Source organism: Cucumis melo, chromosome 10 (assembly GCF_025177605.1).
Source record: "Cucumis melo cultivar AY chromosome 10, USDA_Cmelo_AY_1.0, whole genome shotgun sequence".
Lineage (NCBI taxonomy): Eukaryota > Viridiplantae > Streptophyta > Magnoliopsida > Cucurbitales > Cucurbitaceae > Cucumis > Cucumis melo.
The window spans coordinates 8,653,401-8,797,579 of NC_066866.1; the positions used below are offsets into that span (position 1 = coordinate 8,653,401).

At 35.7% G+C, this 144,179-nt stretch overlaps 2 protein-coding genes and 3 long non-coding RNA genes across 9 annotated transcripts; 2 read left to right on the forward strand and 3 right to left on the reverse strand.

Annotated features, from left to right (window-relative positions):
* Positions 1-295: 295 nt before the first annotated feature.
* Positions 296-5,674, reverse strand: LOC127151125 (uncharacterized). Of its 4 annotated transcripts, none has more exons than XR_007823860.1 (3): positions 5,555-5,674; positions 1,241-1,305; positions 296-522 (listed from the first exon to the last, which is right to left on the reverse strand). It is a non-coding gene; the product is annotated as an uncharacterized LOC127151125 (long non-coding RNA). The 4 variants fall into 4 exon arrangements; XR_007823861.1 differs by lacking the exon at positions 1,241-1,305 and adding an exon at positions 5,258-5,322; XR_007823859.1 differs by lacking the exon at positions 5,555-5,674 and adding an exon at positions 1,538-1,800.
* Positions 5,675-21,710: 16,036 nt separating this feature from the next.
* Positions 21,711-25,986, forward strand: LOC103501423 (uncharacterized). Of its 2 annotated transcripts, none has more exons than XR_007823863.1 (6): positions 21,711-21,761; positions 23,524-23,628; positions 23,918-24,576; positions 24,672-24,744; positions 24,827-24,875; positions 25,705-25,986. It is a non-coding gene; the product is annotated as an uncharacterized LOC103501423 (long non-coding RNA). The 2 variants fall into 2 exon arrangements; XR_007823862.1 differs by having other exon boundaries at positions 23,918-24,565.
* Positions 25,987-46,234: 20,248 nt separating this feature from the next.
* On the forward strand, positions 46,235-47,327 carry LOC127151126 (uncharacterized). The gene is made up of 3 exons (XR_007823864.1): positions 46,235-46,350; positions 46,436-47,072; positions 47,194-47,327. It is a non-coding gene; the product is annotated as an uncharacterized LOC127151126 (long non-coding RNA).
* Positions 47,328-63,363: 16,036 nt separating this feature from the next.
* On the reverse strand, positions 63,364-66,189 carry LOC103501424 (signal peptidase complex subunit 2). Its single transcript, XM_008464996.3, has 5 exons — positions 66,018-66,189; positions 65,783-65,934; positions 65,457-65,538; positions 63,704-63,846; positions 63,364-63,619 (listed from the first exon to the last, which is right to left on the reverse strand). The coding sequence occupies exons 1-5, from the start codon at positions 66,096-66,098 to the stop codon at positions 63,523-63,525; spliced, it is 555 nt and encodes a 184-aa protein (XP_008463218.2). The 5' UTR covers positions 66,099-66,189; the 3' UTR covers positions 63,364-63,522.
* Positions 66,190-69,924: 3,735 nt separating this feature from the next.
* LOC103501425 (peroxisomal nicotinamide adenine dinucleotide carrier) lies at positions 69,925-75,960 on the reverse strand. The gene is made up of 11 exons (XM_008464998.3): positions 75,461-75,960; positions 75,299-75,376; positions 75,096-75,170; positions 73,955-74,085; positions 73,569-73,623; positions 72,816-72,929; positions 71,976-72,044; positions 71,799-71,903; positions 71,589-71,657; positions 71,318-71,372; positions 69,925-70,378 (listed from the first exon to the last, which is right to left on the reverse strand). Exons 1-11 carry the CDS (start codon positions 75,539-75,541, stop codon positions 70,185-70,187), a joined length of 1,026 nt encoding a protein of 341 aa, XP_008463220.1. The 5' UTR covers positions 75,542-75,960; the 3' UTR covers positions 69,925-70,184.
* Positions 75,961-144,179: the final 68,219 nt, after the last annotated feature.

Below are 144,179 nucleotides of genomic sequence, written 5' to 3' on the forward strand. Positions count from 1 at the left end.
ATGGTGATTACTAATAAATTATAATATTTTATATATTTTATTATTTTAAATAAATTTGGAAAAGTTGGGTGTATTTTGATTTAAGATTAGTGTTTTTTAAATTAATATTCTAAAAATATTAATTTGAATTATTTAAAAAAGAATTCTGAAATCCATGAGAAAGTAAAAAGGTGGTGTTAAATAAAATTATAATGGAATAGAAAGTAATAAAAACATAATTAGTTGTTAATTAAGAAAAAAATAAATAAATAAAGGAATTAAAGATAGGGAAATTGAAGAAGTAGGTGTCCAATTAGTTTGCAAAATTGTAACGACCCAACTCTTTATACTAAGCTGAGGTCGTTACTAAAACGGAACGATGACAAGAGACACTTTTTTTGAAACGAGGGAAGAATAAATTTTCATTAAAAATGGAATATTAAAACATTGAAACATAGACGCGGAAGCAAAACTGAGTCCCCATATGGCATGTCACGGATCCTTCTCTGTCGCTCGCCAGCTTTCCTCTACCTTTACCTTCGCCTGAAATGTTAAACATAGAAAGAGTGAGTATAAACATATACTCAGTAAGGGACCTACTACTAGTCCCGCTAGGTGTCTGTTAACTTCCCATTAGAGTCCTGAAAATGGTACCCAATCTCTGGCACGTTCCCGAACACGTGCAACATGCGCTCCCGTAGGAACGAAAATCTGGTCTTCGGTGTCCCGAGGGAGCACCTAGGACATGCTGGTCTGTAGTGAACCCGGGGGTAACACTAAGACAATCGGGATGCGAGGACCCCGTCGAATCACTCGAATTATATCTATATCCATGCTAGACTGGCGTCCCGTCGGACCACTCAGTCCTAAATAGGTGGTGATCCCGAAGGACACCCATGCAGGTACGACTCTAATAGACAAAGTTAACAGAACACCATATCCATAGCATGTAGCATAACATAACATCATAACATGGCATGAGTATTAATCTTAACGTCCTTAATCATGTGATTAATATATCATGCATTAACAATCATCAACAGTCATCAACAACATACTACCGGTCATTAACATAACATCAGTCATCATCATCAATCATCAACATAATAATCTCAGTCATCATCATCAACATCAACTATCATCATAATCTCGGTATAATCATTATCATCAAATTATGCATTTTAGCTACCATCAATGCATAATCATAATTACATGCGGTCTCTTGAATTCAGTTCGAAGGTCTAGTAGGAGAATCTCTTACCTGGAGATTTTAGCCAAACAAAGGTACTCCTTAGTTGACAGTAAAATTCTCCAATTAACTTGATCCTAATCATAAAAGGAACACTTAGTATCTTAATTAATGAAATTGGCAATTGACTAACACCCAAAAATTCTCCCAAATTAACTTTCTAAAAATTGGGTTGAAACCAATTCAACCTTGATTGGGAAAAATCCAAGATTTAGATCTTAAAAAGTTTAGCCAATTGAACCTTTAAAGAAACCTCAAATAGATCCAAAATTAAATTAATAAAATATTAATTTAATTTCATTAGCTTACCAAGGTTACTCAGATGGAGGTTGGAAAATCCTCTTATCCTTGATGAAAAATTCATCACTTTAAATCCTCAAGCTTCCAAAGAGACCAATCTTAACTTTAACTGAGGCGGCGACAACAGAGGGTTATCTTAGAGAAGAAGATAAAGAACCTTTTTCTTTTTCCTTTATTTCCATCTTAAGCATTCTAATGCTATTTATAGACTCACATAATAACAATAATAATAATAATTATTATTTCCTTTTCCTTTTCCTTTTAGGATATATATAATAACAATAATATTTATTATTATTATTTTCTTTTCCTTTTCCTTTTAGGATATATATATAATACCAAAAAATATACATATATCTTTATTCCCATTATCTTTCCTAAATCAATGCCTTAATCTTAGGCATTTACAACTATTAGTAATAATAATAATACTTCTTTATTATTATTATTTTTCTCTCACCAAAATCTACAATAAATATATATTTATTTAAACCATTATTCTCTCTTGCAAATAAATATATATCTTTTTTGTCCAATCAAATCAACCATCTCTCTCCTTATGGATTATCTTCTTTTCCAAACAAATATAATTATATTCCATCATATAATTAACTTCACTTTTCCATATTATTAATTAAATATATATATCCATATATATATACTCAATTAATTACAATTCCACAAAAACTAACTTTTCCCTCCAAAATCTCAAATTAACTTAAGTCCTCAATTAATTTAATCAATCAAATCTTTTCCACTAAATCACTTATAACTTCCAACATGAATTATCTTAAACCAACCATAACAACTTCACTCCATAATCAAGATTTATCTTTCTGCAGAATAATTAATTATCATCCACAATAATTAATTATTATTTACCTTTCTTCCAAAATAATTAATTATCTTCTACAATAATTAATTATTATTTATCTTTCTCAAAAATAATTAATTATCTTCCACAATAATTAATTATTGTTTACCTTTCTCCAAAGTAATTATCCTTTTACAAATAATTAATTATTGTTTATCTTTCTCCAAAGTAATTATCCTTTTACAAATAATTAATTATTGTTTATCTTTCTCCAAAGTAATTATCCTTTTACAAATAATTAATTATTGTTTATCTTTCTCCAAAGTAATTAATTATCCTTTTACAAATAATTATATTTTCCCAAAATATAATTATTTTACTTTTTCTCCTTTAATAAATATCCTTTCTCCAAAACACAACTATTTTTTCCTTAAATAATTATATTTCAACAAATATAATTATCGTTTCCTTTAACATAATAATTATATATATATTTCCACATATACATATAATTATTCAATCTCCAACAAACTTTCCACCCCACAATTTAATTAAATAACATCCATAATTATTTAATTAAATTCAACTTCAACAACACTAAAAATCCACAACTTTACTTAATTCTCTTAACCTACCATTTAAACAAAAACTTAACAAACACCACGTGCCAAAACCTCTAATTAATTAAATATTCATCCAAGAAATATTTAATTAATTTCAATTCCCACATAAATCAAATAATTCTCATTAAATGGATTCAAAATAACGCCCAATAAATTATCTTAATTTTTGGGGCGTTACAATCTTCCCTCCTTTAACAACTTTCGTCCTCGAAAGTTCTAATCTTTGAACAGCTTGGGATACTTGGCTCTCACAAATTCTACCAAATTCCAAAATCTTTAATTAAATATACACACCCATGTATATATATTTAATTAATCTAACACAAAACACCAAATACATTCCTTAACTTCTAATTCCACTTAATGTAATACCCATAATAAGTTCCTTAAATTTATGGGGTGTTACAATCTTCCCTCGCTAAGAAACTTTCGTCCTCGAAAGTTTTAGTTCTTGAACAATTTCGAGTATCGAGCTCTCTTGTCATACTCTTGTTCCTAAGTAGCATTGTCAACTTGGTAACTTTGCCATAATATTTTCCTAAGTGCAACTCTCATGTTGCGCAATGCTTTACTTCACTTGACAAAATATTACTTTTCTCAAACACTTTTCTTTCCTTTACACTTATCCAAGTAAAACTTAATTCATAAACCTTCAAAAACTACGTTCTATTTTCCAACTTCAAACTTCGACCAAAAAGGTATTCTCCACCATTTAGCAATCTTTAGAAGTCACTAATTTCTCTTTTCTTGTTTGATAAAGTTCAAACTCATGTCCAACTATTGCTTTCTTTAATGACATCAACTTAACTAGTTATTCTAAAGAAATTCGTTATTTCATCACTTGTACTTTAAACTAGATGTAACTTATCCTTCATGGTAAACTCAAAACAATTTCTTGAAATCTCACCAAAATAACTATGCACTAAAGTTTACTTTGTTCCTTCTCCAGCAACTCAATTCTAAATACCGTCAAATGTGTTTGATATACTTGAACTTAACCATGCCTTTAGTTTCCTTTAAAACCACCAACATAACTAATGTCTTAGATATCCAGCCACAAAGCAGTTCATCAGGCTGAACACGTTCTACTCTTTTGCCTACTTAATCACCCCTTTGAGCACCTCTACGTGGCAACATTTTTCTTAAAACTTTACCACCAAAGCCATCACCATTTAAATCATAACATCCATGCAGTTCTAGTTTAATACAGGCAAGGTCACGTGCATATTCATAATCATGTATCATAAAATACATACCTGGCGAGTGACGAAGGACCGTAATAGCCATAGGGACAAAAATCAAAGACTCACATCGTAAGTTAGTCTACAGAACCTAAAAGCTGACGCTCTGATACCAACTGTAACGACCCAACTCTTTATACTAAGCTGAGGTCGTTACTAAAACGGAACGATGACAAGAGACACTTTTTTTGAAACGAGGGAAGAATAAATTTTCATTAAAAATGGAATATTAAAACATTGAAACATAGACGCGGAAGCAAAACTGAGTCCCCATATGGCATGTCACGGATCCTTCTCTGTCGCTCGCCAGCTTTCCTCTACCTTTACCTTCGCCTGAAATGTTAAACATAGAAAGAGTGAGTATAAACATATACTCAGTAAGGGACCTACTACTAGTCCCGCTAGGTGTCTGTTAACTTCCCATTAGAGTCCTGAAAATGGTACCCAATCTCTGGCACGTTCCCGAACACGTGCAACATGCGCTCCCGTAGGAACGAAAATCTGGTCTTCGGTGTCCCGAGGGAGCACCTAGGACATGCTGGTCTGTAGTGAACCCGGGGGTAACACTAAGACAATCGGGATGCGAGGACCCCGTCGAATCACTCGAATTATATCTATATCCATGCTAGACTGGCGTCCCGTCGGACCACTCAGTCCTAAATAGGTGGTGATCCCGAAGGACACCCATGCAGGTACGACTCTAATAGACAAAGTTAACAGAACACCATATCCATAGCATGTAGCATAACATAACATCATAACATGGCATGAGTATTAATCTTAACGTCCTTAATCATGTGATTAATATATCATGCATTAACAATCATCAACAGTCATCAACAACATACTACCGGTCATTAACATAACATCAGTCATCATCATCAATCATCAACATAATAATCTCAGTCATCATCATCAACATCAACTATCATCATAATCTCGGTATAATCATTATCATCAAATTATGCATTTTAGCTACCATCAATGCATAATCATAATTACATGCGGTCTCTTGAATTCAGTTCGAAGGTCTAGTAGGAGAATCTCTTACCTGGAGATTTTAGCCAAACAAAGGTACTCCTTAGTTGACAGTAAAATTCTCCAATTAACTTGATCCTAATCATAAAAGGAACACTTAGTATCTTAATTAATGAAATTGGCAATTGACTAACACCCAAAAATTCTCCCAAATTAACTTTCTAAAAATTGGGTTGAAACCAATTCAACCTTGATTGGGAAAAATCCAAGATTTAGATCTTAAAAAGTTTAGCCAATTGAACCTTTAAAGAAACCTCAAATAGATCCAAAATTAAATTAATAAAATATTAATTTAATTTCATTAGCTTACCAAGGTTACTCAGATGGAGGTTGGAAAATCCTCTTATCCTTGATGAAAAATTCATCACTTTAAATCCTCAAGCTTCCAAAGAGACCAATCTTAACTTTAACTGAGGCGGCGACAACAGAGGGTTATCTTAGAGAAGAAGATAAAGAACCTTTTTCTTTTTCCTTTATTTCCATCTTAAGCATTCTAATGCTATTTATAGATTCACATAATAACAATAATAATAATAATTATTATTTCCTTTTCCTTTTCCTTTTAGGATATATATAATAACAATAATATTTATTATTATTATTTTCTTTTCCTTTTCCTTTTAGGATATATATATAATACCAAAAAATATACATATATCTTTATTCCCATTATCTTTCCTAAATCAATGCCTTAATCTTAGGCATTTACAACTATTAGTAATAATAATAATACTTCTTTATTATTATTATTTTTCTCTCACCAAAATCTACAATAAATATATATTTATTTAAACCATTATTCTCTCTTGCAAATAAATATATATCTTTTTTGTCCAATCAAATCAACCATCTCTCTCCTTATGGATTATCTTCTTTTCCAAACAAATATAATTATATTCCATCATATAATTAACTTCACTTTTCCATATTATTAATTAAATATATATATCCATATATATATACTCAATTAATTACAATTCCACAAAAACTAACTTTTCCCTCCAAAATCTCAAATTAACTTAAGTCCTCAATTAATTTAATCAATCAAATCTTTTCCACTAAATCACTTATAACTTCCAACATGAATTATCTTAAACCAACCATAACAACTTCACTCCATAATCAAGATTTATCTTTCTGCAGAATAATTAATTATCATCCACAATAATTAATTATTATTTACCTTTCTTCCAAAATAATTAATTATCTTCTACAATAATTAATTATTATTTATCTTTCTCAAAAATAATTAATTATCTTCCACAATAATTAATTATTGTTTACCTTTCTCCAAAGTAATTATCCTTTTACAAATAATTAATTATTGTTTATCTTTCTCCAAAGTAATTATCCTTTTACAAATAATTAATTATTGTTTATCTTTCTCCAAAGTAATTATCCTTTTACAAATAATTAATTATTGTTTATCTTTCTCCAAAGTAATTAATTATCCTTTTACAAATAATTATATTTTCCCAAAATATAATTATTTTACTTTTTCTCCTTTAATAAATATCCTTTCTCCAAAACACAACTATTTTTTCCTTAAATAATTATATTTCAACAAATATAATTATCGTTTCCTTTAACATAATAATTATATATATATTTCCACATATACATATAATTATTCAATCTCCAACAAACTTTCCACCCCACAATTTAATTAAATAACATCCATAATTATTTAATTAAATTCAACTTCAACAACACTAAAAATCCACAACTTTACTTAATTCTCTTAACCTACCATTTAAACAAAAACTTAACAAACACCACGTGCCAAAACCTCTAATTAATTAAATATTCATCCAAGAAATATTTAATTAATTTCAATTCCCACATAAATCAAATAATTCTCATTAAATGGATTCAAAATAACGCCCAATAAATTATCTTAATTTTTGGGGCGTTACAAAAATGGTCCCCAAAGGCAACTACAAAAAGTGTATAGACCACATAGGAATAGGATTATGCCAAATCAATTTAACTTTTCCCATTATAATTTTTTTTTTAGAAAAATAAAATCTTTCATTTTCTATATTATATTTTTTATTTTTATTTTTTCATGTTTCATAAATCTTTTACCATATAACAAAAATTTCTATTTTTATATTCACGGTTTAAAATCTCGGAATCCTAATTTTACACAAACTTCAACACGTAAATGTGGATTTTTTTTTTTTTTTTGAGAAATTATAAAAACAAAATAAAATTCTAATTTAGTGAATAAATATTTTTATATCTATAAATAAAAAATATGAAAGCGAGAATATGGAAAATTTAATATTAGACATATATTTAGGCGGAGATTACTTTTAAATGAAAATGTTTTTAAAAAGAAAATGAAATTAATTTTATGACGTCAGAGTTATCCCACTGTGACCCCATCATCACTCATAGGCTACAAAAACTTTGTTTTCTATGAAGAAGATGTAACCCTTTTTGCAATAATTTAAGCCTTTGAGGTTTACAAGTCAATATCAAACCAAAACGACAAACACAATTATTTTAAATTTCTTCTTCATTGCCTTCTAGTCTATTTTGCTTTCCCTCTTTAATTATACTTCATAAATTCCTTCAACTTTTACCCTAATCTATCTATCTTTTAATAATTTATCTTGATGTTTTTCATTGCCCAAAATTTTCTTCATTGTTTGAAGTTTCAACATGGCTTAGAATTAATTGTTTACGTGCTTATTTCTCAATATTTACTCCTATTTTCTTTGTTATTTCATAAATTTTTCCACACTTTTTTTCTTTCAATAGTACCATATGAAAATTTAAAGATGAGAACGTTGTGAATGGACAATACATGTTATCCAAAGTTTACAATGAAAATAAGTTCCATTAAAGTGCAATGATCAAGTAGAATTTAAGAAAGAATCAAACTCCATTCAATGAACAAAGACTTTAAGGTACTAAAATGGGATTTCATACCTTTGATTAATGTTATCCAAAGATTTATGATGTGTATTAATTGTTATTTTATAAGTCTTTTTATTAGCATATAACAGTGAACTGCAGTCACAATTTGAAACGTTACAACTTTTGAAATGTCTCGTAAAATATCTAAGGTTTAATTTATCTTAAAGGCTACAGAAAGCTATGGTAATTTGTATTGATCAGAGATGGAAATTTTGAAAATGTAGAAGTTTGGGTTTTGAACCTTGAAAACTTTTTAAGCTTTGTTTTTTCCGTGCGTTCTTATGATAAACATAAATAATTAATGGAGCTTTTGAGTGAGGTTTGATCTATGATCTTGTTCGTAAAGTGTGGGGTCGTGGAAGTTTTAATTTTCTTTTCTTTTTTGATTCTTGGTTCATTTCATCATCTAAGTAATCTGTGTAATTTAGCTCTATTTCCGAAGATGATGAATTGATTTAGAGGTTTTGTTGCACAGTTCATGAGTTCTTTGAGTTTCTTTTAGTTGTTCAACACGGTTCTTCGAGAGTTTCTTATCATATGTATATATAGATTTGTTCATGTAAACAACACATAACCAAACAAACTCCCTCATATGTGAAATTGAAGTAAAAGTCTTCCGTAAATATAATGTCAAAAATAAGATATTTTTTAGAGGTCTTTTTTAAAATATAAAAAAGCAGCAAAATATTTACACTCTATAAAACAATTCCAAAAACGGAAAAAACCCAGAGGCCCACCGTGTAAAATACAAAAAAATGTCCTATCAACTACACTGTCAATAACGCGCGCGTAATATATTTGCAATCGTTTAGATATGGTTCAATATATAGGCGAACGTTTAGATATGATTCAATATATACGTGATCGTTTAGATATGATTATAATTTATACGCGATCGTTTATATATGGCTACAACGCGATCGTTTAGATATAGCTACAATTTATACGCGATCGTTTAGATATGGCTACAATTTATACGCGATCTTTTAGATATGACTACAATTTATCTTTTCAATTTTATCGTTTAATTTTGTTACACATCGTTTAGATTTGGGGACCCAAATCTAAATGATTTTTTTAAAAAAATTTGGTACACTATTTTTTTAATTCTTTTGATACACGATAATTTAGATTTTTTTACACGATCGTTTAAATTTATTTATACTATTCTTTACTTTTTTTTTACACGATCGTTTACATTTGGCTACTTCAATCTAAATGATTTTTTTCCAAGATTTTTTATACACGATCGTTTACTTTTTTTTAAATGATCGTTTACATTTGGCTACTCCAATTTAAATGATTTTTTTCAAGGATCTTCATACACAATCTTTTATTTTTTTACACGATCATTTACATTTGGCTACTTCAATCTAAATGATTTTTTTTTCAAGATTCTTTATACACGATCTTTTAGATTTTGCTATTTTGTTGTACATAGTCTTATACACAGTTGTTTAGATTTGATTACCCACCAAATGTAAATGCGTAAAAAGAAGAAGAAGAAGAAGAAAGACGATGGAAAGAAATCGCAGCGAAAAAAAGAAGAGGAAAAGTAGAAAGATGATGGAAAGAAATCGAAGCGAAAAAAACGAAGAGGAAAAGAAGAAAAATGATGGAAGATTAAACGATATAAATAAAGAATTGAAAAATAAGAAAGATGATGGAAAGAAATCGTAGAAAAGAAGAAAGACGAAATCGTAGAGGAAGACGGGGAAGATGAAATAACAGGAGAAAAACGAATCGCGAGGAAGAAAAGAAATATGGAAGGGCAAACCTGAAATATTTAAAAAATGACTAACTTTATAGGCTTTGTTACATGGGCCGTAAATAGTTTACAGTTTTATTACATTTATGTAAGTTCCCCTATTTTTTAATTTTAATTATCTTAAGTTTAATTTTAACGTGTTGAAATTACTTTGGGTATTATTTGAGTTAAGGGTTGAAATTGTTTGTTTTGTGGGATGTAGGATTAATTAATATTTTGGGAAAATATTTAGTTAGTTTAGAGATTTGGAAATTGTTAGTGTTATGAAAGATTTATTTTAAGTGAATTGTGATTGGTTGATTTATATTTGAAGAAGTTGGGGAAATTATGATTAATTATATATATGATTATATAATTAATTAAGTTACAAAGTTAAAGATAATTATATTATGAACATAATATAATTATTTAAGGATATATGCATTATTTTGGAAAGATAAAAGTGGATATGATTGAGAAGAGAGAAATATTTTATTTTTATTTTATTTTGGAGAAAAAAATAAAAGAAGAAGGAAAGGAATGATGTGATTGGTTATTAAAGGAGGAGAGAGAAAATGTTTTGGTTATTTTAAAAAGGGAGAAGAAAGAGAAAAGAGGAATACTAAGTAGTAGTAGTAATAATAATAATATTATTATCATTATTGTTATTAAATAGGGTCCCTCGATCAACGTGCTAAAGAAACATCATCTTCTTCCTTACAAACCCTACCCCTAGTCGTCGCGCGTCACCTATCTCCAGTTGTTTCCATCGTCAGACGTTTTCGTCACTTTTGTCGCAAGCTTCACCGTCGTCCCCATCATTTTCCTTGCAATTAGCCATCACGACAAGTAACTCGTAAGCTTTCCGTCGCTTCCCGTCCAAACTTCCTCTATCAACACCGCTGTACGCCGTCGATCACATCTCTTCTCTACCATTTGAAGTGCCATCGTCAAGTTCAAGTCGTGTGCCTCAGCGAGCCACTCTTCGTGTCCTAGCCGAGTCCATCCAAGCCATCCTTTTTTCCATTGAAGTCGTCGTTCATCCGAGCCATGGGTGGGTTAGCAAGCCGCCTTCTTCGTGAGCCTAGCCGTGAGCACAATCAGTCGAGCCATACTAGCAATCGAGCGAGCCATCTCTCCACTTTTGTGTCCAAGTCGAGTCGTCCTCTACCAGTAACAACCCGAGCCGTCCCTGTGCTTCAAGCCGCATGCACAAGTCGTCCATCCATTCCAAGTCGAATCCCCCATTTTTCAAGCCACCGAGCCATTTTTTCCCTCCTTTCACCTATTTTGGAATATTTTTTGTAAGTTTTTAATGGGTTTTGGATATTATTCATGAGATATTAATTTTGGACCCTAAATAAAATAATTTTAGATTTAAGTTGAGTTTTAGAATAATTTTAGCTATCTGAGAATTTCTGCCTATTTGTTGGTAAGTTGGAAACCCTAATTAAATTTTGGTAGATATTGGTTAACAAAATTATTAAATTAATTTTGTCTGTAATTAGGACTTGATTGTTTGGGAAAACTTGGTTATTGCTGTTAGGACTATTTTTGGTTAAGCTAATCTCCAGTAAGAGATTCTTCTACTAGACCCTCGTAATGAAGTTAAGAGTTTGCATGTGATTTTTCCTATTATGCGTTAATGTAGCTAAAATGCATAATGTATTAATGATGGATGATGATGTCTGATAGTTATGATTGAGTTATGTTGATGAAGATGACGATGATGTCAATGTTAATGCATGAAATATTAATCTCATGATTTAGAATGTTATGATTAATACTCATACAATGTTTATGATGTTATGATGTGCTACATGCTATGAATAGGATCTTATGTTAACTTTGTCTATTAGAGTCGTATCTACATGGTTATCCTTAGGGATAACCACCTTTTTATGACTGTGTGGTCCCACGAGATCACCAGTCTCATGAGATGTTATGTATATGAGTGGTCCGACGGCATCACTTACAGCCCAATTGTCTTAAGTGTTCCTTCGGGTTCACTGAATACCAGTTTGTCCTAGGTGTTTTTTCGAGTTCACCAAAGACCAGTTTTGTCCTAGGTGTTCCTTTGGGCTCACTGAAGACCAAAGATGTTCCTACAGGATCATTAGATTGCGTGTGTTCAGGAATGTGCCAGTTTAGGGGTATTTCTTTATAGGACTCTAATGGGAAGTTAACAGACATCTAGCGGGACTACTAGTAGGTCCCTAAGTATATGTTTAAAGACCCAACCTCTTATACTAAGTTGAGGACTTTACTTTAAAAGAAAAAATTTAAATTTATTTAAAGTAAATAGAAAATAAAACAAAACTGCGAATTGTCGTTAAAATTGTAAATAGAATGTACGGAAATAAATTAAAACAAATCCTATCTCGAGCCCTACTAGTTTTAAAGGGAAAGAAAAATAAAAAAAATAAATAAAATAGAATAAAATGAAAGGAAATATCAACTCTGAAATTCGACACATGACGTAAGCGGAAGTAAACGTATCTCTATGGCTCGCCACAGTCACTTCTGGTCATTCGCCAGCTTGCCTTTGCTCTTACCTCTGCCTCTGCCTAAAAAATAAAAATGAAAAGAGTAAGTATAAAAATACTCAATAAGGGACCCACTACTAGTCCCGTTAGGTGCCTATTAACTTCCTATTAGAGTCCTGAAGAGTGGTACCCCTGAACTAGCACGTTCCCGAACACGTGCAATTTGTGATCCCGTAGGAACCAGTTGGTCTTTGGTGAACCCAAGGAAACACCCTAAGACGATCGGGCTGTGAGTGATCCCGTCGAATCACTCAAATCATGTCTATGTCAATGTCAATGTCAGACTGGTGGTCCCGTCGGACTACGCAATCATAAATGTGAGTGATCCCGTCGGATCTCTCAAATTATGCTTGTGTCAATGTCAATGTCAGATTGGTGATCTACACAATCGTCAAAAAGAGTGGTGATCTCGAAGGATACTCATATGGGTACGACTTTAATAGGTAAACCTAACATACACCTTATCCATAGCATGCACATAACACATCATTAAACCACATCATAACATGTCATACCATACATATCCTGTCATATCATGTCATATCATGTCATATCATCCTCAATCATAATACTGTATCAATAAAAGTAGATGATAACATCAATGCATTATCAGCTCTAACACCTAATCATCCCGCAGTCAAATTTACAATATCAGTTTCTATTTGTAACCTTAAGTTCTGTAGCTAGCCATCATCAGTACATAACCATTCATACATGCGGTCTCTTTAAATTAAACTCGAGGGTCTAGTAGTAAAATCTCTTACCTGGAGATTAGCTCACAGTAAAATTTTCCTAACAGTCACGATCAAGCTCCTCAACAGCTAAGCCCTAAGCACAAATGAAACCAATGACTAAAATTAATAAATTAATTATTAATTGCCTAGGGTCCAATTCCACTTATCTCAACTTACCCAAAGTTGAAGAATATTCCAAATTTATTCTTGGTTTGGAAAAAATCTTTTGTTCAATCTCCCAATTGACCTATCACGAAAATAATTCAATTAACTCCATAATTAAATTATTTAAGGTCTAAAATTTGTTATTTGTTGGGAGACAACCAAAATCCAAACAAAACTTACCAAAATAGGTTAGGTGGCTCAAACGGCTAGGAAAACAGGGGTGGCTCGCTAAGGCTTTGAAGCGGCTCGGGTAGTGGCGGCTGACGCAGGCGTGCGGCTTGGCTAAGGCACGTGTGGCTCACGTGGGCGGCTGGCGCAGGCTCGAGTGAAGGCACGGGTCGGGTTCGGTTCGCGGAGAAAGGCATTCGGTCTTTCGACGACACGTGGCGCGACTCGGGTTGCGGCGATCTCCGACGGTCGACGACAGAACGAGGCCGCAGATGACGACTGATGATAGATTGCGACGAGACGCTGACGGCTTAACGAATCGGTGCAGCTGAAGACGACGGCTAACGACTTGCCTTGCGATGGCGAGCGACAGAACGACGCAAACGATCGACTGTCGAACGGCTGGGACGAGCGATGGTCGATGAGGCTTGGCTGCGACGGAACGACACCTGGAGGAGAACGGCGACAGCGTGGCGGAGGAGCTAGGCGGCGGGGGCTAGGGTTTGGAAACAAATTTAGGGTTTCCTTTTCTTTTTTTTTTCTCAATGAAGAAGATGGTTGATGTTCCCAACGCCTATTAAATAATAAAAAAAGTATTATTATTTTCCCTTTTTCCTATTCCTTATTTTATTTCAAAACAAACAAATATTCTCTCTCCTCACTTAAAACCCACCAAATCTCCCTTTTTATCTTTTTCCAAAAAATCACATATTCTCTCTCCTCAACCAAATCTCCATTATTAAATGGAAGTTATTATGGAACCACAAAAGAGCCTTTCCAAAAAAAAAAAAATTCGGAATTAGTATTACTTTCAAATTCATTCAAAGTTAAAAATGCATAACACTATAAGAAATTGAGGTTCTCCCGACACATACAAAGGCATTTGAAGAACAAACGTCGGAAAATAAGCATTATCCTGACGCCACATTTCACACGTCGGACGAATGAGCTTTTCCCGACGCCATGAAAGCGACATTGGGAAAGAGGACAACATTTTCCAACGTTTGGGAGTAGGGTGTCAGGAATAATAACTTATCCTAACGCGACATGCACGCTTCGAGAACTATCAATCGAAAATTTTCTAACATTAATTATGTCAGACAGATATTTCCAACGCATCCTGCATGGCGTTAGGGACATCGTCGAGAGTAAGGGGAGCTCTCGACGCTATTTTTGGTGAGTCGGGAATGATGTCGGGAGTAATGCAAGATCCCGATGCCATTAGTTATTTGTCAAGAACGACGTCAGGAGTAAGGGGATCTCTCGATGTTTTCATGCTGCGTCGGGAGATCCCTTATAAATTAGATGTTTCAGTTCTATGAAACATAGAACCGAAACGAAAGAGAGAAAAAGGAGGAGATGTCGGCGATCAAAGAGATGACAAGCGTCCAGCCGCCGCACCATTGCCATCGTCACTGTGAGCCTACCGTCGTCCCTCTCTCGCCGTCTGCCACCGCACATTCCTAGTTGAGATAAGTTTAAAATCCTAAATCTTAAAAAATGTTAGTTTAGGTTAGGTTTATTTAAATAGTTTTTGTTTTTTAAAATTAGTTTTATGATTTTAATGATGAATTAGTTGTAGGATATTGTTTAGGAATAGATTTTGGTTTTTGAAATGAGAATTTTGAATGTGGGTTGAAGAGGGGTATTTGAGAAATTGATTTGGAGAATTTTAAATATTTGGGTTGAATTGAAATTTTTAATGTGTGGGTTGAATAGAAATTTTGAGGGGGGTTGAATCGAAAATGTGAAGGGGGTTGAATTGCAATTTTTAAGGGAGGGTTGAATTGAAATTTTTAAGGGGGTGGGTGGTTTGAATTGAAAATTTGAGGGATTAGGGTTGAAAAATTGAGGGAAAGGGGGGGGGGGGGATGACTATTATTGAGTAAAAAATTATGTACTGTGTGTTAAGATTCGTTTTGGCTATCTTACAGTTATGGTAGCCTTTAGTTCAATTCTAAGAGTTTATTTTTTAGTAGTTTTGAATAACTTTGTTGTTGATTTGGGATGATTATCTTGCAGTTATGGTAGTCCTTTTTGTTTTGAATTTGTTTGTATTTTTTAAAGTTTGAAGGGGTGGTAGTAGGATAGCTTGTAAGGTAGTGTTGTTGGAAGGGGTGGGTAGGATGCGAAGATTGAAGTTGTTTGTGGTTAATAATTAGGTTGTGATGGCTATCTTGCAGTTATAGTAGCCTATGTAGTTTGAAGTTAGTTTTAGTGAAAATTTTGAGAGATTTTATATTTAGAGGAGTAAGTTTAGGAAGTGAGAGGAGAAGAATGTGTTTTTAATCAAACCTATTTATGTTTTAGGGACTTAAACGATGGACATGGGTTCCATGAAACTTAGGAATAAGTTTTCTCTTGAGTATAGAGAGGGAGCGACCCAATTTCTAAAATTTGCCAAGTTTCACGTTGATGCCTATGAACAAATAAGGTGTCCACGCAAGAGATTTATTAACTTAAATTGGAACTCACTAGAGGGTGTGGAACGACATCTAGTGACAATTGGAATATCCCCTTACTACACAGAATAGGTGTATCATGGAGAGCATTAAGCTTGAGAGGTACATAAAATTTTAAGGAAGGAACTAATAGTAACCATTTTGATGAAAGAACTAGTAGTAGGCAGTTTAGTGAAGAAGATGATATGTTTAGTATGCTGAATGATTTACGAGTCTCAATTGAATAGGAAGAGGAAACGGAGGAACGTCGTTGGAAAGATGAAATGTCGAGGAATATTGGGGTACATATAGATGAAGATAAAACAAACATATTTCAGGACTTATTGAATGAATGAGTTGTACCCCGGTTGTTCTGAATTTTCATCCTTGAATTTTTTGGTTAAATTGATGCATGTGAAGGTTCTAAATGGTTGGAGTAACAAGTCATTTGATATGTTGTTAGAATACTTAATAGCAGCATTTCCAATGTGTAGTCGTATTATCCCTAGTTCATTTTATGAAGCCAAACGAAAACTTCATGACTTGGGCTTGGGATACGAGACTATTCACGCATACAAGTACGTTGTGAATAGTCTCATCATCATCCCCGTCAGAGAACATTTTAGACTAATATGTCGACATGCTCAAAATGCTATGGATTTGTATAAAAGACATCAACGAGGATTCCATGAATGATTTCGAGCACAGGTATATAGCAAGTTTCCGTGTGACATGTATGCACTAACGTATTTAAACACGTGAATGTGTGTAATGTTGTCACATTGATTTCAGGTTATAGAACTGCGTGAGTCTGAAAATCTATCTCATGATTTCTTCTTACTTGCGATGAGACCATCATTTAAAGTTCGTTGTTACAATGGATGCATCGTGGGTGGGCTAAGGTTTCACGTGTTAGAACTTGATTGCCGATGTACTACAAAAAATAGTGGAATGATGGTCATTGGTGAAAGTGATGCAAGTGTAAGTGGCAACAATAATTTCTATGATGTTCTGGACGAAGTGTTGCACGTTCAATATCCGTTGCGAAGAAATGTCTGGCTATTTAAGTGTAGGACAAAATTTATGACACAGACGTTAACAAAAGTTAAAGAACACACATTGAACTAGGGTACAAATCTCTCAACATGTCTCGTTTTTTGTTAACGAAGGAACCTGTAATTCTTGCGACACAAGCACATCAAGTTTTTTACCTAGATGACCTAAAAAATGGTAGCAATTGGAAAGTTGTGCAAGTCGTCCAGTATAAGGGTATATGGGACGTGCCAGAAGTGGACGATGTTGAGAATGAACACTTGAATGTACTAGAAATCATTGTCAGCCATCAAGTGGATGAGCACATCAAGAATGACACTCTGTGCAGGATTGACGTTGATCCCACAATCGTTGAAAGATCGATTGTGCGTCATGTCACTGACGACTTCATTGACGATGTGGATGAAAACTTGTCACATGCAAGCGAAACAAGCGACGACGACAAATTATAGTGATGAATCACGTATCCACATATTTATGTAGTTTATATATTTCGATTCTAGCTATCTGTTCGTATTTACTTATTGAATATTTGTTTTCTATTTCCACAAGCACTATGCCGTTATTACCACGCACTAATTTCCTCAAGATGGATACAATGTTCCTCGAGTTTGCAGATAATTTAGATAACCTTACGGGAGGATCGTCGTCGGTGGGCGACAATTTGAGTGAGTTTAATAATGGTATACATTTTAACTTAGGATTATTTCAAGTTTTTTTCTAATATTATATGTTCTAATAATTTATTGAGTAGGGTTATCTTCTCAACCATCTGCAACTTTGACTCTTAAAAGATGTGCGCAGTCTCGACTCTTAAAGTTGGAGCGCTACATTGCAGCCAATTGGTGGATTTTGATGACGATCACCCCTAGTGCGGAGAAGCCTATTTCACCACACGTTGTTCACTTAAGCCAGGCAATAGGCGTGTGTGCGCGAAAGAAATTTCTTGTCTGTTACCTTAAGTGGGCAGACGTAGGTAGAGAATACATCGAGGTCGTCAAGGGCGACCTCCAGGTAAGTCCACTACAAATTTAAAGAGTTAATCAAGCTAATGTATTGTTTATGTAATGTGTAGCGGTTTTTTATGCTTGATTTCAATGATCAAGCAATGAATAGGTTCATTAAGCATTAGACGCTCAACACCTTTAAAGAGTTTCGGGGCGACTGTCACAGACACTTCAAAAAGTAGAGCGACCCCGAGGAGGCTCGTGCCAACCGACCACACCTATTGATGGGACATGATGAGGATTGACACTTCCTCTGTGACCATTACATGAGCTATGCATTCCAAGTGAGTAACTAAACCCTTTGTCACGGTTAATTATGATTTCAACTTTTAATATGTATAAGAAATAAAAAAAATATATAATTGTTTTCATGCAGGAGCAATCATGGACGAACAAGGTTGCTAGACAGAAGCAACCTTACAATCATGCAATAGGTCAAAGTTGTTTCTACAACGACAGCACGAGCTTCCTGAGCAAAGAGTGGAGCCAGTCAACTGTGTGGAGTTGTTTTGGCAAACACACGTTCAAGACGGAACGTTCGTCTCCCAAGCTGCGGAGGATCCGCATGTAAGTTATCCAACCAAAACTTTTGCTTTTATTTGTCGTCTTTAATATATAATAGAATTTTTACTTACTAAGATAGTTTCTAAATTTGTTGCATCATCAAATGCTAGAGCTTCAGTCCCAGTCTATCCTAGAGGGTAGTCAGTCACTTTCTGAGATGAGATATGTGAGACGGTATTGGGTAGACGATCAGACTACTCAAGAGGTCTTGGTTAGGGACCCAAGCTGAAGGCCCGCAAGACGACGAGTGGGAGCAGTTCCACGACGTCATGTCCGCAGTCCATAGTGGAGCTTCAATTATAGGTTAAGCTTGATCAAGCTATGCAATGGATTGAAGAGCAGACAAGAAATCACGAAGCTTTAGTTTCAGAAATGGAACGAATGCGGAAGCTGATAGAAGAAATGACTTGGGCACAACAAGGACCACCACATGATCCTTAGCTTTGCGGTACGTATATATGTTTCCATTATTCTTAAGTTTTTGAAATGACGGTATACAGTGATGATATGCATATATATGTACTAAACTTAAACATTTTTGTATCATTGTAGGACTCGCGGTGTAGAATGACGTACGAGACTCGTTAGGAGATATACGGCTTTCTTTGCTTTTTTGTATTATAAACATTAATTGTTTTGTAATTATGAACGTTGTTACGTTTTTTGAACTTCTTTGTATTATAAACATTAATTTTTTTTTGTTGAATTTGTGTTTGTATTTTTTGATTTACTAATTTATTTTAAATTTTCTTTGATTTAATTGAAAACGAATGTGAATATACCAGAAAATAGAGACTCGATTGAAAAAAATTACATGAAAATATTTCAGAAAAAAATAAAAATTACATATTTAAAATATAAAAAATGTATTAAAAATATTTTTCGACACAATAAAGCGTCAGAAATATGCTACAAACGTCACATCAGGGATAGTTATTCCTGACGCATGGACGATGTCGGGTATAAATAAGTTGGGAGTAGTTAATTCTGATGCACATATGACGTCGGAACTGTGGACATCGAGGATTACCTATTGCCGACGCATCAAAGACGTCGGGAGAAGGTTATTCTCGATGTCTTGTTGGTAATGCGTTGGGAATTAGTATTCCGACGCGTTTCTTCTGACGATCTTCCCGACGTTCCTTTCTGCGTTGGGAATTCGTTTTCCAACGTCTTTACCACTTCCATCGACGTTTTTGTACGTCTAAAGTCTCCCTACTTTTTGTAGTGAAAACTGAACTCCATCCTTACAAATCATTTTACCTTGCAAGCTGAAGCATAACAGAACAAATCAAAGATGAACATTAATTAACATCCTGACTAACAGGAACCAAAATGCAGATTCATCATAAAATCATAAAATAAAGAACAAAGTCTACAAAGCTAAATGTAAAATAAAGAAACAAATAAATCTACCCACCTAGTTTAGCCGTCGCACGTGGTGAGCCACGATTGGTGACCACTACAACATCTTCTTCTTTATTTCTTTCTTTTTTCTCTATGTTGTACCATCATCCCTAACGTCAATCCCTAAACCCTAATGGTAGCACGCGTTGTAAATTTCCCTTTCTTCTTAGACCTGTTTCAGATCTATGAAGAAAGGTAACTCAAAAGAAGAAAGACAAGGGTAAAAAGGGAAATGAGAAGTTAGAAGAGAAGAGAGAAGAAGAAAAGAAAAGAAAAGAGAAGGAAGGAGAAGGAGAAGGAGAAGGAAGGAGGAAGGAAGGAGGAAGGAGGAAGAAGGAAGAAGGAAGAAGGAAGAAGGAAGAAGGTAAGGAAAGAAGAAAAGAGGAAAAGAAAAGAGAAATGGAGAGAGACGTTGGAACGAGGAGAAAAGAAAAGAAAAGAGAAATGGAGAGAGACGTTGGAACGAGGAGAAAAGAAAAGAAAAGAGAAATGGAGAGAGACGTTGGAACAGGGAGAAAAGAAAAGAAAAGAAAGAAGGGCTAAAATTGACGGTCTTGGGATTTTAAAGGATTACTCTCGACACCTGATCTTAAAATTGCATTGGAAGTTCTCCAACCATTATCGACGCAATTCCCCTCTATCTCCCCACTCATTACTTAATGTGTCAGGAGTTCTCTCACATCTCCCGACTCAATTATTAAGTTGTCGGAAGATAAGGAATCTACTGACGCATCAATTTGTCTGTCGATAGATACCTTAGTTGTTGATACAATCTCTCTCAACTTTGTAAATCGACGTCGGGAGATCGAGAATTTTTTGTAGTGTCAGCTCATTGAAGCTTGTCCACAACTTCCAAGCAAAATTGTGTAAGTACAAGACTTTGCTTAAACTGTCCTATTTTTATCAATATTTTTCCTTATATCTATTTTAGACGTAATTAAAAAAGAAATTAAAAAAGATTCCTAAAAAAGTTAATCTTTATTCTTAACAAAAAGAAACTAAATATATAGAGTTATCCACATAACTTCAACTTTTAAGAAGAGAAAAAAAAAGAGAAACAAATCTGAAGAGGTTGAATAATTAATCCTTTCTCACCTTTTTGATATTGTCTTTTTCTTCTTTTTCTTTTTCTTTTTCCTTTTTTTATTTTTATTTTATTTTTCTGACAAATAATAATAATAATTCATGTCTTTTTCCGAACCATTTCTTGGGAGGTGGGATGCAATAAAAATTATAATTTATTGAAATGCTAATTTTTATGGTTTTAATTTGTTGAAGGACACCAACAATATTAATTTTCTTCTGTTTTGTAACTTATATAACACACAAAGAATATTACCTTTGTGTAACAAAAGGTGGTAGAAAAATGGCGGTTGGAATTGGATCGGTCCAAATTATGCCAAATACTTAATATGAAGACTTTAAAATATTTACCAATATAGCGATTAATCGATTCATAATCTTCCTAATTTTAAATTTATGTTTTGATGTATATATTTCCATTTATTGAAAACAAAGTATAACAACTAACAACACATCATTTAAATTGAAAATTATGAGTGGTAGGTTAAAATAAATCGAAGATTTACTTAAATCATGCTTAACCAACAAGCATGAAGCTCATTGGTCATAAGAGATGTGTGGGTTATCATGACGCTCAAAAGTTGGGCAATGGAGAACATTATATATATACACACAAATTTGAAGAGAAAGATGAGCATGGCCGTCTACTTCCCTTTGGTGAAACAAAGAATTTTGTGAGTTATTTTCTTTTCATTTAATGGAAGCTTTGTACAATTTTCTTGCCTTGAGAGAAGATTTGGGAGAAATCATTTTTTAGCATTCCTAAACTCTTTATTATTCTCTTTGGTTATTTTAATGGATTTGCATCGGTAGTAGAGAATTAGATGTAACTCACACTAGGTGAACCAGTATAAACTGCATGTCATCTCCTTCCCTTAAATTGGATTTATCTTCGTTCTGGTTGCTTGAAAGGTCAGGTTTGTTTATCCATTCTAAAGAGTTACTAATTGTTTATTCCACATAATTTCAAACTCAAATTTGAACTTGAATTATTGGATAATATATATTATCTAAATTTTGTTGATAAATTTAGACTGATATGCTATTATCCACCTCACTAAAAATAGTTTGTATTGAAAATTATCACTAATAGTAGATAGTAGGAATAATAATTAATAACACATTTTTTAAATTGAAAGCTACAGTGCTATTAATAGCTATTAATAGCAATTAATAACAGTTATCAGGTGTTATTATTGATTGAGCACCGAAAATGGTGGCCGGCTTAGTATAGGATTTTTAATCTTTCAATAATTTTTTTTGTACTGTAAATACAATTATTTAATGTTTGTGTTATATATGCTACTCTTTTTTTTTTTGGAACTATTGTATCATTTATGCAATCTGCCTTCATAGATTTGGATATAAATTGAGAATGCTAATATGAATGTTGTTGGATTTACAAAAATAATAATAATTTATTTTAAAAAAAAGTAGGTTAATAATTTATGTTCTATTTTTTTAGATAATAGAGATATCAATTTATCATGTTGAAATAAAATCTATAAAAATATAGAAATATGGATGAAAATATGGATATTGAAAAGAAAAGAAAAAGAAAAGGAAAAAGAGTGGGATGAGAGCAAATATATGTTTAAACTAATTTTCCAATTTGCATATACAGACAAGGAGATTGGTTAACATGACATAATTAGTTTTTTTTAAAAAAATAGTGGATAATTCTAATAAGTAATAATTTTAGAGATAATAATTAAATATATACCAAAATTTAAAAATATTGTAAATATAGAAAAGTGATAAAGTTATAGACTGTTATTTTTAATTATTTTGAATCATCTATAATTGTTGGGTTTAAATTTAATTTAATAGATTGGTTGCTTAATTTAGTAAATTGGTTTTGTAAAAAATGAAAATGAAAAGAAAAATCCACATCAGCATAATAATAAAAATGAATGTTTTAATACCAAATCCACATCCACATCCACGTCATTAATATCATTAATATATATTATAATATTAATTAACTCTATTGTTAATAACAAATTGTTGTGTGTGAACTAATCATATTTCCTCATTTGTTTAGCCAATTAATAGTTGTTTGATCACAAGTTGTTCCTTAAAAACAATACTAGTTTGACCACCATCACCAATTCTTTCAAATTTTAAAACTATCTTCTATTCCATCATTATTTCATTTTTACTTTTATTTTTTAAAACCAAGGTAATCAACCAAAACATTTAGAGGAGTAGGAGCATTCCATAGATTACCCTAAAATAATTTCAATAATAATAGCTACATTCATAGATATTTTTTTATGTATTTAAAATGCCTTCATACTTTATTATATTTTAAAATTTGTATCAATTTAATATTTAAAATTTATTTGTCAAATATTTACCATCCTTGTCGTTTAAATTTACTGTGATTTACTTTCTACACATAAATCTTGTTAGAATATATAAAATATGTGTCAGGAGTAATTCGCCTAGAAGGAGTATTGCCCGAAAAGAAGTACTGCCTAGATTAAACATCTAGACAACCCGTCTGCTAACTCACTGTAACACCCCAAAATTTTCGAGGTAAATTTTATCATTTTATGTAAATTTTTGGGAATTTACAATTTTGGTGTTAATTCTTGGTTGGTTTTGAAGAGGGAAGAAAAAGAAATTGAGGGATATGATTTTTTTTAAATATAATATAGTGTAAATTAATATAATAATAATATAATTTTAATTATATTATTATTATTATTAATTATATTATTATTATTATTATTATTATTATTTAATATATATATAATAATATTTTTTTAAAAGAAACCTAATCGCGCGCGCCCCCCCCTCTCTCCTTCTTCTTCTTCGTCTTCAGCCCTTCACGAAGCCGACTCCGCTGCCATCTCTCCATCCATTTCTCTTCAGCACGCGTCCCGCCTCCGTCCCCCGTCTCCGACTTCATCTCCGTCTCCATCTCTAGGGTTGTCGCCCGTCGTCGTCTCCGTCTCTGCATCGAACAGTTGTCGCGGCCGCCCCCTTTCCGATCTACCTCCTTGTCTCACGCAACCACAGATCTGTCGGCCGTCTCTGTCTCTACCGCAAGTTACGTTCCTTCTTCTGTATGTCGTCCGGTGCAGCACAGAAGATTCGGGCTAAATCGCAGATAGTCGCCGTCGTCGCCGTGTGAGATTTCATCCGTCGTCGCGCGCAGCCAAGACTAGCCGTTCGCGTGTGCGCCGGGTACTTCGACCAAGCCGCGAGCCGCAAATCGAGCCGAACCGCGAGCCAAAAACCGAGCCGAGCCGCGAGTTGAGCCGAGCCGCGAGCCGCAAGCTAAGCCGAGTCGAGCCGCAAGCCGAGTCGAGTAGCAATCCAAGTCGGGCCGAGCTGCTATCCAAGCCGAGCCGAGCCGCGAACTGACCAACCCAAGCCGCGAGTCGAGCCGAGTCGATCACCTCCAAGCCAAGTCGAGCTCCCTGTTCACCGAACCACCTAAGCCTTCTTTCCTCCACTTCGGGTCACGGTGAGTCTTCGGTAAGGATTATTTTGGTGAGTTTCCTATTGTTGCTATAACCGATTCGAGTTTAGATTTTGGAGTAAGACATGGTCCTACCTTTCATTCCTTGAAGGTATTAGGGAGTTCACGCTCAAGTTCTCGGGTTCCGCGGCAGGCTTGATTGGAGATAGCTCTCTTTTACTCGGGTAAGTCAACGGATGTTGCTTAGGACCATTTAAAAATGACTTTTACTAGTGTCATCGTTTAAACCCTTGTGAGTTCGTTTAGGTGGATTCGTTGGGCGTGGACTCGATCAAGGGGCATAACTAAGTGTCAGGTAAGGGATTTCTTACTACTGGACCTCGGATCGAGGCTAGAAATGTAGTAAACCACAGGGGATTATACGTTAGTAACTATACTGAATGAATTGACGCATGTTTGACTAATACATATCACTTATATGCTCTTGTCTGATTAAAGGTAGCGCGACCGCTAGTTGTAGCTTGTGTGCCATCGTGTGTAATGAGTTGTTTACGGATAGACACCGATGCCCGGATGTTCTGTGTATTGTAGTTGTGTTGGTGGGCTACGTTGTGAACTGGAATTGTATGTCGGTGGACTTTAAAGTCTTAATGTTAGATATGTGGTAGTCTATTGTCCGGATATTGGTTATGGAGTTATGTCGTGGAAGGACTAAGAGTCCGATTATGATTTGACTAGTTGATTGGATCTAAAGAATGTTACAATGACGTGTGAATTGGATATGTATATAGCAACTGAGGATGTAGTTGTTTAGACCTATACTGTCTGACTGACGAAGCCTATGACGAAATTGTTAGTATGAACGTTGTCGGAGTGTGACTGTTGTAGACGGTTTAGTATGGACTGAGGGGTAACGGTTAGCTTCATCTATGGGGTAGTGTACCTTACTGATATGTGTATCCTTCGGGATCACTAGACTGATATGTGCGTCCTTCGGGATCACTAGACTGATACGTGCATCCTTCGGGATCACGAGACTGATGTGTGCGTTCTACGGAACCACTAGACTGTTTATGTAGGGTACCCCTAAATAGGAAGTTAAGTGTTATTCCCTAACGGGCCCAGTAGTGGGTCCCTTACTGGGTATATCTTATACTCACCCTTTTTCCTCTTTATCTTTTCAGGTAAGGGTACAGTGAGGGGCAGACCGACGAGGGGCAAGAAGGATGCGTGAAGGCCATATGGACGCGTCTGGTTTTCTTTATGCTTCCGCTAATGTATTTTGTTGCTCGTTATTTTCATTGTCGGATCGAGTCATGGTTAGAATATTTGGTTTGTGGTTTTGTTGTTTGATGAGTTGAGCATTGTATTTTGGAACTCTCGTGAATGTGATTTAAAATAGGGTCCGAAACTGCTTTTATGATATTTTGAAATGTTTTTAATGAATCGTAACCGGTCTTTTATAAGCTTGTGTGTTTTATGGTCGAGTCTTGGTACTGCGTAGTGACCTCAGCTTAGTCCGGAAAGTTGGGTCGTTACACTCGCTTTGTAACTCGCTTGGTAGAATTAGTATCTCGTCTGAATAGAATGCCTTCAAAACGTCTTCACTACGTAGCTTGCCTACTTGTCAAATCTCTGAATGATCAACTCACATATTGATCAAAGTCTCCTGATCAAAATGCCTACTGCAAAATAATAACAAGTTAGGGAAAGAAGTCTGAGTCGCAGATCTCGCTTTTCTTAAGACATGTCGCGACTCTGCTCCTTTATGTAAACAGATTTGTATCCCCTCGTTGTCCCCAAGATAAAACAGCTTGTTTTTCAATCAGAATTGCATAGAAACTGATGGGAATACCAACACTCAAATAGACACTTTGATTTGCTCGAAAATCTCATAGAAAGATATTATAACAAAAAATTTCTTGTTTTTCTCATTATGAAAATGAAGAAAAAAAGTGTTTATATAGTGGAGGAGAATGAAAGAGATGTTAGAGTTTTAATTATAGAAACATTTGTAATTAAGGGAGAATAACATTGGAAATAAATATAAAACGGAATTAAAATGTAATTATTGAATTAAAGATATAAATAATATCATTATTACATCTCATCTCGCCTATGACGGTGGCACATCCATGAAACTTATAGCAAATTGTTTAACCATATTACCTACGATGGTAGATTGCATGTGGCGATTAGCAAATCTAATCGCCTAGTCATCTCTCCTTGGATGGCAACTTGCAACTTATTTGCTTTTCTTCTCTCTTTTCCAAACTCATAGTGGGATGAATATTTTGTAAGAATGACATCCTTAAAAATTTTCATCAACAATATGTTTATAATGTCTCTAGTTTGATACTTGCTTTTGTAGGTTTTATTCAAGTTTTAAGTTAGAGATATTTACATATCAAAAGTTTGAAGTATAATTCAATGAAAATAAATGCTTAGAGGTCGTTCGGCCCAAGGATATTAACTATCGGGTTGGGTTATGGTAACCCAACCCTTGTTTGGGGAAGGGTCAACATAATCGTAGTTTTAGGGTTATCATAACCCCTCTTTCCTCTCTCATTTTTCCTAAACCCTTTTCAACTCCTCATAACCATGCCTCTTCAACTTCCCATGGTTTTATTATTTCATTTTTTTAAAGATAAGTGCTATTTTTTTTACTTAATTTTAACGATCTTAAAAAGAATATTGTTTTTTAATTTATTTTATATACGAAATTAATTTTATTTAAGTACTAATTATGATTGGTTCACCCATTTAGTCCTCATATTTAACTTTTTTTTATTCTTTTAAATTTTATTATTTCATGTTTTTTATTTGTTTTTCATCTTTTCAAATATTTTATTTTAAAACTAATTTATCTATATCTAAACAATTTTGATAAATTTAATATAATTGAATTTCTAAAAAATGAATTTTATTAAATTTATAAAAAAATAAAAACAAAATCAAATCAGACGATTTAATATGAAATTAGATTACTTTTGAATCCTTAAACAACCTAAAAAAATTGTATAATAAATATTTTAAAAGTATTTAAACTGTAACACCCTAATTTTAGAGGTGAGTTTTAATTTTTTTTATGTTAATTTTTTTGGAATCTAAAATTTTTGGGTGTTAAATTTATTTGGCTTAGAAGAGAAAAAAAAAGAAGAAGAAAAATGGAGGTATAAGTTTTTTTTTTTATAATATAATATGATATAAAATAATATAATAATAATATAACATAAATTATATTATTATTATTATTAATTATATTATTATTATTATTATTAATTATATTATTATTATTATTATTAATTTAAATATATATTTTTTTTTCAAAACCCTAAAACCCGCACGCCGCACCCCCCGTGTCTTCTTATTTTTTTTTCTCACCTTCATTCTTCTCCCGATAGTCGACGACACCGCCCCCTTCACCCATTTCTCTTCCGTTCACACGCACAACTGTTTCCGTCTCCATCTCCGTCTCTGTGGTAGTCTCTCCGTCTTCGTCGTCGTCGGCTTCACAACGTCGACGTGCAGTCACGCGGCAGCCCATCTCACATTTTCTCTCCTTCTCGCGCCGCCCGCAGGTCTGTCGCCCGCCTCTGCCTCAACCGTACGTTGCATTCCCTCCTCCATACGCTGCCCGTCGCAGCCTAGAGGTCGTCATGCGTCCCTCTTCGATCGTCGTCGCATGAAGCAGGAAACTAACCGTTCGCGTGTGCGCCGGTTACAAGCGAGCGAGCCGAGCCGCGAGCCGAGCTGCGATCCAAACCAAGCCGAGCGGCGGTCCAAGCCGAGCCGAGCTGCGAACCAAGTCGAGCCACGAATCCAAGCCGAGCCGTGAGCCGAACCAAGCCAAGTCGAGCCGCGAGCCGAAAGCTGAGCCGAGCCGAGTCGCGAGTCGAGAACTGAGTCGAGGCTTGAGCCGAGCTGCGAGCCGAGCTGTGAGTCGAGCCAAGCCGAGCTAAGCCATTTTTCCAAGCCAAACTCTCAGTTCACCGAGCCGCGTAGGCCGTTCTATCCGTGCTGAGTCCCTGTGAGTTTTGGTAAGGACAATGTGAGGAAGTTCTCACGTTTTCATCAGTCAATGTGAGTTTAAATGTCGGATTAAAATGTTGAACTGATTTGTTGGGTTAACTGTTGATCCCCTGAAGGTGTTAGCAAGGTGACGCTTAGGTTCTCGGGTGTTACGGCAAGTGTAGTTGGAACCAACTCTCCTCTATTTGGGTAAGCCGGTAGAAGTGCTTTGGAACGTTTTGTAATGTGGATTTTTCGGTGTTGTCATTGTTAAACCCTTATGTTTGTGTTTAGGCAGATTCGTTTGGGCGTCAAATTAAACAAGGATTTTAGCTATAGTTCAGGTAAGGGCTTTCTTACTACTGGACCTCAAACTGAGATTGGAAACGTAGTAACCCACATGGGAATTATACGATAGTAACTGTATTAAATTGATTTACGCATGTTTGACTAGTACATATCACTTATATGCTCTTGACTGATTAAAGGTAACGTGACCGTTAGTTGTAGCCTATGTACTATTATATATGTAATGAGTTGTTTTGTTGATGGGTACTGATGGCCTGATGTTCTGTGTATTGTGGTTATGTTGATGGATTGTGCTGTCAATTGGAATAGTAATGCCGATGGATTATGAAAATCTTAATGTTATATAAAGTTGAAGTCTGTTATCAAGATACTGGTTATGAATTATGTCGTGGAGGTACCAAGGGTTTGGAAATCTCTTGGGTAGATTGTGTATACGCGGTTGAGCGATGCTGTAAACTGAATACGACTGTTATGCCTAATATGGACGTTATGCATAAAATAGATTACCTGTAGATGTGCTAGGGTTTGAATTGAGACGAAGTACCTTCAGGGGGATTTACAAAGTGGTGATTTGACTATTAGACTGAATTTAGGGAATGTCACGATGAAGTGTGGGTTGGACATACATATAGTGACCGAGGAGACTGTTGATTAAACTTAAACTGTCGGACTGGTTAAGCTTATAAACTGAAACGTTATCTTGAATGTTATTGTGATGTGACTGTTGTAGACGGTGTAGTATGGACTGAGGGGTAATAGTTAGTTTTATCTATGGGGTACGTATCTTATAGGCACGGTATCCTTCGGGATCACGAGACTGATATATGCATCCTTTAGGATCACTAGACTGATATATGCATCCTTCAAGATCACGAGACTGCTATGTGTATCCTTCGGGATCATGAAACTGATATGTGCATCTTTCGAGATCACTAGACTGATATGTGCATCCTTCGGGATCACTAGACTGATATTTGCATCCGACGGGATCACTAGACTGATTGATGTGTGCGTTCTATGGAACCACTAGACTGTTTACGTAGGGTACCCCTTAATAGGAAGCTAACTGTTATCACCCTAACGGGCCCAGTAGTGGGTCCCTTACTGAGTATATTTAATACTCACCCTTTTTCTATTTAACTTTTCAGGTAAGGGTATGGCGAGAGGCAGACCGGCGAGGGGCAAGAAGGATGCGTGAAGGCCATATGGACGCGTCTGGTTTTCTTTATGCTTCCGCTGATGTATTTTGTTACTTGTTATTTTTTTTATTGTCAGATCGAGTCATGGTTAGAACATTTGATTGGTGGTTTTGTGTTTTGATGATTTGAGCACAATATTTTGGAACTCTTGGGAACGTGATTTAAAATAGGGCCCGAAATTGCTTTTGTGATATTTTAAACGTTTTAATGAATCGTAACCGGTCTTTTGTGAGCTTGTGTGTTTTACTGTCGAGTCTTAGTACTACGTAGTGACCTCAGCTTAGTCCGGAAAGTTGGGTCGTTACATAAACTTTAAATGTATAAGACATTTCTTAAAAAAATTCAATTTAATGATGAGATTTGATTTAAGATTTATTTCAATTAAATTTTGAATATAAAATTTTTACCAAATTATGCTTATACTTACAAAACGTAGTCTTTTCTCTTTCTTCTTCCTTATTTTTATATTTTCATCAATTCATTATAATTTTTATTTTAAAAGGAAAAACATTAATTTATTCAATAATAAAAAGTTAAAAATTTCATGTCGTTTTTAAAGAAATTAAGGCAAATTGTTTTATGAAAACTAGGACGATTTATTAAATTAAATATATAAAATTCGAGTACTGAATTTAGAATATGCGGATTTATCCGGAGGACTATCCATATTAACCTACGGACCACAAACTAGAAGTTTTCACATGTGGAACCCTTGTCTTGGAATAAATAGAAAAAAATGGATTGGCTTTCCCTTAGCCCTTGAGGTCTGAGGTCTAAGCCTTGGATCGGGGAAGTTATGCTCTTTCATGAGATGTTTCGTCGAGCGTCCTCTTTAGTTTCATTCTAGTGACTTTCTTTTTCTCAAATTAGGAAGGAAGGCCGCCCACACGGGTCATAGGGAGGGAAGCCGCCACCACTCTTTAGTAGGCTCTTTCCCTTGTTTAGTTTTGAGGAAGGAAGGCCGCGCCCCAATCCCACGGGCCATTCCCTTTTATGATACTCAGCCGGGCAAAACCAATAAAATAAAGAAACAAATTGATTCGCCGAACAAGAGGTCTGGAGGACCCGTGCGGAGGACTCATGAATTAATATGTTCGAGAGCTGTAAAGAGAGAAAGAAAAGAAGAAAGAAGAAGAATTCTTAGGAATATTCTTTTGATTTCAGAAAGCCCATGACTTCCGTGTACCACTAGAACAAGATAAGGATGCCTTGGATCGAAGGATTCCTGAATATATTCTTTAATTGGATCATACATAACAATTATGAAAACTAAGACGATTTCATAAATTAAATATAAAAAATTTGTGAATTGGAGTTAAAATATGAATTTAGAAAAAATTATTAATTTATTCGCACGTAATAATTACGTAAAAAAGGTTGAAAATGGACGTCGTATTTAAAGAAATCACTAGAAATTGTTTTACGAAAATAAGCCATTTTGGGAAATCAAATATCCGAAATTTGTATATTGGATTTAGAATAAATTTTAAAAAAAAATTAATAATTTATTCGCATGTAAAGATCACAAAAAATGTTGTAAATGGACGTCACATTTAAGGAAATTACTGAAAATTATTTTACGAAAATATGACAATTTGGTAAATTAAACATACGAAGGTTGTGTATTGGATTTAGAATATGAATCTTAAATAAATGTATAAAAAAAATAAATTTCATAACGATACCTACTTACCTTTCCCCTAAACATATTTTATTATAATCGTCATAACCTTTCTCCAAACATATCTTATCATAATGTAATCATAACATTACTTACATAATTCTGCCACCAAATACATACTATCATAACACATCTAACAATTAATGTTATAATAACATTTTTAAATAGTGCTAAATATATCAATTTTTGTCAAAAGAAAAAAGATTAAAATTTTTCTCATCATGAGTTTGAAACATGGTTTTGTTGGAAATTTTATTTTCACCTTTTCCTTTGAGTGTTTTTTTTAACGAAAACTACTTTTTGTTGTTTTTGTTTTTATTGTCTTTCATTCTTGTTTAATATTAAAAAAATTATCATTTTTGTCTTCTTTTCTTTTTCTTTCCTTTCATTTTCATTATATTTCCAATTTCAAAGTTATCGTTCTTTAGTCATAGTTGTTTTGACTTTCCTTCTTTTTAATGTTTTATAATTTTTTAATTGGAATTGTTTTATCATGATGCATATGTTATGAACAGTTTGTAGTCACCAAAGTGGCCAAATTGATAAATCTTTAGACATCAAATTAATGTTGATTCAATTACTCATGTTCATTTGATGCTGATGAATGAGATGATATTACGAAACATTAATAATTTGTCATGAGTGTATTGATTTTTATTATTATAAAATATTTAATTTGTCCAAAGGTAATTAATAGTTTTATAATTTTGAATCTTATTGTGGTTAATTGAAGTGTTTGGTTAGATAAGTTCAATGTATAAGTTAATGATTATTTAATATTATCTGAATCTATATTGTATCTTTATGTTTATTTCTCAAAGCAATAATATATAAGCATATCTATTTTGTAATTGCATCATCTGCTCCCATTTCTATTCATTTGCATGCTACATCTATAACCAAGTATAATGGACTCAATTTCTCTAATTGGTGCAAACAAATTTGATTCCATCCTAGAGTTTTGGATCTTGATTATCTGGCACTCTTAAGTGTGAAACCTGCTGCACTTACTTCAGTTGCTAGCAGTGATGAGAATATATCTTTTTATAATGCTTGGAAAAGATCAAATAGATTGAGCCTAATGTTTATGCGAATGATTGTAGTAAACAATATCAATTCACTACAAGAGAGGGGGCACTCTCGACGCACAACGACATCGGAAGAAGCTAAAAAAACGCCGAGATACCTTTTTCCGACGTCGTTTACTGCGTTGGGATGAACGTCGGAAGAAACGTGTCGAGACATGAATTCCCGATGCATGACCAATACGGCGTCGGGAATACCTCTCCTGAAGTCTCTTATGTCGACGCTTTATTGAGTCGGGAATACCCTCTTCCAACGTCTCTTATGCCAACGCTTGCAATTGCGTCGAAAATTCCTTCTCCCGAAGTTTTCTTATCCGACGTCGAACACGCATCGGGAGAACTATTCTGACGTGTCGTGCATCCTATTTCCGACATTACGTTGCGTCGGAAATTCATTTTTATATGTAATTTTAAAAAAATATATGTAATTTTAATTTTTTTTCTAAAATTTTTTTGCTTAAACAAGTTCTTTATTTTTATGAAATAATGACACTCGTTTTGGATTAAATTAAAGAAAATTCAATATAAATTAATAAATTACGAAATATTCATAATTTAGAAAACATAATAGCGTAATAATAAAAAAAATCGAGTATTCATAATACAAAAAAGCGCAAACAAAGTCATATGTCTCCTAACGAGGCTAGTACGCGCTATTTTACATCACGGGTCCTACAATGATACAAAAGTAATTAAGTTTAGTACATATATCCATAGCATCACTGTATACTATCATTGCAAAAACATAAGAATAATGGAAACATATAGACATACTGCAAAACTAAGGATCATGTGGTGGTCTTGCTGTGCTCGAGTCATGTCCTATATCAGCGCTTGGAAATTTCTATCTTGCAATATTTAATCCATTCCAGAGCTTGATCAAGTTTAGCTTCTATTTGAATCTCTCTTTCTGTGGCCGATTGAGAACATGACGTCGTGGAACTGCTCGAACTCGTTGTCTTGTGGGCCTTCGACTTGGGTCCCCAACCAAGACCTTTTGAGTAGCCTGATCGTCTACCCAATACCTGATCATATATCTCATCCCTAGAGAGTGGCTGATTACCCTCTGAGGTAGGCTGGGACTGGAGCTCCAGTATTTGATTTTGCAACAAATTTAAAAACTAAGTTAGGTAACGCAAAAATATATAATGAAAGAGGATAATGAATAAGGACATAAGAGTTGGTTCGATAACTTACATGCGCATCCTCTGTAGCCTGCAAGACGAACGTCCCGACTCGAACGTGTGTTTCCCGAAACAACTCCACACGGTTGACCGACTTCCTTTTTTTTTTTCAGCGAGCTCGTGCAACCTTGTTCGTCCATGATTGCTCCTATATGAAAACAATAATATTGTTTATTTCTTATACATATTAAAAGTTGAAATCATAATTAAGCATGACAAATACCTAGAATGCACGGCTCATGTAGTGGTCGCAGAGGAAGTGCCAATCCTCATGACGTCCAACCAATATGTTTGATGGGTTAGCATGAGCCTCCTCAGGGTCGCTGTACTTTTTAAAGTATCTGTAACAGTCATCCGGAAACTCCTTGAAGGTGGTAAGCATTTAATGCTCAACAAACCTATTCATTGCTTGATCATTGAAATCAAGCACAAAAAACCGCTACACATTACAAAAATAACACATTAGATTAGTTAACTTAGATATATTTCAAATGAAATCATAAATATGTAGTGGACATAATTACCTGGAGGTCGCCCTTGACGACCTCAATATATTCTCTGCCAATGTCCGTCACTTAAGGCAGCGGACGGGAAATGTCTTTCGCACGCACACGCCTATCACCTGGCTGAATCGAATGGCATATGGGGAAATAGGCTTCTCTGCTCTAAGGGTGATCTTCATCGGAATGCGCCCATTGACAGCAACGTGGCGCTCCAACTTTAAGAGTCGAGACTACACACGTCTTCTAAGAGTTGGAGTCGCAAGTGGATGAAAAGACGACCCTACTCAATAAATTATAATAACATTTAATGTTAGAGAAAAAATATGAAATAATCCTAAGTTAAAATGAAGGAAATTCTAAGACTTACCCGTATAGTCACCCATGGATGACGACCCTCCAGCAAGGTTATCTAGATTGTCTTAAATCTCGATGAACATAGCGTCTGTCTCTAGAAAATTATTACTTGTGTATGACATAATGCCGTAGACATCAAAAACAAACATTCAGTAAGCAAATACGAACACATAGCTACAATCAAATATATAAAATACATAAATATGTGGATATGTGGGTTATAGATCATTATAATTTGTCGTCGTCACTTGCATGTGACCAGTGTTTATCCACATCGTCGATGAAATCGTCAGTGACATGACGCACAATCGGTCTTTCAACGATTGTGGGATCAACGTTAGTCTTGCACAGAATGTCATCCTCGATGTGGTCATCCACTTGGTGGCTTATAACGATTTTTAGTACATTAATGTGGTCGTTCTCAACATCCTCTACTTCTAGCACGTCCCATATACACTTATTATGGACAACTTACATTTCCAATTGCTACCATTTTTGGGGTCATCTACGTAAAAAACTTGATGTGCTTGAGTCGCAAAAATTACAGGTTCCTCCACATACCAAAAATGGGATGTGTTGACAGATTTATACTCTAGTGCAACGTGTGTTCTTTGACTTTTGTTTAGGTTGGTGTCATACTAACAACACTTTTAAATAGCCATACATTTCTTCCCAAAGGATATTGTACGTGCAACACTTCGTTCATAACACCGTAGAAATTATTGTTGCCACTTCCACTTGCATTGCTTTCACCAATTACCATTACTCCACTATTTTGAGTAGTACGTCGAGAATCAATTTTAGACGTGTGAAATCTCAGACCAATCACAATGCATCCATTGTAACAACGAACGTCAAATGATGGTCCCATCGCAAGTGAGAAGAAATCGCCAGATAGATTTGCAGACTCACGCAATTCTAACATCTGAAATGATTGTCACAATGATTATAGACATCTCTCGTACTTAAATACGTTAGTGCTAATATGTCACACTAAAACTTGCTATATACCTGTGCTCGAAACCATTCAGAAAATGTCCGTTCATGTCTTTTACACAAATTCATAGCATTTTGAGCATGTCGACGTATTAGCCTCAAATGTTTCCTAATGGGGATGGGGATGAGTTTAATTTCTATAAGAACAATGTATAACAAACAAGAATTACGAAGATGAGGAATGCTTACTTGTGATACTTTGATGTTTCGTCTACATTGTTAAGTATGTACCAATGGAAGAGTTGTTTCTCTTCCTATGATATAACACGAACACTTGACGCACCTAGAGGTCGTACTTTCTGCTTGAAAATTTTAAAGTCACCAATTACCTCGTCCTCTATAATGGTATCATCATTTCGTCCATCTCTTATGAATCGAGTTTCTATACCACTTAAGTAACATGAACAAAAGGTGCTTGATTCATTCATGACATACGCTTCTACAATTGACCCTTCAAGACATGCTTTGTTTCTAACATACTGTTTTAACGTACGTAGACTTCTTTCAATCGGATACATCCAACTGTAACAAATTGAACCAGTAAGTTTTGTTTCATATGGTAAGTGAACAGCTAAGTGTACTATAACACTAAAGAAGGCAGGTAAAAATATTCTTTCCAACTTACAAAGTATGATTATGATATCTGCTTCCAATCTATCTAAATCACTTACTCTTATCATTCTGGCGCACAAGTCACGAAAAAAAATTACTTAATTCTGTAAGTGTACACGCTTTTTGGTAAGAATGCTTGAATACCAATGGATAGTAGTCGATGTAATAAAACATGACAATTGTGTTTTTTGAGTCCTGATATTTTCCCCTCTTTTCGTGCACACATCTCAATATATTGGAAACAAATCCATCGGAAAACTTAACTGATTTCAGGAACTTGCAAAACTCAACCGATTCACTGTTAGTCAACGTGTAGCTCGCGTGTGGCTTCACCAATCGATTACCAACTTCTACAAGGTGTAAATCCTTTCTTATCTTCAGATCTTGTAGGTCCAACCGAGCATCCGTGGTATCCTTGGCTTTTCCTTCGATGTTCAACAACGTACCAACCAAATTGTCACAAACATTCTTCTCAATGTGCATTATGTCAAGTTTGTGACGTAACAGTAGTCTCGACCAGTAAGGAAGTTCGAAAAAAATACTTCTCTTCGTCCAATTAAGAGCTCTCTTTCTTTTCTTATCCTGTATTGAAGGATGTTTACTCATAACTGAAAACGCCAACTGATCGAGTTGTTCTAATATTTCATGCACATTGATCACCACTAGAGGAGCCATACGCTTTACCTTTCCATCGTGTAGCCTACTTCTACGCCACACATGGTTCTATGGAAGATAACGTCTATGTCCCATGAAAGATATTCTACCTGGTATCCCGAAGGACGATTTATCACCTATGCATATAGGACATGCCTGATACCTCTTTGTACTCCACCCTGATAGGTCACCATACGCCGAGAAGTCATTAATCGTTTCCACAACAAGGCTGCATTTAACTAAGAGAATTGACCTGGAAGAAAGTCATATGTACGCACCCCAAAAGTCCATAACTCTTTCAATTCCTCAATCAATGGATGGAGATACACGACTTCGAGAATGGTCCTTATTCCTGATGCCGTCCCTGACGCAAAGGTAAAGCATCAGGGATACATGCTCGCTGGAATTAATTCGTCGTAAATTACGATGGGACTTTCCCGACGCACGAAAAAGGCACCAGGAATGAGCCTTATTCACGACACCAGCCCCGACGCATACACCATAGCGTTGGGGATACATGCCCACCATAATTAATTCGTACTTAATTACAACGAGGCTTTCCTGACGCACCATATTAGCATCAGAAATGGTCCTTATTCTTGATGTCGTTCCCGATGCCTAGGATAGTGCATCAAAAAAAGCTTTTGTTCTCTACATCTAACGCTTAGCGTCGGAAGACCGAGCTATTCCCGACAATTTTTCTATCGACGTCTTTCTCTGCGTCGGGAGAACCCCGATTTCTTGTAGTGAGTCTGCAATTACAATATCGAAAATGCCAAGGTTTTTATAAAATTTATGGAAAATTTGATGAGAAAACACATTGTTTTGACCCATTTGCTAAATTTCTAGAATGTCATGGTATATGTGCTCAATACACAATACTAGGAACACCACAACAAAATGATGTTGCAAAGAGATGTGTACATTTATGGATGTTAATTAATTTGTCTTTACCTTGTCCTTGTGGATGTATGCATTAAGAACCGCTCAATATTTATTAAATATGGTTCCTAGTAAGTCAATTCTAAAGACATCTTTGAATTGTGGATAGGAAGGAAATCTAGTTTAAGGCACCTACATGTTTGGGGTTGTCAAGCGGAAGTAAGAATCTAAATCCACACGAAAAGAAACTGGATTCAAGAACAACAAGTGGTTTCTTCATTGGTTATATAGACAAATCAAAAGGGTATAAATTTTATTGTCCTAACCACAGTATGAGAATAGTTGAAACTGGAAATGTAAGGTTCATTGAGAATGACATGATTAGTGGGAGTTTGGAACCACATAAAATAGAAACTCAAGAAGTTTGGGTGGAAATTCCTTTATCTATAACTTCTTCTCAGTTGTTCTTGTAGTTGTCGACTCTATTAACAATCCACAAGAACAACAAATTAATAGAAAAACACCACATAATAATGTTATAACAAATAAACCTGTAACTGAGGGATCACAATAAATAGAGCTAAGAAGATCTTTAAGATCAAGATCAGCTATTTCTGATGACTATGTAGTTTATCTGTATGAGTGAGAATTTGACTTAAGCACTGATAATGATCCGGTTTTGTTTTCATAAGCCATTGAAAAAAAAATGATTCTGTTAAATGGTTAGATGCCATAAAAGAAGAGTTAAAATCAATTAATGATAATGAAGTGCAGAACCTTGTAGAATTGCTTAAAGGAAAGTAAAAGAGTTCGGTGTAAATGGGTCTTTAAGACCAAACTTGACTCAGATGGCAATATCAAATGACACAAGGCTAGACTTGTTGCCAGAGGTTATACTTAGAAAGATGACATTGACCACAAAGAGACATTTTCTCCTATCTCGAAAAAGGACTCATTAAGAATTATTATAGCTTTAGTAGCTCATTATGATTTAGAACTTCATCAAATTGATGTGAAAACTACCTTTCTAAATGAGAATTTAGATGAAGAGATGTTCATGGATCAATCAGAAGGTTTTATGGTTGAAGGAAAGGAACATATGATGTGTAAATTAAAGAGGTCAATATATGGATTTAAACAAACTTCTAGACAATGGTATCTTAAGTACAATGATACCATCACATCTTTTGGTTTTAAATAAAACATTGTTGATAGATGTATATACCTAAGAATCAGTGGGAGTAAGTTTAATTATAATCCTTGGTCTATATGCTTACTTACAAGAGATCTATTAGGTGATTGGATTTTTGGATTCAGATTTTGTCGGATGTGTGGATACACGAAAATCCACTTTTTGGCATATGTTCCTATTAGGTGAAGAGACAATTTCATGAAAAAGTGCGAAGCAGTGTATTATTGTTGCATCCACTATAAAGGTTGAATTTGTAGCATGCTTTGAGGCTACAATTCATGTTTTATGGCTGCAGAACTTTATCTCAGGACTTGGAATTTTCGATAGTATTACCAAGTCACTGAGAACTTATTGTGATAATTTTGCAGCAGTTTTCTTCTGAATGAAAAATGACAAGTATTCTAAAGGTGCTAAACGTATGGAATTAAAATACTTTGTTGTTAAAGAAGAAGTTCAGAAACAAAGAGTGTTAATCAAACACATTAGCACTAAACTTATGATTGCATATCTACTAACTAAAGGATTGCTACCATAGACATTCAACTATCATGTTAAACATGTGGGCATTAGTAGATACCATTATTGAAATCAAGATTATGCTATTTGACACTTTAAGCTCATTTATTTATTGTTTCTGATTTTATCTTATGGTTCTGTTATTATGATTAGTATATACATAAATGAATTATGTAAACCAAACAGGAAAGACACTTATTGTTGGACCATTATTAATTATCTTTATTATAGATCATGTTAATAGAAGAACTATTTCAGTGATACATGGAAGGGAGTATGTTAATGCAATGATGTATGACCCCCATGATTCTTTAGTAGTTTCTTTGACTTGACATGATATGTTATGAAGTTTAATTTTGCGCATTATGTTTATGAACGTATATGGTAAATAATGTCAATGGGACAAGTGGGAGAATGTTAGATTTATTTTAAATATAATATTATTATTAATGTGGTCCAATTGCATTATATGCTACTTATCTCTTTAGGGCCTATTATTTTATTAGGTCCATTAGGTTAAAAGATAATGTCCTAGTTAAACACCATGATGGGTGGTGTTTATAAATAGAATCTTAGGGATTGGTCATCTCACTATTATTAAATAGTTTATTCTTCCCATCAAGAAACCTAAATTAAGTCCAAAAGGAAGGTAAATGAGAGAAACACAATTCCTCAAGAAGATTATTCATGGATTAAGGTATGTTGTTATTTCACTAAATTCAATTTGTAAAATTATCTAGTTCAAAGTTCTTGGCAATTATTGTTATATACAATGTTAAGATTTTATTGTATAATCATGAAACTAAAGTTTACATTAAGTTCATTTCCTTCTTTCTCTAGTTGCTTTGTTGGTGTTTATCATTATGGTTTTTTTTGGCTCAATATTATTGTGGCATTCAAATTTTTTACTTTTTAAATCAATAGTAGATGACTTATAATTGCTTAGGTAAACTAACACAAATGCAAATATACATCTCTTAACTATATACAATTATGCTAAAGTTAAACATTTTGTATGGAAAGTAGTGATTTGTGCACTATGATTACGATAAAACAGCTCACGATGATTATGTGTTGGCTCATTGTGATTAATTTTCAAGTTGCAATATCTAAGATGTTAGAAACTTTATCACTCCCGTAACCCCCAAAAAATAAGGTAATTTTAATTTTAATTATCTTAAATTTAATTTTAACCATGTTGAAATTATTTTGGGTATTATTTGAATTAATTGTTGAAATTATTTGACTTTGTAGAAATTAGAATTTATTAGATATTTTTGGGAAAACATTTAACTAATTATTTGAAGTTTGGAACTCTTGGTGGAAAGATTCGATTTAAGTGAATATTTTTGGTTGATTTTTATGGTTGAAGTTTAGAGAATTTTGGATAATTATATATGTGGATATATAATTAATTTGATTAGCAAAATTCTTCTCTGTCAGCCTAAGATATACTAAACAGCAAGAGTTTTTAAACCTAGAGCAAGGCGATATAACTGTGGAGTAGTACGTTGTAGAGTTTGATATGCTATCATGTTTTGCTCTTGAGGTAGTAGCGAATGAGGATGCGAAGACTGAAAAGTTCGTTAGCAGTCTCAGATTAGACCTTTAGGGTTTCGTTCAAGCCTACAAACCAACCACCCACGCTGATGCACTGCACGTGGCAATGGATATGAATTTACATGAGAGAGCTGATCCATCCAAGGCTGTAGCGAAAGGGTCAACCCCAGGTCAGAAGAGGAAGCTGAGTTGCAGTCTACTATAATGCCACAGAGGAATCTGAGGTCAAGTGGTATTTTTCAACGACATCATCAGGAGATTGCTGCAACAAGGAATATCTTGAAAGAACTACCTACCTGTCGTAGCTTTGGGTGGTCTCACGGAGGACATTGCTTAATAGGAAGTGGAGTTTGTTATAAGTGCAAGCAACCAGAGCATATAGCTGACTTTTGTCCTCAGAAACTATTTAGGGCTACCTCGAACTAGACTTCTACTTCCCAGCAGGGAAAAGTATTTGCCACTACTCATTAGGAGCCCGAGCAAGCTGGTTCTGTAGTGATAGGTACGCTCCCAATCTTGAAAACTTCGCATTTATGTTGTTTGACTATGGGTCTTCTCATTCTTTCATATCCTTAGTATTTGTTCAGCATATGTGTTTAGAAGTAGAACCATTGAGTAGTATATTATCTATTTCTATTCCATCTGCAGAAGTTATGTTATCCAAAGAAAAGATAAGGGCATGTCAAATAGAGGTAGCAAACCATGTGTTAGATGTAACTTTGCTAGTTTTAGACATGCGAGACTTTGATGTAATTCTAGGCTTGAGTTGGCTATCTGCTAACCATGCAAGTATAGATTGTTTCCGTAAGGAGCTAGTTTTTAACCTTCCTTCGACGGCTAGTTTCAAGTATAAGGGGGCAAGAACTGTGGTTCTACCCAAAGTTATCTCAGCTATGAAAGCCAGTAAGCTACTTAGCCAGGGTACTTGGAGTATCTTGGCTAGCGTGGTAGACACCAGAGAGCCTGAAATTTCCTTGTCATCTAAGTCGATGGTGAGAGAATACCTCGATGTTTTTCCTGATGAGCTTCCAAGACTCCCGCCTCCCAGGGAGATAAATTTTGCTATTGAGTTAGAGCAAAGCATTGTTATCATATCTAAAGCTCCTTATAGAATGGCCCCAACTAAGTTGAAAGAGCTGAAGGTTCAGTTGCAGGAATTGTTGGACAAGGGTTTTATTCGACCTAGTGTGTCACCTCAGGGAGCACCAGTACTATTTGTAAAGAAGAAGGATGGGTCGATGCGCCTTTGCATTGATTAGAGAGAGTTGAATTAGGTGACAATAAAAATCGCTATCCGCTACCCAGAATTAATGACTTGTTTGATCTATTACAAGGAGCCACTGTATTCTCTAAGATTGACTTACGTTTAGGCTATTACCAGTTGAGGATTAAAGACAGCGATATTCCTAATACTACTTTTCATTCCAGATATGGACATTACAAGTTCATTGTAATGTCTTTTGGTTTGACTAATGCTCCTGTTGTATTTATGGATCTGATGAACAGGGTGTTTAAGGATTTCTTAGACACTTTTGTTATAGTTTTTATTGATGACATTTTGGTTTACTCCAAGGCAGAGGTTGAGCATGAGGAGCATTTGCATAAGGTTTTGGAGACTCTTCGAGCCAATAAGTTATATGCTAAGTTTTCTAAGTGTGAGTTCTGGCTGAAAAAGGTATCTTTTCTTGGTAATGTAGTATCTAGTGATGAAGTTTCTATAGGCCCAGCAAAGATTGAAGTTGTTACCAGTTGGCCTTGACCTTCTACGGTTACTGAGGTTCATAGTTATTTGGGTTTAACAGGTTATTATAGAAGGTTTATGGAAGATTTCTCTCGTATAACCAGTCTTTTGACTCAGTTGACCAGGAAAGGGATTTCTTTTGTTTGGAGCTCAGCATGTGAAAGTAGTTTTCAGAAGCTTAAGTAGAAGCTTGTGACTATGCCAGTCCTTACAGTGCCAGATGGATCTGAAAATTTTGTGATCTATAGTGATGCCTCTAAGAAAGGATTGGGTTGTGTTTTGATGCAGCAGGGTAAGGTGGTTGCTTATGCCTCTCGTCAGTTAAAGAGTCATAAGCAGAACTACCCCACCCATGATTTAGAGTTGTGTAGAGACTTTGAGAGATATGAGATTGTAGTTTTAATAGGAGAAGTCACCTCACAGTTGGCTCAATTGTCAGTGTAGCCAACTTTGAGACAGAGGATTATTGTTGCTTAGTTAAATGATCCATTTCTGGTTGACAAGCGCCTTCTAGCAGAAGCAGGACATATGAGGAGTTCTCCATATCTTCTGATGATGGGCTTATGTTTAAGAGATGGTTGTGCGTGCCAACAGATAGTGCAGTTAAGACAGAGCTTTTAACTAAGACCCATAGTTCTCCATTTTCTATGCATCCTAGCAGTACGAAGATGTACCAAGACTTGAAGCGAGTTTACTGATGGTGAAATATGAAGAGAGAAGTGGCAGACTTCGTTAGTAGATGCTTGGTGTGCCAGTAGGTGAAGGCATAAAGATAGAGGCTAGCAGGTTTGTGCAACCCTTGAGTATACCAGAATGGAAGTGGGAGAATGTGTTTATGAACTTCATTGCAGGACTGCCAAGGACCCTGAAAGGTTATACTGTGATTTGGGTTATTGTTGACAGACTCACGAAATCAGTCCATTTCATTCCAGAGAAATCCACTTACACTGTCAGTAAGTGGGGACAACTATATATGACGGAGATAGTGAGACTGCATGGAGTGCCTGTATCGATCGTTTTTTTACAGAGATGCTCGTTTCACTTTAAAGTTTTGGAAATGACATCAAATTTCTTTGGGCACGAGGTTATATTTCAGCACAGCCTTTCATCCTCATACCGATGGTCAAATAAAGCATTTGAATCAGATTTTGGAAGATATGCTGCGAGCTTATGTACTGGAGTTTTTAGGGAGTTGGGACTCTCTTGTACTTGATGGAGTTCGCCTATAATAACAGCTATCAGGCTACCATTGGCATGTCACCCTTTGAAGCTCTATATGGTAGTTGTTGTAGATCTCCTGTATGGTCTGGTAAGGTTGGTGAGTAGAGAATGTTAGGCCCTGAGCTAATTCAGACCACCAATGCAGACATACAGAAGATTAGAGCTCGCATGTTGACAGCACAGAGCAGACAGAAAAGTTACGCTAATGAACGGTGTAAGCATCTAGAGTTTGATGTGGGAGACATGGTTTTTTTTAAGGTAGCACCTATGAAGGGTGTTTTGAGATTTGAGAGAAAGGAGTTAAGTCCACGTTTTATAGGGCCATTTGAGATACTTGAGTGGATTGACCCCGTAGCTTATCGTTTGGCATTGCCTCCATCGTTTCCTGCAGTTCATGATGTATTCCATGTCTCTATGTTGAGGAAGTATACAGCATACTCGACACATATAGTTGACTTTGAACCATTGTAAATTAATGAGAATCTAAGCTATAAGAAGCAACCCGTTGAGATTTTGGCAAGAGAGGCCAAGATGCTCCGTAATAGAGGAATTACACTGGTTAGAGTTCTTTGGCGAAACCACGGAGTCAAAGAGGTCATATGGGAGAGAGAGGACGACATGAGAGCCTAGTACCCCGAGCTGTTTGAGGATTAGCACTTTCGAGGACGAAAGTTTCTCAAAGGAGGGAAGATTGTAACGCTGCAAAATAAGGTAATTTTAATTTTAATTATCTTAAGTTTAATTTTAACCATGTTGAAATTATTTTATGTGTTATTTGAATTAATTGTTAAAATTATTTGATTTTGTAGAAATTAGAACTTATTAGATATTTTTGGGAAAATATTTAATTAATTATTTGAAATATGGAACTCTTGGTGGAAAGATTCGATTTAAGTGAATGTTTTTTGTTGATTTTTATGATTGAAGTTTAAAGAATTTTGGATAATTATATATGTGGATATATAATTAATTTGATTAGTAATCATAAGAATAATTATATTGTAAGAATAATATAATTAAGGAAATTTAATATTGTTTTGAGGAGAAGAGAAAAAGAAGATGAGAGTTATGATTTGATGGGAAGAGGTAACGAAGAAAGATAATATTTGAGTTTAAAAAGAAGATTTGATGGGTTTTAATTGAAGAGAGAGAAGGTATGAGATTTATTTTGTTTTGGAAAGAATAGGGAAAAAGAAAGTAAATAATAATAATTATATTATATTATATTATATTATATTATATTATATTATATTATATTATATTATATTATATTATATTATATTATATTATATTATATTATATTATATTATATTATATTATATTATATTATATTATATTATATTATATTATTATTATTATTATTATTATTATGCTTTAAATAAACCTTCGGGAAGCATGAATAGTCACTATTCATCTTATTCTTTCTCATCACAAAGGAAACCCTAGTGCAAACCCTAACCGCCATCATCTCCGTCCGCCGTGTTTGTGTTCTGTCAACCTCCATCGCCTTGCTTGATCTCTTTTCTTTGCTGTCGTGTCTCGTCATCTCTGCCTCTCATTTCGGTCGTCCGCCACCAAGCGTCGCGGTCTGTTCGCATACATTGCATCGACCGCCATTCGCGAACCACCACCTAAGTGTCACCTCCTCGCAAGCCTCAAGCACGCTACCGAGCTTTCACGTTTCGTCAGTCGTCGATCCCAATCCAAGCAGCATCTTCGCGTAAGTCGAGCTGCACATGTGCCTTAGTTAAGCCTAACCCGAGCCACACGAGACTCTTTCCAAGCTGCGCATCTGCGTACATCGAGCTGTAGCACGAGCCAACCCCTCTATATGAGCTGTTTTCCTCCTTCAGTCGAGCCGCACGCGTCTACTTTCTTCTTAGCTAAGCCGTCAAGCCCTTTTTTTTTTTTTTTGTTCTTTTCCAACTTATTTTGGTAAGTTTGATTGGGTTTTGGTTAATGCCCAAAAAAGATTAATTTTGGATCCTAAATAATTTAATTGTGAATTTTTAAGGTGGAATTTCACTACGATTGGGTTATTTTTTGAAGGCTTGGTTAGAGTTATTGGAGGAAATGAGAACCTTGTTTTCCTCCAACTAAAGTTGAATTGGAATTCAACCTTCACTTTGGGTAAGTTGAATTAGTAGGATTTTGGGTCTTTAAGAAATTGTTAATTAAGTTATTGAACTTAGTATATTTTACCCTTACTGTTTAGGATTTTTCTTGGGAAGCTTGGTTATTGTTGTTAGGACCATTTTGGTTAAGCTAATCTCCAGGTACGAGATTCTCTTACTAGACCTTTGAACTAAAGTTAAAAACTTGCATGTAATTTTTCATTATGCATTGACGTAGCTAAAATGCATAATGTGTTGACGTTGATGATGACTGATAGTTATGACTGAGGGATAATGATGATGATGATTGATGATGTAAATGTTAATGCATGAAATATTAATCCCATGACTAAGAATGCTATGATTAATATTCATGTCATGCTTATGATGTTATGTTATGCTACATATTATGGATAGGGTGTTCTGTTAACCTTATCTATTAGAGTCGTACCCACATGGGTGTCCCTCGGGATCACCACCTTTTTATGACTGTGTAGTTTGACGGGATCACCAGTCCAGTATGAGATGATATGTATATGAGTGACTCGACGGGGTCACCCATAGCTTGATTATCTTAGTGTTTCTTTCGAGTTAACTAAAGATCAGTTTGTCCTAGATGTTCCTTTGTGTTCACCGAAGATCAGTTTTGTCCTAGGTGATCCTTTGGGTTCACCGAAGACCAGAGATATTTCTACGGGATCATAGATTGCGCCTGTTCGAGAATGCGCCAGTTTAGAGGTACTACTTTACAGACTCTAATGGGAAGTTAATGACAAACACCTAGCGGGACTAGTAATAGGTTTCTTACTGAGTATATTTTATACTCACACTTTAAATGTTTAATTTTTTTCAAGTAAAGGTAGAGGAAAGCTGGTGAATGACAAGAAGTGATCTTGGCGTGCCATAGGGAAATGTTTTGCTTCCGCTGTTATGTTATCAGTTTTAACTTCGGTATTTTTGTATTTTCATTATTACTCTTTTAAAACTAGATAGGGTCTGAGCTAGGATTTTATTTTAGAGATTTATTTCTACCTACATTAATTTATTTATGATTTTAATGAGTACTTGAGATTTTGATTATGATAATTTGTTTTATTTTCCATTTTGTTTTAAGAAAGTTTTATTTTCTTTTAAATAGTAATGACGTTAGCTTAATATAAAAAGTTGGTTCGTTACAACTCCACTAGAAATTAAGATCATACTACTTTGTTGATGAATTATTTTGAATAAAAAGAATTTGAGTCAATGGATCAAAATTTCACGAACATGATCTAAATATAATTGAGTATGATATAAAAAAAAAATCAAACAGCCATTGTCAAAAAGATAATAATAATAAAGAAATAAAGAAATAATTAAATAATTAAACCAAGTTGAATTGGGTTATAAAATTAAAATTTATTATTGCCCATAATGTAGAGAGAGAGAGAGAGGATGGCTCTCATGGCTGATCCTGATCCATTCATATGATGACTAAGCTCACATGCGATAAGACTATAAATAAATACTTTGCAAGTTTGCATCGCACCCAAACTCCAAAAACTCTTACCATGTAACAAATTCTTCTTTTTCTTTTAATGCATATATTATAAGTTAAATTACAAATTCAGTTCTGCAGTTGAATTTATATAACATAATTTATTATGGTACACCAATACGTTGGCATCTTCAACAGTTTTCGATATTAACAGAAATTGTTTCAAGTGTTGTTCTTCAAAAAGTGTTTGTTGATTAGTGTATTTGGACCATACTCATTCACTGGAGGGAAGGTTTTGCATTTTGGTAAAAACTCCAACTCCCGACGGACCATCCCTATATGCCTACCCCAACTTTGATAATTAGTTCAAGTCCTCTATTCCATTTTATGGTTTTCCATGCTACCCCTAATAAATCCCAAACGTCGAATTTATATTTTCATTATTAGTGAAATATAGTTAACTCAACCTCCGTAAGTTAAGTTTTGATAAATATGTAAGTTTGATCTATAAGTTTTAAAAATTTATCTTTTTAGTTTCTAGGTTTATAAGAATAATAGGCATATTTGGACGATAAGTTTTCAAAATATACCTTTTTAGTTTCTGTATCTTTAAAAAATTAAAGAACGTGGTGGTACTTTGTTCGAGGGAAATATTGTCAAGAATTTGAAAAAAATCTCTCATTAGTTAGAGAAGATAATGATCATGGGATATATATAAGTGTGGACAACAATATCCGTTACATATGAAGTCGGCCTTTTAGAGTGGTTCCAAAAGTAAAACTATGAGTATATATCTGAATTGAACAATATCATTCCATATAAAATTGGACAGCAAAATCTAAATAATTTTGTCGATGTGTTGTTTTTTTTTTTTTTTTTTGCATTTTTGTATTCTCAAAATGGCAGTGACTTTATAGTAAAGTTTTTATTGATACTTTTCACTTTTCTAGTTTGGTAAGCCCTTTATATATAATTGGAATAACTTTCTCCATTACATTTCATTTTTCTTATAATCAAGTGAAATATCTTTTCAATTTTTTTTAGAATTTTTGGATAATTGTATTTGTTTCCTACGATTTCTCTGCTCATTAATATTTTAAATTTACATAATATTTCAATAATATCTTACATAATTTTCGTTAACTTATAACTAATTTAATATATAATTTAAATTTATCAACATATTTGTTTTTATTAATTTAAATTTATTTTGAAATTAATATAGGTTATATCAATTTTTAGAAAATTTGTTAAAAATAGAACATTTCATATCATGTTTACCAGCATCTTATAGAAAAATCAAGTGTAACGATTTTGTTCTATGAAAGGTAAATAATTATTTAACAATTTTATTTTTATTTTTTTTAAAAAATAATTTTGTAACAAAATAAATATACTAATTTTAGAATTCTATGTATTAAATTAAAAAAATTATTGTAAATGTATTCATGTTCAAGCAAGTTTCAACAATAAAATTATGATTGTTACAAATGTGCGCGGGGTCGAGTAATTTCTTGGTCCTTCGCTAGTACGTGTGGATTAAAAGACAAAAGAAGAGGGACGTCATTTGCCGGTCAAACTGCAGCAAGAAATGCTATCTGAGCAGTAGTAGATTGATCAAGGGATGTAACGAGCCGAAGTTATGAACAAGTTTAAGAAATTATTTGGCGTACATAGTTTTATCCATATTTTAGGTAATAGATAGTCAAAAATTTGAATAACTTGTTACGATTCAACCAGAACCAGAAGGAGTATAATTTATAGACTAAAAAACAAAGATTCGGATGATACACTTACATGTACTTACTATATGTAAGAGTTAACTAAATATCATATCCTCATTCCATTCAATGTATATTGTTTAAGAGAAAAGATCCAGTTGATTATGTGCACGTTTATTTCCATGACTACATTTTTGAAGTTACATATTTTCACTATAAAGTAGATATGTAATATATTTACAAAATATAATAAAATTTTAAATTTTATCAGTATTATTAAATAGAAGTTTATCAATGTCTACTATTGATAAAATATGAAATTTGATATATTTTGTAAATATTTTGATCCATTTTATAATATTTAAAAAAGTTCATATTAAAATTTTAAACTTAAATATAATTTTTATAAATTAAAAGAGTAATGATAGAACATAAGACCATTTTCGTGAGAATAACGAAAAAACAACGCCTTTTAACAAATGAGGATGTAAGAAAATCAAACATACCTTATGACTTTTATGCATTAACCATTGCATCAATTAATTTCATTGTTAATTAAAAACAAAATTCAAAAAGAGTGTTTTTTTAAAAAAAAAAAAAAAAAACAAATTTTAAAACTAAAGAGTAGAAAGAGAATTCTCATCAAAATTAAACGTTATTATAAATTTAAGGAGTATATTGCATATATATAATTAGAAGAAAAAAGAAGAAGAAAAAAGAAAAGAAAAGAAAAGAAAAGAAAGTTGGTGAAAGAGAAAGGGGGCATCGCTATCAATATCAATTAAAGAGCAGTGACAATTAGGATTGTCTTCATGTGAGTCATTCTGTGGATGAACACAATTTCACATGCCTCTAGTGGATGTAATAGGTTTATCATAATTATTAAATTAAATTAAATAACCCCATTTTCTTTTTCTTTTTCTTTTTCTTTTTTCTTTTTTCTTTTTAAGAAATAAAAGGATTTTGTATTATATTTTCTTTTTATAAATAGTGACTTGGGGAAAAATTTAAAAAAAAAAAATAATAAAAGCATAGATTTCTATTTTGTAAAATATAAACATTGTTTTGTTGCCTCAATGTCATAAAATGGGGTGATGGCCTAAGAGAGCCATTTGGTCAACTCAATAATTAGTCAGGTGGGTCAATTTGTTTCATTACATCTAAAAGGTCTTTGTTCACAATCCAATTGAAGACCCCTTTTTTCTTTCTTTCTTTCTTTCTTTCTTTCTTTTCTTTTCTTTTTTTTTTTTTTTTTTTTGTCTTGATTTTAGAAAGGAAATCAAATTAGTAAATTTAAACAATAAAGACTGTTAGAAAAAAAAATGATTAACATGCAATGGAAATATAAAAAAAGTTAATAAAATATTTTCTTAATAATTATATATCAATATAGTTTAGCTTTTTCATATATTTCTAAAAATTTGTATTTGGATTAAAAGAATGTAATAAATTATATTTAAATTTTTTAAAATAAAAAGCATTCAGCAAGCTTGTGGAAATTGTGTGATGTTTTTATAAGGATTATAACATATACATTGTTTCATGTGTATTTAGATATTATTATAAATTTATTGAAAGTATAAAATTTGATGAACTAAACTTCTAATTTGAATAATTTTTTATTGTTATTGAAATAAAATGTGATGAATGAAAATGTTATGTTCATGTATGATGTAAAAGAACATGAATTTTAGTTTTTTCGAATCCAACGTTATGTAGGGATGAAAATTTGAAGCTTTGAAGCTAAAATAATTAAATCATGAAAATTGACGTTAGATTTTAAACGACTAAACTTTCGTAAATGACAAAATTTGGTCCCTACTATGTTTCCTCATTCTCTCTCTCTTCCTCCCTACTCACAGAAGTTTGAAGGTTGATATGCTTAGCTTGTAACTTTTATCATATTGTTCTTTTGAAAAAAAATATTTTCCCCACCAAAAACATTACATCAATTCTAAGTTGCTAACTCTTCATATTCTCAGGGGCCTAAAAATAAAAAGAAAATGAGAAAAAGATCATCATTCTTGAACATGCGAAGCTTAAAAAAAAACTATTCCAGAAAGATAATCTAGAGATAACTATGAGAAAAGAGTCAATACGAAGATATTTGAATTGATAAGATATTGATTATCATTTTAACTTTATTGTTGGACCAAATTTTCAAAAGAAAAAAACAAATTAATTTGTTAAATAAAGTTTAAGTTATATTGATTTGAAATAACATATCGTGGGGATTATAAACTCTAATAAATATACTTTGGTATCTTCTCTCAAATGTTGAAGAAAGTTTAAATGTTGCAAGAGTTTTTAAAGTTTCAAGTTGTAAGCGGTCGAGAACTTAAAAGAAAGTTTTTGTCATCCAAGTCTACAGTTGTTAAGGAGAGTTACACTAAAATTTGAGCTTTGGTGTTGTTATTATCGCTATCTTGAATGTGAAATATAAGGGCCCTAAGTGGGCTTATGCCTAATCACTTTTTGGGCCATGGAACAAAGTTGGAATATGGGAAGAAGAAAGAATCTCTACTACGTGTGGCAATTTTTTCTTTTACTCCAAAATTGCCACTTTCAAATGTTTAAAAAATGCTCAGAAGCACTATAGGGTGAAGGAGTTTGTTGTATTGTTGGTGTTGGGCAGAAATAAGACAATGACATCTCATGGATCCAACTGCTACTTCATTTTTATGGCTACCTCACAATTAGTTTCAACCCCAAACCATGCAAGAGAAGCACAAACATAAACAAATGAAAAATGGGGGTGACAAGAGGAATGGTAAAATAAAATGTTCACTTTGGATAAATGACAAATTTATTTTTAAATTGACAAAATAACAAAACATAAAAATCTAAAAAAGAAAATTGCAAAAGCAATGTCCAAATGCCTCTACCTAAGTGACAAACTTGAATCTTAAATACAATTGTTTGATAAACCCCAAATATCTTATAATTAAATAAAACTCCAAACACACAATTAACACCTATCATCGTCAAAGCTCCACATAATTTCTACAACTGTTTCATATCTTTTTCAAATCGTGCGTGTTCAGGCAGAAATGATTGAAGCCAGCTTCCAGCTTCATCCTCTTCAAACCCTTCAAAAGTCTTCATACATTTGATGTAAATCACGGAATTTTCTTCTTGTCACCTCCTCCAATAGAGACTCACGTGTCGAACAACCCACTGCAAAACCCAAGAAGAACCATGACTAAAAATAGAACATCCACGACGAAACTCACTGTGAAACCCACTGCAAACCCACGACCAACGTTGGTCGCCGTCAAACGCTGCTCGAAAAAACCCATCATTGCTTACGTCGAAACTCCGACATCTTCCTCTCTGTCAGCCGCACTTTTCTCCTCTCTTGTTTGCAAGAAAATTTTTTTTCATCTATTGTTTGTCTCTTGCGTCGGCTACCCCCCACTCTCCCAATCTCCTTCTTTACTTTTCTCAAATAAAACTTAAAAGAAGAAGATTCAAATAATTGCAAAAATGCCATTGAGGCATAATTACAATTCTAAAATTTAAATTCAAATTGTTATTAAAAATATATATTATTTATTATTTAATAAATTGTTTATAATATTAAAAAAAATTGAAAATCTTGTATTTATATTTGACATTATATTAGGGGAGGATTTAAAATTTAAATTCAAAGTGTTATTAAAAATATTTATTGGTATTATTTAATAAATTGTTAAAAATATAACAAAACTGAAAATCTTGTATTTATATTTGTCATTACTATAGAGGAGGTTGCATTATTGTCCTGTAATAAAATAGCAGATTTAGTTAAGATTTACCAAATTTGAATGTTATTTGCAAAATATACTGTCTTCGTGCTATTTCTAATATCATGTCTCATTTTTTGAGCTATTCAATACACTGTATTTGGAAAATATCAATAATCCTATACTCAAGGGAATGATATTATATCTTGATGACCAAATCTTTTATCTTTTTGTGTATGTCTCAAATTTGTTGTTTATAACATTATTCATACTCGACATATATCATGTTTGGGAAATCTTAATTCTATTGGTTATTATAAAGTTCGTTTAGTTAAACAACTATTATTATGATTCAATGACACTATTTAGAAAATTGTTCTTATTCTTGGTTTTGTAATAAATCTATCTTAATGTTTAGTTTTTTGGATTTGAAAAGCATATGGTTATATGATTAAATAAATATTAATATTTGAATATGTGATCATGATATAAAACGAATAGTTTATCACATCATTTAAAAATATAAATTACAATGTAATTGTGTTAGCAACATATGCTATATATTCTGTCAAATACTGTGGATCTAATATGAAAAGAAAAATATTATCATGTAGTATGTACAAATACACTGTAATTCTGTAGAAAATCAACACAATCAAACTTGATTGATTTAACCAATAAATCTATTTTGTTAAATTAAGAAAAAAAGAAATAAACAATAAAAAAACTGAACAAATTAAATATATTCAAATTTATACTTTCCTTATATTTTCCAAACAAATATTTTCAAGTATGTTAATAAGATATATTTATTTATTAACCATTAAAATATTTTGAAGAAGCTCAATGAAATATTTTAAATTAAATCGAATTTATTAATTTTTGTTAATAAATAAATAAATTTAGAGATTATCAAAACAAATTAAAACTAATAAATTTGAATTGTTATTTTTAACATTTGAATCATCCAATCAAATCGTTTGCATCATTTTAGGGATATTGTACAAAATTTGAATTCTAAAAAATTATATATTATGTATTATTTATGAAAATTATTGTCAAATAAGCAGAATTTAGGGATGAACATGTTGTAAATAAAGTTTGTTATCTTTAACATTATTTTAGGGATGATAATCTAACTCAAATTTAAGTTTGATATCTTTCACATAATTTTAGGGATTTAATCTAAGGATTTAAAATTAAGGTGTAAAATTTGGATTTAAAATTAAGGTATAAAATTTGAATTAAAACTAACGATTTTAGGGTGAGATATATATTTCTAAACTCAAAATTTTAATAAATATCAAATATATATTATGTATTATTTATGTCTATTTTTTTTATAAATAGTATGAAGAATAAAAAATAAAAAAATAGTTGAATTTATCTTTGGCATTATTTTGGGGATATAAGGTAAAATTTAAATTCAAATTGACGACTTTATGGGATGATATAAAATATAGAGTCAAATTGTTATTAAAAATATGTAATATGTATTATTTAATAAAGTTTTGATAAATAATATGAAATATAAAAAATTGTGAATTAATTGATTTAAATCCTAATAATTCAAAAATCTTGTTGAAACTAAAGTCATATTTTTAGGGGATGTTGGTGTAATTTTCTGCAGCAAGAGAATATTTTTTGATTTAGTTAAGATTTACCAAAAGTGAATGTGTTTACAAATACAATGTATTCGTGCTATGTGTATTTTGCTTGGTTTTTGACCTATACAAATACATTTATCTATGCGAGGAATTGTCCTTTGTAAAGGGGTATACTCGGGCAAAAAAATTTCAAAAAAATTATCCAGCAGACAGTTTTGCTATAAATCAAATTATTTTTTTGGATTTGTTATTTTTCTTTTTTGCTATCCAATATTTTGCTATTTTGATGGTTTTCTCAAGAAAAAATCAAGACTTTGGGAGCAAAATCATAAATCACGAATCCAAATATATGTACAGTGTGGGGGAATTATTTTATTGATAAAATATTCTGTATCTTTAAATTAGAAGAATGAGGGAATAAATACAAGGCTAATACTAGAAAATAAGGCAACAACTAAATAAGGCAAGAGATCAATTTACTCGTAAAAATGAATAATTTACATTTATACTCTCCCTCAAACTCAAGATGGTAGAGTAGCAGTTAGCTTGAGTTTGGTAAGTAATTGATTGAAGTGATTAGATGATAAGGCTTTGGTGAAGATATCTATTGGTTGCTCAGCAGTGGAGACAAAGCATAAAAGGTGTGTGTTACTCAAGAGATGATGACGAAGAAAGAGACAGTCATTTTAGATGTGCTTCATACGCTGATGAAAGACATCATTGTGGGCAATTTGGATGGTACTATGATTGTCACATGAAGGAGGGTGGGACCCTATTGAGGGACACCCATATCATCAAGGGCCAACGAAACCATAGGAGTTCAGCGGTGGCATCAGCAAGAGCACGATATTCTGATTCAGCACTGGAACAAGTGACAACACTCTATTTCTTACTATGCCAAGAAATGAGAGAATCTCCTAAGTAGAAATAGTAACTTGTTGTAGATCGTCGATAGTAGAATCCACGGCCCAATTTGGATCAAGTATCCAGATAACACGAGCTGACTGAGAAGAAACCGAAGACCATGCCCCAAAGTTTTCTTGATACAGTGAAGGATGCGCAAAAGGGCAGTAAAATGGATGGTTTGAGGAGCAACTATAAACTGACTACAATATAAGCAACATATCAATGTCTAGATAAGTTACTCTTAGATAGATCAGACTGCCAACAAATTCCCAATATAAACTCACATCTTCAAGAGGAACACCATCAAAAGGGGTTAGATGGACATTGGGATCTAACAGTGTCGAAGTTGTGTTGGAGTTAGTGATTCCTGAGCGGGCTAAAAGATTAGAGGGATATTTTACTTGAGATAACAAATACCCATCTGAGAGCCGAGAGACTTCAAGGCCAAGAAAGTAGTTGAAAAATCCAAGGTCTTTCATCTCAAAATGTTGACCAAGATAATTTTGTAGGTCGGATATGGCCTCTGGATCATTACCAGTAATAATCATATCATCAACATAAAGAAGAAGAAGAACAATACCATAAGGTGTTTGGCGTATAAAGAGTGTAGTGTCATGAGGGCTAGATGCAAAAGTAATGGTGGAGCTAAATGTGGCAAACCAAGCTCGTAGAGCCTATTTCAGACCATATAATGCTCATCATAGGAGGCACGCCTTGTGAGGAGGAAGAGAAGTACCAGGGTATGGCTTTATATAAACTTCTTCAGAAATGGTCCCATTAAGGAAGGCATTTTTGACATCTATCTAAAGAAGAGGTCACTGCTTGGCAGCAGCAACAGCTAACAGACATCAAACAAATGTCATTCGAGCCACATGAGCAAATGTTTCTTCATAATAAATTCCATATTCTTGTGAACGCTTAATAGTGTCATCAGAGTGAGTTTTGATTTTGTAAATCCACTTGCATCCAATTGATCTTTTACCGAGAGGTAAATCAACATAGTCCCAAGTGTGCGTCTTTTCAAGAGCCTGCAATTCATCATTCATTACTTTCTGCCATCAATACTCGCCTCTTGATAAGAGGTGAGTTCAACAAGAAAAACAATAGTGGAAAAACAGTGATAATCATGGAGATGGATGGGAGATTCCCTTACTTGAGTAGAACGACGAAGATGAGTATCTGGAGTAGGTTTAAGAACATCATTGGAGACAGATGGATGGTCCGAGTTTGTAGGAGAAGGAACAGATTGAGAAAGCTTAGTATTAAGAGTGGACTTAGAAAGAGGAAAGAGTTCAACAGACGTATCACTAAAGAAAGGATGAGAACTTAAAAAGGATGTGTGGAAAGAGGACAAACGAGAGAACATAGTATGCTCCCAAAATGTGACATGTTGAGATATACGAATTCTATTAGAAAGAGTATCCCAACAACGAAAACCTTTATGTTTTGTGCCATAGCCAAGAAAGCAATAGAGGCATGTACACAGTTCAAGTTTAGTGTGTTCTTGAGGATGTAGAAGCAAAGCATGCACAACCAAAAACTTTAAGATTAAAGTAGTTGCGGAAAGTACCATATAGTTTTTCAAATGGAGAAATATTGAAGAACAAAAGAAGGAAGAAGGTCGATGGTATAGATGGATGTAAGAGCAACTTCACCCCAAAATTTCTCAGAATAAGAGACAGAAAGAAGGAGGGCACGCACTAAGTCACGAATGTGGCAACGTTTGTGCTCAACATGGCCATTTTGTTGAGAGGTATGGGGGCAAAGAGCGCTGAACAAGAGTGCTCTGCTGAGAGAAAAAGGAAAGAAGTGTGAAGTCTTTATACTCCAAAACATTATTAGTGTGAAGGGTTTTGACAAGATAAGAGAATTGAGTGCGAATCATTTTAGCAAACTCAATATACGTGCGAGATAATTTAGAGCGATCTTTAAGAAAATAAATCCATGTAAATCGAGAGTAATCATCAATGAACAGAACATAATAGCGATAACCATGAACAATATTAGTATGGGCAGGACCCCAAATGTCAGAATGAACTAAATGAAATGGTTTATCACATATAGAAGTGGAGTGAGAGAAAGACAAAGCAGGTTGTTTGGCGAGTTTATAATTTAAGCAATTAAAAGGAACAAACTTAGAAACATTATTCAAATTGTTAACAGAAATTAAATGGCGAAGTTTTTCAGAAGAAGCATGACCAAGACAAAGATGCCACTGATATATGTCAGAGTCAGTGACAGGAGCAAGGATAAAGGTAAGAGAAGGAAATTGGAGTGATATGAGCTCAAACAATCTTCCCACTTTACAACTCATGCCAATTTTTCGTCCCATCTGTGGATCCTAAACTTGACAACCATTAGGAGAAAATAAACAGTTAAACCAAGATCACATAATTGACCAACGGACACTAGATTAAAGATTAAGTTTGAGATAGTAAGCACAGGAAAGACTCATATTGGGAGTACCAATGGTGCCAATATGAGAGATATTCATATAGTTGCAATCAACAACATAAATAGGAGGTAAATATTTTACAGGGCTAGAGGTAGACATAAGAGAAAAATCAGATGTCATATGATTGCAACAGGCAGAGTCGAGAAGCCATCGATTATCTGGTGAGATAGCAAGAACAATGGAAGATGATGAAATTAACCGAGTCAATAAGCTCTGAAGATCATTTATCTGAAGGTGGGGGGGATGTGGAATCATTTGAGGCAGCGACAACAACAGAGGAAATACTAGGTTTAGTAAAGTTCTTTGCTTTTGTAAAAGAACCAGGAGGTTGAGGTGGTCTTGTGGGACAATCATCCAGAATATGACCACGCTTATGGCAATACCTGCACTCTATTTTAGGACAATCAATAAACTTAGGACCAGATAGTTTACAATTCTTAATTACAAAATGTGTTTGATGCTCCATTGGGTGGATAAATACTTGCAAGGATAACATCAAATTGTTTGGAGGGATTGATGCAAAGGCATCTTTCTTCGAACAAAATCTCTTGGATAGCTGCATCCAATGAGGGCAAGGGACTGCGGTGTAATAAGGCAACCCTAACAAAATCATATTCAGGACGTAATCCGATGAGGACCTCAATAAGCCGAAGATGATCTTTACTAATTTGAGCATAATCAAGCTGAGTCCAGATAGATTGAAGAACTACTAGATATTCATTAACAGATTGACTAACATCTTGATTGAGATTGACAAGTGTAATGTGCAATTGATAGTAATGAGCTAATATGATATTTTAAAGCTTGTAGATAGAAAATCCTAATAACGTTTTAGCATCCTCAAAAGCATCAAATTGTGTATGTATAATGGGAATAGAAGTTTTACCAAGCTAGGTGATATTATGATGATTCTTAGTTTCCCAATCTTTGAGACGTTCAATAAATTTACTATCATCTTCCTTGTCTTGTTTGGTTGGTTTGGTAATATCGCCAGTGACAATACGCCATAGTTTTTGCCCAATTAGAAAACTTTTCATTTGATTTGCCTAAGTGAGATGATTGGTGTCATCAAGGATTGTGTTAATAGGACGAATAATACGATCTTTCTCCATTGAAGTAAGATTCAGAGGCACCCACGGAGCTACTGAGTAGGAACTGATCTGGAGCGAATCAAAGTGAATTAGGAAGTCGGATATAAGAGAAACGGATCTAAAAATTGATATAGATCTGTTCTGTGCAAGAAAAACAGAGGGATGAGATTGATGACTCAAACGAATAGCACTGACGAAGACTTCGAACGCGAACCTCGATTGGAATCTTGGGCAAACTGGATCTGGAGATGATGAATAGAGACCTGAGAAGAATGGACGAAGACTGACGAATGAGTAGAGATCGACGACAAATGGAGACTAACAGAGAGAGACCGATGGAGCCAATCGAAGACAAACAAGGATCAACAGTAACCTGACAAATCTTCGATGGCAAACAAAGACCGATGGAGCCAACTGATAAAGATGAATGATCGAACGAGATCTGGAGACGCGTCGGCAGTGAAGGGCTTGCGACAAGGAGAGGTGGCGACGAGCGTTAAAGGTCAAAAGAAAAACTAGGTAAAAAAAAAACAGCTCTGATACCATGTGGGAAAATTATTTTATTAATAAGATACTATGTATCTTTACGTTAGAAGAATGAGATAATAAATACAAGGCTGATACAAAAAAAATAAGACAACAACTAAATAAGGCAAGAGATAAATTTACTCCTAAAATGAATAATATACATTTATATTTGTTAAAGTATAAAAGATAGATTATAATCGATAATGGTGATTTCTCTTTTTAAAATTTCAATTTAAAAGCACATATTAAAATGACCCTAATATCTAATGAATTGAATTAACCAAAATTTCTTCCCCAACTCCTATCCTTTGAACTTTAGAAAAAAAAAACCAATGAAAGGAACCACACATTTTCGATGGCCTAATACTCTTCCTCTTTTTCTGTTTCGATTTTTGTTTGGATTTTGTCACAATTTACCAAAAAAGAAAAAAAAAATTGATGAGGATTGAGGGGATGAAAGTGGATAAGAGAGTGAAGGTTGGATTGGAATTGGTTTTAGGTCAGTTGAAGTGATTTTAAAAGAACTGATCTAACCATTTTTTGTGTTTGGTAAACTAGATTAGGTAAAATTACATTTTTAGTCCCCAAGTTTTGATGAATATGTGTTTTTGGTTTTTGAGTTTTAAAAAATGGATCTTTTTAGTCTCCATGTTTATAACAATAGGTCCATTTGGTCCTCAAGTTTTCAAAATGTAACTTTTTAGTCTTTGAGTTTTAAAAGATATATTTATAAGGTTCCAAAAGAATTGTATGTTTGATTTCTTAAAAATAATGATGTGATATTTAAATTTTAAGAAATATTTTTAGGGAGGACATGATTTTTAGAAGTTATTCTTCTAATTTAAATTATCATATAATTATTTAAAATAAAAGTATAAATTTATTTAATACACTTTTTTAACCCATTTTTAAAAACTTAAAGACTAAAAAGGTACATTTTGGAAACTTGAAAACCAAATAAATCCATTTTATAAATTTGGAGACTAAAAAGGCCTATTTCTAATACCTAGGGACCAAACGTACATATTTATCAAAGCTTATGAACTAAAAAGGTAAATTTACTATTAAATCTACTAAAATCAATTCTAAATCACCCTTTCACTTTTGAAATCAATTATTTACTAACTTTTACATTGAGAAATTATTTTAAATAACAAAGATCCTAAAAATATTTATAAATATAACACCTTCATGATACAGATGGACATACATAAAAGTATGTCATGGTTTATCGTAGATAGATTATGATATTTTACCATATTCTGGTTCATTTCGATGTTTGAAAATAACTCATTTTGCCGACAAGAGCTTAGCTAACTGACACTTGTATGTATTTGAAGACAAAAATTCCCAAGTTTAAATCTCTCCACCCCTAAATTGTACTAAAAAAGAGAAAAAAAAGTTATTTTTCATAAATGTAACGAGACTCAACAATATTTACAGCATGTGTAACAAAAAGAAAAAGTTTGTGAAGCCGATACAATATTTTCATAAATTTCAAATTTGCCTTTGAATATTGTAGACTATTCGTCACTTATCTTTCTTCTTCTTCTTTGCAATTTATTCCTTTTCTCTTCTAGATTTCTTCATCTCCCCTCCTAGATTTTCTTTCTTCTATTTTTAAACGATTCATTCTTCTATTTACATCTCTTATTTCATCTTCATCATTTTTAGCAAGATTCTTTAAAGCTATTTCATCTTTCTCATATTCAAAAATATCAAAATCGTCTGAATATCATTTTGACATGATCTAAACAATCATTTACCATTGATCATGTAGTCAACGTGATCGTTTAAAGTTGAAGTCTTTTTCTTATCGTTTAAAATGATTTAAACAATTGTGTTAACATGATCTAAATCGTCGCTTACCCATAGTTAACACAATCACTTAGCATGGTCAACACAATCGTTAGATTTGAAATTTTTAATGATTATTTACATTGGACCATACGATTGCTTACCATAATCAACATGATCATTTTTCGTTGTCTTTTCCATGCTCAACATAATCATTTAATTTTAAAGATTTTTTCTCATCATTAAAAGAAAAATACGTGATTATGAATCATGACTTAAACGAAAGTAGATTATTCATTTAAACAGTAGTACACGATCGTTTAAAAGAAAATTACTCGCGCGCATGTGACTGACTAATTGCATGTTAAGTGGAGCATTTTTTGTATTGCTTTTTCTATTTTTAGAATTGTTTTATACAACATAAATATTTTAGCAAATTGTTATATTTTTTAAAAAAAACCCCAATAAAAACCCTCTTTAATTCTTATAAAAAACATATACAATTTTAAACAAAATTTAAGTTCTATAATATTAACACTTATTTTATATATTTATTTTAAACAATGATTTAATAATTATAAATTATTAGAAAAAATAATATTAGGTCCGTTATAGTAATTATATATAAAAACGAAAATTTAATATTTATTTATGAAGCAACTATAATCAACTTGTTCAAGCAATATTATTTCATTTTTACCGAAGTAAATTTTAGAAATAGCATAGTTGTCAACAATTATTGAACTGCAGCAATTCCAAACATAGCTGAGGAAGACAAAGAGAAGGGGAGAGGAGTAAAAATGACCAAATCATTTCATTTTCCAAAACATTTAACAGTTTAAATTTCATAATCAACTCTAAATGGTCCAAAATTTTCTCAATTATCATAATTTCATAATCTAATTTTAACACTAGGTATGTGGGGGGAATAATTGCAATGAACACAATATTTCATGTATGGTTTGTGCAGATAATCCACTTCTTAAAAATTAATCTCCCAATTCTCATAAAATATCTTCTAAAATAAGTTCATACAAAAAAAAATTAAATAAAAAGAAAAGAAAGAAATCAATTATATTACTTGTGATGTTTGTTGAGGTCAAAGAACTCTCAGCTTCTCAACTCAACTTAATGAGATATGGCATATCCCATTTTGTTCTAACTAAAACTACACCAAGTTCTATCATTGGAATTTAATAAAAAGCCATAGGTAGCACTTTTAGAACTTATAATTAACCGTACAATAATATTTTTAAATAATTACAAACATAACAAAATATATCATTCTCCTATTAGCGAAAAACTATTACTAATTACTAATAGAATTATTCTATTTGCGATAGTCTATCTAGGTTTTAAATTTTGCTATATTTGTAAATGTTTTCATATTGTGCTATGCTATGTCTCCTAATACCTTGTGTGTGATTGCTATGTTTAGCACTACAATTTTTAGAAAAGAAGCATTAGAGCAAGTTAGGAACGACTTTTCCAAAGCTCAAAAACACACTTTTTTTTACACCTAAAGTTCAACTAGCTTGCAGCAAATCCATCTCTACCAAGGGTTGATGGTTGAAGATGTAAAAGAAACATCTTCAATCAAACATTATGCTATAGAAACGAATGTTCGACTAAGGTTTAAAGGGAAAAAAAACTATGTCGCTTGTGGTTTTCATATGAGCTAAGAGACTTTAAGAGAGTATATTCCTATTACCAAAAACGATATTGAAAATTTAGGCTCATCCTGTTTTGCTTCTAAAATCTATTAATCAAGGAAAAAGATAGTTCAGTTTGCTAGTAATGAAAAAGAAGCAAGAAAAATTGAAAACAGTTACTTTACTTGAAAGTTAGATCCCCCCCATTAAAGAAGGCTTGTATAGGAAATCACTTGCTCTTTTTTGGTTCTCTAGCATACTCATCGATCAATGCTTCAACATCTTTCCAGAAGAGTCCCTCAACTAAAACCCCATCTTTAGTAAACCTGCAAGATAGTACATTTTTTGTTGGTAACTGTAAAGAAACTTATTTAAGAAACTAGACTCCAGAAATGGAGAGAAAGAGAGACCAGCGAGTGACACTCTTGGTAAATTGAACTGGTTCATTGGCGGAAATTGATTTGGGATCCGAACTAGATATGGTCAGTGTATACAGATCTGAGAATCTGGGCAGTTTTGAAGAGACTATCAGCCCAGTGCTGGTGAAGGATCCCTGTATAGGGAGATTACAACACAAGGTTACCAATGATCTCAAAAGGTTTAACATGTAAGCAGTTTCAGAAAGCATTGGAGAGGTTGTAAAGTCCAAACAAATTGCCCAGAGATTCCTAAATAATATCTGTACATGGTATCATTCTATCATTCTTGGAAAAAAAGGGAAATGTTAGCCTCCCTTCTTCCCAACTCCCAGATTCCATAGGTATCCTAATAAAAAAAAGGAATTCCTCACTAATACAAGACTTCAAAAGAAATGGCTAAAAAATTCCCACAAAATTATAAATGAAAAAACAACTGAAAAAAAAAAGGAAAAAAGAAGACCTTTCAAATTTCTAGACATGAAGAAGCAAAGAAGTTGATTCTTCTAAAATGTGCTAGTATATTCAGATTTCACAGACGTTATAAATGAGAGCTACACAAAAAACAAACCCACAAAGAAGGAAGCTTTATATACAAGAAGGGACTCCAACTATATGAAATCGCCAATAGAATAGTTACATAAGATCCTTGAAATCGAAACCCACAAAGATACATGATAACAATGAACTAAGAGTAGGGACTGAATTTCCTTAGAATTCCTCTATAGTAAACACCCTACTATTCACCCCACGAGACCTATTAAGATCGCACACACCGGCATCCGTCCACAAGCTGATGAAATTGGAATAAGAACTTCAGTTACACAAGAAATATAACGTCTATGAAAACAAACTAAAAGAGAAAGAGAATAGTGTTTAGAAACCAATTACCCAAACATATTTCCAATCTAAAAAGGAAAAAGTAATTTTTCAGAACACACCCAAGGAACTCAGTTCTACATTAACTTGAAACTCAAAAGCCATTCATATTACAAAAAACTACCAGAGAAGTTTTGGCAAGCTTTTTCTGAAGTCAGAACTCTAAATATGAGTTAAGAAGGCCTTTAAGTTGGGATTAAAAACAGCAACATTCATTGATAAAAAGTAAATAAATAAATAAATAATACAGGGGCACCACAAAATAGTACCTTTAGAATGGTTACAAAAGACATTCAATATCAAAGCACAAAAAGAAACGTGAAATCTAACAAGAGACAAACCATCACTAGAGTCCTCCAAACCTCTAATACTCCTCTCTTCCCATAGATTCACGAAAAAAACAGAAACAAAAAAGGAAATGTATCACTACCAAAACTTATACAACTTGAGGTTTTTTGGAGCTGGTTATGTTCAGAAACCCTAATATGTTGCCAGTGGACATTATAAATCAAGAGTAAAAAAAATCAAAGCATGAATATCATTTTTTTTTATCAGAACTTTCATTGAAACAAAATGAAAGAATATACGGACATACATGAATCAAGCCCACAAAAAAAGGGGACTCCCTCTACAAGAAGGGCCCCCAACTATACATGTCTAGAGGATAATTACAAAAAACCTTCAAAATTGAAGTCCAATAAGAAACATGAAATGAACAAGAGATCATATTTCTCTTGCATCCCTCTCAACCCCTCTAAACATGAAAATGATTATCATATATAATCATGATGTTAATGCTTTATCTAGTGGTCATAAACATACAAACGGCCTAGAAAACAGGATTGTTCTAAAAGTTAAAGGAACTTACTGCAGGAGGATACGTGAACAAAATTGCGTTCTTCTCCTTGGTGTAAACAATAAACTGCAAGATCCCATTAAAAACTACATACTTGCCAGAGTTAAAGATCGCATAAGAGACACCATCCAACGATTTGCATTCCACTAAACGAAACCAAAACATAAAAAACCAAAAAACTGGGGCAGGGTACAGCACATTTCTCCATTCGAAAATATCCAACATTTAATCCAATGCCCAATCACATCGGACACCAGAATCAAGAAATGAATTTCAATCTATCAACAAAAGATCTAAACGGTAAAAAAAAAAAACACGCAATTCATAAAAAAGGATATAATATAATGCAACCGATCAAGAAATCGCGATTCTCAGGGAATTTCTTTTTGTAAAATTGAGCCACCAAAGCTATGATGATGATGACAGTGCCCATAATCAATTTGACATTACTCAACCTGACGTCTTCAACATAGCCGCGACTGGTGACAATCTGCAAGGAAAAGGCTCAAACCTAGAGTACAATTGAAGGGAAAAGGATCTAAGAAAAGGAAATGGAATAAGAGATTGAATTACCTCAGAAACAGATTCATCGAGTAGGTGTTTGAGAGAGTGATGATCCAAGAGATTGGCCTTTTTAGCATTTTTGGTCGCCATTTTTTGAAATCTTTTTCGGTTTCAGTTCTCTTCGCCGTCTACGAAGGTTTGTCTGAAATCTGAGAAAGAGGAGACTCGGTTTCTTCGACCCTTTTCTTTTTAATTATATTTCTCCATTCGATTTTTAGTAATTAATAATTTATTTATTTTTCTCTCCTAGTAATCATATATTTGCTTAATTTGCTCCAAATGTTTATCGTTATAATAACCCAACAACACCACTAACTATCCAAACTCATATTATAGGAGTCTTATTTTAAAATTTAGATTTTGTTGGCTATTTTTGCGGTTTGCTCTAAGTTAGGATTTAAAAAATTCAATTCAATCCAACCCAAATTAATGATATTATATATTTATATTAAATTTTATAGTAAGATGCTCAATATGTTTTTGCATTTTAGAAGTTTGGTTCATATTTGGCTCTTTTTAAGTCATTTTAGATGCTTTATAACTTTGTTAAGTATTATTGTATAAATGTCGTATTTTATGGATTTTTGTAGATGTGTGGTTTTGGATATGGTGTTATAATGATTTTGAAATTTAACAAATATTAAAGACTGGGAAAAAACTATACAACTCGATAACCTAATCCAGCTCATATTTTTAGGGTTACACCCCTAATTCATTCCTTTCCCCCCCCCCCCCCCCCAAATAGTTTTTTTAGTACTATTTGGAGTGGGGGATTTGAACCTGGGACCCCGAGATGTCACACTCGGCCTCGCACACATCCTTACTTAGTATGTGAGACGCGGTATGACTTGAGCATTTTGACGTGTTAAACGCCAAAACACATCTTGAGGTCCTTAAGCTCTGCTTAATCACCTACTCTTTTCTTTCCTAACTACATTCATAATTTAAACGATAAAACAACTTAACAAAGAGGAATAAGACAATCAAATATTTTTATTAACTTAAGTCATGTGAATACACCACTTTACAACACTTAGCCAAAACTACATAATTAAAACTTAAACTTAAGGTGTAAACGCCTAGCAGCTCTTCTCGCCTAGCAAGACTTTCACCTTCCTTACTTGACCTTAACACCTGATCATCTAAAAGTAGAACTTTAAAACATAAATCAACATACTCAATGAGGTTTTAAGAAACCCTTTTCGCGAAATATCATTTGTAAACATCATTTAAAAATCAACTCGCATAAATTCACATTTTCATATAAACACATCATTTTTCATAAACACACATTAGTCAACAATCATCCCTTTCGTCAAGAATCTCAAATCATTCTCCACGCTAAGTCTCATTACTTCGTGTTTAGATGACTATAACAACAACATCCGAGAATATTTAGATTTGATCTTGTTGCTTAAGCCGCTAAACATAATGTAGTCCTTTTCTACATGGCTGCCTTTGTTTCTTATGTGCATAACATTTAGCTCATTGAGAGGAAAATAGACCAATAGTTTGAACATCATTTCCTCATTCATTAAAATCACATAGAACATGCTTTCTACATAACATAAACTTTTCTTGGGAATCTCTTTGAAAACATGCATATTGAAATCATGAATTCAAATCATTAAACACTTTATAAAAGAAGCTTGAACTCATGTAAATCATGTTAGATTTATTCTTAAATATAATATTATTATTAATGTGACCCAATTGTATTATATGTTATTTATCTCTTTTGGGTTTATTATTTTATTAGGCCATTAGGTTAAAAGATAGGGGTTTTAACTCAAATGACCTAATTTGGCCTATGATTTTACAAAATGGGCCTAAATCGACTATATATTACACTAAGGTACTAAAATGGGCTAATAATTTATAGAAAAGTCTAGTCCAAATTACTACACTTTTCATATTTATTCAATTACGAATAAAAAAAAAAAAGAAATTGACGATTGATACGTTAATGGTGTGAAAAATGGGCAGATTTGAATCACATAAGGAAAGAGCACAACGGAAAAACGCGAAATCCATTATACTCTCCTTAGTGAATTCTGCTACACCTTCAATCGATCTTTAGGGTTTTGTAAAGCTCGTTCATCCCAGTAGCATTCTTCCCTTCCGGTGAGTGTTCAGCAGAATTCTTCCCTTCCGGTGAGTTTTTTTTTCTTATTTGAAATTAAAGGGGGTATATATGGAACTCTCTTTCGTGCGCAATGATAGACCGTCAATCGCTCATTAGGGTTTTCAAGAACTCATTCTTCAGCAAACATTCAAGGTTCAGGAAACTCTGTTCCAACACTCTGTTCAGAAACATTCTACACTTCCGGTAAGTGTTTTTTTTTTCTTATCTGAAATTAGATGAGGGTATATACAGGATCACCACTTATTTATTTAACACTCTTCCATTACTATGATTAGAATGTTGAAGAAATTGGGATTCTTAATGACGTTAAAGTGTAGAGACTTTGTGTAAAACATACCTTCAGTAATGCATGTTGTATATATTTCCTAATTAAACCTCTGCATGTTGTATATATTTCCTAATTAAATCTCAAGTTTGAAGTCTGTATATATTTAAGTTATTATTTAGTTTTTAAACAACCTTTAATTGTAAGTGCAGATACTCTGTAATGCATGTTGTACTTAAACCACAAATTAAGTAATGCATTATGTACATATTTTCTCATTATGTTGGTATACCACAAATCTGTATTTTATATTTGTATCATAATATGTAGGATAAGGTTGAAAAAGAATGGTCGTAGAAGCAAAATGCCTAGAATCGATCCTGAAAAAGATTAAATCAAACAAAGATGATCTTATTGTGATCGACGATAATACATAGATATATTTCTTATTTACTGAATTGAAATTCTAAATTATACATATAGTTAAACACAAATATAATATATGTATATATGTTCGGAAAGGAATTAAGAAATGAAGATCCAATAGAATACCAACCACTAAAAACTATTTCTCTAGAAGAAGACTTAAGAGAGTCGACAGGTACATAGATTGTTGTGTACAATGATCAGAACTTTTTGAAAACGGATGTGGTGTTTTGAAACTCCGAAAGTAGAAATGCCAAAAAAGAACAAAGGAAAAAAAATGAAAACAGTAAGCATATGTTATATTTACTGATGTATATATATTTTATATGATTTTTGATGATAATTCCCTTAATTATATTTGTTTGTAGAATAATGAAGGAGAAACATTGTATGATGTACCACTAATTTACCAATAGCCAAAAGAAGATTGTTCGAACATGTGTTGAAGGGGAAAAGGAAGGAAACTCAGATTGAAAATGTACGTATATATGAAATGAAGGTATGTAAATAACTATTGTTACATTACTATAAGCTTTTTATTTTTTATATGAAATGTAGGTATCTAAAAGAGAAAGTTAGAGAAAGTTGTGAAAGCAAGAGAATAGAAAAAGGATAATAGTAAGAAGATTAAAAAAAAGGTGATAAGAAGAAGAGGTAAAAAAAAAAAAAGGAAATGTGAAGAAAGGAACAAGAAAATCAAATAAAAAGGTATATAAAATATATGTATATAATATCACAATTGAGTAAAGTGCATTTTGCTATCACTAACAAATGATGTTACTAATATTATTTCATAAATCAACTGAGGATAAAAGAAGTGAAAAAAAACGACGTATAAGACGATTATGAGGTATTCATGGCTATGCTGAAATATAATCTAATAGTATATATTAAGTATACATATAATGATATTGTCCTTTATATTATGTGTGCAAGGTGCACTATTGATCCTAAAAAGGACACAATGGTTCAGAGTGCAAAAATTGAATATCTATCCAAGATTATAACTATGGTTGTGATATGGTTTTAAGAATATTTTTTTTTTGTAATATGGTTGTGACTATATACTAATCTCTAAATGGTATAATTGACCTAAAACATAGGCCACTCCAGTTTATAACTATGAATCCAATATTTCTGCTATAGCATATTGTTATATTTCAAACAACAATTTCCAGCCCAAATCTTAATCTTATTTCTTTTCTTGGACACAAATTTTCCTAATAATTTCAAATAAGGGTTTGGTCAAGAATACTGCACTAGGATGAATAACATAAATTTCTGGCTAGGATAACTTCTTAAGAAACCTGTAATGGGGTCATATAAGCATTTTATCAGATCATTGAGGCTTTGATTTTATTCTGCCAACGGGACCCTTGGTGAGAAGGAATCGAGCACTTCGGACGAGTTCTTCCTTAACCATGAACAAGACAGCAGCAGCCAGAACACTCTGGACGATTTTCGTGCCCATCCCTTTGTAAAATCCATACAGTCCTTCGTATCGGATCATTTTGAGAATGGCGTCCAATGTGCCTGGATAAGAAGTGAAAGATCAATTAGCAGGACCAGAACATTGGTGACTTCAACCAGAGAACAATGCAGATGGATACAAGTGTCATAAGAAATTGGGTCGAACGACGTTAGCAGCTGCAGAGCGGTTAAAACGGCTAACTTAGCCAACAGATTGACCATCAAAGGCCAACTAACCCAACAGGTGATCTGCCCATTTTGCTTTCTAAGACTCCTCCAAATAGCTTTTGGCTTTTAGATTTTCAAAATTGTGTTGGATTTCTCACAATTTATTTACCGTGGATTTCATTTTCCCTAACAAAATATTTGAAAACTCAATTTCCAAAAACAAAAACAAATTTCTAAAAGTAACACACCCATGTAATAACTATTTGTTTCGAAAATTAAGCTTATGGCTACTTTCCCTTATTGAAGGATTGTTTTTAAAATCCAAGTCATGTTACAGAAATTGATTTTTAAAAAATGCGTTTGTTTCAAGAATTTGGCTAAAATTCAAATAATATAGAACTTAGAAAAATTAAAAACATGAGGAAGAAATAATGAGAAAACAATCAGAATTTTTAAACAGAAAAAACTAAATAGTTGTCAAACAATGCCTAATTTTTCTAAAAAAACTTGCCTTGGATTTTGAAATACCAGATAACAGAACAAAGAAAACTTCTATAAGCTCAAGTTTCAAAAATCAAATAGTCATCACAGGCACAATGGCCATAGCTACACTGCATATATCAAGTTTTGCAGCTTTTGGCCCTCTATTGGAATAGAACACTCAGTAAACTTAAGCGAATTTAAGCTAAGCTAAAGGCAAACCAAACAACCCTTTAAAAGAACAAGCCGCAGTCAAGACTGGTGGAACACGGCTATTTTTACCCACCCACTAATTTTTAGTGGTGGATGATACCATGTTCAGAATAACTAGGGATTTATACTATGAATCCAAACCTTTATACTGATGTCTTTTGTCTCCTGCTACGGCTTGTTTTGCTTGAAGCCTAGCCTGCATAGAAATAACTCGGATGAGATAATTTACTCTAATGCACGCTAGACAAATAAAACCTGAACAACAGTTCAGACAAAATATGAAAAAGTATAGTATTAACCAAGACACAACATTTGTAAGAATGAAGCAAACATATGTAAACTAAACTTTTTTAGGAAAATAAAGAAAATCTACTTCTTCACAACCTTTTGTTTCTGAAAGTATAGAATTTACCTTCACAACTAAAAGAGGATAGGTTACTACCGTTGCTCCAAGTTTTGCAACCGCACCAAGAAAAAATATCTGCATAAGTAGCCAAATATGTAGCTTGACGTGGTGATGGAACACTGGAAAATCTATTATGTGTGGACTGTGGACAGACGAATCTGGCCGTGGTCGCAATGTAGCAATGTTGAGAATTTTAGTGATCAGGGAAAAGGTTACCTCCAATGCAGTAACTCCACTCCCATCCTTCCGTAAAGCACGTCGTTTTTTCAACTTGTTCAACAAAGTTTCATACAGCATGTATTGTATAGAAGGGTTGCTGACCTGTCATCAAGAGATAAATATTTAGCAGCATTTCCTTGTGTATCAACTACAAAGTTTCTTTCACCCACGTACCATGATCATTGTTGGGATTACCCCTTTCCAGAAACCCTTGATTCCCGCTTCATCATAAAGTTCTTGAATCTGAAGATTCAGCAAAATATCCAGAGTGAAGTTTGTTTATCATTATAAAAAGGAAAAGAGATAATTTTCAAGGGAGAAAAGACATGCTTTAACTAATAAGATAGAGCTGAAAGATATAAAAAGTGAAAAAAAGGGATCACTTGCTGACTAAAGTTCTTAACATCCATACATTTATGAGACATTCTTTACCAACTCGAACCGAACAAAGAAAAAAATGGGTACTGCTTCAAGATTTTGGCCCTTTAGAGTTGGTAAAGACGTCAAACAATAGGTTTACAACATAAGGGCAACTGCTGGTGGTCATTATTTTCAGATACTCTGAGAGGACCATTCAGTAAACAATCCCTAGATGTAAATAATCTTCTATCCTTGGAAGCTCAAATGAATGTTAAACATAGATCTAATCAAATTTCCCTGTACAATAAAGGAGGGGAAAGGGGCTTCTTAAATTTGAAATCCTTCCCGCAAGCCCCATTTTGGTCAAATGGATAAGAATTCACCCCAAAAAAGAACTGGTGATGTATCCTTCCAAATTTAAGTTATCATAAAATCTAATTACGATCGGAAGGCTGGTTAACCAAGATGAATTATAAGGGAAAACTACGAATCAAAATCCAAAACGGGCAGACAAAACCAGAGAAAAGATAAACTAATTACCAAGAAATTGCCTAAGAGATCATGGTAGCAGAAAAAAATATATCTGCTTTTTTTTCATTCAACAAAGGGTTCATAGCTACCATGGAAACTGGTACATAAATATTTGTTACTTACAGCATGAGTGGTTCCGTAGGAAGGAGGATCAACAACTGCTGTCGGCGGAATTGTTTCATCTAGTGGAGTCAGTGCTCGACCAGGTAGAGACGGCTTTGAGACTTTTTTATGTGTCTGAATTACGATAACACAAATCTTGTCATTTCAAAATTTTGGAATTCCAAGAAATCCTCAACATCAAGAAACTACTTATTTGAGTTTAGTTTAAAACTCTTGAGGAAAGTCAACATTGATAAGTGCATTTAAATAAAGTAAATGGAGCAAAAATCTATGGTTCGGTTACTGTACTTTAGAAATTTGAATATACACAGGTAAAAGGAAAGGCTTTAAGTCCTATAAAGAAAGAAAGGTTTTAAGACTTTCAGGAGGAAAAAGTTTAGGCCCCCAAGAGAGACAAAAATCCTCTTCTTTCTTTAAGCCAAATTTCATTAAGATGAATCATAGAATCCAATTGCTAAGAGATCAAACAAGCCAATCCAAAAGCAGGGTTTGCAAGACAAGAACAAGAACAAGAAGCAAAAGAAAAACCAACATTAGGCAATACATAAAGGCAAAGCTATCATCGTGAATCGTGTGAGTAAACCTGGAATTCAAGTCACTGACTTGAATCCAAAAGGGCCTAGATGCTATGCTCAACCCTTATGGGTGACATCCTAAAATGATTTCCTTGTACACTGGTTTAATTGAATTCAATTAATTTTTTTTTCCATGAAGCATAAATAAAACAACAGAATTTTCATAATATATTATTACCTGCATCCGAGTAACAACCACCCATATAGGATTTGTCAACAGTACATTAACACACCTAAAGGATAAAGATATTTTTTAGACAAATGGAAATAACAAAGAACTGAATAATGCAGATGGTTTGGTAGTAGATCTAAACTGCGTTTGAAAAAGTTTAAACTGTTTGAAGAAGATATTTAAATATAGCAATCAAAATAATGAGAACTTTTTTATTTGTATTTTTATTCTTGAAATTAAGAACTCTGCACCAATCCTTTTAAAAAAAAAATCATATGGTTAGGACCTTCACTTTCTTGTACATCCTTTGTCCCTTTTCTTTTGTTTAAATGATGGTGTTTCTTTTGAATATGTAAATAATAAGAAAATTAAAAAACAATTTAGACACAAACCCAGATATAGCAGCCACCAGAAGTGAGGAAAGCATCCCAACAGATCCATCTCCAATCCCTGCCTTCATTCGTTCAAGTGAAGCAACTTCAGCCTTGTTCCTGAATATTTGGTAGAAATAATAGTAAACGCCCTGTACCAAGAACAAGAGTTTGTTCAAATATAAGAAACCATGAATGTGAAACATAGAGAATAGTGAAGTAGAAAATATTGAATCTTCATGTATATCATATTCATAAATAATACCACAAAAGTTTGTTGTCAATATCCCAACAAGATGTTGGAAGTTTATTATTTTATTTTGGAGAAAATGTTATTGTAGAGAGCAAGGAGTTCACCATGACAGGCATGCTTATTATTCATTTACTATTACTCGTATTAATACAATAAAAATATTTAGTCGGATTTGATGACAATATTAGCCTAGAGAACTCAAGCAACCTCCATGACATCAACAGTTGATGCTGCGTAAGCCTAGCTAAGGATGTTGTGTAATAACATGGTATGATCATAGTGAAAAGGTTTGGCAATAAAAATGGAAGACTTCCCTCTTTCATTGAACTGTTTTATGTTTGAATTGGATGTCAAAAGAAAACTAAGTAACAAGTCTGAACTCTAATACCCTCCTATAACTGACCAACTAAGAGTGTATTCCAGTTACACAGGGAAAACCACAGACAAGCCGTTGTTGCCATACTTAAATAGGTGGCAAGGCCGCTTTTAACTATTCCTTCATGCTACTAGGAAAACCCAAATTCTCTTCAACACCATCATCAATCAAATTTCAAGTATTCTGCTGATCCCCTTTACACACAACACAGACAGGTGCAGCCAGAAATTCTGTAGTAGTAGGCAAAATTTTACATTCTAACTTTGTATCTATACAATCTTCCAAGTCCAAAAATCTAGGAGGACAAATTATAGAGGAAAATATATAATTTACAATGAACCAAGAGTTTCCCGTTCCTTCCTTCTTCACTCCACCCAACAAAAAGCCAAATGCATTTTAAGTTTCTAACAAATATCAGATACCGAAAATCCCCGTTCTCGCAGTAACACTGTGGCTAAGACAAATTTAACATTGAAATTTAGAAGTGTGCGATAATATAGTATCAACTAGACCAACTTCAAATAGGGTCTCACCTGAGATGCAGCCGTACCCACCAGAGACGGCCCCAAGCCACCGTAGAGCCGGTCCCATCCTTCATGTTTCACAACCTATTCACAAAAACAACCAAAAAGGTCTTTAAACTGAGGTCACTTTAATTTCGGAAATCAGACGCGCATAGTTTTCGTATATAAAAAATTGTAGGAAAAAAAGTTCCGAAGAACAAAATTAAGAGTACCTGACACATCTGTTGAAATGTTCCAAGTTTTCTCTTCTCCTTCTTCACATCGCGCTCTGTTTGCTGACGAGTATTCACCTACAGAACAAACCAAACGCGTCTCGAATTGCACAAAGAGCAAATTTCAGCACTAAAAATTGGAAATTTAGTAAAAAAATTTACAGTCTGAAGAGGGTATGTGATGAGTTGAGCAATGATCCCTCCTCCAGCTCCGGCCAATCCATTGATCAACGCGTCCGACATACTTTCCAGCTAAAAACCCAATTAGAGACAGCAAAGAAGAAGGAAGAAAAAGGGGGTATGTGGGAAGATAGAAAGAGAAGGAAAAAACGGTGTTAGTTCACCGGGAAAATGCACCGGAACCGGAGCATTGACGTGAAAAGAAAGAGATCTAGCTCAAATTCAATCGGAGAAGGAAATCCATGTACGACTTTGCCTCTGTTCTAACTTCTACCCAAATGATATTGACATTTTCGATGGCGTTTGATATCTGGGAAAATTCTGACTAACGGCTTGAAGATGGGAAATTACGCATCATTTTCTATCAAATTAATGAGAAAAATGTTGAGAGATAATGGGATTTTAATCAATATCAATTTACCACACTTTCTTTTATTCTTTTTTTAATATTTATTGGTTAATTCAACAAACCCAAAAATATTTATAACTTCTATGACAAAATAAGAAAAACACAGAACACCATTTCTTTTATATAAATTTTATATACGCTCTTGCGATTTATTAGTTGACTCTATTTTGGGTCATCCTACCCGATTAAGATTCAAGATCAAATAATTAAAGTTTGAAAATTTTCATCTCGAGACATTTTGAAATTAAGATTAAATCAAATAAAAGCAGAATTCTTTCATCCTAGATCATCTTGGTGTCACTAAGACTCGAGATCCAATAACTAAAGAAATAATTTTTTTATCCCAGAACATGTATGCGAGATTGTGTATCAAAATCTACATGATCGTGTATCGCACACATGTGGCTAATTTATCTCGTATTGACTGGGATAATTTTAATATTTTACATTGTGGCCATATGGGTTTTAGGTATTTTATATTGTAAGCCCATTTTTAAAATTTTAAATATTTAAGCTTTTTTTCCGATTTGATATGTAACTGTTTACATTAATTTTTGTCCTATAATCTAGGGATGTTTTTAAATATAGAAAAAAATTATTTAAACATTATAGAAAAATCATTAAATTCTTTATAATTTATTTATATATTTTATCATATTTGATAAATAATTTCAATTTTTGTTGCTATTTACCATCATTCTTTTATAATTTTAACTAGTTATATTTAACTTTTGATTATTTATTTTTCAAATAAGTAGCAAAATAATAACTTCTTATATTTACGTCAAATTAGTGAAAAAGAAAAATAAACTATATGGGATAGGTATGAAAACATATGAATAAAATTAGATTAAAATATCATTTCTCAAAAAAGGAAAAGAGAAAAAAAAAAAAAAAAAGAGATAGTTTCAATTATAGAAAAATGAACAAACATATATATAGTAAAATTCAAATCTATCACTCATCCTCCCTACAATCATTTCCAAAATAAAAAAGAACAAACCATATTGGATGTTTTTATTATTAATTTATTAGAAACAAGGAAATGGTGAAGTATGAAATATTTAAATTGGTTGAATTCTTGAGAGGTGTGCCACTGCTTGCCGCAATTTGTAACTTAACTTCTTCCCCAACGCAGAGAATTCTCATATTTTCACACTCAATATCCCCCAAAATATATATATATATATATATATATATATATATATATATATATATATATATATATATATATATATTGTAAACAATAAGAATATACCTTCCTGTTGTATTTTATGCCATTCAAATTATTATTATTATTATTATAACCAATTTTAAACATTTAGATCTGATTAAAATTAAACATTATTAAAATTTGCAACATAAACAAATTTTAACTTATCTTTTATTTAAAAAGAATGTTTAGAGATAGAATAGTCTTATTTAAATAAATGAATAGTTGATTAAATTATAAAATGTTATTTAGTAATTATAAGAAAAAAATAGCTACTTATTCGACTTTCGATTTAAAATAGATTGTCTAACATGTCTCGAACCCATTAGAATTAACAAAGTTAAAAATTTATTGATTTATTAAACAATTTTAAAGTTTGAAGTGTTATTAGACCAAATGCATAAATTGACCTACTTGACTTAGAGTTGTTAGGTGAGTATGTTTTATTATAAATTGTTAATATGGCATAAGTTACAAATATTCATATTATTATAAAATAAAGCAATATCCAATGATACTCATCTTTTATCCCATCTATACTAAACCTTAATAAAGTATAATGTTTATAAGTTTGCTTTTTGTCTCCTTTGTAATTTTCTTTTAATATTTTTTAATTTTAAAGCCCTATAAAGTGGATTGGATATTAGGCGGCTGTGTTTAGATTGTACCGACTTAGTTGGAATATTCTATTTTCTTTGGGTGATTTTTTTTAATTTTTTATTCCAAGATTTTGGTTGAGAGACTTGATAAATTTAAATAAATAATGTAGGTTTTGAAAATAATTATTGAAATATTATAGTTGTGAAATTATTTATAAAAGTATGCTAGTTTTTGGTTTCTCTCTTCAATGTCTTAGGTTGAACCAAAATGTTTTTTTTATTAATTTATATTTCTACGTGGTCTCTATTTGTATTCATTTTAATAGTTTTGTCAAAAAAAATTTTAAATCTTGTTATTGTCTTTCTTCTTCCAATTAATGTAACGCCCAACAATTTGATATTTCTTTTTTGTTTTGCCCATTGTCATAAATATTAAGTGTGGTTATGGGAATTTTAAATTTATTGGAAGAACCTTACCATTTTGATTTTCTCGAGTAATTAAGGTTGGGAACCCTTATTTGTTTAGGATAATAAGAATTTCTTTTTATTTTATTATTTTTATTTTGTTGGAAATAATTGGGGGAAGCCCTTATTAAACTAAAGTTGATTTTTTTTATTGAAGTTAGGGGTGAAATAATCTAACTAATGGATTAGCAAATTAATCATTTGCCTTGGAAAGGGTCAAGGGTGGCTTAATTGAAGAGAGAGAAAAGAGGGTAATTGAAGAGAGAGAAAAGAGGGTTTATTGATTTCTTTTACTATTTTAAATTCTTTTAAAAAGGAGGCATTGGGAGACGTGAGACTCCTCATCTCCCCAAAGAAGAAAAACCCTAGCCGCCGCCACTCTCCGCGCCGCCGCCGGCCGACCACGCCGCCGCCAGCTTCAAACACAAGCGTCGGAGCCGGCCGCAGTAGAGCCGAACCACCCTCCCAGCCGCGCCGTGTCTGCAAGCCGAAGCCGGAACTCACCGAGCCAGCCGAAACCGGAACTCGCCGCGCCGCTTCGATCTGAGGAGGACAGCCGAGCCGCGTCGCGTCGCTCCGATCCAGCGCTGAGGAGCCGCAGCCGATTCGCCAGCCAGCCGTGTCCGCAACGCCGTCGCTCACATGCCCAGCCACGCCGCGCCGCTTAGATCCGACGCAGCGCAGCCGGAACGTTCGTCAGCCAGCCGTCGCACCGACGGAAATCCAACAGCTAAGCCTCGCGCGCCTCCAGCCGTCGAACCCGAACCCGGAGCCGCTCCACATCCGCGCGCCCGAACCCGAAGTCGAATCCGCGTGTGAGCCGCGTCCGCGTGTGAAGCCGCGCCGCGCGCTTCTGCGTAGCCGAGCCGCGTCTCCCTCCTGTTGCAAGCCGAGCCGCACGCGTACATCCCTGTGCCGAGCCGAGCCGCGCCTGCGCCAAGCCGAGTCGGTCCCTGTCCTCTTCCAGCCGAGCCGCCAAGACTAATTTGGCTCCATCCACCTAAATTTTGGTAATTTAATTAATTATTGTGGCACTTCCCAGTAAGACTCCATGCTTCGGACGTTAATTAAATTAATTTGGGACTAAATTAAGTTATTTTCCTTAAGGGACGTTTTGGACCAAGTAATTGCTGCAGCGCGGGATTTCTTCAGTAGGGGCTCGAGCACTGCAACCTCTTTCTAGGGTAAGTTAGTTCAAATGAGTCTTGAACCGTTAGTCGTTGGCGACCTAATTACGAATTTTGGCATATTAAACAGTTAGGACCTCGTCGCTTGGAAAGCGTACTGCCTCGCGGTTAGGACTCGACAAGTAAATCTCCAGGTAAGAGATTCTACTACTAGCTTCATGTTTAGAAGTATGAGACTATGTATGCTCCAATTTTTCATGTTAGACAGTACGATGCCTGAAATAAATGTTAGTATGATGCAACTGACGATATGGTTATACTATAGCCTGTTATGTGTGGCGAGAGCTGTTATGGCTATACGACGAATGTCGAGACGGAGAGTGTAGAGACGATTTATGTGATATGTTATATGCTGATGCCATGTGTATGTATACTGCAATTAGGGTACCTGTTAGCTTAATCTGTTAAAGTCGTACTTGCATGGGTGTCCTTCGGGATCACCACCTATTGAGGACTGTGTGGTCCGACGGGACACCAGTCTAGCATGGATATAGATATGACTCGAGTGACTCGACGGGGTTCTCGCATCCCGACTGTCCTAGGTGTCCCCCGGGGCACCGAAGACCAGAGTTACGTTCCTACGGGAGCGCATGTTGCACGTGTTCGGGAACGTGCCAGAAATTGGGTACCAGTTACAGGACTCTGACAGGAAGTTAACAGGCACCTAGTGGGACTAGTAGTGGGTCCCTTACTGAGTATTTTATACTCACTCTCTTCATTTCATGTTTTCAGGTAGAGGACGAGGCAAGGGCAAGGGCAAGCTGGCGAGCGACCCGAAGTGACCGTGGAGGGCCATAGGGGCTACTGCTTCCGCTTATCCTTATTTTAGACTTTCGTATTTGAGTTTGAGTACTTTTCATTACTTATTATCTTTTTATGTAGATAGGGCCCGAGTAGGACTTTAGAACGCATTACACCTTTTTGCATAACTACCTTGTTTAAATTTTCATAAATAAAATTTCTTAAACGTTACGCGTTTTTAATAAATTTTATGACTTAAACCACTTGTTCTATATTTAGTAATGACTTCGATTCAGTATAAGGAGTTGGGTCGTTACAGTTGGTATCAGAGCACAGTGTTTTAGGTTTTGTAGACTGACCTACGATGTAAGTCATTTTTGTTTTGGTTTTACTTCACCCTATGGCTATACGGTCCTTCGGCACTCGCCAGGTATGTCTAAAGCCTTGCTAATGTTAAGATTACGATTTTGCCTGAATAGTCTAGACCTAGAGATAGGGTGTTAAGTTCTTGTGGTGAAAAGTTTGTTGGTGAATTTTAGGGAGAATGCCGCCACGTAGAGGTGCACGCCGAGGAGATGGTAGGGGAGGCAGAGGAGCCGGTCGTGGCCAGCCGGAGGCGCCACCTGCTGCACCGGCAGTCGACCCAAACGCACCGGTCACCCAGGCGGATCTCGCCGCGATGGAGCAGCGTTATCAGGACATGCTGCAAGCTGCTTTGGCGCCTTTCCTTGCCGCCCAGCAGAACCAGGCCGCCCCTGTTCAGGCCCAGGCCGTCGCTCCTCCAGCCCCTGAGGAAGCTCCACCAGTACCAGTTCAACTGTCGGCTGAGGCGAAACACTTACGGGACTTTAGGAAGTATAATCCTAAGACCTTTGACGGATCCATGGACAACCCCACAAAGGCCCAAATGTGGTTAACGTCCATAGAGACTATTTTCCGGTACATGAAGTGCCCAGAAGAACAGAAGGTGCAGTGTGCAGTCTTCTTCTTGGAGGACAGGGGCACCGCCTGGTGGGAGACCGCTGAGAGAATGCTGGGGGGCGATGTCAGCAAGATAACTTGGGAGTAGTTCAAGGAGAACTTCTATGCTAAGTTCTTCTCCAATGAGAATGTGAAGCACGCCAATGTCAAGGAGAACTCTCTGCCAATGTGAAGCACGCCAAGCTGCAAGAGTTCCTAAACTTGGAGCAAGGCGACATGACGGTGGAGCAGTACGACGTCGAGTTCGATATGCTGTCCCGCTTTGCTCCCGATATGGTAAGGGATGAGGCTGCCAGGACGGAGAAATTCGTTAGAGGACTCAGGCTAGACCTTCAGGGCATTGTCAGAGCTCTCCGCCCAACCACGCATGCTGATGCACTACGTATAGCACTGGATTTGAGCCTACCTGAGAGAGCCGATTCGTCTAAGGCTGCCGGCAGAGGGTCAGCCTTGGGGCAGAAGAGAAAGGTGGAGACGCAGCCTGACGTAGTACCGCAGCGAACACTGAGGTCAGGAGGTATCTTTCAGAGACACCGACGGGAGCTTGCAGCAGCCGGGAGAACTCTGAGAGAGCTACCCGCTTGTACTACCTGTGGGAGAGTCCACGGAGGTCGTTGCTTGGCTGGAAGTGGAGTCTGCTTCAGATGTAGACAGCCGGGGCACACTGCTGATGTGTGTCCTCGGAAACCCTATGAGACGACATCGCCCCTGCCTTCTGCTTCCCAGCAGGGGAGAGTTTTCGCCACTACCCGGCAGGAGGCCGAGCGAGCTGGTACAGTGGTGACAGGTACGCTCCCAATTTTGGGGCATTATGCTTTTGTGCTATTTGACTCTGGGTCATCCCACTCGTTTATATCCTCTGTTTTCGTTCAGCATGTGGGTTTGGAGGTAGAATGTAACGCCCCAATGATCTTGTATCCATTTTTCTTAGTATTTTTTTTTTATTTTATTTTATTTATTTATTTATAATTAAATAATGGAACTTATATCATTAAGATTTGGATTTTTCTTTTTTAAAGTATTAAGTAAACTCCAAATGAAATTATCTTGGTATTTAAGATTTTTTATACGTATTTAAAAGTTGAGGGAAAGGAGGGATTTGTTGAGAAATTGGGTGAAATTTTAGAGAGAGAAGGGTGAAACTTGGAATTAATCAAAGAAGAGAAAAGAGGGAAATTATTTTATAAATAGGAAAAGAAAAGGAAAAGAAAAGGAAAAGAAAAGGAAAAGAAAAGAGAAGAGGGAGAGAAGAAAACCCTAGCCGCGCCGCCGCCGCCGCCGCGAGCCACCGCCGCCGCCGCCGTCGCGAAACCCTAGCCGCCTACCCACGCCACACGCACAGCCGCGCCAGAATTCGTCCAAGCTTCCTCGCACGCCGAAGCCGAGTCGAAGCCGTCCATTCACGCGTCTGCAAGACGACTGGAAGCCGAAGCCACCCTCGCGCCGCTTCGATCCGAGGCAGATCAGCCGAAACTCGTCGCCGAGATCCATCTCCACGTCGAAGCCGCGTCGCCAGCCGAACGCGTCTGCAATTCGGAGCCGCGAACGCGCCTACACCCGAGCCGCACCGAAGCCGCGAACGCGCCTGCCTCCAGCCGACGGACGAAACCGAACCCGGAACCACCACCCGCGCGTCCGAACCCGGAACCGCCCGCGCGCCCGAAACCGAAACCCGCGTCCGCGCCACACGTGCCCAGCTCTCCCCGCGTGCAGCCGCGCCGCGCCGTGCGTTCCGCGTAGCCGAGCCGCGCCCCCTCCCTGTAGCAAGCCGAGCCGCACGCGAAGTCCCTGTACCGAGCCGAGCCGCGCCTACGCCAAGCCGAGCCGGTCCTGTCTTCTTCCAGTCGAGCCGCCAAGCCTGTTTTGGCTCCTTCCACCTAAATTTTTGGTAATTTCCAAATTCCCTAGCCTGCCCAGTAATTAAATGAGTTAATTTGGAAATTTAATTAATTTAATTACTTTCCTCAAGAAGCAAATTGGACCAAATAGCTGCTGCAGCTTAGGACTTCCTCAGTAGGAACTCATCTAGCAACATCTCGAGGTAAGAGATTTCTACTACTAGCCCCATGTGAGAATTTGATGTTGCATGTTCCTTCAGTGACATACGATGATGGTTGGGCTTACGATGTATGATAATATTTTATCATGATCTGACGAATGACATGGCCATACTTTGGCATAGTATTATAGTAATGAGAACCCTCGAACCATATGTGACTGTATGATAAGACTGATGGACTTATGATGTATGTGACTGTATGGTAAGACTGATGGACTTATGATGTATGTGACTGTATGATAAGACTGATGGACTTATGATGTATGTGACTGTATGATAAGACTGATGGACTTATGACGTAGGTGACTGTATAATGAGGACTATTAGTGACTGTTTGATGATAGCTGTAGTGGGGGATGAGATGGTGGTTATTTTCTGATGATAATTTGATGACGTATGCATATGTATGTTGGGATTGGGGTATCTGTTAACTTCTCCTATCTGAGTCGTACCTGCATGGGTGTCCTTCGGGATCACCACCTATTTAGGACTGTTAGGCTCGACGGGGCGCCAGTCCAGCATGACTATAGATATGACTCGAGCGACTCGACGGGGTCCTCGCATCCCGACGGTCCTAAGTGTCCCCTGGACACCGAAGACCAGAGTTATGTCCCTACGGGGCGCATGTTGCACGTGTTCGGGAGCGTGCCAGAGATTGGGTACTAGTTTCAGGACTCGATAGGAATGTTAACAGGCACCTAGTGGGACTAGTAGTGGGTCCCTTACTGAGTATTTTTTATACTCATTCTCTTCATTTTATGTTTTCAGGTAGAGGACGAGGTAAGGGCAAGGGCAAACTGGCGAGCGACTCGAAGTGAGACCGTGAAGGGCCATAGGGACTACCGCTTCCGCTTATCTTTATTTCAGATTTTCGCACTTGAGTTCGAGTACTTTCATTATTTACCATCTTTATGTAGATAGGGCCCGCTTAGGGATTTTAAACTTAACTCGTATTTCTACATGTTACTTTAACTATCTTTCATAAATAAATTTGCTAGATTTCTTTGCATTTATTTACACCAGATTTTATGACTTAAACACTGATCCTAGATTTAGTAACCACTTCGATTCAGCATAAAGAGTCGGGTCGTTACAGTTGGTATCAGAGCGCAGTGTTTTAGGTCCTGTAGACTGACTTATGATGTAAGTCATTTTGTTTTGATTTTTACCTCACCCTATGGCTATACGGTCCTTCGTCACTCGCCAGGTATGCCTAAAGCCTTACAAATATTAAGATTATAATGTTGCCTGATTAGATTAGACTTAGAGAGAGAATATTGAGCTCTAGTGGTGAAAAATTTGTTGGTGAATTTTAGGAAGAATGCCGCCACGTAGAGGTGCACGCCGAGGAGGTGGCAGGGGAGGCAGAGGAGCCGGTCGTGGCCAACCGGCGGAGCAACCTGCCGCGCCGCCAGTCAACCCCGACGTACCAGTCAACCCTAATGCACCGGTCACTCAGGCGGATCTCGCCGCAATGGAGCAGCGTTACCAGGCCATGCTGCAAGCTGCTCTAGCGCCGTTCCTCGCTGCTCAGCAGAACCAGGCCGCCCCTGTTCAGGACCAGCCTGTAGTCCCTCCAGCCCCTGTTCAGGACCAGCCCGTCATCCCTCCAGCCCCGGTGGAAGCTCAGCCGGTGCCAGTACAACTGTCAGCTGAGGCCAAGCACTTGAGGGATTTTAGGAAGTACAACCCGAAGACTTTCGACGGATCCTTGGACAACCCCTTTAGAGCCCAGCTGTGGTTGACATCCATAGAGACGATCTTCAGGTACATGAAGTGCCCAGAAGACCAGAAGGTGCAGTGTGCAGCTTTCTGTTTGGAGGATAGGGGGACTGCCTGGTGGGAGACTGCTGAGAGGGCGCTGGGAGGAGATGCCAACAAGATCACATGGGAGCAATTCAGGGAGAGCTTTTATGCTAAGTTCTTCTCTGCCAACGTGAAGCACGCCAAGCTCCAAGAGTTCCTAAACTTGGAGCAAGGCAAACTGAGCGTGGAACAGTATGATGCCGAGTTCGACCTGTTGTCCCGTTTTGCCCCTGATGTGGTAAGGGATGAGGCCGCCAGGACTGAGAGATTTGTTAATGGCCTCAGGTTAGACCTCCAGGGTTTTGTACGAGCTCTTCGACCAACCACTCATGCGGATGCTCTACGCATAGCACTGGATCTGAGCCTGCATGAGAGAGCTGGTCAATCTAAGGTTGTCGGCACAGGGTCAGCCTCGGGACAGAAGAGGAAGGCGGAGGCGCAGCCCGACGTAATACCACAGCGGACTCCGAGGTCAGGAGGTGTCTTCCAGAGACACCGTCGGGAGCTGGCAGCAGCTGGGAGAACTTTGAGAGAGCTACCCACTTGTACTACCTGTGGGAAGGTCCATGGAGGACAATGTTTAGCTGGGAGTGGAGTCTGCTTCAGGTGCAGGCAGCCGGGGCACACCGCTGATGCGTGTCCTCGGAAACCCTTAGAGACGACGCCACGTCAGCCTTCTGCTCCCCAGCAAGGGAGAGTCTTTGCCACGAACCGGCAGGAGGCCGAGCGAGCTAGTACGGTGGTGACAGGTACGCTCCCAATCTTGGGGCACTATGCTTTGGTACTATTTGACTCGGGGTCATCGCATTCATTTATATCCTCTATTTTTGTCAAGCATGCGGGTTTAGAAGTAGAACCGTTGGGTAGTGCCTTGTCTGTCTCTACTCCTTCTGGAGAGGTCCTTTTGTCTAAGGAAAAAATAAGGGCATGTTGGGTAGAAATAGCAAACCATACCTTGAATGTAACTTTACTGGTGCTAGATATGCAAGATTTCGATGTAATTTTAGGCATGGACTGGTTGTCAACTAACCATGCAACCATAGACTGTTTTAATAAGGAAGTAGTCTTTAACCCTCCTTCCGGGGATAAGTTTAAGTTTAGAGGAGCAGGCATGGTAGGTATACCCAAGGTCATCTCAGCAATGAAGGCGAGTAAGCTACTTAGCCAGGGTACTTGGGGTATCTTGGCGAACGTAGTAGATATGGCAGAACCAGAAGTTTCCCTATCTTCCGAACCAGTAGTAAGGGAGTACCCTGACGTTTTCCCCGACGAACTCCCAGGACTTCCGCCTCCCAGGGAGGTAGACTTCGCCATTGAGTTAGAGCCCGGCACCGCCCCTATCTCTAGAGCTCCTTACAGAATGGCCCCAGCCGAGTTAAAGGAGTTGAAAGTCCAGTTACAGGAGCTGTTGGACAAGGGCTTTATCCGGCCCAGTGTATCACCTTGGGGAGCCCCAGTGTTGTTCGTGAAGAAGAAGGATGGGTCGATGCGCCTTTGCATTGACTACCGAGAATTGAACAAGGTGACAGTTAAGAACCGCTACCCCTTACCCAGAATCGAGGACCTGTTCGACCAGTTACAGGGGGCCACCGTCTTTTCCAAGATCGACCTGCGATCAGGCTATCACCAGTTGAGGATTAGGGACGGTGATATTCCCAAGACGGCCTTTCGTTCGAGGTACGGACACTACGAATTCATAGTGATGTCCTTTGGTTTAACTAATGCCCCTGCAGTGTTCATGGATTTGATGAACAGGGTGTTTAAGGACTTTCTAGACCAATTCGTCATAGTCTTCATTGACGATATCTTGATCTATTCCAAGACTGAGGCCGAACACGAAGAGCACTTGCACCAAGTCTTGGAGACCCTTCGAGCTCATAAGCTATACGCCAAGTTCTCCAAGTGTGAGTTCTGGTTAAAGAAGGTGACATTTTTAGGGCACGTGGTTTCCAGTGAGGGAGTCTCGGTGGACCCAGCTAAGGTCGAAGCGGTGACCAACTGGCCTCGACCGTCTACAGTCAGTGAGATTCGCAGTTTTCTGGGTCTGGCAGGATACTACAGGAGGTTTGTAGAAGACTTCTCACGCATAGCCAGCCCATTGACCCAGTTGACCAGGAAGGGAACCCCTTTTGTCTGGAGCCCAGCATGTGAGAGTAGTTTCCAAGAGCTTAAGCAGAAGCTAGTGACGGCACCAGTCCTGACAGTGCCTGATGGGTCGGGAAGTTTTGTGATCTATAGTGATGCCTCTAAGAAAGGACTGGGAGGTGTCCTGATGCAGCAAGGTAAGGTAGTTGCGTATGCCTCACGCCAGTTGAAGAATCATGAGCGGAACTACCCTACCCACGACTTGGAGTTGGCAGCTGTAGTCTTTGCACTGAAGATATGGAGGCACTATCTGTACGGTGAGAAGATTCAGATTTACACCGACCACAAGAGCCTGAAGTATTTCTTCACTCAGAAGGAGTTGAACATGAGGCAGAGGAGGTGGCTCGAGTTGGTGAAGGACTACGACTGCGAGATCCTGTACCATCCAGGTAAAGCAAATGTAGTGGCTGACGCGCTGAGTAGGAAGGTTGCACATTCAGCAGCGCTAATCACGAAGCAGACCCCCTTACTCAGGGATTTGGAGAGAGCCGAGATTGCAGTCTCAGTAGGTGAGGTTGCCGCACAGTTGGCTCAGTTGACAGTTCAGCCAACCTTGAGGCAAAAGATCATTGCTGCTCAGCTGAGTGATCCTTACTTGGCAGAGAAACGTCGTATGGTAGAGACGGAGCAAGGTGAAGAGTTCTCTATATCCTCTGATGATGGCCTTATGTTTGAGGGACGCCTGTGTGTGCCGGAAGACAGCGCAGTTAAGACAGAGCTTTTGACTGAGGCTCACAGTTCCCCGTTTACCATGCACCCTGGGAGTACGAAGATGTACCAGGACTTAAGGAGTGTCTATTGGTGGAGGGGCATGAAGAGGGATGTAGCAGAGTTCGTCAGTAGGTGCTTGGTGTGCCAGCAGGTGAAGGCACCTAGGCAGCATCCAGCAGGGTTGTTGCAACCCTTGAGTGTGCCAGGGTGGAAGTGGGAGAGTGTGTCGATGGACTTTATCACGGGACTGCCCAAGACCTTGAAGGGCTACACGGTGATCTGGGTTGTGGTCGACAGACTCACGAAGACAGCCCACTTCGTGCCAGGGAAATCCACGTACACTGCCAGCAAGTGGGGGCAGTTATACATGACGGAAATAGTAAGACTGCACGGAGTACCAGTATCCATCGTTTCAGACAGGGATGCCCGTTTCACTTCGAAATTTTGGCAAGGGCTCCAACTTGCATTAGGTACGAGGCTGGACTTCAGCACGGCATTCCACCCTCAGACTGATGGTCAGACAGAGAGACTGAACCAGATTTTGGAGGATATGCTGCGGGCCTGTGTGCTAGAGTTTTCAGGAAGTTGGGACTCCCACCTGCATCTAATGGAGTTCGCCTATAATAACAGTTACCAGGCTACCATTGGTATGGCTCCGTTTGAGGCTCTGTATGGCAAGTGCTGTAGATCCCCTGTCTGCTGGGGCGAGGTTGGAGAGCAGAGGATGCTAGGCCCCGAGTTAGTGCAGACTACCAATGCAGCCATACAGAAGATCCGAGCTCGTATGCTGACCGCACAGAGCAGACAGAAGAGTTACGCTGATGTACGACGTAAGGACCTCGAGTTTGAAGTGGGAGATATGGTCTTTTTGAAGGTAGCACCGATGAAGGGCGTTCTGAGGTTCGAGAAGAAGGGGAAGTTGAGTCCACGTTTCGTGGGGCCATTTGAGATACTGGAACGGATTGGCCCTGTGGCTTATCGTTTGGCCTTGCCCCCATCCCTCTCAGCAGTGCATGACGTATTCCATGTCTCCATGTTGAGGAGGTATGTCGCAGACCCGACGCACATCGTGGACTTCGAGCCCCTACAGGTCAGTGAGAACTTGAGCTACGAGGAGCAGCCTGTCGAGATCTTGGGAAGAGAGGTCAAGAAGCTTCGTAGTCGAGATATTCCACTAGTCAAAGTCCTCTGGCAGAACCATGGAGTTGAAGAGGCCACGTGGGAGAGAGAAGAGGACATAAAGGCCCAGTACCCAGAAATGTTCGAGGATTAGAGCTTTCGAGGACGAAAGCTTTCTAAGGGGGGAAGTATGTAACGCCCCAATGATCTTGTATCCATTTTTCTTAGTATTTTTTTTTTTATTTTATTTTATTTATTTATTTATAATTAAATAATGGAACTTATATCATTAAGATTTGGATTTTTCTTTTTTAAAGTATTAAGTAAACTCCAAATGAAATTATCTTGGTATTTAAGATTTTTTATACGTATTTAAAAGTTGAGGGAAAGGAGGGATTTGTTGAGAAATTGGGTGAAATTTTAGAGAGAGAAGGGTGAAACTTGGAATTAATCAAAGAAGAGAAAAGAGGGAAATTATTTTATAAATAGGAAAAGAAAAGGAAAAGAAAAGGAAAAGAAAAGGAAAAGAAAAGAGAAGAGGGAGAGAAGAAAACCCTAGCCGCGCCGCCGCCGCCGCCGCGAGCCACCGCCGCCGCCGCCGTCGCGAAACCCTAGCCGCCTACCCACGCCACACGCACAGCCGCGCCAGAATTCGTCCAAGCTTCCTCGCACGCCGAAGCCGAGTCGAAGCCGTCCATTCACGCGTCTGCAAGACGACTGGAAGCCGAAGCCACCCTCGCGCCGCTTCGATCCGAGGCAGATCAGCCGAAACTCGTCGCCGAGATCCATCTCCACGTCGAAGCCGCGTCGCCAGCCGAACGCGTCTGCAATTCGGAGCCGCGAACGCGCCTACACCCGAGCCGCACCGAAGCCGCGAACGCGCCTGCCTCCAGCCGACGGACGAAACCGAACCCGGAACCACCACCCGCGCGTCCGAACCCGGAACCGCCCGCGCGCCCGAAACCGAAACCCGCGTCCGCGCCACACGTGCCCAGCTCTCCCCGCGTGCAGCCGCGCCGCGCCGTGCGTTCCGCGTAGCCGAGCCGCGCCCCCTCCCTGTAGCAAGCCGAGCCGCACGCGAAGTCCCTGTACCGAGCCGAGCCGCGCCTACGCCAAGCCGAGCCGGTCCTGTCTTCTTCCAGTCGAGCCGCCAAGCCTGTTTTGGCTCCTTCCACCTAAATTTTTGGTAATTTCCAAATTCCCTAGCCTGCCCAGTAATTAAATGAGTTAATTTGGAAATTTAATTAATTTAATTACTTTCCTCAAGAAGCAAATTGGACCAAATAGCTGCTGCAGCTTAGGACTTCCTCAGTAGGAACTCATCTAGCAACATCTCGAGGTAAGAGATTTCTACTACTAGCCCCATGTGAGAATTTGATGTTGCATGTTCCTTCAGTGACATACGATGATGGTTGGGCTTACGATGTATGATAATATTTTATCATGATCTGACGAATGACATGGCCATACTTTGGCATAGTATTATAGTAATGAGAACCCTCGAACCATATGTGACTGTATGATAAGACTGATGGACTTATGATGTATGTGACTGTATGGTAAGACTGATGGACTTATGATGTATGTGACTGTATGATAAGACTGATGGACTTATGATGTATGTGACTGTATGATAAGACTGATGGACTTATGACGTAGGTGACTGTATAATGAGGACTATTAGTGACTGTTTGATGATAGCTGTAGTGGGGGATGAGATGGTGGTTATTTTCTGATGATAATTTGATGACGTATGCATATGTATGTTGGGATTGGGGTATCTGTTAACTTCTCCTATCTGAGTCGTACCTGCATGGGTGTCCTTCGGGATCACCACCTATTTAGGACTGTTAGGCTCGACGGGGCGCCAGTCCAGCATGACTATAGATATGACTCGAGCGACTCGACGGGGTCCTCGCATCCCGACGGTCCTAAGTGTCCCCTGGACACCGAAGACCAGAGTTATGTCCCTACGGGGCGCATGTTGCACGTGTTCGGGAGCGTGCCAGAGATTGGGTACTAGTTTCAGGACTCGATAGGAATGTTAACAGGCACCTAGTGGGACTAGTAGTGGGTCCCTTACTGAGTATTTTTTATACTCATTCTCTTCATTTTATGTTTTCAGGTAGAGGACGAGGTAAGGGCAAGGGCAAACTGGCGAGCGACTCGAAGTGAGACCGTGAAGGGCCATAGGGACTACCGCTTCCGCTTATCTTTATTTCAGATTTTCGCACTTGAGTTCGAGTACTTTCATTATTTACCATCTTTATGTAGATAGGGCCCGCTTAGGGATTTTAAACTTAACTCGTATTTCTACATGTTACTTTAACTATCTTTCATAAATAAATTTGCTAGATTTCTTTGCATTTATTTACACCAGATTTTATGACTTAAACACTGATCCTAGATTTAGTAACCACTTCGATTCAGCATAAAGAGTCGGGTCGTTACATAGAACCCTTGGGTAGTGTTTTGTCGGTTTCTACTCCATCTGGGGAGGTTTTGTTGTCCAAAGAACAAATAAAGGCAGGTCGGGTAGAGATAGCGAATCGTATGTTAGACGTGACCTTGCTAGTGTTAGACATGCAGGATTTTGATGTGATACTAGGCATGGATTGGCTGTCAGCCAACCATGCAAATATAGACTATTTTGGCAAGGAAGTTGTCTTTAACCCTCCCTCCAGGGCTAGTTTCAAATTCAGGGGGGCAGGCATGGTATGTATACCCAAGGTCATCTCAGCCATGAAGGCTAGTAAACTACTCAGCCAGGGTACTTGGGGCATCTTGGCAAGCGTAGTGGATATTAGAGAGCCAGAAGTTTCCCTATCTTCCGAACCAGTGGTGAGGGAGTACCCCGACGTTTTCCCAGACGAACTCCCAGGACTTCCGCCTCCCAGAGAGGTAGACTTCGCCATCGAGTTAGAGCCGGGCACTGCCCCTATCTCGAGGGCCCCTTACAGAATGGCTCCAGCCGAGCTAAAGGAGTTGAAGGTCCAGCTACAGGAGTTGCTGGACAAAGGCTCCATTCGGCCCAGTGTGTCGCCTTGGGGAGCCCCAGTATTGTTCGTGAAGAAGAAGGATGGGTCGATGCGCCTTTGTATTGACTACCGAGAGCTGAACAAGGTGACGGTCAAAAACCGCTACCCCTTGCCCAGGATTGATGACCTGTTCGATCAGTTGCAGGGAGCCACTGTCTTTTCCAAGATCGACCTGCGATCAGGCTATCACCAGTTGAGGATTAGGGACGGTGACATTCCCAAGACGGCCTTTCGTTCGAGGTACGGACATTACGAGTTCGTGGTGATGTCTTTCGGCTTGACTAACGCTCCTGCAGTGTTCATGGATTTGATGAACAGGGTGTTTAAGGACTTTCTAGACTCGTTCGTCATAGTCTTCATTGACGACATCCTGATTTACTCAAAAACTGAGGCTGAGCACGAGGAGCACTTGCACCAGGTTTTGGAGACTCTTCGAGCCAACAAGCTGTATGCCAAGTTCTCCAAGTGTGAATTCTGGTTAAGGAAGGTGACGTTTCTTGGCCACGTGGTTTCCAGTGAGGGAGTTTCAGTGGATCCCGCAAAGATTGAAGCGGTGACCAATTGGCCTCGACCGTCCACGGTTAGTGAAATTCGAAGTTTTCTGGGCTTGGCAGGTTACTACAGGAGGTTCGTGGAAGACTTCTCACGTATAGCCAGCCCTATGACCCAGTTGACTAGGAAGGGAACCCCTTTTGTATGGAGCCCAGCATGCGAGCGTAGCTTTCAGGAGCTTAAACAGAAGCTAGTGACTGCACCAGTCCTGACAGTGCCCGATGGTTCAGGAAACTTTGTGATCTATAGTGATGCCTCCAAGAAGGGACTGGGCTGTGTCCTGATGCAGCAAGGTAAGGTAGTTGCTTATGCCTCCCGCCAGTTGAAGATTCATGAGCAGAACTACCCTACCCACGACTTGGAGTTGGCAGCTGTAGTCTTTGCACTGAAGATATGGAGGCACTATCTGTACGGTGAGAAGATTCAGATTTACACCGACCATAAGAGCCTGAAGTACTTCTTCACTCAGAAGGAGTTGAACATGAGGCAGAGGAGGTGGCTCGAGTTGGTGAAAGACTACGACTGCGAGATCCTATACCACCCAGGTAAAGCAAATGTAGTGGCTGACGCGCTGAGTAGGAAGGTTGCACATTCAGCAGCGCTAATCACCAAGCAGACCCCCTTACTCAGGGATTTTGAGAGAGCCGAGATTGCAGTCTCAGTGGGTAAGGTTACCGCACAGTTGGCTCAGTTGTCAGTTCAGCCAACCTTGAGGCAAAAGATCATCGCTGCTCAGTGGAATGATCCTTACTTGGCCGAGAAGCGTCGTATGGTGGAGACAGGGCAAGGCGAAGACTTCTCCATATCCGCTGACGATGGCCTTATGTTTGAGGGACGCTTGTGTGTGCCGGAAGACACCGCAGTTAAGACGGAGCTTTTGACCGAGGCTCACAGTTCTCCGTTTACCATGCACCCTGGGAGTACGAAGATGTACCAGGACTTAAGGAGTGTCTATTGGTGGAGGGGCATGAAGAGGGAAGTGGCAGACTTTGTCAGTAGGTGTTTGGTGTGCCAGCAGGTGAAGGCACCTAGGCAGCATCCAGCAGGGTTGTTGCAACCCTTGAGTGTGCCAGGGTGGAAGTGAGAGAGTGTGTCGATGGATTTTATTACGGGACTGCCCAAGACCCTAAAGGGCTACACGGTGATCTGGGTTGTGGTCGACAGACTCACGAAGTCGGCCCATTTCGTGCCAGGGAAATCCACTTACACTGCCAGTAAGTGGGGGCAGTTATATATGACAGAGATTGTGAGACTACATGGAGTACCCGTATCCATCATTTCAGACAGAGACGCTCGTTTCACATCGAAGTTCTGGAAAGGACTTCAACTTGCATTAGGTACGAGGCTGGACTTCAGCACGGCATTCCACCCCCAGACTGATGGTCAGACAGAGAGATTGAACCAGATTTTGGAAGATATGCTGCGGGCCTGCGTGCTAGAGTTTTCAGGAAGTTGGGACTCCCATCTGCACCTGATGGAGTTTGCCTATAACAACAGCTACCAGGCTACTATCGGTATGGCACCGTTCGAGGCTCTGTATGGCAAGTGCTGTAGATCCCCTGTCTGCTGGGGCGAGGTTGGAGAGCAGAGGATGCTAGGCCCCGAGTTAGTGCAGACTACCAACGCAGCCATACAGAAGATCCGAGCTCGTATGCTGACAGCACAGAGCAGACAGAAGAGTTATGCTGATGTACGACGTAAGGACCTCGAGTTTGAAGTGGGAGATATGGTCTTTCTGAAGGTTGCACCCATGAAGGGTGTTCTGAGGTTCGCGAAGAAGGGGAAGCTGAGTCCACGCTTCGTAGGGCCGTTCGATATACTGGAGCGGATTGGCCCCGTGGCTTATCGCTTGGCGCTACCCCCATCTTTTGCTGCAGTGCACGACGTATTTCATATCTCCATGCTGAGGAAATATTTCGCAGACCCAACACATGTGGTGGACTTCGAGCCATTACAGTTTAGCGAGAACTTGAGCTACGAGGAGCAGCCTGTCGAGGTCTTGGCAAGGGAGGTCAAGAAGCTTCGCAGTCGAGAAATTCCACTGGTCAAAATCCTTTGGCAGAACCATGGAGTGGAAGAGGCCACGTGGGAGAAAGAAGAGGACATGAGAGCCCAGTACCCCGAGCTGTTCGAGGATTAGAACTTTCGAGGACGAAAGTTTTTTAGGAGGGAAGATTGTAACGCCCAACAATTTGATATTTCTTTTTTGTTTTGCCCATTGTCATAAATATTAAGTGTGGTTATGAGAATTTTAAATTTATTGGAAGAACCTTACCATTTTGATTTTCTCGAGTAATTAAGGTTGGGAACCCTTATTTGTTTAGGATAATAAGAATTTCTTTTTATTTTATTATTTTTATTTTGTTGGAAATAATTGGGGGAAGCCCTTATTAAACTAAAGTTGATTTTTTTTATTGAAGTTAGGGGTGAAATAATCTAATTAATGGATTAGCAAATTAATCATTTGCCTTGGAAAGGGTCAAGGGTGGCTTAATTGAAGAGAGAGAAAAGAGGGTAATTGAAGAGAGAGAAAAGAGGGTTTATTGATTTCTTTTACTATTTTAAATTCTTTTAAAAAGGAGGCATTGGGAGACGTGAGACTCCTCATCTCCCCAAAGAAGAAAAACCCTAGCCGCCGCCACTCTCCGCGCCGCCGCCGGCCGACCACGCCGCCGCCAGCTTCAAACACAAGCGTCGGAGCCGGCCGCAGTAGAGCCGAACCACCCTCCCAGCCGCGCCGTGTCTGCAAGCCGAAGCCGGAACTCACCGAGCCAGTCGAAACCGGAACTCGCCGCGCCGCTTCGATCTGAGGAGGACAGCCGAGCCGCGTCGATTCGCCAGCCAGCCGTGTCCGCAACGCCGTCGCTCACACGCCCAGCCACGCCGCGCCGCTTAGATCCGACGCAGCGTAGCCGGAACGTTCGTCAGCCAGCCGTCGCGCCGACGGAAATCCAACAGCTAAGCCTCGCGCGCCTCCAGCCGTCGAACCCGAACCCGGAGCCGCTCCACATCCGCGTGCCCGAACCCGAAGCCGAATCCGCGTATGAGCCGCGTCCGCGTGTGAAGCTGCGCCGCGCGCTTCTGCGTAGCCGAGCCGCGTTTCCCTCTTTTTGCAAGCCGAGTCGCACGCGTAAATCCCTGTGCCGAGCCGAGCCGCGCCTGCGCCAAGCCGAGTCGGTCCCTGTCCTCTTCCAGCCGAGCCGCCAAGACTAATTTGGCTCCATCCACCTAAATTTTGTAATTTAATTAATTATTGTGGCACTTCCCAGTAAGACTCCATGCTTCGGACGTTAATTAAATTAATTTGGGACTAAATTAAGTTATTTTCCTTAAGGGACGTTTTGGACCAAGTAATTGCTGCAGCGCGGGATTTCTTCAGTAGGGGCTCGAGCACTGCAACCTCTTTCTAGGGTAAGTTAGTTCAAATGAGTCTTGAACCGTTAGTCGTTGGCGACCTAATTACGAATTTTGGCATATTAAACAGTTAGGACCTCGTCGCTTGGAAAGCGTACTGCCTCGCGGTTAGGACTCGACAAGTAAATCTCCAGGTAAGAGATTCTACTACTAGCTTCATGTTTAGAAGTATGAGACTATGTATGCTCCAATTTTTCATGTTAGACAGTACGATGCCTGAAATAAATGTTAGTATGATGCAACTGACGATATGGTTATACTATAGCCTGTTATGTGTGGCGAGAGCTATTATGGCTATACGACGAATGTCGAGACGGAGAGTGTAGAGACGATTTATGTGATATGTTATATGCTGATGCCATGTGTATGTATACTGCAATTAGGGTACCTGTTAGCTTAATCTGTTAGAGTCGTACCTGCATGGGTGTCCTTCGGGATCACCACCTATTGAGGACTGTGTGGTCCGACGGGACACCAGTCTAGCATGGATATAGATATGACTCGAGTGACTCGACGGGGTTCTCGCATCCCGACTGTCCTAGGTATCCCCCGGGGCACCGAAGACCAGAGTTACGTTCCTACGGGAGCGCATGTTGCACGTGTTCGGGAACGTGCCAGAAATTGGGTACCAGTTACAGGACTCTGACAGGAAGTTAACAGGCACCTAGTGGGACTAGTAGTGGGTCCCTTACTGAGTATTTTATACTCACTCTCTTCATTTCATGTTTTCAGGTAGAGGACGAGGCAAGGGCAAGGGCAAGCTGGCGAGCGACCCGAAGTGATCGTGGAGGGCCATAGGGTCTACTGCTTCCGCTTATCCTTATTTTAGACTTTCGTATTTGAGTTTGAGTACTTTTCATTACTTATCATCTTTTTATGTAGATAGGGCCCGAGTAGGACTTTAGAACGCATTACACCTTTTTACATAACTACCTTGTTTAAATTTTCATAAATAAAATTTCTTAAACGTTACGCGTTTTTAATAAATTTTATGACTTAAACCACTTGTTCTATATTTAGTAATGACTTCGATTCAGTATAAGGAGTTGGGTCGTTACAATTAATATGAGAAATTTGGATGAATATTTCTAAATAATTAAATAATTAGATCAACCGTTTTTTAATAATGACCCGTAATTAAAAAAATTAAATATAAATTAATTTTTTTTAATAACCAAATTACATTCATTTAAAAGATAAAAGAAAATCAATGTGTTCCACAATCTAGACATCGTCGATTTTGAGCTGGTTGTCACCATCAACCCTGAACTCTATGTTGTTCTGGTTCCTCTTGGTTCTCTGGTTCTTGTTGGTACACTTGTCAATTTGATACTTTACATGTGCTTCATAATACAGATATTCATTATACTCTTCGTAGCCACGTCTGTGTCCATGCATGTAAGAAGTTGATAGATCGACATCCATGTATGAAGATGATGGACTAACCCATGAATCATAATATCATGTACCAATCTTAGAATCACAATATCCTACTCCAAATATTGGCATCATCATCATCGGACTACCATAACCAGTTTGGCTCTATGTCTGTTACATAGGAGGCACTTCTTCCATGTTATGGTAAACTTCATCGAGTTCAGCTTCTTCCACTCGAACATGTCCCCTATGAACTGATGGAGGTACAATAGGTAGATCGTGACATATTATATATCTCCTCAATGTACCTCTCATTATTATTACATATATAAAGGACTTGTTGTGGATCATCTACAAAATCACGAATCTTGCATTGTTCGATCTATGTGAATTGTAAAAAAAATACAAATATTTAATTAAGTAAACAATTTAAATAATTATACAATATTTAAATATGTATCAGATGACCCACGACTGCTTCTGGTCGAGTGATATAAAGTCTCATAATATTATTATACCAGTGGATTGTATTCTTGAGTCATATCCATATCAAATTGCTAAATCGAAAAGCTTAGTGCTACAAATCTTCTACAAGATCACCATTGCACTACCAAATGTGCAACCCTGTCTAACCAATTCGTAACTCTCAAATCAATGTTATGTAGAAGTAGCTCAGTATTGCATTCTGATGGGATATTTTGTTTATGATTGAACTGTCTGAGCACCATATCAAGATGATGTCACTCACCAATATGAAAACATATGAGAGGATTGATGGTCAGCCATAGATCTTGATCGTTCTTACAAAAAAATGGTAAATTATCAATCACAATTTTTAAAGGTTCACAAATAATCTGAAACATCACACATTACATTAAAAATAAATAAATATATGTTTACTAATATATAACGAAATTAAAATTTTAGTATCGACGTACCTGATCACGCTGAAGAAGGTTGAACATGTACCTATACCGGCTAACTACATGAGTAGCTGATCTGATTACACAAAATTGGTCTCTCCATCTGCATTAATAAAATAATACTTTAGATTTTGAATTAATTATATCACTCATCTAGTATTAAACTATTATTTGATATAAATTAAAATAAAATAGCATATTGTGAACAATGTGCTCGTCCAAGTAGTAAATGACTTTTAGATGTCTAAGCTGTGGAGCTATTGTGGAAAATCTTTCCCAATGTCATATTTGAAGAAGTGTTAACAAACCATCAATGTCATGAACATCTTGCATCGATGCTTTTCATAGTTGTCTATACAATCATGCCAAGCACGCTCCACCCCAAGAGTATCGACCCACCTCATGTAAATCATCCAATAATGGCAGGAACATCATATGTAAAAAAAACTACCTGATTTATCAGAAAATAGACTTCAACCCATTAATTGCAAAATATATGCTATTGCATATCTAATCACGATTTCCTCTTCTACATCATCATCAAGTCCTGAAAATTGTGTCGCTAACCCATGAGACTTAATCTTGATCCCTTTATTTTATTAGTAGGTGGGACTAGACCAAGTAACGTCTGACATAAATTTATCCAGTTTTCATGCACTTGACTGATAATAGGTTCCCCATCGACAGGCATCCCTAACAATACTTCTAGTCTTACAAGGTGATAGTGTGCTCTCAAATGGGCATATGAAACGTATGCGTTTCCAGTCTCCATCTCTCAATAAGTGCAATAATAAGGTATCAATCTAACTGGATGAAACCCAATCGAGCCACCCCATAAAATCCATATGCTTGAAGTAGAGGCAATATGTTACGGTTAAATGGGATATTGCGTTGGACTACCGCCTCTCTACATATACAACCTAACTTGCCTACCGTGTTATATCCCACACAATTGAAGATGGATAAAAAGATTGATCATACAGAACATTAGAATCAATCGGTCTTGGTTTTAAAGCCATAATCTACACATAAAACATTAATTAGAAAGTAAAAAAGTAGATACAACAAAAAACGCTATATAATGGATTATATAAAATAAGTTTATCAAACCACTTGGTACACATAGAAAAAATTAAGTACTCAATTTCTTAATTATCAGGTGTTCTTCTCTGTAGCAAAGGACATTTCCTTCGATTGTAACCTCATTAACCACAAAATCCACATGTATTTGAGCACTCGGTTTCCTCCAATCCATCTCATTATGATATCGTGAACTTTTCGGTCGATCGAGTTTTCTCAATAATGATGGGTCAGAATTGAAGATGGACATAACATGTGTGATCCAATAATCTTCATGTGGTACAGGCTGAAACTGAGGAGAGTAACATGAAGTATGCGTTGAAAGTTTGTATTAGTCAATGAAATCTTTGTAGTTCATGTTAAATCGTGAACATACCGTCATTAAATGTGAGCATGGTATGACAAAAGCTTGCCATTTATTACATGAACAATATCGTTCTGAAGCATTCAACCTTAATATTTAAATATTTTCTCATTTTACAATAAGGCTATGACGTCCGTTTTTCACATGAAACATGCCTTCATGTTGATCATATGACTGCACCTCATGTTTACTAGATCTTGCAGTCTATTTCAAAATTTTATCAAGTGCGTACCTGTAAAGTGACTTCACTTAGTACCATAGACTTATTTTAAACTAATTGCATGTTAGAAAATATTACCGGGTGTATTTATCTCAACGCTCCTATGAAACTCTAATTTCTTCTATTCTTTTCTCAAAATAATTGATGCATTTATAGAATGTTGCTTGAGCAAGAGCATTTATCGACATCATTCGAGCTTCTTTTAGGACTCCATTCATGCATTTCAATAGATTTGTTATTATCCATCCATACCTAAATTCACCGTCATGTGCTTGAGTTCATTGCTCAATATCAATGTCGTCAAAAAAGTTTAAATAGTTGCTGTTATTCGTCTGATGTCTTCAATTGCTTTATTAAATTTTTGAATTTGGAATTGACATTCGACACAAATATACATAATTTTTCAATGTATTAAACTTAAACCTTTTATTGAAGTTGCTGGCAATATGATGCAAACAGAACCTATGGTGACACTGAAGTTCTGTCCATCCGTTTGTTGGATTGCTTATAGCCGATATAATGTTAGCATGTCGATCTGAAACTAAACATACCTCACATGGAATACAATTTTTTTGAGATGCTACAAAAATCACCCTTAGGAATTTGCAGACTCCTCATTTACACACTACAAAAAGTGAGGCGACTCAGAAGAAACGTCGAGAACTAAATTCCTAACGCAGAAAGAGACATCGAAAAGACTGTCAGAAGAAACGTGTTGGGAGACTGATTCCCAACACGTCACCAATAAGGCATTAGGAATACACTTATCTCGACGTTATCGTTACTGCCATTTTCGATGCGTCGATGACAAGACATCCCCGACGTCCACAATTACGGCGTCAGCTATGCATCGAGAATAACATTCTCGCGCGTTGGTATATTCGACGTCATCCATGCATCGATAATAACCATCCCCGACGTGACGTTTGCACCATATTTTCGATGTATGTACTACATCGAAAAATATTTTAAATATGTAATTTTTTATTTTTTTCCTAAAATATTTTCCTGTAATATTTTCATGTAAGATTTATTTCCTGAAATATTTACATTCGTTTTCGATTCAATTAAAAAATTTCAAAATAAATTAGTAAATTAGTAAATTAGTAAATTATGAAATACAAACTCAAATTCAACAAAAAATTAAATGTTTATAATATAAAGAAATTCAAACTGATCTAGTTGTTCTAAGATTTCATACCTATTCATCATACGCTCTACCTTTCCATTGTGTAGCCTACTTCTACGCCACACACGGTTCTCTGGAAGATAACGTCTATGTCCCATGAAAGATATTCTACCTTGTATCCCGAATGACGATCTATCACCCATGTATATGGGACATGCCTAATACCCAGATACTCCACCCTGATAGGTCACCATACGTCAGGAAGTCATTAATCATCTACAACAAGGCTGCATGTAGCTAAAAGAACTGACCTATAAGAGAGTCATACGTACGCACCCCGAAATTTCATAACTCTTTAAGTTCCTCAATCAATGGTTGGAGATACACATCAATTTCTCTACTAGAAGATCTAGGACTGGGTATGAGTAGTGACATGAAGAAATTTGTCTATTTCATGCATTTCCATGGTGGTAAATTGTAAGGAAGTAACACAACAGACCACATACTGTACAAGGTACTCATATGACTAAATGAGTTAAACCTATCCGAAGCCAACCCCAAACGCATGTTCCATGGATCAGAAGTAAAATCAGAAAATTCAGAATCAAAGTGCTTCCATCATTCCGCATCAGTTGGATAAATTAACACATCATCTGTTTTAACACGTTTACTCCTATGTCATCTCATGTCAGCGAACCCTTCCTACGATACAAACAAGTGTTGTAATCTTGGTACCAAAGGAAAGTGACATAATACCTTATATGAAATTTTTTTATCTGTTATAATTAACCTTGTATCGAGCCTCGCCACATGTAGGACATTGTTGTAAATCAATCTTTTCAGTATAATATACAGTCGTACTTACACGTGTCAATCGTCTCGTATCCCAAGCCCAAGTCACGAAGTTTTTGTTTGGCTTCATAAAATAAACTAGAGATAGTACTACTACACATTGGAAAGGCTACTCTTAAGAGTTATAACAACATGTCGAAGGACTTGTTACTCCAACCATTTAGAACCTTCACATGCATCAACTTAACCAAAAAATTCAAGGAGGAAAATTCAGAACAACCGGGGTACAACTCATTAGGTGCTTCATTCTATAAGTTTTGAAATATGTTTGTTGTATCTTCATCTATATCTATCCCTATATTCCTCGATATTTCATCCTCCAAATGGCCTTTCTTTGTTTCCTCTTCCTGTTCAATCAAGGCTTGTAAATCATTCAGGATACCAAACATATCATCTTCTCCATCAAACTACCTACTACTAGTTCTTTCATCAAAGTTTTATGTGCCTTTGAAGCTAATTGACTCTCCATGATACACCCTTTTTGTGTAGTTGGGGGATATTCCAATCGTCAGTAGATATCATTCCACACCCTCTAGTGAGTTCCAATTTGAGTTCATACATCTCTTGCATGGACACCTTATTCGTCCGTAGGCATCAACGTGAAACTTGGCAACTTCTAAAAATTGGGCCACTCCCTCTCTATACTCAAGGAAAAACTTATTCCTAAGTTACATCCAACCTCTGTCCATTGTTTAAGCCCCTAAAACATAATTAGGTTTGATTAGAAGTATATTCCTCTCCTCTCACATCCTAAACTTACTCTCATGAATATACAATCTCCCAAAATTTTTACTAAAACTAACTTCAAACTACAGAGGCTACCATAAATGTAGGATAGCCACACAACCTAATTAACCAAAAAAAAATTCAATCTTCACATCCTACCCACCTCTTCCAACAACGCTATCTTATAAGCTACCCTACTACTACCCGTTCAAACCTTAAAAAATACAAACAAATTCAAAACAAAAAGACTACCATAACTGCAGGATAGTCATCCCAGATCAACAACAAAATTATACAAAACTACTAAGAAATAAACAAGTAGAATTGAACTAAAGGCTACCATAACTACAGGATAGTTAAAACGAATCTTAACACAAATTACAGATTTTTTAAAATAATAATAACCCTCCCCCCTCAAATTTTCAATTCAACCTCCATCCCCTTCAAAATTTCAATTCAATCCTCATTCCCACTTCAAAATTTCATCCTCAACCCCCCTCCCCTCTAATTTTCAACCACCCCCTTCAAATATTCAATTAAACCCCCCCTCTTCAGATTCAACCCACACATTCAAATTTTTAATTCTCTAAATCAATTTCTCAAATAAACTGCTCTCCAATTTTCAACCCACATTCAAAATTTTAACTTCAAAAACCAAAATCTATTCCTAAACAATATCCTAAAACTAATTCATCATTAAAATCCTAAAACTAATTTCAAAAAATAAAAAACTAAGCTATTTAAACTAACCTAACCTAAACTAACATTTAAGAGTTTAGGGTTTTAAACTTACCTCAAATAGGGATGAGTGGCGGCAGACGACGGGAGAGGCACGACGGCAGGGTCACAACGGCGAGGAGAACAACAGTAATGACAACAATCTCTCTTTCTTCTCTCTTCGTTTTGCCGAACGATCACCCTTTCTCCTCTTTCATTTCAATTCTGTGTTTCATAGAAGTGAAACATCTTTTTTACATGGGAACTCTCGATGCAGCACGAAAATGTCAGGAGATCCTCTCTGTTGTTGACACCATTAGTGACCCATCGAAAATGGCTAGAAACATTTCCGACGAATTGCTAATGGTGTCAAGAATCATTAAAACCATTTGCGATGCCATGTATGGGGTGTCAGGAATTGCTATCTATTAATGTTTGAAGATTTTCGACGGCCAATAAATGGCATCGAGAATGGTTAACGAGTGTCGTCAGGAACATGGGTGTCTGTTCCTGACGCAATGCATGGGCATCGGGAGAAGTTATATATTTTATTTAATAGCTAACTATTCCTGATGCCTTACACCCAGACGTCGAAAATGGGTTTTTGTTTCTCAATGATCTTTTCACTGTGTAGGGAAAAGGTGATAATAAAATAATGTGTTCCATTTTCCCAACGTGTGAAAAATGACGTCGGGGATGTCGAGGAAAGGTGTCTGTCTCGACGTTATTTCTTTCGATGCTATTTTGTGGATCGGGAAAACGCTGATTTCTTGTTGTGACAATGGTAAACACAAGTAGGAGAAGATGTCCGTTTGAGTCAACAGATGTTGCTATTAGCAACTTGCCTCCATATTTATCATATAAGCGAGTCCATCTATCCGAATAATTAATCGACATTGACTGAAAGCTTCTATACAAGGACCAAATGCCCAAAATACAGAAGTTGGAATGATATGCCCTTCAATGTTTGTGTCACACACTCTCCATTCCACGCATGTTTCAGGATTAGTATGCTTAACCATATACAACCACTTGGGCAAAAGTTTATATAATTCATCCCAGTCACCGAACACTTTTGCCACTGCTTTTCTTCTACCATCCCATGCTCTATGATAGGAAACATAATATCCAAATTTTATTTTGATATCAAACTGTAGTTATGCAATGTTGATTGATGGTTTTTCTTTTACAACATCATAGAACTCTCAGAACATCATTAAAGAATCTAATTATACATGACTCTGGTTGAGTTCAGAATAAAAACACATGTGTTACTTAGGTAATTTAGTAATCTCGAACATACCATGTGATTTTTTCTTCGATGCACGAAGCCTCCACGTGCAGTCTTCTGCCTCTTTCAATTTAACAAAATATAACAATAATTAAAATAATAACAACAAAATTATCTTTAATTATTTAACAACAAAATCTAACGAAATTATGTTTAACAAAACTAACAAAAATTAACAAAACTATGTTTAATTAATGAAACATAGATCTAAATCCCTTAGGTATAACAAAATGTAAGAACAAATCAAATAATTTTAAAAAAATCTAACAAAATTATGTTTATCAAAACTAACAAAAGCTAACAAAATTGTGTTTAACAAAACTAACAAAAATTAAAAAAAATTATGTTTAATTAATTAAACATAAATCTAAACCCTTTAAACTTAACAAAATCTAACAACAATTAAAATAATAATAAGAAAATTATATTTAACAAAACTAATAAAATTTAACAAAATTACTTTTAAATTAATTAAACATAAATCTAAGGGAAATTTTCATAAACATAACAAACTACTTAAATATTTACGGCCCGTGTAACAAAGACCATAAAGTTAGCCATTTTTTAAATATTCTAGGTTTGCCCTTCCATCTTTCTTTTTCTCTATGCAATTTTTTATTGTCTTTCTTCCTTTACTCTTTTTTTTCGTTGCGTCCATCTTTCTTCTTTTCTTCTTCTTTTTTTACGTTGTTTAGATTTGGGTAACCAAATCTGATTTTTCTTTCTTCCTTTACTCTTTTGTTTTTTCCGTTGCGTCCATCTTTTTTCCTCTTCTTTTTTTACGTTGTTTAGATTGGGTAACCAAATCTGATTTCTTTCTATCGCCTTTCCTTTTTTTTCTTTTTTTTTTTTCAGCTCGTGCATCGTCTTTCTTCTTTTCTTCTCTTTTTTTACGTCGTTTAGATTTGAGTAACCAAATCTAGTTTCTTTATATTGTCTTTCTTCTTTTTCTTTTTCTTTGTTTTTTTGCTGCGTGCATCGTATTTCTCTTTTTCCCTTTTCTTTTTTACGTTGTTTAGATTAGGGTAACCTAATCTAAAAGATCGTGTATAAAGAATCTTAAAAAAATTGTTTAGCCAAATCTAGACGATCGTGTACCAAATTTTAAAAAAAAAATGGTTTCGATTTGGGGTCGTGTAGCCAAATCTAAATGACCAATTCTAAACGATCGTATAACCAAATTAAACGATAGAATTGAAAAAATAAATCAACAAATCTAAACGATCATGTACCAAACAATAGCCAAACCTAAACGATCATGTACTAAATATATTATGTGTGTTACCAAAAATATATTGCGCGCGTTGTTGACGAGGTATTTTTGGTATTTTCCACTGTGGACCTGTGGACTTTTTTCGTTTTTAGAATTGTTCTATACAGTGTAAATATTTCACCGCTTTATTATATTTTTTAAAAGACCCCTAAATCTAAATCCCTTGAATTTAACAAAGGGGTTTTTTTAAAAATAGAAAAATTTGATAAACTATATGCACTCCATAGAACAAAATCACTAAAAGATAAAATTGATTACATTTCATTTTTCTATGAAGTGTAAAATTTTGTAAAATGTTCTATTTTTGAGAATTTACCTTTAACAAAATTATGTTTAAATTAATTAAACATAAATCTAAACCACTTAAAATTTACAAAATCTAACAAAAGTTAAATAATAATAACAAAATTATCTTTAATTATTTAACAACAAAATCTAACAACAATTAAAATAATAACGATAATAAAATTTAAAAAAGAAAAAAAATTAATTTGTATTCGAGAGAAATCATCAAAGGAGTAAATATTATAGATTGTATCCACTATATCAATCAATATACAAAATTTAATTTCACGAATTACATTTCTCTTGAAATCTCGTGTGAATAGTCTAACACGCTCAGTGGGACCATCTCTACCTTTCATCTCTTTCCCTTTTTGAAGAACATCTGAAGAAATCATGACATCTAAAGGCAATACTTCCAAAGCTCTAAGCGACATCAGCATGCAACCAAATACTCGCAGCCGCTCAAGGGAGAATCAACCATATGAGGATATGGCACCCTTTGGCGTCGTAAAGAATATTTGGGAACAATTGTCAAAGCCACCAAAAGGTGGAATGATAATAAAAAAAAATCTTGTGATTGACGAACACAATTCCTCCTCTAAACACTCAAGGGAGGAGATGCCTCACCCAAATATAATGTTAGTTATGGTAACTGACGTGGATACAAGTGAAAATAGAATGACAGAGCTTTAAAAAAATGTGAACATGCTCATGAAGGTGGTTGAAGAAAGGGATTAGAGATTGCATCTTTGAAGAATTGCATTGAAAGTCGTGATGCTACTGAATCAAATCATACATATACTATTAAGAATACTGACAAAGAGAAGGTAGTTATACAAGAAAGTCAACCACAAAATTCAACCTCAATTGCGTCACTGTCTGTTCAGCAGTTGTAGGAGATGATTGCAAACTCCATCAAAACTCAATATGGTGGACCTGCTTAAACATTCTCTTTGTATTCCAATCAATATACGAAGAGGATCGACAATCTTAGAATGCGTTTCAAAAATTTGATGGAAAGGGCAACCCAAAACAACACATTGCTCATTTCATTGAAACATGTAAAATTGCTGGTACATGAGGGGAATTGTTGGTAAAACAGTTCGTCTGAACTCTTAAAGGAAACGCCTTCGATTGGCACATGAACTTGGAGCTTGAATCCATTGATAGTTGGGAGCATCTTGAGAGGGACTTTCTCAATCGCTTTTACAGCAGTCGGCATATTGTCAACATGTGAAGCTTACAAACACAAGACAACGAAAGGCAGAGCAAGTCATCAATCATATCAAACGATGGAGAGCACTGAGTGTTGATTGTAAGGATCGACTCACCGAACTGTCTGCAGTGGAGATGTGCACCTAAGGCATGCATTAGGAACTTCTCTATATTTTGCAGGGAATAAAACCCAGCACATTTAAAGAGTTGGCGAGTTGTGCCCATGATATGGAACTGAGTATCACCAATAGAGGAGCAAAAGATTTCTTGGTTCAAAAAATGAGGAGTGACAAGAATGAAATAGATGACACTAAAAATATTGCAAATAGTGTCATAAACGAGTCTATGGTTGTTCATGCAACTCCTTTGAAATCCTTATCTAAAAGAAAAGAAACAAAAATCAAAAGAAAGCATGATGGCGATGAAAGGTGACACCTAACTCTTAGAGAAAGACAGGAAAAAGTTTATCCATTTCCTGACTCTGATGTCGTAGACATGTTAGAGCAACTGCTAAAGAACCAACTTATTTAGCTGTCAGAATGCAAACGACCAGAACAAGTAGAAAAAGTAGACGATCCTAACTAAAGCAAGTGTCATTGGGTCATTGGTCACCTTGTTTGAAAGTGTTTCGTGTTGAAGGAGCTAATTCTAAAGTTGGCTCATGAAACAAAGATCGAGTTAGATACTGATGAAGTAGCTCAGACGAATCATGTTGCGATCAAGATGACTTTAAGTGTTCTATCATCAACACAAATTTACAATCAAAGGAAAAGCTTAATTCAAGTGTTCCAATTCCAACAAAGGATCGTGACGATAGACTCCCAAAACAAAGAAGCACATGGTAAGGATGATGGCGAAGGATGGATAGTCGTGACTCGTCAAAAAGGGAGACAACCAAATTTCATTTAAAAGGAGTTGCTATTCCATCAAAAGCATGCAAAAGGAAGCATCTCCCATGAAAAGAAGGGAAAAAGGAACAAGAACATGTGGAAGTCTAAGCCTATCAAAGAAAAAGAAGAGGGCTTCGTTTGACCTCGACGTCGATAACATTAATCGAATTTATCCCAAGAAGCTTCCTTAAAGATCATCTAAAAGAAGTATTTAAAGTCACTACATGTCATGCTATTAGCATAGTAGAAGTTGACAACAATTATGCATCTTCTGAAAAAGTCGACGATTCAAATGAAACTAAGCAAAGAACTTCTGTCTTTAATCATATCAAGCCTTCAACTACTCGATATTCAGTCTTTCAAAGATTGAGTATGGCCACAAAAGAAGAAGAAAACCAATATCCAACGTCTACTTCCACTCAAACTTTTGTTTTCAAAAGGCTAAGTATCTCCACATTAAAGAAAGATCAACCTTCAACATCTACTTTTAGTCGTTTAAAGATGACAAGCAATCAACATGAAAGAGAGATGAAAACTTTGAAGGTAAAACAATTTCATGAAGAAAACAATGACGATAAGATTCACAGTCGTGTCCCATCACGCATGAAGAGGAAATTATCTGTTGACATAAATACAGAATGTTCCTTGGCAGTGAAGCTAAAACTTATTATATTCACCAATTCCACAAACAAAGGGAATAAACAAATTCTTGATGAAAATAAAAGCTGTTAAATATGCAAAGCTCCTTATCGCAAGAGCCTAAATTGCATGGTGCTCCTAGCCCACAAGAGATTAAAAGGTGAATGGTAAAAAAAAAAAAAAGTTGAACTATGTTATGACTTGATCCCTATGTTATAAAAAAGGTACATAGGTAGCTTAAAGTTTACTTTAGGTTCAGTCGCACACAAAAATAATAAATATTATTCTTTATTGTGATGATGTAAACTCATATTAAAGAATGTGTAAACAACACAAAGTGAAACTCGAGAGCATCACACCAGAATAAGAACATTTTCATTACCATTCAACAAAATCTTGCATTTACAAGAATACGACGAAAGAAGAAAAGAATGAGGGCAAAAGGGGCAAAGTCAAAGCTTCCCCTTGAAGTTCTTAAATTCTTTGCATGTAGTCTTCAAACTCTTATGAACCGTAGCTAAGGCTTCGGTGTCTTCTTAGGCGATAGCAAGGGTGTTTAATTGTCTACCCTCTTCCAAAATGTCGACCAAGAAACTCTACTCCTCTTCGATATGTTGCAAGCGAGGATCTTCATCTTCTCTCATGTGTTGGAGCCAAGAGGATCTTCATCTACATCTTCTCACATATGTTGCAGTTGAGAGAATCATGATCTTCATCTGCTCACATATGTTGCAGTCGAGAGGATCATCATCTTCATCTTCTTACATGTATTACAACCGAGAGGATCATCATCTTCATCTTTTCATATATGTTACCGCCGAGAGGATCATTATCTTCATCTTTTCACATATGTTGTAGTCGAAAGGATCATCATCTTCATCTTCTCACACGTGTTGTAGTCAAGAGGATTATCATCTCCATCTTCTTCAATGTGTCCGCAACTGAGAGGATCATCATCTTCATCTTCTTTAATGCGCTTGCAGTCGGGAGGATCTTCATCTTCGTCTTCAATGTTGCCACTGTCGAGAAGATCATCTTCATCTTCATCTTCAATACAACGCAGCTGAGATAATCATTATCTCTATCTTCAATGTGACGCAACCGAGACGATCATCATCTTTATCTTCAATACGATGCAATGGAGATGATCATCATCTTCATCTTCAATGCGATGCAACCGAGACGATCATCATCTTTATCTTCAATGCGATGCAACCGAGACGATCATCATCTCCATCTTGAATGCGACGTAGTCGAGACAATCATTATCTCTATCTTCAAGGTGACACAGTTGAGACAATCATCATCTTTATCTTCAAGGTGGCACAACCGAGACAATCATCATTTTCATCTTCAAAGCGATCGCAACCGATGGGATCATCATCTTCATCTTTAACACAGTTGAAATGGATAGGATCATCTTCTTCCAGGAGCTGCAACCAATATGTTGGTGCAGTCTCGCTTCTCCATCTCCAATCAAGCTTGGTGATATCTCCATCTTCAAATTCGATCATCATCTTCATCTTTAATTCGATGCAGCCGAGATGATCATCATCTCCATCTTCAATGTGATGCAGCCGAGATAATTACCATCTCCATCTTTAAGGTAACGCAGTCGAGACGATCATCATCTTCATCTTCAAAGTGATGGCAGCTGATAGGATCATCATCTTCATCTTCAATGCAATCACAGTCGATAGAATCATCAGCTTCATCTTTAACAAGGTTGAAGTCGATAGGATCATCGTCAATAGCATCATCCTCTTTTAGGTGCTGTACGCGATATGTTGGTGTAGTCTCGTTCTCTATCTTTAATCAAACTTGGTGGTATCTCCATCTTCAAATTCGATCATCATCTTCATCTTCAATGCGGTCGCAGTCAATAGAATCATCATTTTCATCTTTAACACGATTGAAGTCGATAGGATCATCGTTGATGGGATCATCCTCCTCCATGTGCTAGAGCCGATATTTTGGTATAGTCTCGCTTCTCCATCTTCAATCAAGCTTGGTGATATCTCCATCTTCCATCAAGCTTGGTGTGCTTCATCTTCCAATTTGTTCGAGTGGCACTCCATCTTTAAATTTGTTCAAGCGGCACTCCATCTTTAAATTTGTTCAAGCGGCACTCCATCTTCAAATTTGTTCAAGTGGCGCTCCATCTTTAAATTTATTCAAGCAGCACTCCATCTTCAAATTTGTCCAAGCTCATGTTTGCTTTTAAAAAGTTGGGTCACTCCTATAGAAAAAGGGGATAAGTTAGAAAAAAATAATTTGGTGAAAAATAAATAAATAAAAGAAAAGAAATTGCAAAAATAAAAAGATTAAAAAACTTTTGGTTGAAAGAAAATGTTTACAAAATGATTAAAAGAAAAAGAGAAAAAAGAAAAGAAAAAAAAGGAGTAATTAAAAAGGAACATAAAAAAGAAAAAGAAAAGAAAAAACTGAAAAAGAAAAGTAAATCAGAAAAGGAAAAGAAAGTAAAAAAATAAAGGTAGAGAAGGGAAATAAAAAATATAAATTTAATTATAAAATTATAAATTCAAATTTGTCCCTCTATCGTTCTTTCTCCTTTATCTGCGGTAGTCTTTCACTCCCTCTCTCCCTTTCTCTCCATCTTGTGTTCTTTTCTACCGACGAAAAAAGTAAAAAAAAAAAAAGTTCTTTTCTTCTGTCTACAGTCCCATCATCTCATTTTCTTCCTTCTCTCTTTTTCTCTCCAGCCGTCCGTCTCCTTTTCCTTCGTCGACCTTTTAAATGAACGAAAAAAAACAATAAAGACACTGACTCCAACCCCAACTGAATTTTTTTCCATCAATTTCACCAATGCCGACCATCTTCTATTCTCCCAAATATGAAGCAAGAAAAAAAAATTTAAAAAGGAAGAATTAGAAGGGATGGTGAGAAAGGAATGTTCTGGTTTTGTTTTCCCCAATTCTTCTATATTTATAAAGGATGGAAGGTGGCAAATCTCAACCAAACTTCTAAAAAAAATTTGTTGAGATTGGTTTGGGAGTTGAGATTGAGTTATGTGCTAATTTCCAATCTTTTCTATATTCCAAAAATAAAAAAAATAAAAAATAAATAATTTTGTTGAGATTGAGTTATGTGTTAATTCTCAATCTTTTCTTTATTCCAAAATAATAATAATAATAATAAATAAATAAATAAATAAATAACTAAAAAAACTCCTAACTAAATCCAGGAATGAAAAAAAAAATATTGAAGATTTTAAAAAATTCCCTAAATCATTTTGTTTGTTTTTTGTTGGAAATTTTTTTAAACTTTATCCCAAATCATAAATTCATTCAAATTCAAATTAAGTAAAAAAAATTGCAAACTTACCAAATTTTAAGTTTGGAGCAATTCAAGTAACACAATTTTGGTAAAAATTAAAATTAAGAGAATATGAAAAAAAAGATTAAAACTTTGACTTAAATTCATATTTTGATGAGTTGACAATATTCCAATTTTGTCAATTTTAAGTCTCAATTCTCCCAATAAATTGATTGGTAGAGAAAATCTAATTTCATTCAAATTTATTTTTTGGCCATATTCCAAGTGATTTAAATTAAAAAAAAAATGAATTAAATTCAAAATTCTCTGCAAAGTTGACATTGGGTCATATTCCAAACTTCTTCATATAGCATTTTAATCACACTTAATTTGAAATGCATAGTGCGGTTAATTTGGCATATTAGCACTGAAGCAAAAGTCAATAACAAATCAATTATAATTTTTGTTTCAGCTTATCGTTTTTGAGATTCACCCACCTATATACGTGCATGAACCTCGAAAAGAGGGCATTTGTTGGACATGAAATTTTGGCCAGTTAAATCGCGCCGCGTCACCACAACAAAATTGTGACGATTATAATTTGATTGGATTTGGGTAGTTAAAGTTTTCTCATATCCAACCCAATTCAAGCCTCTGATGAAAAATTAGGCTAAAGAAATGATGGGCTCGAGCCAACCAAACAAGTGGGTCCTAGCTCGAGCCCACTAAAAAATGGGCCCAAGCCCAAGCTCAACAGGCAAATGAGCCCAATCTCAAGCCCAACAAGTAAATGGGCCCAAACCCACCTAAAGCCCATAAAAATTCTCTATAAATAGAGACGTTCCCATTCAATTTTGGATCTTTGGGTTGAAGGAAGAGTTGAAGCTCTGAAGACCTGAAACTCTGAAGAATCGATGATTCAAACTTCAAAAAAGCTTTCAAGACGTGCAAGTTCTTATCAACATTGAGATCATCATCTTTTGAAAGATTGAAGACTTGGAAGATTAAACTTTCCTTGAATTCCAGAAGATTGAAGCTCAAATAAACTTGCAACCACAACTTTCTGATGTTCGAAGATAAAAAATTTCTAAGTCTTAATTTGTATTCGAGAGAAAACATCAAATGATTAAATATTAGAGATTGTATCCACTATATCAATCAATATACAAAGTTCAATTCCACGAATTACTTTTCTCCTGAAATCTCGGGTGAACAAAGATCTAAAACAAAGCTTTTGGCGGGGACATCACCGAAGGAGATTTTAAAAGAGAGAAAATTTAGGCGCTCGGTACTTCACTAAAAGAGATTTAAAAGAGAAGAGGAAGATTTAGTGTGGGGAAGAAGAAGATTGGAAGGGGGAGATTTAAAAGGGAAGAAAAGCACGACTCAATTCTTCACAGGCAATAGAGAATCTCTAATGGTGAAAGACGTTTCAATGGCAGTGAAAAACTCTTCTACGGCAGGCTAGCAGTGTGTTGAAGCATGAGATTCGCGCGACAGTGTCATCTTCTTCATGGGTAAGTTTATTTGTCTGATTTTCAAAATTAGACATCCATCTTTTCTTTTTTTCTTTTTTTAATATGAAAATCAGACCTATGTTTTTTTTAAAACTACAATATTAAACTAAATATTTTTAAAATTACACTAAATTTCTAAATTATTTATCTATTTACTATATTAAACAAAAGATCCGAGAGACTATTAGAGTTGAGGGACATATCAAATTATGGACCTTTTTAATTTAGAATATGTTCTTAGTTGAATTATGGTTAGGGTGTTAAAGAGGTCCTTTTTAAGATGGGAGTATTCACAACCACTAGAAATAATCTTTTAAAAGTAAATTTGTGAAATCAATTGAATTAGGAGAAACACTTAAATCAAATTTTTTACAGAATTGATCTTTTTAGTTTGGAAAGTTTAAGTTATAACTTATGACTAATTTATATAATATATAAAACTATATATCAACATGCCATAAAAGATCCTCCGCTTCACTTCTACATTGGTTGTTGTCTTGTGGGCTATCAACGTCCTATTGACCAACTTCAATAACAATTATTCAGTTGGGGCTTCGAGAACTCCAGATCTGATTCATCATTGTTCATCCTTCGCTATCAACGCTCCATTATTTTTCTGTTGGTGTATGTTGATGATGTTATTGTTACCGACAATGATTTCAAGCTAATTGATGAACTTATTCAGCCTCTCGACAGACAATTCGCTTTGAAAGATTTTGGGACTTTATCTTATTTTCTAGAGTTCCAAGTTCATTATTTTGATTTCGGATTTATTCTTAATTAAGAGAAATTCGTTGATGATTTACTCCAAAAATTACAGTTTCAAAACTTAAAGCTTACCCCTTCACCGAGTGTTGTAGGCAAGTATTTGTCTGCATCTAAAGGTAATCCTCTTGTTGATCCATTCATATATAGAAGTATAATCTGTAACGACCCAACTTTTTAGACTAAGCTGAGGTCATTACTTTACTACTAAGACACTTCATCAAAATATAAAGATTTCGTAAAACATGTTTAAAATCATTAAACATCCAAAAATAAAGAAACTGTCTTCGGGCCCTATTTTAAACAATTTCAAAAAAATCAGAACATCATCTATGAAATCATAAAAAAAAATGTCCTAACATAACTCATTTTAAAATCCTCAAAACAAAAATAATAAAGACATTAAACGGAAGCAAAAAAAAAAAAAAAAAATAGACGTTCCTATATGGTGTTCACGAATCCTTCTTGCCCCGTGACGGTCTACCTCTCATGTTACCTTTTCCTAAAAAAGTTAAATATAAAATGATGAGTATAAGATATACCCAGTAAGAGACACACTACTAGTCCCGTCAGGGATAAGAACAGTTAGCTTCCTATTAGGTGGTATCCTGTAACATAACAATCTAGTGATCCCGTAGGATACACACATCAGTCTAGTGATTCTGTGGGATGTATATATCAGTCTACTAACCTCATTGGATACACATATCAGTCTACTGATCTCGTCAGATACACACATCAGTCTAGTGATCTCGTTGAATACACATCTCAGTCTAGTGATCCCAAAGGATTCACAACATGTAGTGATCCCGTAGGACACCGTGCTTGTAAGGTATACCATCTCATAAATAAGCTAACAGTTACTTCTCAGTCCATTCTAAACAGTCCAAGACAGTCACATCAGAATACATTTTAAACTAGAATTCAATCTCTACGCATAACTAGACAAACAGTTTAAGTTCAATCCCACAACACCATCTATCAATATATATATATCTAAGCTACACAACATAGTCAAATCATCTAAATCCAGTCAATGGTACAAACTATCAATATGTAACTACACCTAACGGTCTTTGCTTTCACAATTATAAGTTCTTCTCCTTCTCCTTCTGTGATTTTTTGTATAGTTTCGAAGTCTGTTTAGTTCTTCTCATTCGATTTCACAATTTTCAGTCTTTTCCTTTGCGATTTCTTGTACGTTTTTATTCTTTCTTCTTCTTTCTTCTACATTGATCTCAACATTACCTTTACCTTTTTTCTTTTATGATTTTGTTGATTTTTGGGCTTTTCTCAATCTTTCGTGTTATTTTATTAGTCTGATTTCTTTATTCAATCTGTGATTTCGTTGATTTCGATGTTTTTTCATTGTTTGTGGTTATGTTTACAGTTTAGAACTGATGAAAATAAGAGTGTGTAGATAGTTTAAATTTTTAGTTTGATTGACATCTGAGTTTTATCTGATTTTAATTTGATTTCATGTATGTGTGAACTAATTCTATATAATTGTCATATAATTGCTATTAGATTACTAATTTGTGTATACTTTAATTTAAGTTCTTAAATTTTTGTAGCATTTTCTAGAGATGGTTAAACTTCCAATAGTTGTTTTCCTCAGTGGTCAATGGAATGATGAACAGTGTTATATAGGTTAGCAAACTATTGGTGTATTAGTTGAAGAAGGGATGAATTTTCAGTCTTTTGTTAAGTTCATACAAACTGAACTTCTAATTAATTTACTTGTTGAACTTTCAGTTCAAATAAATTTGAGTACTACAGGTGTAAAGACCCAACCTCTTATACTAAGTTGTGGACTTTACTTTAAAAGAAAAGAATTAAAATTTATTTAAAGTAAATAAAAAATAAAACAAAATTGCAAATTGTCGTTAAAATTATATATAGAATGTATGAAAATAAATTAAAATAGAATTTCTATCTCGGGCACTACTAGTTTTAAAGGAAAAAAATAAGGAAATAAATAGAATAAAATAAAATGAAAAGAATATCGACACTGAAATCTAACACATGACGTAAGCGGAAGCAAACGTATCCTTATGGCTCGCCACGGTCACTTCTGGTCATTAGCCAGCTTGTCTTTGCTCTTACTTCTGCCTCTGCCTGAAAAATAGAAATAGAAAGAGTGAGTATAAAAATATACTCAGTAAAGGACCCACTACTAGTCCCGCTAGGTACCTGTTAACCTCCTATTAGAGTCCTGAAGAGTGGTACTCTTGAACTGACATGTTCCCGAACACGTGCAATCTGTGATCCCGTAGGATCAAGATGGTCTTTGGTGAACCCAAAAGAACACCTAAGACGATCGGGCTACAAGTGATTCCGTCGAATCACTCAAATCATGTTTATGTCAATGTCAGACTGGTGGTCCTGTCGGACTACGCAGTCATATGTGTGAGCGATCCCGTCGAATCTCTCAAATCATGTCTATGTCAATGTCAATGTCAATGTCAGACTGGTGGTCCTGTCGGACTACACAGTCATAAAAAAGAGTGGTGATCCCGAAGGACACTCATATGGGTACGACTCTAATAGGTAAAGCTAACATACACCCTATCCATAACATGCACATAACACATTATCAAATCATATCATAACATATCATGTCATAACATGTCATACCATACATATCCTATCATATCATATCATATCATTTCATATCATCCTTAATCACAATATTGTATCATTAAAACGTAGGTGATAACATCAATGCATTATCACCTCTAACCATAAAGTTATATAGCAGTCACATTTACAATATCAGTTTCTATCTGTAACCTCAAATTTTATAGCTAGCCATCATCAGTACATAACAATTCATACATGCGATCTCTTTAAATTAAACTCAAGGGTCTAGTAGTAGAATCTCTTACCTGGAGATTAGCTCGGTCGAATTTTAACAGCAAAACACGCTTTCCAAGCAGTGAAATCCTAAATAGTTAGAAAACACCAATTAATAACTTGACCCCCAATGAATTAAAGGTCCAAAAACTCCAGTTGGATCAGCTTACTCAATATCAAGGTTGCAACAATTTCCTTTAGCTAGAAGGAGTTCCACAGCCCAAACTCCAATTGGTCCAACCGGTTCTTTAGGATAAATAATAATTTAATTTAATCCAAAATTTAAATTATTTAGGTCAAAAAATTAAACTTAGTTGGGCATGCCAAGAACCCAATAAAAACTTACCAAAACAGGTGAAAAGGACCCAAAACAGGCTTGTGGCTCACAAAAAGCTTGGCGGCTCGACTGGAAGGCAGGTGCGGCTCGTAGAGGGGAGGCGCGACTCGGCTGGGAGGCAGACGCAGCTAGAGGGGAGGTGCGGCTCGGTTGGGGCTGCATGCGGCTTGGACCCATGCTGGTAGCTAACGCGGGCGGAACTCACACGGGTCGGGTTAAGGGCAAACCGGCTCAGGTTGCTTGCGACTGACATCCAACGATGACTTGCCTGGCTCGACGAAGGTGGTTGGGCGATTATGAACAGCTGGAGATGTGCGACTGACGATTGACGACGGCTGCTGCTCAGCGGTACGGCACGACGGAGCTTCACGTGACGACTGGAGATCGCGAATGGTTCGGCTACAGTAGAGCGGCGCAACTTTGAACGACGGAGGCGACGCATCTGATGCAACCGATTGGTTCAGACTGACGGCTGCTATGGTGGCGGCGGGTTGCAAGATTAGGGTTTGGGTTTTCTCTTTCCTTTTCCTTTGTGAAGAAGATGATGGTTTCCCCACTTCCCAAGAACCTATTTAACCCAAAAATAATAACAATACATTTATTATTATTTTTCCTTTTTCCTATTCCTTATTAAATTCCAAAACAACCCAATCTTCTCTCTCTTCATTTAAAACCCACCAAATCTCCCTTTTTATCTTCTTTTTATCTTTTCGTAAAAATCACATATTCTCTCTCTTCAACAATCCAATCATCTTTAGTTTATCAAACTATCTTTTCATAATAACTATATTATTTCATAATACAATTATTAATTCCTTAAACCAAATAATACCTAAACATAAATAACCAAAACAAACATAAATTCCAACTTAACAACAATTAGATATTTTTCAAATATCCAATAGAATCATCAAATCTCCTTAAAATAAAATACTTCAACATTTAAATAACACCCAAATTTTCAAAATTACAATTAAGATAATAAAATTAAATTCCTCAAATTTTTGAGGCATTACAACAGGGGTTCCACACATTGTTAAGATTCTTCAAGTTAAAGATATATGTTGGTTTTTTACTGTGGTTAAGAATGATCAATTTACAAAATATCCTCTAATTGTGCATGTTGAGAAAACACTTTCAGAGATTTCAATTGCGTCTTCTTCTTCTGTTAATGAATCTGATTTTGGAGGTGAACTAGAAGTTTTTAAAGATTTCCATGTTAATAAATATGTCTTCTGCATTGTCTTTAAAAGAGAAAGACTTCTTTGGTAGTAAGAAAATTTTGTTGAAGTCGTTGCAGTTTATAGCTGTTAAGAACAATTTTGAATTTGTAATTATAAGGTTAAATTCAAAATCTATTGAGTTGGTATGAAGTCAAGATGATTGTCAATGGTTTCTTAAGGCATTACATTATAAACGCGGTGAGTTGTGGATGATTCGGAAGTATATTAGTGAGCATAATTGCTATATGATGGTCCGTTCTTCTCACAAGCACGCATCCTCATAATTTATTAGTGATTGTATGATTGAGGGTTTTAGATATAGTTACAATCGTTCCACACCAAAGGATATTGTACATCAGATGCGAATGAATTATGGGATTAATGTTAGTTATTATAAAACTTGGAGGGCAAAGAAATTCATTATGAAGTTGTTGAAAAGAGATGTCAGTGATTCTTATGACTTGATTCCTAAAATTCTTTTTTGAAGTTGAAAGAAATGAATCTAGGTTTGTTATTTTCATTTACATTATTATGTAATTTATGAATTTTATAGTAATTAGACAGTAATCTATTAGTAATAATTTTTTTACTATTTTTTGTAGGGACGTTTACTGAATATGAAGTAGATTCAAATGGTTATTTCAAATATTGTTTCATGGCTATAAGGCCATCAATTGAAGGTTGGACATATTGTAGACTGAACATTTTTATTGATGGGACATTTTTAAAGTGTAAATTTGTAGGAACATTATTGACTGCATCAATAATAGACAGTAGTAGTAAAGTTTTTCCCTGTAACGCCCCGAATTTTCAAGGTAAATTTTATCATTTTGTGTGATTTTCGGAAATTTAAGATGTTGGTGTAAATTCTCGGTTTCCTTTGAAGAGGGTAGAAAAAGAAAGTTAGGGATACGAATCTCTTTAAATTTAATATTTTGTAAATTGATATAATAATAATATAATTATTATTTATTATTATTAATATTAATATTATTTATTATTATTATTATTATTTAATATTAATATAATAACTATTGTTTAATATTAATAATAATATTATTATTTAATATTATATTTATTATTTAATAGTAATATTATTTTATATTATTATTATTATTATTATTATTATTATTATTATTATTATTATTATTATTATATATATATATATATTTTTTTTTATTTTTTAAAAAAAGGGAACCCTAGCGCGCGCGACACCCTCCCCCAGCCGACTTCATCTTCTTCTCCTTCCTCCATCTTTCGCCCGACAGCCGCCTGCCTTCACGAAGTCGGCGCCGCCGCCTCTCAATCCATTTCCCGTCATCACGCTACTTCGCCTCCGTCCCCATCTCCATCGTCGCCTCCGTCTCTGCGTCGGATAGCCGTTGCGGCCGCCTCCATCTCCGATCTTCCTCTCAGTCTCACGCACCCGGATGCCACCGTGCGTCCTTCATCCGACCGTGTCTGCCGACGCCCAGTCGCGCTCCGCCGCGTTGAAGCAGAGCCGGTCGTCGGACTCCTCCAAGCCGCGAAGCGTCCCTGTCGTCGAACGCCAAAGACCGTCGCTCGTGGTTGCCCCAGTTTCAAGCTGACCCGACCCGAGAACCCGCTTCCAGTCCGACCCTTGATTCAAGCCGCAAATCCGAGTTGAGCCGAAGACTGAGCCGAGCCGCGAGCCGAGTCAAGCCGAAGACCGAGCCGAGCCGCGAGCCGAGTCAAGCCGAGTTGAGTCGTGAGTCGTAAGCCGCGAGCCGAGAGTGAGCCAAGCCGAGTCGAGCCACCTAAGCCATATTTTTCTCCCTCCACTTCGGGTCACGGTGAGTCTTCGGTAAGGATCATTTTGGTAATTTACCCAATGTTGCTATAACCGTTTCGAGTTTGAATATTGGAGTAAGACTGGGTCCTATCTTTCGTTCCTTAAAGGTATTAGGGATTTGACGCTCAAGTTCTCGGGTCCCACGACAAGTTCATTTGGGAATAGCTTCTTTTACTCGGGTAAGCCGACGTTTGTTGTTTCGAATGATTTAAAAGGTGACTTTTACTAGTGTCATCGTTTAAACCCTTGTGATTTCGTTTAGGTGGATCCGTTGAGCGTGGACTCGATCGAGGGGCATAACCGAGTATCAGGTAAGGGTTTTCCTACTACTGGACCTTGGATCGAGGCTGGAAACGTAGTAATCCACAGGGGATTACACGTTAGTAACTGTACTGAATAAATGGATGTATGTTTGACTTTTAAGTATCGCTGTTATGCTCTTGTTTGATGTAAAGGTAACGTGACCGCTAGTTGTAGCTTGTGTGCCATCGGGTGTAAGGAGTTGTTTACGGATAGACACCGATGCCCGGATGTTCTGTATATTGTAGTTATGTTAATGGGCTACGTTGTGGACTGGAATTGTATGTCGATGGACTTTAAAGTCTTATGGTTAGGTATGTGGTAGTCTATTGTCTGGATATTGATCATGGAGTTTTGTCGTGGAAGGACTGTGAGTCCGATTCTGATTGACTAGTTTACTGGATCTAGGGATATCACAATGGTATGTGAATTGGAAACACATATAGCAACTGAGGATGTAGTTTTTTAAACCTATACTATCTGACTGGCGAAGCGTATGGCGAAATTGTAATATGAATGTTGTTGGAGTATGACTGTTGTAGACGGTTTAGTATGGACTGAGGGGTAACGGTTAGCTTCATCTATGAGGTAGTGTACCTTACGGATAGGTGTATCCTTCGGGATCACTAGACTGATACATGCATCCTTCGGGATCACTAGACTGATATGTGCATCCTTCGAGATCACTAGACTGATATGTGCATCCCTCGGGATCATTAGACTGATAGGTGTATCCTTCGGGATCACTAGACTGATACGTGCATCCTTCGGGATCACTAGACTAATATGTGCATCCTTCGAGATCACTAGACTGATATGTGCATCCCTCAGGATCACTAGACTGATAGGTGTATCCTTCGGGATCACTAGACTGATACGTGCATCCTTCGGGATCACGGGACTGATGTGTGCGTTCTACGAAACCACTAGACTGTTTACGTAGGGTACCCCTGAATAGGAAGTTAACTGTTGTTCCCTGACGGGCGCAGTAGTGGGTCCCTTACTGGGTATATTTTATACTCACCCTTTCTCTTCTTTAACTTTTCAGGTAAAGGTACAGCGAGGGGCAGACCGACGAGAGGCAAGAAGGATGCGTGAAGGCCATATGGACGCGTCTGGTTTTTCTTTATGCTTCCGCTGATGTATTTTGTTAGAATATTTGGTTTTGTGATTTTGAGTTTGATGACTTGAGTGGTGTATTTGAAACTCTCGTGACTGTGATTTAAAATAGGGCCCGAAACTGCTTTTGTAATATTTCTAACGTTTTTAATGAATTGTAACCGGTCCTTTATGAGTTTTTGTGTTTTGTTGTCGAGTCTTAGTACTGAGTAGTGACCTCAGCTTAGTCCGGAAAGTTGGGTCGTTACATTCCCCTTGCTTTTGGTATAGTAGATTTAGAAAATGATGCTTCGTGGATGTGGTTTTTTGAGAAATTAAAGGATTGTCTTAGAGCTTGAGAAGGTTTAGTTCTTGTTTTTGATAGGCATATAAACATTGCTAAATCTTTTTTTAGCGTCTTTCCATTTGCTGAATATTGTGTTTGCATTGAACATCTCTTAAACAATTTGAAGTTTTCATTCAAAGATTCTATGATAGATAAACTTTTTCGCGAATGTGCAAAGTCTTTGACTATTGATGATTTTTCATTAAATATGAGATGGATGAAGTCAATATACCCATCTATTAGAGAATTTCTTAGAAATTCTGGTTTTGAGAGATGGGCTCTTGCATATTGTAGGCAAAGAAGATATCAAATGATGACAACAAATATTTCTGGGTCCTTGAATTCAGTGTTGAAAAATGATATAAATTTACCTGTTGCTTCACTGTTAGATGCAATTCGACAGTTACTCCAAGAGTTGGTTTTATGAAAGAAGTAAATCATCATCCTCTTTGAATAGTATTTTGACTAAATGGGCTGAAGGAGAGATGAGAAAGCTTGTTGAGATATCACGAAGCTTCAGTGTAAGCATTTTGTTTTTTCTTCTGGTTGATTGCTATCTCCTGTTGTGATTACTATTAGATTACTGTTAAATGTCTAGTAGATTTCTATTAGATTGCATTAGATATCACAATTTAATTTGATTCCTGTTTGATTACTATCTTATTATTATATGTTGCTATTATTATTAGTAGTACTTAAGTATATGAATTAATTATTTTCTTGTTTCAATTCTAGGTTTGTCCTATAAGTGAGTTTGAACATCAAGTACTTGATGAAGGTAAAACCTTTTTGGTTAAGTTGAACTATAGAAGTTGCACTTGTTGTGTTTGGAATTTGAGAGAAATACCATGCAGTCATACACTTGTTGTTATTTGTGTTCTTCATTTTGATTCTTATTCTTTTGTATCAAAGTATTATATTGCTAATACATTGGCATAACTTATAATGGTGTTGTTCGTCCGGTTGGTAACCATAATGAATGGAGTATTGTAGCAGTGAACAATACTATATTGCCCCTAATTGTTAAACGTCCAATAGGAAGACCCCGAAAGCAAAGGATCCTTTCAATTGGTGAATTGGGAAAGCACAACATCAAGTACAAGAGGTGTACCCATTGTAAGGGTATTGGTCATAATAGAAGAACATGTTAAAATCAACCTGTTTGAATGGTGTTATGGGAATCTTGTACAAATTTTGACAAACTTATAAAAATCTTGTAAAAATCAATTTTATGTACATTAAATGGTAATCATATGATCATTAGATGTCATTTTTTCTTTCAATTTGTCTTCTTTGCTAGTGTGTTATCTTATTCTGTTTTCGGTATATGCATTTGCTGGTCAATGTACTTATTACAATAGTATTGATCATAATTGAAGAACAAGTAGAAATCAACCTTTTTGAATGGTGTGAATTACATGTCAATAATAGTATAAATCAACCTTTTTGAATGGTTTATCATTTTTTTTTCTTTCTTTTTCTACAACTTCAAGCTTTTCTTTTTGGGAAGATTTTCTTGTTTTCATTCTATTTTCAACCACCTAAAACAAATATAAAATGAATTTTAAATTGGTATAAAATAGTAATCAGAAGGTAATCACATGTATTAATTTCAAATCTTATCAAAGTAGAGAATTTTGTTACCTTCGTTTTTCCTTTATCATTTTTTTTCCTTGTTTTCATTTCTCTGACGATGCCTTCATCCTGTTTACAAAACATACAAAATAATCATTATCTAATGGAAAAGTTTAAATTAATGTGTTTATTATAGGTACTTACAATTGATTCTTTTTCTACTATTTCATCTTCTTGATTTTTCTTTTGTTTATGTTCTTCAACAAGCTATTAAATATAAATGAAGGAGATTAAGCGCAATTAGATGGGTATAAGGTGGACATCATATGTCAATCACTTATATTGAAATCAAAACTTATTACTAAAAATCACCTTGCCAAGTTGGAGTATTTGATTAAATTTATTTCCATCAGCATTTTGCTGATATTCTCCTTCAATTTCTTTATCTTTTTGTTTTTGTTCATGGACCTAAAACAAGTTTATTAGTTCAAGTATATTAGTTTTACATCTTATCAAAATAGAGAATTTTGTTACCATTTCTTTTCCTTTATCATTTCTTTTATTTGTTTTAGTTTCTCTTTCTTCTTTGATTTCTTCGTTATGTTTACAAAACACACAAAACAATCATTATCTAATAAAGAAGTTTCAAAATCATTTGTGTATATTATTAGGTTGTGACGTCCCAAAATTTGAGGAATTTAATTTTATTATCTTAAGTGTAATTTTGAGATTTTGGGTGTTATTTAAATGTTGAAGTATTTTACTTTATGGAGATTTGATTCTATTGGATATTTGAAAGATATCAAATTGTTGTTAAGTTGGAATTTATGTTTGTTTTGGTTATTTAATTATGTTTAGGTGTATTATTGGATTTAAGGATTTAATAATTGTATTATGAAAATAATATAATTATTTATGACAAGATATTTGGAGGAGATAAAGGTGATTGAATTGGTTTTATTATTTGGTAAAAGATAATGGTGATATTTTATTTGGTTTAAAAAGGGAGATAGGGTGGGTTTTAAATGAAGAGAGAGAAGGTTTGTTTTGGTTGGATTAAAATAGAAAAAGGAAAGGGAATTAATATTTTTTTATTTATTTAAATAGGGTATTGGGATGTGAGCATTTAATGCTCCATCATCTTCTTCACCAAGGAAGAGAAAAGAGTAAAGAAAACCCTAACCCTTATCCACCCCGTCGCCGCTCCCACTCGACTCGCCCGTTGGTCGCCGCAAGGAGCACGAGCCGACTGACCGCCCTCTGCACTGTGTGTTTTCGGCCAGCCGATCGCCCGACCCGACCTGTCCACACGCCACGACACTTCACGTTGCACCGTCGTTCACCGTGTAGCGCTCCGTCAACCAACCATTCGAGCAAAGTCGTTATTCGTCGTGTAGTAGCGTCGTCAACGGGCCATCTTTGGTCAACGATCGTCGTGTAGTCGACTTGTCTCCGAGCCATACGCCCGCGCCAGCAGCCTCAGCCATGCGTCTACACCGAGCCAGCAGCCCTAGTTGCATGCCCGCGTCGAGCCGTACACCCGTGCCAACTGCATTTCGAGCCACCCGCACTCCAGCCAAGCCGCTCTAGTGCACCTGAAGCCGCCTGCCTCAGCCGTCCGAGCGATCTTCCTTCCACCCGAGCCACCAAGCTTTTTGGCGAGCCACAAGCCTGTTTTGGATCCTTTCATCTGTTTTGGTAAGTTTTGATTGGGTTTTGAAACACCCAACTAAGATTAAAATTTTTTTGATCTTAAATAATTTAATTTTGGGTTAAATTAAATTATTTCTCTTAAAGGACCATTTGAACCAATTGAAGTTGGAATGTAGGATTTCTCCAGTTAAGGGCTAACTTGTTGCAACCTCGACTGAGCTAATCTCCAGGTAAGAGATTCTACTTCTAGACCTTCGAGTTACATTTAAGAGACTGCATGATGAATATATGATTATGTATCAATGGTAGCTAAGTACATGACTCCAGGTTATTGAGAGAGGGGCTGATATTGTAATTGCGTCTGCTGGTTGACTTTATGGTTAGCGCTGATAGTATGTCAATGCTATCGCCTACGTCATAATGACATAGTTTTGTGGTTGAGGATGACATGATATGATATGTTATGATGATGATATGTTATGTGCATGCTATGAATAGGGTGTATGTTAGCTTTACCTATTAGAGTCGTACCCACATGAGTGTTCTTCGGGATCACCACTCTTTGGACGGCTGTGTAGTCTGACGGGATCACCAGTCTGACATTGACACAGACATGATTTGAGAGATCCGACGGGATCGCTCACACTTATGACTGCGTAGTCTGACGGGACCACCAGTCTGACATTGACATTGACATAAACATGATTTGAGTGATTCGACAGGATCACTCACAACCCGATCGTCTTAGGTGTTTCCTTGGGTTCACCAGAGACCAGCTTGATCCTACGGGATCACAGATTGCACGTGTTCGGGAACGTGCTAGTTTAGGGGTACCACTCTTCAGGACTCTAATAGGAAGTTAACAGGCACCTAGCGGGACTAGTAGTGAGTCCCTTACTGAGTATTTTTATACTCACTCTTTCCATTTCTATTTTTCAGGCAGAGGCAGAGGTAAGAGCAAAGGCAAGCTGGCGAATGACCAGAAGTGACCGTAGCGAGCGATAGGGATACGTTTGCTTCCGCTTACGTCATGTGTCAGATTTCAAAATTGACATTTTCCTTTCATTTTATTCTATTTTATTTATTTCTTTGTTTCTCTTTCCCTTTAAAACTAGTAGGGCCCGAGATAGGATTTATTTTAATTTATTTCCGTACATTCTATTTACGATTTTAACGACAATTCGCAGTTTTGTTTTATTTTCTATTTACTTTAAATAAATTTTAAAATTTTCTTTTAAAGTAAAGCCCTCAACTTAGTATAAGAGGTTAGGTCTTTACATAGGTACTTACTAGTATATCTTCTTTATTTCATTTTCGTTGAAGTTTTTCAACAATCTATTATATACAAATTAAGGAGATTAGAAAAAAATTGCTAATTTGGAAATAACTTAAATTACAAATATTTCCATCAAATGCAATCAGATAGAAATAAGATGGACACCAGATGGTAATCACTTAAATTAAAATTACCTTGTCAACTTGGACTAATTCATCAACCGTCCATCCATCATCGTTTTGCTGATTTTTTTCTTTAATTTCTTTTTCGTTTTGTTCGTCTCGTTCAGTGACCTAAGACAAGTAATCAAATGTCAATCAAATGGACTGCAAATGGTAATGACCTAGATTAAAAACGAAATCAAGTTCAATTACCTTATGTACTTCATCTTGTGAACATCCATCATGTTCATTTCCTTCATCTTTTTCTACTTGATTAGGAAGTTGAAAAGTAATCAGATAAACATCACATAGTAATCACGTATTATTAAAACAAATACTAATTACTAAAATTACCTATTCTTGTCCATCATCTTTTCCTTCTTCAGAAAGTTAAGAAAATTAATCATTATTAAAAGATAGTAATAAGATAATGTGAATAGAAATCAATAAGTAATCATATGATAAAGGATATATGTAATGCCCCAACAAATTTAGATTTTTTTTATTATTTTAAGTGTAGTTATGGAAATTTTAAATTCTTTTGAGGAAACTTCACTAGTGATACTTTGATTTGCTTAATTAATTAAGTTGAAGACTTAATTATTTTATTTGGATGATAAAACATTGTTTTTAAATAAAGAGGCTTGGTTGGTTGGTTGAGGAGAGAGAGATGATAATTTAATTGGGAAAAGAAAGAAAAAAGTAATTAAAAGGAGAGAAAAGGGGAATTTTGGTGAGATTTGGAGGAGGAGAGAGAAGGTAGGGTTAATTGGTGTTTAAATGAGGCCTAGGGACCCGTGCACCATAAAAACCCATCATCTTCTTCAAAAAAAAGGAGGAAAAGGGAAGCTAACCCTAAACTTTTATTGTTGGAAACCCTAGTCGCGCCGCCGCCATCATCGCCGACCACAGCCGCCGCGCCGCCGAAGTTCCTCGCCAACCATCGAGTCTGAGTCGAGGGTTGCGAAGCCGCGCAGCCCAACCACCCGCGCTTTCCAGCCGTCGCCCTTCGCGGATCGGAAGCCGACCCATGTCTCGCCAGCCAGACTCCCCCGCCTGCAAGCCATCGCCGAGCACCGTAAAAGCCCAATCGAGCAAAGCGCCGCCATCCGCGATCGCAGCCGATCCGCATTCCCGACCCGAACTGAGACGTCGTGCCTTCGACCCGGAACTCGACCCGTGCGTCCAGCCGCTCCGCGCCGCCACGCGACCCGAGCATCAAGCCGCGCCCGAGCCTCAAGCCGCGCCCGCGCGTGGAGCCGTGCCCGCATGCACCCGCGCCCCCGTCCCTCTCCGTGAGCCGATTCCCAGCCGAGCCGCGTCTCCCTTCTGCCGCAAGTCGAGCCGACGCCTGCCTTCAAGTCGAGTCGATCCCTGCTCTCCTAGCCGAGCCGCCAAACCCTTTTGAACCACCTAGCCTTCTTCCGATCCTTTGCTCCTATTTTGGTAAGTCAAATGGGTTTTTGGCATACCCAACGAAGAGTAATTTTGGTTTTTAAATAATTTAATTTTGGATTAAATTAAATTATCTTTTTGAAAGGGCCGGTTGGACCAATTAGAGTTGGAGCGTGGGGTTTCTCGACTTAAAGGAAATTATTGCAACCTTGATCTTGGGTAAGTTGCTTTGAACGATTCTTGGACTTCGTTTCCATGAAGGTTAGGTTATTAATTGTTGTTCCTAACCATTTAGAACTTGCGACTTGGGAAGCGTGTGACCTTACTGTTGGAATTCGATTTAGCAAATGTCCAGGTAAGAGATTTCTACTACTAGTTCTACAACTAGAATCATGAGACCGCATACACTTCTAGTTATGCACGTTGAGGACTAGACTGTATAACACATGTAAATTAATGAGGGCACGATGTGACTGATGATGTGATTTGATATGATGGCATGGTATAATGTGATGACATGGCTTGTTATGACTGTATGTTGGACATTGTGATGAGATGTGATGTGATGATTAGACTGATATGATTACATGATGTTGTTATGTATATGTATGCTATGGTTACGGTACCTGTTAGCTTAGCCTATTAGAGTCGTACTTGCATGGGTGTCCTTCGGGATCACCACCTATTTAGGACTGCGTAGTCCGACGGGACCGCCAGTCTAGCATGGATATAGATATGATTCGAGTGATTCGACGGGATCCTCGCAGCCCGATTGTCTTAGTGTTTCCTTCGGGTTCGCTACAGACCAGTATGTCCTAGGTGCTCCCCCGGGACACCGAAGACCAGATTTTTGTTCCTACGAAAGCGCATGTTGCACGTGTTTGAGAACGTGCCAGTTATTGGGTACCATTTTCAGGACTCTAATAGGAAGTTAACAGGCACCTAGTGGGACTAGTAGTGGGTCCCTTACTGAGTATTTTATACTCACTCTTTCCATGTCACGTTTTTCAGGTAGAGGCAAGGGTAAGGGCAAGGGCAAGCTGGCGGGCGACCAGAAGTGACCGTGGCAAGCCATAGGAATTTCTGCTTCCGCTTTACATCCCGTTTAAACATTTAGTACTTGAGTTTTTTATTTTTCTTTATTTACTATTTCGTTTCTTTAAAAGTAGATAGGGCCCGAGTAGGATTTTAATATTTGTTTACATTTCGCACATTATCCTGATTTGGTTTTTATAAATAAAATTCTGAGGTTTTATTCATTTTAGCCAAACTTTATGACTTAAATTATGTTATTTACATTTAATAATGACTTCAGCTCAGTATAAGGAGTTGGGTCTTTACAATATAGTTACCTCTTTATCATCAAAGTGTTGAATGTTCATCTAATCTTCATTGTTTTGAAGATTATTCGTGTAATGAACCAAACTTTTAAATTAAGTTAAGGTCATTACTCAAAAAGATGAATAACAATTTACACTTTCTTGAAGAGACAGACGACTAAAATTCTTATAAAATTAAGATCTTCACAAAATATAAGATTATCAAAACCAACAAAAATAGTTAGAAAATGTGACCCACGGGTTCTAACAATTTTAAAGAAAATAAAAAAAAAATAAAAAAGACAAAATCTTAAGTAAAATGTCTAAAATTTAAAATACTGAAAAACATATAAATAGACGCAAAAGCTAAACTGTGTCCATATATAGAATGTCATGAATCCCTTTCTGTCGCTCGCCAGCTTTCCAAGTTCTCTACTTTAGCTTGAAATATTAAACATAGAAAATGTGAGTATATAAATATACCCAATAAGGAACCCACTATTGGTTCCACTAGGTGATTTGTTAACTTTCCATTAAAAACATAGTCATAACGTCGTGTGTCCAAATGGAGCACACCTGGGTGAGTGAGACCATACGAAAACCCCTAAATTGTGCGAGTGATTCCGTGGGAACACCCCTAGTCGTACGGGTGGTCGCAGGTACACACTCCATAAACATATATGTAATACGTAGGTACACCCTTAATTGTGCGAGTGGTTCCGTTGGAACACCTCTAGTCGTTTGAGTGACCCCGTATACTCAATATAACTATCCCTAATCGTGTATGTGATCTGTAGGTACACCTCTAAATCGTGCGAGTGGTCTCGTAGGAACACCCTTAGGCGTGCGAGTGACCACATAGATAGGATGACAATATTAATAGGGTAAGAAATTTAATATACAAAGTTAACAGATGCACCACAATCCAAAAGCATGTAACATCATTATAAACATCATAAACATGACATGAATATTAATCATGATGTCCTTAAGCATGTGATTAATATATCATGTATCATAAACATCATAAAAATATCATTCGTCATCATCAACGTAATATTAGTCATCATCATCATTAGCATCGCATTATGCATCTTAACTACCATCAATGCATAACCGTAAATACATGCAGTCTCTTAAATTTAGTTTGAAGGTCCAGTAGTAGAATCTCTTGCCTAGAGATTAGCTAAAAATATTTCTTTGTTGGCAGTAAATTTCCAATTAAATCAGATCCTAAACAGTAAGAGGAAAGTTTTAATATTCTTAATTAATAAAGTTTACCAATGGCTAGTATCTAAAATTTACCAAGGAAAATTTATTTTCTTCGAATGTATTGGTTAAACAAGTAAATGAATGGCAATATGGTAGTTTTGTAGGAGCTAATGTATTATGTCTTTATGTGGTAATCGTAGCTAAATTAATGGCATTAATATGTTTGCGTTTGTTTTATAGCATGACAACCACATCAAGACTGCCTAAGCATTGATGTAAACCCAAACGACTAAATAGCTATAACTAGGTGTAAGGTTGTTGCAACCAATTAAACAACCAACTAATCGTAAGGTTGTTATAATTTATTGACAGTTACATAACTGAAAACACCAATTATAAATAAACATCATCACCATATCGAGAAGATAGAGAAATTTCCAGAAAGTTACCTAATTTTATCCTACAATTTTTTTTTATTATTCTTTAAAAAATATATAGCAATTATAATAAAGGCTAATTTTTTATTTATTTTTAAAATAAAAAAAAAAGGTAAATTTTTTTGTAATCATATAAAATCTTATGATAATTGTTATTTTTTTATCTTTTATTAAAAGGGAAAATAAAAATCATTAATAAAAATATCTATCATCTAAAAAAAATTCAAATCAATTTATCACATTTGACTTATTTTATCATTTTAAGAAAAAAACAAATTAATTTATTTTATCCAAAATCTTTTAATACTTGATTTATCATTTTAGGAAAAAACAAAATAATTTATTTTATACAAAATCTTTTAATATCATATTTTGATTTATCTTTATCATTTTAGAAAAAAATAAACTTATTTTGGACAAATCTTTCATTCTCACATTTTTACTATTTTGGAAAAAAAGAATATCTATTTTGATTTTATACTTATTGAATTTTCCTAACTTCGTGGTACACTTTGGCTCTATAAAAAGAGACCTTTGGTCATTTGGAAAAAAGAGAGAAAAAATTGGTTTAGAGAGAATCTCTACGAGAGGAGAAAAAAATTGGCTTATAGAGAATCCCTACGACAGAAAAAAAAATTGTTTAGAGAATCTCTGCAAAAAGTTTTTTGAAGAAACCTATTTCTCTACAAAAGGTGAATTCTTAATTATTCGTTTTATTGCTTCTATTTTTATTTTTATTTTTATTATCTTTGTGTTTTTCCCCAACAATCTAATCTCATAACGAAGAAAAAACTTAGTTGGAGGTTGCATTAGGTAAGGATTCACTCCCAATGATCCACACCTCATACAATAAGTAACTTTCTTCGCGATTTGAATCCTTATTTTTATTCTTCTCCTTTTTAAATGTAGAGAGAAAGAAAAAATGTATATGGGAGATTTTATTATTTCTTTTGCCACTTTTTTTTTATCATTATTCTATTCAAAAGAACATTTTAACCTTTTTCTTCTCTTTAAAAATAGAGAGAAAGAAAGAAATCTAAGGAACAGTTTTTGTTTTATTCATCGTTATTATCATTATCCTTTTTTAAATCTCAACTCTTAACCCCTTTTTTCTTTTCTTTAAAACATAGAGAGAATGAACGAGGGATTGAGAAAATTTTATCGTTATCATTATATTTATCGTTATTATTATTATTATTTATTATTATTATTACTGTCTTTTTAATTTATTATTATTATACTTTTTTTTTTAATTTATGGGCGGCGGCAACCTTGCTGCCACCATTGTTTTCTTTTCTTTTTTTTCTTTTATTTCTCTATTTTTATTTATTTATTTATTAATTCATTTAGTTTTTTCTTTTTCGTTTTTTTTCCTATCTTCTTTCTTTCTTTATTTTATTTATTGTTATTATGTTTTTTTATTCATTTTCTTTTAATGTATCTTCATTATCATCATAGTAATTATTATCATATGACATTAAATACATATATGCATGTATTGATATATTACGTTATTTGCCTTGTCTATTGTATGGTACATTTGATTTGGTTTAGGTGCATTATTTCTATTTAACCTTCATTAAAAATTTATGGAATTTTTAAAAATATTTAACCTTAATTGCAGTAATTTTGAAATCTTTCTTAAATTTTTCTTTTAAAAACAATTGGTTTTTTTTAAATTATATTTTTGTTAGAGAAATTTTCATAAATATGACAAACAGATAAAATATTTACGGCCCGTGTAACAAAATCCATGAAGTTAGCCATTTTTTAAATATTCCAGGTTTACCCTTCTGTCTTTCTTCCCCTCTTCGTCTGTTCCATTGTCTTTCATTCTTTTATTTTTTTTGTTCAAGATCGTGTATAAAATATAAAAGATATTTTTTTCAAACATTTATTTAGTTGTTCAAGATCGTTTAGATTTGGGTAGCCAAATCTAAACAATCGTGTACAAGAAATAGCCAAATCTAAGCCATCGTGTAAAAAAAAAAATCCTAAAAAGATCGTTTAGATTGGGCTAGTCAAATCTAAATGATTGTGTACAAAAAACTAAATGATTGTGTACCAAAAGAATCTTACAAAAAATCATTTAGCCAATCTAAACGATTGTGTACAAAAAAATAAATCTAAACAACCAAATTAAATGATCGTGTAACCAAATTAAACGATCGTGTAACCGAATTAAACGATTGTGTAATCTAAACGATCGTGTAACTAAATCTAAACATCGTGTAACCAAATTAAACGATTGTGTACAAACAATTTAAAAAATAAATCGTTTAGATTTCGCTAGTAACCAAATCTAGTAGCCAAATCTAAACGATCGTGTACCAAACATTAGCCAAATATGAACGATCATGTACCAAATATATTACGCGCGTTGTTGTTGGTGTGATTGATGAGGCATTTTTGGTATTTTTCATGGTGGGTCTGTGGGCTTTTTCCATTTGCGGAATTATTCTATACAGTGTAAATATTTTGCCGCTTTGTTATATTTTTTAAAAGATCCATTTTTTTAGGTTAATTTTCATAAATGTAACAAAACACCAAACTATTTATAGCCCATGTAACAAAGCCCATGAAGTTAGCCATTTTTTAAATATTCCATGTTTGCCCTTCCATCTTTCTTCTCATCGCTGCGATTTCTTTTATCGTCTTCCTCCTCTCTTCTTTTTTTCGTTGTGATTTCTTTTCAACGTCTTTCTTCTTTTTCTGTTCTTCTTTTACGTCGTTTAATCTTTTCATCATCTTTCTTCTTTTCCTCATTTTTTCCTGCGATTTCTTTCCATCCTCTTTCTTCTTTTCCTCTTTTTTTTTTACGTCGTTTAAATTTGGGTAACCAAATCTAAATGACCGTGGACAAAAAATAGCAAAATCTAAAAGATCGTGTACAAAGAATCTTGAAAAAAAAATCATTTAGATTGGAATAGCCAAATATAAATGATCATGTAAAAAATGTAAACAACCGTGTAAAAAAAATAAATCATCGTGTAGACAAATCTAAACGATCTTGTACCAAAAGAATTAAAAAATCGTTTAGCATAATTTAAATGATCGTATACTAAAGAATCTTGAAAAAATGAACGATCGAAAAAAAATCATTTAGATTTGGGTTCAAATCTAAACGATAGTGTAACCAAATTTAAACGTAACCAAATCTAAACGATAGTGTACCAAACAATAGCCAAATATAAATGATCGTGTACCAAATATATTATGCACACATTGTTGACGGTGTGGTTGACAAAGCATTTTTGGTATTTTTCACAGTGGGCTTGTGGGCTGTTTCCGTTTTCAAAATCGTTCTGTACAGTGTAAATATTTTTCCGCTTTGTTATATTTTTTAAAAGACCATTTTTTTATTGTTTTTTTAAACTCAAAATTAAATCTATATTTCATAGGGTTTCCTATCAACTTTTTTAATAACCCACATCGATTTCGCTAAAAAATTCTACGATACAATCTAGAAATTTCTGGGAGCCTGTTATTTCTAGATTCTTGAGGTGAGGGATCAATATCTTTAGGAATCCGAGATTTGATCCCAAGAAAAAATGAATTTATTCAAATGTATTTTAAAAAATCTTTATTCAAAAATTAGCCTATGATAGAATTTGAGAAATTGTAATAATTTCTCATTCTTTTAAGGTGAGGAATTTTTTCTCAATATAGTCTAATTAATGGAATATATTACACTTATTCTATGGGATAATTGCTTCCAATATTAGAGTAGTGAGCAATGAAATAAGACAAGAAAAAATTAAATGGATTTTATTCAAGACATTAAATTTGGCCACTGTTTTCTAAACGGGTGTTATGGTTGCTAACACCTTTCCCGTACACATATGACTCCCGAACTCGACTTTAGTTTTTTTCACAGACAATTTTTTTATTTTATTTAAATTTATTTACTTTATTTTGGTGTCCAATCACACAGTAAAAAAGATTGGTGGTGACTCTTTTTTTTAACACTTTTTTAAGGACGTCTGTCGCTTCGCGTCGTCCCGGGAACGTGGTAATACATACTTGGTTATACACCAACTTGGTATTAGAGCTTCATCGGACTTGAGATCGATGGCTAATCGTCGCGGAGCTCTAGTGACGAAGGAACAATAAGAGGTGGGAGAAACACTCATCCTCTCTCCAAAAACCTTATCCAGGCGCTTGCTGTGAGTTGAGAATTCATTGGGGGAATTTAAGAGACCTTGGATGCTGTAGTTAGAAGATTGGATGCAATGATTCAGCTACATCTGGAAGAACAACTGAATCTATGGCAATGAGAAGCGCAAAGAAAAAGAGGTGCAGAACTTCAGGGAGACTACAGAAATCAAGAAAATCACCAAGAAGGAAGACTAAACTAGTTACGAAGAAGAAACAAACGTGAAGAACAGTGGCCGAAAAATCAAAATCTTAATCAACATTGGAGTTCCTTGAACGAAGAAGTAGAAAGTGATGATACCTTAACAACAGAGGATTCTGATTTTCACTTTTCAGAGAATGAAGAGTAGAAGCATATGAATATAAAATGAAGATCGACCTCCCTATATAAGACAGTAAACAGAATATTGAAACCTTCCTTGACTGTATTAAGAATACTGAATTTTTTCAATTATATGGGTACAGCCGAGCACAAGAAAGTTCATTTGGTGGCTTTAAAACTAAGAGGTGGAGCATCAGCCTGGTAGGATTAGATAGCAGTCAATCGGCAAAAACAGGGGAGGCAACCAATTCGGTCGTGGGAAAAATGAAGAAATTAATGAAATAGAGGCTTTTACCTCCTAACTATGAACAAATACTATATACACAGTACCAAAATTGCCGTCAAGGATCTCGAAAAACAGCAAAGTACATTAAAGAGTTTCATCGGCTAGAAGCTTGAACTAATTTGATGGAAAGCAAACGACATTTGATTGTTAGATTTACCTAAGGGTTGCAGATGGACCTAAGGGAGAAAGTAAAACTCTAACATTTCCAATGGCTATCAGAAGCCATAGCTTATGTAGAAACAATAGAGGAAATGGTGGAAAGTCGATCAAAATTCACAAGAAAAGGATTTTTGAAAACTTCCACATCCAAAAGTACTTTAGCACCTCAAGAAATCAACAAAAATAATGTGCCAGAAAAAAAGAAAGAAGCAGAGAAGGAGGATCATAACAACAAAAAAAGAGACCATTGAAGCTAATAAAAAAAATCCAAAAACCCTATAAGAGGCCTTTCTCAGGAACTTGCTATAGATGTGGACAAGTTGGTCATCCTTCAAACTCCTGCCCTCAACAAAAGATAGTCGCAATAGTAGATGGTGAAGAAGAACATCAACCACAAAGGCATAGTCTGTTTAAAACAAGATGCACAATTCAAGGAAAGATTTGCAACATTATCATTAACAATGGCAACAGCAAAAACTTCGTCTAAAAAAAAACTAGCAACAACCTTGAATCTCAAAAGTGAACCCCACCCCAATCCCTATAAGATTGGATGAATAAAGAAAGGAGGAGAAGCTTAGATTTCAGAAATATGTTTTGTCCCATTATCCATTGGTAACAACTATAAAGACAATTAAGTTGTATGTGATGTTCTCGAAATGGATGTGTGTCATATACTCTTGGGAAGACCATGGCAATATGATACTTGAGCCTTGCACAAGGAGAGAAAACACCTATGGATTCCAATGGATGAATAGAAAGGTGATCCTCCTACCTTTAAAAAAGAAGAATGAAGAGGGGATTAACAAAACTAAGAAAAGTAGTAGCCTCTTTATGACCATCGGTGGAAAGAAATTGCTTAAAGAATGTGAAGCTGATATCTTGGGATTAGTTATGACTAATCAGAATAGGGAAGAATCTACTGAAATCCTTAAGGAAGTACGTGAATTATTCGATAAATTCCTCAACATTATTAAAGAACCAACATAATTGCCTCTCTTGCGAGACATTCATCATAATATTGAACTAGTACCAGGGGTTACACTACCTATCCTGCCACATAATAGAATGAGTCCGAAAGAATATACTGTTTTACAACAGACAATTGAAGAACAAAAGGGCATATTCAACCCAACTTAAGCCCATGTGTAGTCCCTGCCCTGCTAACACCAAAGAAAGACGGAAGTTCGAGGATGTGCGTTAACAACAGAGCAATTAAAGAATTATAGTGAAGTACAGATTTCCTATTCCAAGATTTACTTGACCAACTTTGAGAAGCATAGATTTTTTCCAAAATTGACTTGAGGAGTGGATATCACCAAATTAGAATAATGTCCGGAGATGAATGGAAAACTGCTTTAAAAACAAATGAAGGCATCTTTGAATGGCTTGTGATACCATTTGGACATTCCAATGCTCCTAGTACCTTTATGAGACTCACAAACCAAGTACTTCACCCTTTCCTTAATAAATTTGTCATTGTTTATTTTGATGATATTTTAGTTTTCAGCAAATCCCTAGAGGAATGTAATGTGCATCTACATCAATTTTTTGAAGTTTTGGCCAAAAATGAATTAACATCAACCTCAAGAAATGCATCTTTTGCGTGGAAGAAATAGCATTATCAGGATTCATTATTAGAAAGAATCATATCTTAATGGATGAAAAGAAGGTTGATGCAATTAGAAATTGGCCCATACCGACTTCAATAAAGGAAGTTCAAGCATTCATTGGTTTGGCATCATTCTACAAAAAATTCATCCATAACTTCAGCACCATTGCTACACCAATTATTAACTGCTTGAAAGAAGGAGCTTTCCTATGGGGAAATAAACGATAAGACAACTTTGAATTATTGAAGAAAAAGTTATATAGCAATCTAGTTTTAAAACTCCCCGATTTTTCCTAACCATTTGTTGCAGTAGATGCTCGTGAGACAAGCATTGGAGCTGTTCTATTTCAATTAGGCCATCCCATTGAATATTTCAGTGAGAAACTCAGCCCATCAAGACAGATGTGGAACACTTATGAACAAGAAATGTATGCCCTCGTTTGTGCATTCAAACAGTGGGAACATTACCTACTGTCTAAAGAGTTTCTCTTGATAATAGATCATTTCCCTCTAAAATACCTCCAAACTTAGAAATTCATCAACAAAATGCATGTTAGATGGATCTTCTTTTTACAAAGATTTGACTTTATTATCAAACATAAAACTGGAAAAGAAAACAAAGTAGCTGATGCACTAAGTAGAAAGCATTCCCTACTTTCAATATTATCATCTGAGGTGATAGTATTCAAGCACTTACCAGACTTATATGAAGATGATGCTAACTTCACCAAGATGTGGTATAAATGCATTCATTGCCTTGAAATAGGAGAATTTCATATTGATGGATTTCTATTCAAAGGAGAAAAATTGTGCATACCCCCATACTTCTCTAAGAGAAACTTTACTAAAAGAAGCACACTCCGGAGGATTAGTTGGTCACTTTGGGCAAGACAAAACATTTGAAATACTTTCCTCTAGATATTATTGGCCACAGTTACGAAAAGACACAAATAATTTTGTAAATCGATGCTTATTTGCCAAACAGCCAAAGGCACAAGTACTAATGTCGAATTATACAACCTCTACCCATTCCTACAACTATATGGGAGAATTTATCAATAGACTTCGTATTGGGATTACCTAAGACACAAAGACAGCACGATGCTATAATGGTGGTTGTAGATAGATTCAGCAAAATGGCTCATTTTTTACCCTGTAAGAAGACTAATGATGCTATCTAGATTGCTAATCTCTTATTTTGAGAGATAATTTAGTTACATGACATACCTAAATCTATTGTGTCTGACAGGGATGTGAAATTCTTAAGCCACTTTTAGCGCATTTTGTTGAAGAAACTAGATACCACACTTAAATTTAGTACCACAGCGCACCCATAAACAGATGGCCAAAGTCACTAACAGAACTTTGGGAAATCTAATTCGTTGCCTAAGTGGCTGAAAGCCTAAACAATGAGATCTAGCGCTACCTCAAGCTGAATTCGCATTCAACAATATGAAGAATAAATCAACTAGGAGATGTCCCTTTGAAATTGTCTATACTAAAAGACCTAGACTTACATCTCATTTAGGCAATTTGCCATCAAATGTAGATATCAACAATGAAGCAGAAAATATGATTGAAAGAATACAAAATTTACACAAAGAGGTACATGAAGACCTACATCAATTACTTCATCTGATAAACAAGATAAAGACAAGAAAAGAAGAGAAGTAAAATTCAAATAAGGAGATTTGGTGATAATTCATTTGAAGAAAAGCTGGTTTCCAACAAGAACATACAACAAACTAAAAGACAGACAGCTTGGGCCTTGCAAAATACTAGCAAATATGGTGATAATGCCTATAAAATTGAACTGTCAAATGACCTACACATTAATTAGCCCTGTTTTCAACATAGCAAACCTGAAGACCTACCACGCCCCAGATGGATTCTAGTTATCTAAGTAGACCAGCTTCGGGTCAAGTTGATTTTAGGTGGGATGGATTTGATGTAAACTCAAACGGCTACATAGCTATAACTAGGTGTAAGGTTATTACAACTAATTAAACATCTAACTAATTGTAAGGTTGTTACAACCTATTGACAGTTACATAACTGAAAACACCCATTATAAATAAACATCATCACCATATTGAAAAGATAGAGAAATTTCTAGAAGACATACTTGGTTATACACCATGCATAGTTAGAGGAAAGAGGAAGAGGCAACCCTCATCGAGTGCCTCATCGAGTTAGTCAATGCACGTGGCTGGAGGTCTAACAATAGGACCTTTAAACCCTGATACCTTAATCAGCTCGCAAGAATGGCCTTTAAGACCCAGGTTGTAACATCCATGCTACAACTATCAATAGCCAGATAAAATTGTTAAAGAGAACGTTCCATGCACGAAGATTAGTGGGTCGTCCTACAGTGGCTTCAGGTGGAGCGATGAACTGAAGTGCATCATCGTATAGAAGAAAGTATTCGACGATTGGGTGAATGTGCGTTATTACTTATGTGAAATGTTATTGTAGTATAAGCAAAAATAGTACTAACAATTCTTATTGTACTTGAATAGAGTCATCCGACGGTGAAGGGCCTCCCTAACAGATCGTTTCCCCACTATGATGACCCTTCGTACGTCTTTGGCAAAGATCATACGATGGGAGGCTGGGCAGAGACATTTGACGACGTCGAGTCTAATGAGCCTGGTAGGTACGAGGGATTTGCCACTGATGATGCGTACGATATGAAGTTCCAAACAATGTACAATCAAGGACTAGACGTATTGCTTGACGAATTAATGGGAACACGAACCACTCGAGCAAGTTTCGGTAGGCATGTTTCTAGTGGGTCTACCTATCAAAAAATAAATTTCTCAAGTTATTTAAATCAAATTTATGTTTCATCTAATTTGAGATAATTTTAAATAAATAATACTATAAATATATTTAACAGAAAATTATGATCACCCGATAACAATTTTAGAGGAAAGTGAGAGAAAGGAAAAAGAAAATGACAATTGAAGAAAAAGAAGAGTATTGAAATGAAAAAACAAGTAGTAAAAAGAAACCTGAATTTTGGTCGAAGAATAATGACTTCTCGTATCTTTTTAAAAATGGAGTTTGATTATTAAAAATTCTAAAATGAAAAGCTACTTTTCATAAGCTTTTAGAAATTAAAAGATTTAAAAAGTAATTTCATAAGAATATGTTGTAATATAGCTACTTTATGTTATTGAGAATTTAAAATCAGTTGGATTTCGTGTTATTTAAGTTTAAAGAGGAAAATAAAAGAAAAAGGAGAATATAAGTTTTATAATAATATAAAATAATATAATTATATTATTATTATTGTTATTGTTGTTGTTATAGTTATTATAGTTATTATTATTATAGTTGTTATTATTATTATTATAGTTATTATTATTATTATTATTATTATTATTATAGTTATTATTATTATTATTATTATTATTATTATTATAGTTATTATTATTATTATTCTTGTTATTATTATTCTTGTTGTTATTATTCTTATTGTTATTATTGTTGTTATTATTATTGTTGTTATTATTGTTGTTGTTGTTGTTGTTGTTGTTATTGTTGTTGTTGTTGTTGTTATTATTATTATTATTAGTAGTAGTAGTAGTAGCAGCAGCAACAACAACACCTCACTCTCTTCTTCCTCTTCTCCCTAAGATCTGACCAGTCGCTACCCTTCAACCTTGCTGCCAAACGCCGTCAGCCTTCTACTCTGTGCGCGTCGTCCAGCCCTTGTCCAAACGGTTTCATTTGCTGTGAGTTCCAACTGCGTCGAGCATCTATTCGCAGCAGCCGCCCGATCACCTTCCTCCTTCCTTATTCCGTCATCCGTCTTGCACGACTCCGTTCACCCACACCCAAGGCAGCTCCTCTCCTCAGCCGAGCCGCACTTGACTCTTCCTTGCTCGTTGTCGCCTGACTCACTTAGTGTTTTTCCATCTTCGCATCTTTTTAAGTTTGGTGGTAAGGCTGAAAGTATGAAATTCGTAGTCATTTCCATAGCCATCTTTAAGTATAAATGTTGGAATAAACTGTTGTAATTAATTAGTTTGAGTGCGGTTTCATCCTTGAAGGTGTTGTTGGGTTATAGCACTCGAATGCCTTAAGTTCCAACCAGTTTGGTTGAAGTTCAATTCTCCATCACTTTGGTATGTTTGTGGCATTTACGATTAGGTGAATTGATTTTCTTACCATTATGTTTAGGTTGATTTGCTGGATTTTAGTTTGATTAAGCATAGCTAAATCTGAGGTAAGGGATTTCTACTATTGGACTCAATTTTAGATTGGCACGTATTGACTGAGATGATAGTTATAATATAATGACTACACTGTTCGACTGTTTGTATAGATAAAAAGTATTGCTAAGTTATGCTTTCGACTAAGTATAGACATCATGCCTACTATGTGTAGTTTAGTTATATATTGATGGGTCGTGTTGTTGACTGAGTTTAAGTGAGTGGACTGTTATGTGTAGTTGGATGTTGATGGACTGTACACTTGATTGGATTTAGATGGCGTGACTGTAATGTGTGGTTTAGATATAAGTATATTGACGAATGTTACTGTTGATTGAACTTAGATTGTTGACTGCACTTAGACTATTGACTGAACTTAGACTGTTGACTGGTTATGCGTTGAAATGAAATTGTTAGTTTGAAATGTATCCTCTAGATGTGACTGTCATGGACTGTTTAGAATGGACTGAGGAGTAACTATTAGCTTTATCTATGGCGTAGTGTATCTTGCAGGCATGGTGTCCTACGAGATCACCACATGTTAAGTATCTTACGGGATCAGTAGACTGATATGTGCATTCGATGGACCACTAGACTAATATGTGTATCCGATGGGATCACTAGACTGATTGATGTGTGCATCCTATGGGATCACTAGACTGTTATGTTGTAGGGTACCTCTTAATAGGAAGCTAACCGTTATTACCCCTAACGGGACAAGTAGTGGGTCTCTTACTGGTATATCTTATACTCACCCCTTTTTATGTTTAACTTTTTCAAGTAAGAGTAATTTGAGAGGTAAACCAGCGAGGGAAAAGAAGGATTCGTGAAGGCTATAAGGGGACGCCTTCTTTTAATTGCTTCCACTAAATGTTTTTTTTTCTTAATTTGTTTTTAGGATTGAAAATGAGTTAGGTCTAGGACATTTATTTGTTTTGTTTTTGATGATTTTCTAGACGATGTTGTGAATGTTTTAATTTTTTTTTAAAATAGGGTCGGAACAAAGTTTTCTCTATTTTTGGATGTTTATTAAATTTAAATACGATTTATGAAATTATTTTATGTTTGATGGGGTGTCTTTGTGGTAAAGTAATGACCTCAGCTTGATCTGAAAAGTTGGGTCATTACATCTGTAACAAACCGAACTTAGAAATGTAGAACTTTTTTTTAATAACGTTATTTTAAAAAAAATAATATAAAAAATAGGGTAGGAGGGAAGGTAATAATAAAAATAGGATAATGAAGGTGAAGTCGTGGACGGGGTCCACGACTTTAATGAGTTGTTATCTGAAGTCGTGGACCCATGAGTTTTCATCCACGTCACACATTCTTTATTCTTTTTCTTTTTTTCTTTGCATATAATATATATATATATTAAATATCCCAACCTCCAAATTCCAAATTTAAAAATATCTTTTCTTATTAAATTTATATCACCTTTTCAATTTTTGTCAATATTTTCCCTCCTATCCTATTCTTGACATTATTTTTTTAAAATAACATTATTAAAAAAAGTCTACAAATTTATAAAATAGTTAAAGTTTTCTTTAATATGCTTTTTACACTTCAATTGCAGTGTCAAACTTAGCCAAACTTCCTTATATTGCTATGCCTAATTAGAGGGTCGGTCTCAAATTACACTCCACTTTTGCAATGATTTATCTTATATGATAATGTGAGTATATTGTAACCAATTTTACTACACAACCATCTGAATTAATTGTCCAAAACACCTATTTTAAATGTTTAAAATAACAAATGACAACTTTCTTTTTTTAAAAAAAAAAGTGAAATGCCCTTTTCTGATATCGTGTGAAGTTAAGATAGTGTTTTTCTTTTTCTTCTTCTTCTCGCTCGCACATCTTTCTTCCCATATTCTTTTCTTTCTATGCATCTTCTTCTTTTTCAGCAAGAAGAGTCCACACGAACAACTTTAATCTGATCAACTCTGATTAATTGAGAGAGTGAGTG

Bases quoted from the DNA above. Each gene is read 5' to 3' on its own strand.
- LOC103501425 (XM_008464998.3), bottom strand. From the start codon at position 75,541: ATGTCGGACGCGTTGATCAATGGATTGGCCGGAGCTGGAGGAGGGATC. The intron at 74,086-75,095 runs GTGAGACCCTAT...TTCTTGGTACAG, and splicing joins TGGGTACGGCTGCATCTCAG to GGCGTTTACTATTATTTCTA. The intron at 71,373-71,588 runs GTAAATTCTATA...ATTTCTATGCAG, and splicing joins ATCCTCTTTTAGTTGTGAAG to GCTAGGCTTCAAGCAAAACA.
- LOC103501424 (XM_008464996.3), bottom strand. From the start codon at position 66,098: ATGGCGACCAAAAATGCTAAAAAGGCCAATCTCTTGGATCATCACTCT. The intron at 65,539-65,782 runs ATATCCTTTTTT...TAACTCTGGCAA, and splicing joins TTGATCGGTTGCATTATATT to GTATGTAGTTTTTAATGGGA. The intron at 63,620-63,703 runs GTCTCTCTTTCT...ACTATCTTGCAG, and splicing joins ACCAAGAGTGTCACTCGCTG to GTTTACTAAAGATGGGGTTT.